This window comes from Lampetra planeri, chromosome 7 (assembly GCF_965212315.1).
Source record: "Lampetra planeri chromosome 7, kcLamPlan1.2.h2, whole genome shotgun sequence".
Taxonomy (NCBI): Eukaryota; Metazoa; Chordata; class Hyperoartia; order Petromyzontiformes; family Petromyzontidae; genus Lampetra; species Lampetra planeri.
In genome coordinates, this window is record NC_136113.1 from 6,037,982 (window position 1) to 6,182,160 (window position 144,179).

Here is a 144,179-nt window from a genome sequence, read left to right on the forward strand (position 1 = left end):
GGAGGTGCACGATCGCCTCGCAGTGCTCCTCCACGCTGCGACTTCACTCCACGCAGAGTTCTGTCTAGGCCTCGGCAAGGTAAAGTAATTTACCCTTTTTACTGGGTAAAAGGGTAAAGGTAAAGGGTAAAGGTGTCGACCATGCCAAGGGGTAAGGTAATGGTAAAGGTAGCGCAAAGTATTACCTGGTAAATATCTTGAAAAGCTACGTGGCGCAGTCCGTGGCCTCCATTTTAAATTGCGATCATTGATGTCGGACGAGATGGAGATGGACCAGGTCCTTGAGGTAGAGGATGAGGTCGAGGATGCCAGCAACGCCATTTTTGGGGTCGCTGCGAACAGCAATCGAAAGAGGCAGCGGCATGCGTTCCCGTAGGAGCACACGCACGATTGGATGGAGGGTGATCCCCATGTGCAGCAAGGAAGTGGCAGTGCGTGCACTAATGCAAGTGGTTTTCCTCCCACACGAACACGTCGGGGTAGAAAGCCCACCTCAAAAAGCAAAACGTGCTTGCCCCAGGCAGCGAGGTCGGGACGTCGGCGTCGGCGAGACGCCTAATACAGCTGGCCAGCAATCTTGGATCGCCTCCTGGTAATGTTTGAGAACTCGGTGGTTGATTTTGTTATCCAAGGTGCAATCTCTTTGCGAGCCGCCGGCAGCGACAAGTTCAAGACCTTGGTCCACACATTGACGCAGGGATATGAAGGCCCGTCGACCCGCACCATCATTCGCAGGACTGTTGAGCATCACGCCATCATGCTGCCCATCGTCGGGGAATTCTTCTCCAACCTGGACGTCACCATCTTGCTCACCATTGACGGTTGGTCGAACTGCAACCTGAAGGGATTTTGGATGGTCACGGTGCACTGGATCGACACCAAATCTGGTGCATCGAAATCCATGCTGCTGACGATCCTCAATGTGCAGTCCGGAAGGGGTGTCGGCAAGCTCATTGGCACCACTCTGTTTGAGCACCTCCAAAGCCTTGGGCACAATGTCTCGACCAAGCTGCTCGCTGTCACCAGCAACAATGGCTCCGATACGATCAGTGCTGTCAAGACGTTCGCCCTGGTCAACGCGGACGCTGTGCAGATCATTCGGTCCAGATCAGCGTCGTCCAAGTTCTCAAACTGATCAAGTCGACCAACGCCAAACTGCGCAAGGCACTCGTCAATATCAGGTGAGGTCATCCGGCAGTCGTACCGCCGCGAGGCTGAGATTGCCAAGCTCGCCAGTAAGGAGCTGACGCACCAGCACTCGCCGACCAGGTGGAATTGGACGTTTGACATGGGCGATGACGCTATCAAAAAGCGTGCCCACTGGACATTATCATGGCGCGCTTCCAGGATGTGATCGGCGTCGGAGCTTTCTTTGAACAACAGCCTTCAAGCAGCGGTTCCTCATGAACGCCGGCTTGGCGGGGTGGACAGAGATGGAGGCGCTGCGGGCGCTACCTGCCGCCCTCGATGATGACGCCCTTGCAGCATTTCTCGCCATCCTGCCGCCGGAGAGGTCCACCCTCACTCAGGCTTTCAACCGGATGACGTCTATTTACAAGCCTCCGGCGAACGCGGGCCACAAATTCGCCACGCGACGGAAGGGGGAGGACGAGTCGGCCCTCGCCTTCCGTAGCGCGCTTTTGGCGCTCGCAAAAGCCGCCTTCCCGGAGATGGACCACGATGGCATTAACACGTTGGTCCTGGAGAGATTGCTAGCCTTCGTGGAAACCCTCCACATCATTCTTCCAGCTGAAGATGATATCTCGTTAACTGCATCCGAGCCCAGCTACTTCTACAATGGGACAGGGTCTAGGTGACGTGTGCTATTTCCCGCATGGAACCGGGGCCGCCTGATGGAACAGAGCCCCTTTTTGCATGTGCGTTGACTCAGGGTGGAGATGACCGGCGTGGCGATGGCACGCAGCGGACGGTCGAGCAGCGGTGGCCAAGGTCGTCGTCTCACTCCGGAGGCGGCCGTGTCACCTGCTACAATTGCAGCCTGCCAGGGCACGTGTCATCAGGCTGCCGTGTACCACGACGGCGCCTCCCAGCATCACCGCCATCCTACACTTCCCTACACCCTGAGGCGAGTTGCAACGTACTCCACACTCGACCATTGGCCTCACCTCACCCATCGAGGCATTTTGATTCGTGGCCCAATCGCGCATCGGTACGGGGGAGTCCGAAGCGTCATCATGAGGTTCGTCAGCTCCGACCGGATTAGTGGTCGGAGCTGGCCCATCGAGTGGTGGCTGCAGCCGCGGGTTCATCAACCGTGCTTGGGTCCATTGAGGGTGTGGAAATAAGGATGCTAGTTGACACGGGTGCGTCAGCAGCTATCATTTCGGAGCTGATTTTCAATATTTTGCCCCCTAAGTGTCGGGTTCTAGACCCTGTCGATGTGCCGTGTTTCGCCGCTGACGGCGGCTCATTGGGCATCATTGGTCGGATAACGGCCGAGGTGTGCATCGCTGACGTTAAATTATCGGGACACATTCTTGTCTCCATGTTTACTTAGAACTGATTTCCTTTGTAGGATGCCGTTGGAAATCTGCATTGACCGCGGCTGCTTGGAATTGCCATCCGGATGTTGTGTGGCATTTTTGCCTTCCCCTACTTGGTTGTGTGCGGCCAACGCTACGGTGCAGATGTTTGTTCCCCTCCGCTTGAGGAAGCCGCTCGATTTGGGTGCAACGGGGTACGCAATTTTATCTCATATGTTAGTGTCAAACGAGCAGGAACCTTTTATTCAGGTTCTTAATGCTGGGTTGGATACCACAGTGACCCAGGAGGGTATGGTGTTGGCTCAGGCGTCACCGGCACGTCCGGAAGGGGGTGTCGTCGGGAATGTGGGTGCTGAGCCTTGCACGCGACAATCCCGGGGTGTGGATCATCCTTCTTGCCTGGAACTGGTTATTGCGCCGCACAAATTCATTTAATCTCCACATCGCTGGGGCCGAGTATCGAGTGTGTCTGGCGACCCGGTGTGTGTGCCCATGGCAGTTGGTCCCGGGCGAAGCGATTCTGTGCCGTGTGAGGGTCGCTAGCCCCCGAGATCCCTCCCTCGGTACCCCTAACGGCCGGGTTAACCTCATTACTCGCCCCCTCGCTGCTAGGCGAACCGCTGCTGCGTTCTTCACCCATGGGGTGAGAGCCGTCGCTCCAGGATTCCCCTCCCCTGCGGGTCCGCGTAGTAGGCATGGTTAATTACGTACGCGCACACCCACACACAGTTCTGCGCGGCACTCACTCAACCCTGACCACTCACGCTAGGATCGCGCACCTGTATTATACACGTCGTGAACGTGCGCGCACACACACATACAGCTCCACACGCGATACCCACTCTTGCGCCGCTCTGCGCCGCGCTCGCCGCTCACGTTATGATCGCGCACCTGGGGTACGCTGATTACGCACGCCGCGAGCTTACGCATACACAGTACCACACGCGTTCACACTTATAACACGAGATCACACGAGGCCACGATATGCTATTAATGATTTATTGTCTGCTACGTGGGACTGGTTGTTGAGTCAGTATGAATCGACGAGGCTGCCTACTCTACTAACCCGGAACCTATTCCCTATTTATCGTTCACGAAACACTTTTACCTCCTTACTCACGGTTTGAGGCACTCGACGTTCCGTGGGTTTTCCTCGCTGCTTGCCTCGACACGTCGCACGGACGTCCGGAGGGCAGAGCTGGGGCAGTCTTGGACGTTGGCTTCTCGGAGCAAGAGAGCGATTTCCCCTTTGCGCTCCCCATTTATCCTCCCTACCTCAAAGGGAATGCGACTCTCTCGTATGCGCACCGCCGTTCCGGGCGCTTTTGATATGCTACTTAATGCTCAACCTGCGCGGCGCAAATTCCAATCAATCCGCTTTTGATATGCTAATTAATGCTCAACCTGCGCGGCGCAAATTCCAATCAATCCCTTTCTCACGCAGGCCCCCCCCCATTATCGCAGTTTATGCGGTGGTGTCCGTCACAAAGGTGCGCCGTGGGAATTTGTGCACGGCTCCCCGCGTGACCCCGCTCTCCCGATTACTCATACTAACAGCCTTATCCTTTAACTCCCCTAACAATGGTGCCTGCGTGTTTTCTAATGATGCTCCTCCATCACAATGCTTATTCCCTCTGCCTGCCCCGTCGATACTTGCGTGTGTGGGGTGTGTGAGATGCGTTTCCCCCGCGGTGGCCGAGTGGCCCCTCGCTGCGACCTTGCAACCTTAAGGCCGGTCGCAGCGCCGGGGTGCAAAGTAGCGTCGGGGGAGGTCGTCCAATTCCCTGGTCGCCGGAAACCGTGAAAGTTTAATCCCGATAAGGGCTTCTCGGATAAAAACCGGTCGGCCAGGTGACCTCCCCACGGAGCTCTATGGGGGGGGGGGGAATGCGTGCGGGTGTGTTCGTGTGAGGTGAGGTGAGGGGGACGCGGGGTCGGCTCCGTCGCTTGGTGGTGGCGAGGTCTTAGATGGGGCGCCTGCTGAACGGCTTCGTGGCGGCGGCATGACAGCCGCTCCCAAGTGCTGCCCGACTGATGTCTCCTGCGCGGCTGCGCATGCCGGCTTCGTAGGCTTCGAACACGGAGGATTCGTCAACCCGGCCTACTGCTCACGGTGAGGAGCTTGGTTCGGTAAAATATTTACACATTCCCCCCGGGACCTCCATGGTGAGCGAGCTCACCTCCCCTGGGGGCCCTGCATCACGCACTCGCTCAAAGACTCGTTTTTCGTGATTCCCTTGCACACATGCTCCCACGCTGTCAGTTGCTTGTCGCACTCGCTGTGTCGTGACAGTTATTAGCTGATCCTGGCCGCCATTGAGCTCACGAGCGTTGTTACACGGTGAAGGTGGGAGGTGTGATGGAGAGGGGATCACGAGGGTTTACGCGTTTTTTTGATATTGCTTAATGATGCGGTGTTGTTATTATGGGTTCGTTGGTTTACACCCTTCTTCCTGTTGGTTTGTATATTTGTGGATAGTGTAATTTTTGTACAGGTGGGTTAGGGTATTTATTTTCGTTCTTGTGATTGTTGAGGCACACTGTGTTTTTTTCTTGCATTTCGATCATTTGTTCGTTTAGAGGGGGAGTTGACAGCCGGGATGGCTGAATGCTATGAAGAGGGGGGTGATGTAGTGACATCGGGGATGTCACTGTATGGTGCCGGCCCTGGAGGGCCGTGGCGTGCGATGCACCATCATCGCATACACCCCATACATATTTGCTTTAACGAAGCCTTAAAAGAGCTCCGATTAAATAAAGGTATTCAAATTCTGGCAGCTGATAAAGGCCGCACTACCATAGTGACGTCACAAGCTGATTATGATAATAAAATTAAGGATTTACTAGAGGAAAGTACCTACATTAAAATTAAACGAGATCCAACTAATACTTTAGAATGCAGATTCACATCATCACCCAGCTCAGAAATCCTCTCTTATCAAGACGCTCATACATCGGGCTAAAACAGTGTCAGATGGTGAAAGTCTAGTGAGAGGGAGTAAACATCTTAAAGAAGCACGACGACAGAATGGCTACAATAATGCTCAAATTAACAGAGCACTGAATGCCAAATCACGATTGCAAAGCAACTCTGCTGAAAGTGATTTGGAACAGTACACAAAATTCAAAAACTAGTATCTTCTACTAAAGACGAATTACCTAAATTATCAACAGAAGGTGCATATCAGATTAATTGCTTATGTGGCAGATGCTATATTGAACAGATGGGACGTAACATCAGCGTAAGACTAAAAGAACACCAAATAAATATTTAATTATCTCAAACAAAGCTGTCGGCAGTGGCAGAACATGCTTGTCAACAAGGATACTCAATAAATTTTGATAACGTTGAAGTGTTGTGTAAAACGAATTATTACTGGCCAAGACTAATTAGATAATCCATTGAAATTGAGAGAAATACAAATAACTTTAATCGCTCTGACAGCTACAGGCTGGGTGCGGCCTGGAAGCGTATTATTAAAATTCCTTATAGGGGAAACACATACTAATTAACTGATTTTCTAACGTAGAATATAATTACAATACCCCCCTCCCTCCCGCCACCTCTGATTTCTGCACCTTATTGGGTATAGTAATCGGGTTCCGTTATTAAATAATACACATTACAACTAATTACTAATCTACAACTGATTACTAATCATAACAATTAACTGATTACTAATCTATTATAAAATTACAATACCCCCCCTCTCCACCTCTGATCTCTGCACCTGATTGGGTTAAATGATGACGTCACCCTGCTGCTCTATTTAAGACCAGAAGCAGGTGGAGGACTTCACTCTTCTGGCAAATTGCCCGATGATGCTGGATGTAATTACCAGCGAAACGTCGTACTCAAAAATTGTAAATGTTGTGGATTCACTCTTCAACACACCGGTGGGCTAAAGTCGTGAACTATTTGTCTTTTGTCAACGTGACACCTTTTTTACTGATTGGCCGTTTCGGGTGGTGGAGGGTTGCAACACATTTATAAATAACGCGATCTAACCCAAAAAACCTTTATTATGAATAATATTGGTCGCGAAAGCCTACGTGTTAAATACCAATGCACGTAAACATTTTTACAGGAAAGGATATTTTTGTTAGTATAAAAGAGGGGCAATGTTTTTCATTTTTCGATGAGCATCGTGACAAGAAGGATAATAAATCGGAATTTAGAGGCACATATTACGTTACAAGGATGTCATAAACATACACCAGCCAATATAAGAAAATTGAATAATTCCAGTTACCAAAATGCCAATGAATATCACCACCATGTGTGCAAAAGTGCTGTCATGCCTCGGAGACATATTTTGTGACCTTATCAGAAGCAGGGAATGAAATATCAAACGTGACAGCGTATACAGCACGAGAACAAATTTTAAGTGTTCGTTGGAAAATTCATTTGCATGAGGATGGCGATGCAATTCACCGTGACCTCGTGATTTTGTCAGCATTAACTCAACCAAGCACTCGCGATAGTTGTACTCGCACCCTTTTTATTCCGCTTACTCTTCCTGTAAGCCTGACTGAAAGAATAGCACAGCTAGCTACGCGGTATCACAAAAATCTGCTGATTTGATCAGTCTTCTCTTGTCCCAAAGGCATCCTCACACCCTCCGTATTTACACGAGAGGTGGAACGCATTCACTGCAATGTTGAAAAATGAAATTAATTATCATATCAATTGTGCTCCTGAATCACACAAGGGCGGGAGGGGGGGGGGTATTTCTCACACCCCTAATAGGAACACCCTTTAGTGGAGCGAAAAAAAAAGCCTGTTTAAATGCACGTCCACTTGTTTTCATTTAAATGTACTCATTCTTAACATTTCATTAGAGACGACTACAGTATTACAGTACTTGAATTTACACATTGCTGGCTTCAATGCAGACATAGGTGTCGCAATTGCACGAATGATACCTCTTTACAAAATTTAATTTGTGAAGATGGCACTGTTGTGCTATCTTTGACTTGAAATCAGCGTCGGAGCCCTTTCCGACATTAACATTAGCTGCCCCACCCATCTCTAAACTTTTATTAACAGCTTGCCCTCAGAGGCTAACCTCCCTGTTCCTGATGACGACCGTTTATGTTGCGATCGAAATGTTGTGATATTTTTTTATTCACTTTATTTTAATCTATATTATTTTATTGTTATTATTTTTTCTATCTACGTGACTTCAACGAAAGAACCATAGAATTTGAAATCACAACTCTCTACCTCGACACAATGAAATGTCTGCTTTTGAGCTACCTATATATAATGCTGAAGTTTTCTGATGTCTCTCTAATGACCCACCCTGCAGCTGTACATTTTAAAATGAAAAGAAACAAAAAATATCCCTGAGCCCATTTGAGACATATTTATCAAACAAATATATGTGCATTCTTGCAAAATGCGTGACATGTTATTTTACAATACCATTTAAAAAAGAGGGAGCTAACTGCAGGAAGGCATTGGCACCTCTGTGAATTGCTTCAAATGGCCACTCAAGAAATCCCATGCGGCCTATTTATGTTAAATATTTAATTTACAATGCCTCCAATTGCTGGTGGCATGACTGCTACTGTGTTAACTAATACAGCCAATTTGAGTAAATTTTAACCCCAAGTAATGAAAGTTTTTAGAATGGCAGTACAAATGTTAAATATAGAGTAAAATATTTACATTAAATATGCAGATTTTAGTCAGTGACAACGTGTTAATTATACCTACAGAACTAACATCAGATTTAATAATAATAAAAATGTATGTTCTTGAGAAAGCCTGGGTGAAGATGACCTATAGAAAATAATTAACTCGGCATTCAAAGGGGAAATGTGAACACAAATAGGAAATAGGAAACTAGGTAGCTTCGAAGAAATAGAAAACACATCAGCACATCTCTTAATAGTTTAATCCATTAACATGAGTAATAGCATCACTGACGTGCTGGCAAACAGTATACATGTGAAAAATATCTTCATAAACATTGATCTGCAATTAGAATTGCAGTCCAGCTCTTGCCATGATTAGCTCTAATTGGGGCTCCCCCTGAGAATGGGTTGCAGGATCATTTAGAAGTTAGAATATTGCCCTTTAGATGATTGCCTCCAGACCCAATTGTGAATACAGGTTTGACAACATAACGAGATTTTTGCTTGGTGTTCTTTTCAGATTTAAATTAATTAAATCCGTACATTTGAGAATTAAGATCTTTATCCCAACATGCTGCTGCTGAGAATTCTTCAACAACATAATTTTAAAAGATAATGATATATTTAAAGACGAACTCAAGTCTAGAACGATGTTTAAAATTAAGATTGTTGCGTCTTGTTAGAAGTTTAAGAGCTTCCATAAACTCACAAGCTCGCACTGGCTCAGAGTTCCTCATATTCCAAAAACACATTCTGCTAACATCACTTTAGTATTTTTATATGTATATATGTGAATAGTCGGAAATGTGCAATTTAAATACATTAGTTTAAAATGTTATTTAAAATGTATTGTTTAAAACTAATGTCAGAGGCTCTGAGCATTTGCGTATCCATTCTATTTCGGCTAGCAGATGATTAACCCACACAAAGAAATAATTACAGGCTCTCCAGGGTTGCCTGGGCAGCCAGGGGTAGCTGGAAGGAGCACACATCTTTTCTCGTTTGTCACTCAGCATGGGCAACGATGGTCATGCAAAAAAAACTATTCACAGCTCGGTCCATCGAAACATTTTTTGTTAATGGCTTTTCCTTCTTTCCTCTGCGGCGAGATTCTCGTTTTTAGGCACATCCTATTCAATGTGAAAAACGTACTCTAGTAAACAAGGTACAAAAGGCTATGGGACAATGTGAAGCGTCTAATTGGGAGAGTGTAATATGATGCATGCTGTGCAAGTATGTGGTTGCTTAAAATGTCCACGTGCCATGGGAATAAATGATATGAAATGCAACTCTGATCCCAGGTGTCGGTCAAGTCAAGTTTATTTGATTGAAAAGGTGAGAACTCAAAGAGAAAAGGATACATAAGGGCATATGGTCTACAGCCATAGCTATGGGCATTGTGGATGCATCATTTACTGTATATCCAGTACACAACGTTGACGAATTGTACCTTATTTCCCCAAAAGCTATACAATTTAACTTCCAACTCTGTTATCAAAGTGACCTGTAAACTGATCACCCTCGCAGCGGCTTTTGACTGGCCATAAAACAAAGACGGTCACTGCATCGCGCGCTTTCAGATGAGATTTTTCGGCCGTCTGGAACGCTCTTCCGTTCCATATTAGGAAGCCACTGGAGCTATGCACTTTTAAATCTAGATTAAAAACTAATTTATTTAGAACTGCTTTTGTGCTTAGTTTGTGGCCCATCACCCGCACCTCCGATTAGGCACGGTTGGCTACGAACGGTGAGAAAGAAGTTCAACATACATACATACATGATCACATACATGATTAACATGCCATTTGTCTGTAATTTTGAAAACAATGCATCCATTGTCTTCAAAATTAAATACTAATTCGCGATAGTTTTTCTTAATGCGGCACTTAAGAAATTGTTTGACTCTACTTCCTGCTGAAACATTTATTGAAGAAGAGTATAAATCCCATGGTGTACTATGTTTGAAACAAAAAATAGTTGTACAATTTGTTGTTGACAAATAAAAAATGAGTTCGAATTTCAGCACAATGGAGAGCACACTTCTAATTAGTCTCGTTCTCCCTTGAAAGAGAGCATGAATACAGTGCTGATTTAGTATGCTTATTTAACACTTAACATTCATCTACATTCCAGTATGTGTCGGCAGGACACAGTGCTGCTGTGTAGTGGTCTCTGGCTCAAGTGTCGTCTTCTGCCCTCTGCTGACTTTACTGGTGGCTTAATTGAAGAGGGTAGAAACCCCTTGAGCGAAAAACACCCCTCTCACTGAATTGATGCTTGGTAGAATCCACGTATTGAAATTGCCGTCAGTCAATAAAACCGTAAGTGGCCCAGCCTGTGCAAGTTTCACAATTTAGCACCTCAAGGACGGCTCGCTTTGACTTGGCTCGTCACAAGAGAGGCGCTATGGGGATAACCAGTGCCTTAGTGTGCCTGACCCTCTTTGTGGCAGTAGCTGCCGTTTGTGGGTGCATCAGTGGTCTGCTGCTGGCGCTGAGCGGTGCCGTGGTCGTGCGTGTGGTGAACTCCTGGGTCCTCACCCGCGCTCCCCGCGTCTCCCTGCGCGGCCGGACGGTGCTCATCACGGGATGCGACAGTGGCTTCGGCTTCGAGCTGGCGAGGCGTCTGGACGGCATGGGAGTCCGGGTGCTGGCCGGCTGCCTGCAGCCAGACGGCGAAGGGGCCCGCGAGCTCGCGAGCAAGAGTAGCGACCGCCTGCGCGTCCTGCCCTTCGATGTCACGAGCGACGAGCAGGTGCAGGAGGCACATGCAGCCGTCACCCGCATGGGTCGGCAGGCAGGTGAGATGCGGCCGCGCGGGTGGACAGGATGCTACAGAGCGCGTGATAAGTTGCGTGCATATTTTGATCCTTTTTGCTGCGTAAAAGTGCAAATAAAACCAAAGTTCACGCCGAAAAAAAAGTGCTTTAAAAGTTTTGGGACCGCATGCAGATGAAATGTTTGTAGGACATTAAATTTAATATTGAACAATAACATTTGACAACCAATTATCAGGTTCCAGCTACAATTTGTTCTGTTCCATGATGCATATACATACGTCTACAAATAATGTTTTTATATTATCACGAGCAATAACGGTTGGGTAGCAATATATTGCACGTATCTCGGGGATTAATTTCTCGCTCGATATTTTTCAGAATACTGCTAGGATGGTGAATAGTGATTGTCAGCATAATGTGTGTATGCTGAACTTATTTTGCACTGCACGTAAACGTTTCATCAGGGAGTAGATAAACTATCCCGAGTTATTATTTAATTTGGAAATCCATGGATGCATTGTTTTCAAAATTACAGACAAATTGCATGTTAATAAACTTAGTGATCATATGAACCTTATGGCGGGCCCCCCAGGTCCCATAAGCCCCCGGCTCTCGCATAAACATCTTATATATAAAAGTCTCTGCGCACGCTAGCTTGCGAGGGATTTGGCTCTAAAACGGTGGGGGTTATGTCGAAAAAAAATTGCCAGGCAGCACGCCCTAAGCCCCGTGCTTTATATTATGATTAAGTTAACAAAAACTTTGCTCTTTTTCACCAATGGGTTTGAAGGATGGTGGAAAGTGGTCTTGTTAAACTATGCCTCTAAAACTGAAAACTACTCACCTGCAGTACCTCTATTTAAATACACTTTCGAAAAAAAACACACTTTGTTAACAGTACATAAAATAGTACGCGTTTTCAATGCGCTGTTCATATTGTAGCAAGCGTTTATACTGTACCAGTGTTACTCTACAGAGTCGTGGGTCGCCGTTCCTCTTATCCGCATTGATACGAGCGGTATGTGGGGACTATGGCTTAACCGCAAAAAAAACCTATCTGCACAGATGCGGACAAGGTTATCAAACAGGAGGAATTAACGGTGCAACGAATCTCATCTGTTAAATATCTGCAGGTAATAGGATTGTCATCGATTGATCCTGGCTGCAGACATTGGTAGGTCACAAATAATAATGAAGATAAGAGAGCAGTTTCACTGTATTATGCATAACGTTATGACAAATAAAGGACTTAAGTCGTGTAGGCAGTTTGAGCAGCTTTGGATAAGACTTATAATCCTGCCCATATCCGAACATGGAGTGCATTCGCTTGTTCAGCTCTTCTGCGCATTCGTCCTCGCCGCTGCGCTTGGACACAACATGACAACAGAATAATCCGTGCCAGGTGGGACGCGGCGTTTATGTGCGCGGTGGCACGGAGTCGCCAAAATAAATTCATTCATTACGATTTTGACTTCCGTTTATTCAGGGCCCCGGGGTCCCGCCATAAGGTTCATACATGTATGTTAAAATTATTTCACACCGTACGTGGCCAACCGTACTAATCCGAGGTGCGGGGGAACGACAACAAACTAAGCACATAAAAATGCAGTCCGCAAGAAATAACCCACTGCCACTAGAGCACAAGGCACTTTTATCCAGAAAAATCATGTAATAAATTACTTCTGAATATCTAGTGTGCAACACTGATGTATTTTATTAGAATTGTGTAAACATTCCTAAGGGCAAAAGCTACACAATTCCGTCAATTTCTAGAAATTCAGCCCATGAAATTCCAGCAAAAAGTGAAGGACTAATCCTATCAACTTTTCTCAGATGTTTCCTCATTAACCACACCTGACATTTGTCCTGCAGCCACCTAGAATTTGTCCAAAATCAAGTAAGGCTTCGAAATAATCCCTGAAAATGTATTCTCGCAGCTTATCTTTCTCTCAGAATTTAGTTTGAAGTCTAAATAACCGTTCCTCCCAGCCAGCCAGCAAACATTTTTTTCTTATATAGAGCCCCACCTCTCTCCACCTTTCTCTTGCCTTCTCTGTACTGGAAATCTAAATTATTAAAAATGTGTCCGTTTTTTCTATTCCCCTTTCCACAATGTTATCCCTCCCTCTTATATTCCTCTCGTCCCTCCACTGTATCTCACCCACCTCCCTTTCCCCTATCTCGCACCTCTCACCCTGGCTCTCCTTATTCCCACTTCTCCCTGAATTCACTCCCTGGCCATTTAACATCAACGGCGATCTGGATATTCGACCCCCTTCGCCAACTCACCACCAAGCCACACCGACTCGCGTGGTGACTGGCATCACGTAGGAAGGCCTTCATCCCTCATTGCATTTACAGAGGAATGTATATCATTATTATTATATGGGTAAGCCTATTAAATAATACAGCAGCAACACTATATAAACTGAGTATCTTGAAAAATGGTCAACTTCACATTTTTAACGATTAGGCAGAACAAAACAAACAGTGGACAGCAAACGTACATTTTGCTGCTTCATACCATTTATTCTTCCATTACTCAGACCTGTGGGCTGTGGTGAACAACGCGGGCATCACACATCTGGGTGAGGTGGAGATGTGCAACATGAACACGTACCAGCGAGTGGCCAACGTGAACCTGTGGGGCACCATCCGCACAACGATGGCCTTCCTGCCACTCGTAAAGGCCAGCAAAGGTGAGCACGCACTCCTTCTTTGTTGGAACTTAACAAAGGTATGTATCAGAGGAGCCTACCTGGTATTGGGGTGTTACGGCACAACACGCAGGTTGATGGTATTGCAGTAATTATTTTATCACACAGGGTTATGGTTTTACAGTGCAGCTCACACACAAATACAGATACACTAACAGATACGAATACATTCACACACAGACAAGGAAACAGAGATGCAAATAAACACTCAGACATGGAAACACACAAATACAAGGATACTTCAAATGGCCTTACCACACTTTTGGGGCAGTATTGATAGCGAGCACCTATGAAGGCCGGAACAGCACATGTGGGAGTGGCCACCACCACGCCCAACCGCCTTTGTATCCCTAGTGGCAATGTGTACACACCGCACCAGGTACTCATTTGAGGTTGAGTCTGTCTAGGGGATGCCCAAGACCAGTTCAGATAATCGTCGCTGGTGGTGGCATTGAGCGGGCATCGAAATCGGGCCTCTGGTTTCGTAGCACAGCATACCAACACAGACACAGAGAGATACGCACAGAGACAGACATTCGCAGAGTTGGGTAAATTCTCGTCACGGATTTTGGTGCCATTTGTGGTCAGGTTTCTTCTGAAAAAGAGCAATATAGGTGAGTTGGCCTCAAGTAGTAACTTTTTTTTAAATAAATTGGGAAAAAAGTGTGTGCCGTGGAGTGAAAAAGGTTGAGAAGCACTGGAATTCACACCACCAGCGTGACTGGCGAGCATGGATAAGGTGACCTTCAGTTTGACCACGTTTTAGCTTTCTGGTCCAGACCATTTTACGCACGAGTGGGGGACTGCATTGTTGTAATTTATTATAAATTAATGCAAGACTAGTCGTTATATCCATCTTGTTGTTCAGATGAAAAATATTTGGTGTCATATTATTACAATTTTTTTTACAATGTTTACGTTTCACTATTTTGTTCTGCGATCAACCTGTTGTGGATCGTAATCCATCGTTTGAGAACCGCTGGTGTAAATCATTGTAATTTACTGCCTGTTCCACCAAATTCCATGGTTGATCTAAAAGTATCAGGAATTAGGATGCAAATGATTAATTTCACCAAAGTGAATGGACAACACTGAGCAGTAAAACCTTAACCTTAAACCTTAACTGGAATCCTTCTACTCTTTGGTTCTTTCGGTAACATCACGTAGGTATAAAATAAATTAAATCACGACGTTTTGGGCGCGATCATCAGGTAGATTCCTGCAGTAACGAAAGCTTCAAATCAAGACTTAACTGGAATACTTCTATTATTTGGGTCTTTCGGTAAAGTCACGTAGAAAAGAAAAAAATAACAAAAAACTACAACGATCGCAATACAAGCAATCGTCATCAGGTACAGGAATGTTAACAAATATTAGTAAAAAATACAAGGATGAGTAAATGTTTATATTTGTACAAATGGAATTGTTGTCTTATCCATCGTTTAATTATCTGCATTCTTGCCTCGTGTTTGATGTAGGACGGATCGTGAACATGTCCAGCATATCGGCCCATCTCCACACATCTTTCAACAGTGCCTACTGTGTTACCAAGAGTGGCGTGGATGCTTTCTCCAACTGCCTGCGCGTAGAAATGAAAAAGTGGGACGTGAAGGTATGGAAATGGCATTTAAAGACCATTCACAGCATTTATTCTGTGCCCGTTATAAATGTAGCTTCAGTCCCATCAACTGCAGGATTTTCCGTGTGTCTTTGTACACAAGCCATCGTGTGAAGTATATTCCTATAAATGTAACTTACCTTATTTTAAACAAGCCTGAGCCAGAATCTACGTGGAATGATCCAACAAGAGGATGGCCAAGCACTGCAAGTACACACAGCAGTATTTAAATTGATCGAGATAAATCTATCAATCAAAATACTATTGTTTGTATTTATTGTACATGATGTATAATTTATATTATTGTATTTTTTTGTACAAAATAGCCTTGAGGTTTAAGTAATTTCAGTTGTGCACAAAACACAACAGTTGATAACTATCAACAGATTATCATAGCTCAGTGGCTATTTATCATCATGAACAAATACTGTTCATACAGGCAAGTGTCCAGGAACATGCAGACACCACTAACTATCTTCAAAGCAAATACTTATTTAGAAGCTACATTGTACCACTAAATAAGATAATGCACAAGTTCCCAACAAGTGCTTCTCATGGTCAACAACCTTTAATTCCAATTTGAGTTCATGAAGCATATCAAATGTGACTGCATTTCAAGACTAAAAACGCATCAGAGTATCCCAGCAGAATAAATAATGTCACTGTGAGATTAATATTACGTTTTTTTGATCAACAGGTTGTACTCATAGAGCCAGGAACCTTCATTTCCCACACAAATATCATGCAGAACCAGGACACCAAGAGCATTTACAGGAGTCTCACCGAGAGCCAGAAGACACAGTTCACAATGGAGTACATTGACACCTACATGAAAGCATCGCAGTCCTTCCGCAAAATCGAGTGCAAGAACCCTGGCCTGGTGATTGACGCAATTGTGGAGGCACTGACAGCTGTGAAACCTGACACGTGCTACCTGGTGTGCTCGTTCATCGAGAGAGCCATTTTGTTCCTGCTGAGGAACCTGCCCACTGCGTGGACAGATATCATATTCACGAGCACGTTCAACGAGAGAAAGCGAAGGAGCATCCTGGCACGCAATTGCATGCTCAAAAGCGAAGGCGGGCTCTCGACTGAATCAGAGCACCAGGGAATTGGGAGCACGTCGTGAGACCACGCAGTCTCATGGAAAAGCGATTTCCTTTTGCCTCGTGAGTGTAATTACACAGAGATATTTTGAATGACCAATATGTTTCAAATATATAGAAATACTCATAAAATTACACATTATTACAATGCGTGAGATTTATGGCTTTGAGATTTTTGGCAGCTGCATTACCTACAAAAATATCCAAAGTACATATTTTATTTAAGGGTAGCTATCTTTTTTACGCAATATCCATCACTTGCTGTTGAGAGTAAAGGAAGATCTCGCTTAGTGCGACCCCGTAGAACGCTGATTCGTTATCGCACTCTTTGTCGTGGATATATTTTTTACTCAAAAAATTGTAATCAAACTTTCTAAACAGCACTTAGAAGTGAGAATACGCAGCAGCCCTGGCCAAGGAAATGTATCCGCCACCATCGTTCGCTCAGCCAATGGGCAACGTAAGCCGAGCCAACCAGATCCCACCCCCACGATTAAATTGTCACGATCGTATTCACGATGACATTTCAAAAACATCGATTTGTTTAGCCAGATGAGAACTCACGAGACCAGGATAGTCTTGGGCTCCACCTAAAAGAAACCTCGCCAAACTAAATTTAGACTGAGGGCATCACTAAGATCACAGAGGTCCTGGAGCTCTTCGCTGGATTGGGAGTGCAGTCGGTCCGCCAAACTCATTTCCCACTGCTGCCTTGTAGGATTACTGTAGAATTCACTCATGAGTATTGTTCATACAACTCATATTATTGTCATAAAGTATAATTTTATTTATAAAATGTTAACCATCTCTATTAGCGATATCACCAACACTCCAATTAAGCTCCTATATTTCTCAAACAAAAGAAAAAACGCTGTCAAGAAGTACATTCAAGTAGCGCCCACTTCCCCAGGAACAGATCTTGAGCACTAAGCGAGGTCTGCCTGGAAAATTGGAATTTTAAATAAGCAGCTATGATGTTTTGAAGTGCTTGCCTCTTTATTTAGATGTTTCATATGCATGTACACTCCTTAATTGTAAGATGCTACTTAAGCCAATTTTAACGCAAATTTTCACATTCAATGTTTTCTGTAGTACTTTTGTTCATTGAAAATTAAACACTTTTATTACTTTACCATAATAAAAAAAAAGGTATGAATACGGTGCTGTCGTCTCAGTTGTGTTTTATTTTAAAACCGCCAAAGGCAAATGGCATGGGAAACATCAAGTGATTTAGGGCTTGATTACAAACGCAGGCCAGAGCCACCTCCCGTGCAGCTTTGGCAAGCATGGGAAGTTTGGGACCATTATGCGCCACATTCCGGCGGCTGGGACATTGTTCTGCTCGCGCGCAAGAGGGACGCCTACTCCCTTTTGTGCCCAGCATGCCGCCTCCTCCCCATGGTAACCCTAATATCCCTGTCAGCGTGAAGTCGGCTGTCTCTGCGGGAGAATCATTGCAAGGCAGCACCTTTGACGCTGCTTTTAGTGCAACTCAAATGATGGGAAGGTCCTTTCTTGGCCCTGCTTCTTCACTGCTGCTCCTGTTTAGCCCAAAAAATGCTCTGACGGTTAAAACTGGTTGGAAAAGCTTGTTTAAAAAAAATGTCAGGTGTACTGTATTTAATAAACCATGACCGTGTTATTTCCGTTCTCAAAAAAAAATATGACTTGCAATGACAAATTACTAAAATAAGGAATAGATAATCTTGTATGAACAATCATTTAATAAATGTCTTGCACTAGTATAATTTACAAGATAAGTAATACATTCACGACCGATATTTGCCTGCATTAACTGTGGAAAATGAGTTGTCCCTAAATGATCCATAATTTCTAGCGGAACATTGATTTGAAAATGCTTTTGATACTATAAAGTACCGTAGTTTAAATATTCATGCCTCAACTAATACTGTCGTAATATTACCGTATGTTTATGAGTAACAAGGTATCTACTTTGTGTGATGATCTGTTACTTTTCAAAACCTTTGTGTAAAATAATATCCTGAGCCAGGGCAGACATCCATGATTGAACCAGAGTGTCGTGTGTAGCGAACCAATTGTATTAGCCCACTCGCAATGGCTGCACATTAAACCATCGGAGAGTATGTAATTTTCACATAAGTTGACTTGCTTCAGCTCTGTAAATAAAATAAGTTCATGAGCTTGATTATATTCTACTCTGCCGCATACCCCCCCCCCAAAAAAAAATGCTTCAAATCGCTTTAAACTATTGTCATTGTAGTGCGTATTTAATGTGGCGCTGAACTCTGGTGTTCTCGGAGAAAACATTTATACTGGTAGGAACCTCCTGGTTACACCAGCCCACAGGGGATTATTGTGTCCATCCGTCGTGAATCCAAAAATGGGAGGGGTGGGGCTGGGTGGAGAGGGGAGGGTGGGAAAAGGCTGGGTGGGGAGGGTGGGGAGAGGCTGGGTGGGGAGGGGAGGGTGGGGAGGAGCTGGGTGGGGAGGGTGGGGCTGGGTGGGGGGTGGGAGGGGTGGAGCTGGGTGGGGAGGGGAGGGGCTTGTCACCCCGTGGTGCCCTTATAAAACTCAACGTTTAGCCTACTCACGCCGGCTTGTGCCCGCCCTCACAGTCGGCCATATTTGCGGAATACACCACGCCGCCGTTGACCCTGGCCATTCACAGAGCAACCCAACGTTCCTACCAGCTCCCTCCGCAGGAATGTGTTTAAAAAGTCTATTTAATTAAGTAGAACGTGTTGTCTATATTTATTCAAAGTTGCGCATTTTTACGTGACGTCACATTTCTCAACCTCCCCCCAATCGTCACAGATCGTCACAAATGTCTGACCCCCCCCTCCCCCCCAGGTGCGTGACGTCATTTATAGACGGCCCCTTATTTTACCAGGTCAGGCCCACTGAGCTATATATCTCTTTTTCAGCAGTGACGTGGCCACAAATGATAACTCAACGAAGTGGCTTACCATGTGCACATTTATAGGAGCCAAATACTCTATACACATGTTTCTAATTGTGGAGGGAAAAGCCGGAGGACCCGGAGAAGAATGCATGCGACCACGGGGAAGAGAACATGCAAACTCCAAATATACAGGCGTCAGTGTTGGGATCAAACCCACGACCTCCCGTTAACCAGGCGAGGTAGTTAACGTCTCGCCACCGTGGCGCGCCCTAATTGGCTGGTGGAGCAGGAGTGCTGATGTAATTCCTAGCAACCACTGACGTGCGACCATCTTTTGCACGATGGAATTTCGGAGCATATGCGAATCGCTTCCTGTTGGGATTTACACAAGTTTTTTCTGTGCTCAGGCCGCAGGTTTCCGGTGTAACCAGCTCGCCCCTTATCCCTCTGCTCCCATGATTGTAACGAGGGGACAGGCCGGCTAAATAACCACAATAATAGACGAGTTCAGTGGCGAAGAGTGAATACGCTGCGTTGTGTTCTGCCCCTCCTCTTGAGGATCGAGTGACTCTACTACACCAGAGAGTCGTGGAAAGGCAACTCTGTATTTCAAAGTGTTCAAAGGGGCTTTCGTGCATCTGTAATTATGACCAGATGTACAGCAATTACTCCATCGTTACACAGCACCTCACTACTCAATCCCTGGACTGTGCAGTATCCATCCGAATCTCCATACTGATAACACCTGCGTATCATGTGTAGGACTCTTACTGACGCGACAACTTCTTTGTCTTTCTCGTTCCTTTTATTTCGCATATAGTTCACATCTCCGACAGCATCGTTCAATGTTCCTCCATACTCTTCAATGTACAATTCTCCATCAGCCCCAGTCGATGTCCCTCCGTTCGCTCGCTCTGCTGCTTCGCTCGCTCTCTCTCTCTCTCCACCAAGGTCCGTTACTCCGCTGCTTCGCTACGCTGTACTCGCTCCGTCCTTGCTACTCTGTCCGTACTCTCTATATCCACTGCTACCGTATACTGTATTCTCTTTGTCCACTGCTACCTTATACTATACACTCTTATCCACTGCTACCTTATACTATACACTCTTGTCCACTGCTACCTTATACTATACACTCTTGTCCACTGCTACCTTATACTATACACTCTTATCCACTGCTACCTTATACTATACATTCTTGTCCAGGCATCAACTCCAACGCTAACTCCAACTGCGGCTCCAACAGTAACAATGACTCCCGTATCTCCATACGCTCACTGCCTTTATCCCCGAACCAATCAGCCCCAATGAATTATGTCATCCCCCGCTTCGCTACTCGCCCCCAGCCTCATGTGATCCTGTTATCGTCGCCACCCCGGCGCCAGTCATCAACCACTCACCCTCTCGACCAATCACCGGCCTGCGTCCTCAGTTACCCTTAACACCTATGGCGTTTCTTAATGACCTCACCCCTTAATTGGCGCAACAACAACTGTATGTCCTCAGTTGGTCCCACTGTTCGCTGCACGCTCGCATCGCAACCAAACGCGTGGCGCGTGTAATTTCAAGTCCTACACATATATAATACACATTTAACATAAAACATCTGAAATATTTACAAAACATCTTAAAGAAACATCCAGACTGCCTTCTAAATACGTTATCCTAGTCACAGCCATTTTGATAATACTGCACAAAGTAAATATTTGCTTGGATAATAAATGTTTTCATACATTAATAAAATGTCAATTTAGAAAATAATTGTAATCACCATAAATGTATAAGGCATACTATTCTATCTTATATCTGAATCAGAACAATTTCTACCAAAATACAAAGATAATTCTGCCTCACTCCATCAGCTCTGTTAAAATAAAAGCTGCTGGTTAGGCATTATAAGCGAGTTTCTTTTCCACAATAATATATCTATCACTCAATTTAATCAACCATCACAAAATGAACTATTTTTAAATCCTTTATATTAAGTTCGCGTGCTTGCTTGCTTGCTTAGGACCGTGCAAATCTTTCGGTCGTTTTTTTAACCCACTTCCCGTGATCCAATCGAGCTGACATTTTCCACACAGACTCGTTGTGCCAGACAATTATTGTTTGTGAAAAAAAATTCCCAAAATTTTACACTTTTTAGGCAAAAAAAATTATTTTACATATATTCAAATAGAACGCATTCATGGCTTTGGCTGAACGTCAGAGTGTAAGAGCCCAGAGCGTAACCCCTCCACAGGCCGTGGCGGAGTAGCGCAGTTGGTAGCGCCCTCGCTTCCCATGCCAAAGGTCGCGGGATCGATCCCCGCGTCCTCCACAGGCGAATATATTTTTTAAATCCTTTATATTAAGTTCGCTGCCACGCATATAAAGGATTTATAGTGAAAAACTTTGTTTTTACGGGTTTACTTGTTATCACTATAACACTCTAATCACCTTCCCATTACTGTATATCCACTGAATGAACTTGAATTTATTAAACTAGACAGCGTATTGGCACTCGTATATTCAGGGTGCTTCAAAAAATGTGAACACTTATATAGTGTTCATGGAAAAAGAACGGATAATACACTGTAAAATAACAAATGTATGTTAATAGCTTCAAAAAGTCAAACAGTCTCCCACATGTTCGCCATCATTGTCAACGCGTGCCTGGAATCTTCTCCAGGTGGTCTCCAGAGCCCGGAGGCACATTTATTGCAAATTCTCAGAATTGTTAACATTTTTCTTGAAGCACCCTGTATTTAAAATTCAACAAGTACCACGATGTTAACGATGCCATCTTGTTGTTTTTGTTCAACTTTGGCGGGATTAATGACACATTTATATTTACGAGATCTAACCCCCCCAAAAAAAACGATATGGACAATTCGGGGTGTTATTTATTCCGTTAAGCCCATACTGGCTACACAGGCAAAGGCTACAACAACTCTGGAAGGCAGAGTCGGGAGAGCAAAGATAATATTGGCAGAGGGAAAGAGAGGCTACGGTTGTGTATGAATTGGGGAGCTTAAGAGAGAGAGCGCGAGATGGTTAGCTGCAGCCTAAAGATAAATCAAGACCGCTGCATGATTTGGAACATAGGTTGACAAAAGGTGGAGCACAGGGTGAAGCGAGTTTTATCTGAGGAATGCGACTTATGGAGCAGGTATTAAGATAGATAAGCCGCACCCTAACCACAGCCACTTCAGAAATGTACACGTTTTGTTTCATTAAATGGACGCCCATGGAAATAACAGATAGTATTCTTTAACCGAGTATACTTGATAAAATACGAGAGCGTTACAATATCAATTATATACAATCTTACTGGTTTCTCCTGTCCCAGAATGTAAAGTTACACTTTTTCCTCTTAATGTATGTTGAACTTATTTTGCACCGTAGCCAACCGTGCTTATCGCATGTGATGTAACATCACCTACAACCACTAGACTGCGGCCTGAAACCTATACACTTCATATTAAAACTGTATGGCATTTAACTCCATTGCCTGCATTACCAGCCCACGTTATAACTAAACTCGCTTAGCGTGATGAAGACCTCATACAACTAACAGAGCCACACGCCAGTGGCGTTAGTGTGGTTGGTATGTGGACCTGTAACAAGGAATTAAATGGGGACCCCTTTCCACCTTTCCCCCCTATTTATAGCTCGGTGTTTGGCCCCTTTGGGCCCATGGACCCCCGTGTAATTGCACCACCAGCACGCTCAAAAGTTTCTCCACTACTTCCCACAAGGAAGCCCTCTGGGTTTCTTGTTGAACTTTACAATGCTCTCACCACTGTTACGCAACTAGCACGCCTCCTGGTGACAAATAAAGGAATTATTTGTGAACTAGGCAGAAACGCCACCCCCTTCACTGTAGAGTCTATTGCAGTCTCTTCACACACTTTAATATGTTCCAACCCATAGCTGTCAACTCCTTATCAGTGCCTACCTTATTACAGACCAATTGAGGCCTTATTGGTTACCCTCATAAATATTAACGTTCACCCTACAAAGTCCCATCACAAGGGAGAAACACAAACAAATAGACACAATTTCTTTGCCCGTATTGAAACGGCTGTACGCCGTATGGACCTGAAAACTGAATTTCCTTGTACATGAATACGGGCAAAAACCGTATGGGTTGACAGGTATGCAACCAGCGTAAACAAGAACCAACAACACACAATGCTTGGTTTGCCGTCTTCTTCTTTCGCACTGTAGGAGGGAAAAGCAAAGAGTGTTGAAACGCGTTGGAGTTGACTGCTAAGTTTTGGTCAACCAATCCAAGGCGTCAGTCGAGACGCTGTACGGATTTCCCCAGCACTGGCAGGATGTTTGCATGGGTGTCGTGGTCGTCGGTGATTTTTTTTTTATGGTTTGTACTTCACCACAACGACTTAAATTTCGATTTAAAGCTTTCGTGACTGCAGGGATTCATCTTCTTGGTTCTTTCGGTAAAGTCACGTAGAAGGGAAATAATAAAATAATAAAAATAAAACATTATAAAATAATTCTCACGACGTTTCGGCCACAACGCAAGCAGCCGTCCTCAGGTGAAGATCAGGTCTGTCGGGGAGACAGCGTTTTCAGACTTTCAGACGCTGTCTCCCCGACATATTATTGTACAAAGAAGTTTCGTTTTCAGGTGCATACGGCGTACAGCCGTTTCAATACGGGCAACATGTTTTCTGTTTGTGTTTCTCCCTTGTGATGGGAATTTGTCGGATGAACGTTGATATGTACAAGGCCATGGGGTGACCAATAAGGTCTGAATTGGTCTGTAATAAGGTAGGGCACTGATAAGAGGTTGACAGGTATGCAACTGGACCTCCCGTTATAAGATACGCAAAGTATCGTGTGATGTGCTTTAGTCGCCAGACTAACACACATCACAAGGGTTCCTTGTGGATTATGAAATACACTGAGTTCATACGAACTCTAAAAAGGATACTCTCGAATGGAATGGTGAAAGAGTCTGGAGGAATGACGTATTAGGGTTATGCTTGAAAAAAACAACACAAAGCGATGTAGTCGAACACATTCTGACCAATTAGCCTCACCGTGGATCAATGCGCTGATGAATTAAGTTTTAACGCACGTAAGCATACTTCTACTAACTTACTTTTTTTTAAGGTGGGTCATGGCAAATACTCTCAAGGGCATTGTATAAGCTCGGAGCGAACGACAAAAAAATGACAACACCTCTGCATACCGAACCACACTGTTTGAGTTGGTAGATTCCACGCGATTACGAACCCCAACCACCCAAGGCGCATTCCGCACTTCGACCAAGAGAGAAGGACGTGCTCTCGTACAAGCGCACTTTGTGACGGTTGCGCATTGAGAAGCCATCCCAAAACAACGTCAGAAACCCTCTCAAGAGTCAATTCGTGTTGACACTCGACAGACACAAGGATGGCTGGAAACAACTTGTGGCTGACCGTCGCCGCGGGCGCGGCATCTGCAGGCATGTCGATGCTGCGCGGATCCTATGAGATGGTGCTGCTAGTGGCAATCGCCCTTCTCGTGCGCATAATCATAATCGTGGTGAAATCGGTCCTCACCCGCGCTCCCCGCGTCTCCCTGCGCGACCGGGCGGTGCTCATCACGGGATGCGACAGCGGCTTCGGCTTCGAGCTGGCGAGGCGTCTGGACGGCATGGGAGTCCGGGTGCTGGCCGGCTGCCTGCAGCCAGACGGCGAAGGGGCCCGCGAGCTCGCGAGCAAGAGCAGCGACCGCCTGCGCGTCCTGCCCTTCGATGTCACGAGCGACGAGCAGGTGCAGGAGGCCCATGCAGCCGTCACCCGCATGGGTCGGCAGGCAGGTGAGATGCGGCCGCGCGGGTGGGTGGACACAGGAGGAGGCTGGGGCAGTATGGTTGTCAACTTTTTCACCGATCAAACTGTCGGGTGGTCCAGATGCTTTGTGACCCCCATTGAATTCTCCAAAACTGATTGTTTTTTTTTTAAGTACGTTGAACACGTAGGCTTTCGCGACCAATAACTAAGGGGGTTTTTGGGGTGGCGGGGGGGGTTAGATCTCGTAAATGTGTCGTTAAACCCGCCACCACCCAACACAGCCAATTAGTAAGGGTTGTTACGCGATCGAACAAACAAACCCTCTTTATTATGGACTGTTAAAGTAAGGTTTATTCAAAACAGAAATTAATATGCCAAGCAAAACATGTTCGGGGTCAATAAATTGGGTGTCGCAAGACATCTTGATCACGACTGTGCGTTTAAACACAATACCACGAGATCGTAATACAAATACATCTCTGGCACCTGAACGTCGACGCCAATTCCCCAATTTCGGATTTGCAACCCTTGGCCATCCAACAAGCTAAGCCTTGTTTAAATGGGAGATGTTTTCAGATGTCAGTACTGTACTCAACTGTGGACAAATTGCTTCAATATGCATTGTGCAAGATATTTTGTTCCTGGTCTATCTGCTAACAGAACAAAGTGCAGTCCATTGTATCGTGTATATTTTACAGCTCGTTATCGGTCCACTGTGGAATGGCCTGCACTGCATCCACGTGTCGGTCACAGAGGCTGTTTAGGCAATGCTGTACTTCAGTCAGCTTCTGAAATTAGTGCTTTTACGTGATTATAGGCCACTGCATATTTAACCATGGGAGTACTACAGTATTGCTAAATAAACCATGACGTAACGTGTTCCAGTTCATAATAATTCATAATAAACGTTTTTGGGTGAGATAACGTTATTTATAAATGTGTCGTAACCCTCCACCACCCGACACGGCCAATCAGTAAAAAGAGTGTCACTTTGACAAAAAAACAAATAGTTCACTACTTGAGCCCGCCGGTGTGTTGAAGAGTGGTCCAGTTATCACAGTACCGTACGTGTGATTGTGGTGTCGATTTCCAAAACTAGCAGTAATTTGAGGGCACAAAGTGACCAGAGAGAGGTAGCACACTGGCTCCACTAAGGAGTGCCTTCACTGGAAAGATTGCAACACGTGGAAGCCATTGTTTTTGTGCAAATTAAAACCTGGTACAAATAAAACATTAAGTTCAGGTCAATAAAAAAAAATCCCATGCAGAATTGTCAATAATAGCAATACCACTAGTGCATTACAATTCAACTGTTAACCACAACCTCACAGTACAGTACAAGTTTGAGTGAAGCTACTGGAATCCAAATCATCCAAAGTATGCACATTGTGACACGTTGCATACCCAAGTCATTTTTGTTCTCTAGTTGTGTTATAACCCAGCTACTTGTTTTTGAACCAAAAAACTTGAGTAAAGCATTTTCCATTTTTTTCCATCGATTTCAGACCTGTGGGCCGTAGTGAACAACGCAGGCATTGCACAGATGGGCGAAGTGGAGATGTCCAACATGAACTCGTACCAGCGAGTGGCCGACGTGAACCTGTGGGGCACCATCCGCACCACACTGGCCTTCTTGCCACTCATAAAGGCCAGCAAAGGTGACCTTTGATTAACTCTATTCTGTACCGTTTATGCTTGTGTATTAGCTTTTCGTGATAAGACAATGTAAAATACATTAAACTTTGTATATCTTTCGATTTAAAGCTTTCGTGACTGCAGGGATTCATCTTCTTGGTTCTTTCGGTAAAGTCACGTAGAAGGGAAGTAATAAAATAATAAAAATAAAACATAATAAAATTATTCTCACGACGTTTCGGCCACAACGCAAGCAGCCGTCCTCAGGTGAAAATCAGGTCCGTCGAGGCGACAGAGTCTGAATGAAACAGCACACGAGCTTGGAGCATATATTTAAGCTGGGCGCCTTGACAAAGGAATTTGCATATCAAGAGGAATTTAGCATATTTATGGGAAATGCAGGAATGTGATTAGTACTACATATGCATGTGCATTATGCAGGATTAACAGCATCAAAGGGAAATGCAGTTGCTGCTGCTGCTGCAGTTTCTGCTGCTGCAGAACATTCCTGCATTTCCCATAAATATGCTAAATTCCTCTTGATATGCAAATTCCTTTGTCAAGGCGCCCAGCTTATATATATGCTCCAAGCTCGTGTGCTGTTTCATTCAGACTCTGTCGCCTCGACGGACCTGGTTTTCACCTGAGGACGGCTGCTTGCGTTGTGGCCGAAACGTCGTGAGAATAATTTTATTGTTTTATTTTTATTATTTTATTACTTCCCTTCTACGTGACTTTACCGAAAGAACCAAGAAGATTTGTATATCTTGTTAAAATGTTTTTCAAGTTTGTATACATGTGTATGCAAGCATGTATCAAACTTATACAGTACTGTACTCAAATTATGTACTGAGCAGCCAGCAGATTCCTACAGACGGGTGACATGACACTCCCTCGACACCACGGACCATATACCTACTCGCCACTGAACGCACCACACTGCCATTCTGAAACAAGGTAGACTCAGCCAGGCAGCATCGAAGATTGGTAGAAGCACAGTTGCGAGAATGCCATCATCTTGAACAAGCAGATCATGGAAGGCCCCACCATCGAGCCATCGCCACATAATTGGCTACCTTGCATCATTTAAAATAAAATCGGCCAAATGCAATGCACTCTCAAAGTGTAAACATATCATTAACAATCCACTGTGAACATTCTCCAAGTGCACGAGTGGGATTCACTTGTTGCGCCTTGAAGCCACCAGCTAATTTTACAACTTAAACATCAATCTTTTGTGGCAACTCAATTAATATCCGTACCAAAGAAGACAACAGGGCATGTTCAGATTAGTTGATGCTTGACGTACACCAAATGGACAGCATTTGATTTATGGATTGGGTAAGTTAAATGTCGTGCTCATCTTCGTCACCCATATGGGCAAGCCGTATGTAAACTGGTAATGCCATTCTTGGATCGTCAATATCTGACATCTTACGAGAGAAATGTCAAAATATGAATGTTCTAAAACACGTAACCATATACTGTGGTCCCCCAGTTTACAAAATCGATTAACGAAATTTCGATTAACGATCCGCCTCCCATAGGGTCCTATAGTTTATATTAACGATACATATTCGTATTCTTTGGGTCTTTCGGTAAAGTCATGTAGATAGGTTAAAAAAAACTACGACGTTTCGATCGCAACACAAGCAGCCATCATCAGGAAAAGGGGGTTAGCCTCAAAAAGTAAACTGTTTATAAAGGTTTGATATGGGTGTAGCCCAAGTGTCAGCAGCATGGGCGGGACAGCTGTTAATGTAAGTGATGTTACTCGTAGAGGGCAACGACGGCGCTGGTGGTGGGTTTCCACCAATTAAAGGGCTGCCAAGTAATATTTGCACCTTGCTTTACACACTCACACTGTTGACGGTGGAGGTTTCTGCTAGAGGTGATGGTACTCATATAGGGTCACGACGGCACTGGTGGTGAGCTTCCACTAATAAATGGCTACTGCTAGTGGTGATGGTAGTAGTGGGCAGCGATGATCCTGGTGGTGGCCTTCCACCAATTAAAGGGCTGCCAGGTCTAAAATAGCAACATTACAGCCAGTTATGACTTAAACTGATTTGGCTACGCCCATCTCTAAACCTTTATAAACAGTTTGGCCTTAATTTAGGAGCTTTCGTGACTGCAGGAATTATTCTTTGGTTCTTTTCGGTTAAGTCACGTCTAAAAATAAAATAATAAATTAAAATAAAATAACATATTACATTTCGATTGCAACACAAGCAATCATCATCAGGCATAAAAGAAATAGCAACAAAAATCTAACTAGAAAAAAACTATAGACAGACATACAAGCAGACAGACATCACAACGGCACACAGAGAGAGGAGCAAGCTGACAACGCGGCACGGGTACGCAAGCCTGAAAATTAGGAGACAGGCACAACGAAAATTAAAATTAATTAACCTAGTAAAATATCGAAATGTGACTTAACCGAAAAGAACCAAAGAATAATTCCTGCAGTCACGAAAGCTCCTAAATTAAGATTGAACCACTTCTACGGGGAAGTTTTAAACTTATCCTTTTTCTTTCTGGCTATTTGTTCTCTCTGCCTGTGTGCTCTCCTTGGAATTTTCACACTTAAAATTCTAACTTAGCAAATTTTGAAACACGTATTCAACCAGGATATGCGTTAATTGTGTGTTAACCGACTCTCTGTGTTGTATTACATCACATTTCGATATTTTGCTAGGTTATTTAATTTTCGTTGTGCCTGTCTCCTAATTTTCAGGCTTGCGCTCCCGTGCCGCGTTGTCAGTTTACTTACAATAGGGTACGTTGGCGTGCAGTCTTTGATATGCTTGATTCTCTCCGCCCTCTCCCTCTCCCCATCCCCACCCCCTCCTCTCTATATTTAAGGGACCGTCACAGAAACGACCCCTCTCTTTGTGCCGATGTGTGTCCTCTCTCTGTGTGCCGTTGTGATGTCTGTCTGCTTGTATGTCTGTCTATAGTTTACTAGTTAGATTTGTGTTGCTCACACTTAAAATTCTAACTTAGCAAATTTTGAAACACGTAATCAACCAGGCTATGCGTTAATTGTGTGTTAACCGACTCTCTGTGTTGTATTACATCACATTTCGATATTTTACTAGGTTATTTAATTTTAATTTTCGTTGTGCCTGTCTCCTAATTTTCAGGCTTGCGTGCCCGTGCCGCGTTGTCAGCTTGCTCCTCTCTCTGTGTGCCGTTGTGATGTCTGTCTGCTTGTATGTCTGTCTATAGTTTTTCTAGTTAGATTTTTGTTGCTATTTCTTTTATGCCTGATGATGATTGCTTGTGTTGCAATCGAAACGTCGTAATATGTTATTTTATTATTTTATTTTTAGACGTGACTTAACCGAAAAGAACCAAAGAAGAAAAACAGTTTGGCTTTAGAGGCTAACCCCCTTTTTCCTGATGACGACCACTTGTGTTGCGATCGAAACGTCAGTTAGTTATTTTCTTTCAATCTACGTGACTTTACCGAAATACCCAAAGAAGATTTGATACATCTTCGATTAACGATATCTTTACAATATCACGCCGCTGCCAATTTCGGCCAATCGGAGAGCTCCTAAGTGGACTCGGCACACCTCAGCCAATCAGCAACACCCTTTTGAGCGTTTTGAGCAACTGGCTAGCTTTTCTTCACCGATGGTAAGACTTTAATTTATGCTCTATTTATGCACCTTTCTATTCTATTTATCGATGTTTCTATTAATATTAATGCTTTAATGTTTTTATAACGTTTATTAAAATAAACATGTTTAAATATTAGAAACTATGTTTTCAGGGTGAAAAAGGTCAATTTCTGATCGCCTTGAAACAAATTAACCCATTAACATGTATTTCTTATATTCAATCAACGATAATCTCAATTAACGATGCTTTTCGTGGAACCAATTAATATCGTTAACCGAGGGACCACTGTATCGGATGAAAAATTAAAATGAATGCTTTCAATATGTTTCCTTCGCATTTCCATGTTCACGTTGCACGTGTGATGCAGGGCGAATTGTAAACATATCGAGCATATCAGCCAGACTTCCCTCCGCATTCGCAAGCAGCTACTGCATCACCAAGAGCGGTGTGGAGATGTTCTCAAGCTGCCTGCGACTTGAAATGCAAAAGTGGGACGTTAAGGTGAAGACCACTTTTTAAAGTGTAACATTTGGGGCGCATTAAAGTCACGTGCACGGGTTCCAAACTTCAGTTTTCCTTCACCAACACATGCGGATGATTTGAGAGACACTGACAAGATGAAAATAAGCATACATGACATTGAAAATACATAAATTATTTCATGATGCATATTTTTATCGTGGAGGTATAAAACCCTAATTTCCAGTGTAAAATTATAAAACACCAAGCACAAACATCTGTAGGCATCAATGTCAAAATTTATCAATCTTCTTCAATGATGTAAAATAAGCATTTTTGCATATTCTATGACTTTAAATAATTAAAGTTGACAATTTGATATTCTTTGGGTCTTTCGGTAAAGTCACGTAGAACAAAATAATTAGCAAAAAACTACGACGTTTCGATCGCAACACAAGCAATCGTCATCTGGAGAAAAAAGACGGGAAAGCTGCTGAGGCAGGCTGTTTTAAAGGTTTGAAATGTGTAGCCCAAGAATCATAAACGAAGTGGGCGGGGCTAGTGATGTCAAAGTGAGAAATTAGCATGTCAATGTAAGATCGCAGAGCCGCCGTCACATCGAGGGCACGAGCGACGGTAGCTGTGTTAATGTGGGACATTTAACTAATGTAAAATCAAAAGTCGAAAATAACTACTAACATCGGAAGGTAGGATGAAAACATCACTGCCAGTTATGACTTAAGCTGGTTAATAACGTCCTTCCAATGATTGATCAGTTTGTACCCATCTTCTCGGTTGAAATTGTGTCTATATATCTGGATGGCTTCATGAACAAATCTTTGTTGATAGCCAGTGGGTTTGCAAAGTACCTTCTTCTTGGAGATATCAATTTCGTGAGCCCACCGCAGTAAAACAATGATCAGCCACGGCCGAGGTATTGGTCCTACCGTGTTTCAGATCTGCCTTATACTCACGAACATGGTCTGAGACATATCGCATAGTTTCCCCAATGTTACTGCCGCAGGCACAGCTTAGTTTGTAGACGCCGGGGTAATGCATGTCAGGAATCACATTCTTCACAGATGGGATCAGATCACGAATTTTTTGTACTCGAGAACCTGGATCTTGTGTTTGCTCATGATTTTAGAAATCTTTTTGGTGACCCCTGCTATGTTTAGCAAGGTGATGGTTTGGCATGACTTACCTCAACTGTATGCCAAAACTGATAGATCAACAGTCTAGTATTTTCTTACGATAAAGCATTCATCATAAGATGTGCAAGACTCGAACAGAACATGACGCAAGGCAAAGTACTCCGCAAACAAATTCAAAGAAAATAACATAAGCATGCTGATGGTCCGTGTCCATACATGTTGTACCTTTACTCTAAACGTAATATAATTGCAAATATTCTCTTCACAAAATTACCTGCAGTGTTTTTCAAATTTTATTTTGAATAAACAGTCAATCCACTGCCAGACTGAAGGACGTTCGACTGCACTTTACCACACTGGTCATAAATTCCCCAAAGAATAATTCCGTTGGTATGCCATTTTAAACGTGTACATTTTTTTTTATCAACAGGTGATATTTATAGAGCCTGGGAGCTTCCTTGGCCAAACGAAGATATTGCAGAACATGGACTCCAAGAGCATTCACAACAACCTCACAGAGTGCCAGAAGGCACAGTTCACCCTCGAATATATCGACACCTACTGGGCTGCTGCACGTGATATAGGTGCCTTCAAAAACAGGGACACCGGCCTGGTAATAGACGCAATCGTTGAGGCGCTTACGACGAATAACCCAAGTGCCTGCTACCTTGTGTGCTCATTCGTGGAGAGGGCCATCTTGTTTCTGGTGGGCATCCTGCCCACCACATGGACAGACTACATGAATACGAGCAGCTCCTATGAGAAGAAGCGGAGGAGTATCCTGGCACACCATGCTGCACGCAGTAGCAGCATGTGACCACATTCATTGCTCGAGCAGCATGCTCATGTAGTGGGGGGGCCATACGTCAAAAGCTTGCGGTTTTTAATGGATTTAGTGAGGTCTATAACGATTAACCATGTTGTAGTATTTCTGGGGTTTATTTTCATATTCCGTACAAATTATAAAGGACAGTTTAATATTACACAAGATGTTGGCGGTAAAATAGTATTCCTGAAAGAAATAAAAAAATAATGGCATATTTACACCTCCAAGCCCAGTTTATTCACCAGTTTATCACTACCACAAGATCCAAGATGTTGTGATTAACAGTATATTACCAGTGGTTTATACTCATGATATTGTATTTAGAGAATATTGTACTTAAAAACAAGCCATCCATTGTAATAACACATTCCCGCGGAGGGAGCTGGTAGGAACGTTGGGTTGCTCTGTCAATGGCCAGGGTCAACGGCAGTGTGGTGTATTCCGCAAATATGGCCGACTGTGAGGGCTGGCACAAGCTGGCGTGAGTAGGTTAAACGGTGAGTTTTATAAGGGCACCACGGGGTGACCAGCCCCTCCCCCACCCAGCCCCACCACCCCCACCCAGCCCCATCCTCCCCACCCTCTCCTCCCCACCCAGGCCCTCCCCACCCTCCCCACCCAGCCCCTCCCATTTTTGGATGCGCGATGGACGGACACAATAATCCCCTGTGGGCTGGTGGAGTAACCAGGTGGTTCCTACCAGTATTAAAACAGATTGGATATTTTTTTGACAAATTAGTGTGGGTTGAACGTCTTTCAAAAGCTGTATTTATGCTGATTTCAGTGGTTCCTTGAAGGTTAAGAGTCCCTTTTCAAATAGATCCATGGTCAGGTTGCACTGCAAAGACAGGAAATAATTTTCATTGAACAAATAACGATACGAATAGTTCACAAGCATGCACATAAATAAATCTTGACTTAAAGCTTTCATGACTGCAGGAATTCATATTCTTGGGTGTTTCGGTAAAGTCAACTATCTACGTGACTTTACCGAAAGACCCAAGAATATGCACATACATATTTTCAGTAACATTTCTCTAGGCACAAATTTCTAGCAGCATTATAATAGCTATGCACATGTTTCACCGTCATAAAATATTTATCTTCGCACTGGTCAAAACCTTATACCACTGTTGTCATCCCCAAAATCTTAAGCCAGAAAACAAGTTTGCTAAAATTCTACCGAATTATAAAACATTCACTGAAACGATATTGAGGCAGGGCTAATGAGACCTCCCGGTAGAGAGCGCCTACCTTTTCTTCGATGGCAGGACAGGGCAGGCTATCCACAGTCACAAACTTGGGGTAGCTATGAATCAGGTGTTCCAGAGCCTCCACATTCTATGCACATTCACAGGTGACAGATGCACAGACAGGAATATCACGTACAATTGGCATTAAAAAAAAGATGTAAGCATACAGTTGGATAGTGCTGAACTACTAGGTGATGCACGGCTTCAGCACAATGACTACAATGGTGCTGGCCAGGAATACCACTTTTCAACATACTTACATAATCGTCAATTTCAATGCACTTGGGCTCCTCCTTGTGGTATGTGCGAGAGTTCTCCACGGTGTAATACAGATTGACTTTCCCTTCTTCGCTGCACAGCCTGGAACCGGCACACAAAACATCCTAAATCATGTTCAGATTACGTAGAACTAGAATGGCCTCAAGGGAAAATTCGTAACAATCAACTGCAGTAGTAATCGAGTGAACACAATGAGACTGATTAATAGTAAAAAGAAAAAGAGACCTGCAGACCCCAGCACGGAGCAGTCTTATCTGTGTGTTTCCGTCAACGTTGATGAGTAGGTCGTGAATCTTGCCATCGACACACCTCACGGGTGCGCCGTGCACACTGCATGCCTTCTCCTCTGCAAGGAAACCAGGCGAGACTGCGTATGTAAGCACAAGGTGGGAATATTATCTGCTGACGTTTTTTTTTAATATTTCCAAAATATGTTTCTCGATTATACTATCAGCATCACGTGATGAGATATATAATCAATTTGAAACTCTCAGACCAGTGCACCTTTGTGTTCTAGAACGACTCACGGAAAGGAATATAACTGTCTGGTAAACGCAGCAGCACATTTTCCTACCTACTCTGCCCTATAAGAGGAATGTTCATTGCACGGCAGTCAAACTAATATTCTTTGAGCTGCAATTCCACATTAAGTGCGGAGCTGAATGTAATAGGATGATGGCTTTTTCATGCACCCACTGGTGACCGGGCTGAGACAATAACATCACAGGCAGCTGCCGAGATGCAAGCACAAGATCTCAGGAGTTCCAGCCACCGAACTTTTAAATCACTTGCATTTGTACCAGTGTCGATGCCATTTTTCGATCCTCGCTACAAAATGTTAAGATATTAAGATGCAATCCATGCTTTGGTCGTGGATTTGCCAGTGGAAATGCTTAATTCGGACCTGCTGAGTACACTGGCGGCAGACAGTCATGAATTAAATCTTTGGCCTTCTGGTCAACAGCGGCATCCACTGGGGCATAGTCTGCCACTTTGCGGATCAGCTTGTCCACCTTCTGGAGGAAGGAAACTCTTCGTGGGTCCTCCTACAGGAAGGTGCACGCAAAACGATAGTGACAAATACAAGTGTAATTCCACCAGACATGGCAATCGCATAGGGCTATACATTGTGTGTGTGATGCAATGTTAAATATCCACGTGTTATTGCCGTACCGTCTCGGAATTCTGTACACCCATATAATCCAGATAGTCAAGAGGTAGTCCCTCCCGAAACGCGACATCCTCCTCAATAGCTGTCTGAAGAGCAGCCGGCATTATCTGTGTGCAAGAGATGAAAACATTAGCAGGTTTTTTCTCATTTATAAGGAACAAAGACACTGCAAACACTCTTACATACAAAAGTGTGTATTAATGCATTTTATTTGTTGCAAGTCTTCAACTAATAACCATGTAATTACATTTTCCAATATTCACTCTGCTTCTGAACAATTCCATAAAAAAACTAAAACTGAAGAAACTATGCAATCAAGTTATTGTGATTAAGATCTGTTTACCTTGTAAACAAAGGACTCTATATGATTAAGTGCCAGGTAATTGAATAAATTTAGATAATAGCTACAAAGACTACTACACAAAGTAGCCTACTCTGAAAAGCTTCCATTCTGAAGTAAAATTCACATCGACATTATTATTATCAAAGCCCATGGTTTATCCACTTCTCGATGAAGGTCTTCCAGTGTCATCACGAACCCGCGTAGTTCTGTGCTGCCATAATCCATATCGGTCCTGGATATGAGCTGAACTCATCACTCTAACCTTGCGTTTTTGTTCTCTCAGGCATGTTCCCCCCTCTCTTCATAGCCATTACATCACAAACCTCACCCACTGACCATCGTCCCTTCTCGCAATTTGCCCACTTATTTTTATTAACAGTCAATGTCTCCAATTTCCATTGTTTTTCTCGGATCCATGTATTCCTCTTACCGTCTCCACGACACAACACGTGCCAATCCCCTCCAGAAATTACTTTAAAAAACATCAGCAGGAGTTGGTTGCAAGCCGGAAGAAGAGAGCGTGCGTGCGTGATTGCACCTTCTCGAGCAGGTCACCGAAGCAGTTTCTCTGGAAGGTAGAGAGCGTGAGGTGCAGGGAGTGCACATCGGGCAGGCAGGCGGCCTGATGCACGAACCCACGCGGAAAGTAGATCAAGTCGCCTGCCTCCAGCACCACGTCCAGGATGGGGGCTCCCACATCAGCGCTGCTGTAGTTGGCTATGAATCATCATCGATGGTGCAGACACAATGGCAAAAGGTCAAGGTGCAGCCCTGCAACTCCTTGTTCACGCCACTGCTTGTTGGAAGGGCATCCACTCGACGCAGCTCAATAGAGCCCTACTAGAGGGTATTTTGCTTTTTGTGTTTAGTTTGTTTTCCTTCCCCCACACCTCCGATTAGCACGGTTGGCTACATACAGTGCAAAAGAAGTTCAGCATACATCTTTTGGCATACTCTGCGACTTGTCAGATATCTTGAGGTGGGAGTAACCAGCACTTCGTTCCACCACAGGCTCACTAACAATCAACTAACAGGTGGACAGAATCAGGGGGATTTAAGAAACATGTCCATTGTTTCAACCGCTGCGCTAGAAGATGGAACCGGTGACCTCTGGATTATAGACTCAAAACAGAGAAAACATGAGCAGCATGGAGTGTGGGTATGAGGGAGGAGGGAATTATTGCAAATGTTTTATCAAAACAAGAGATAATTGTACACAAGTCTGTAATGGCTTTGACAAAATAACAAACAATATCAGAAGTTTATACTCATGTGTATTGAGCACTCATGAAAACCACGAACACATTTTTAAAGAACTAAACTAAAATTTAACAGGGGTGTTATTAAAATATATATATGGAATTAACCAGTAAACATTACGGGTTTTGATTTTAAATATGATTATGCAGTGGATGTGTTTAATGGACTTACGGCTTGAAAATCTTGGGAGCGTTTCCTCTTTACACCTAGACGAAAATTGTTCAAATGTAAGGTTAGAAACATATAAATTGCATACCGTATCTGAAGACCAACTATCACAATTTGGAAATAATTCCCATCAGTTTTTAAATCAATTCAATCTCTATGGCATTGTGTGATGTAAATCAAATCGACTTTTTCCATTAATGCTGCAAATATTAACCTCCCTTGTGTTTTTGGGCTGTAATGCATGTTTTTCCGCACGACATCCAAACAACACGCCATATAATCCAAAAACAAATCTAAAATCTGTAAAGCACAACTGAAAGACGGTGACATGGCCGAGTGAGTGCATTCACCGCTAATTGCAGAGACTCAGGTAGACTCCAGTGACCACTGTTTTCTGCTGCAGGAGCAATAACCATTTACAATACATGACTGTCTTGCTTTACAATGGATGTTAAAAATTCACTGATTTCATGAGCAAGAGTGGGCAATTGTGTGCTAGTCATGATCTAAATTTGTAAAAATTACCAGCAAATTAATCATTTGAGCCGAAACATTCCAAACTTTGCCCCTGTCTGGCAGCCTAATGCCCCAGGTCACTCTTGCACATGAGCCTTTCCTGGTCTCTTGAGTTCTCACCTGGCTAAAAAAAATAAACTTGAAAACCAATGTAGTGTGAATGTTGATGATCACCATCATTATAATACAAGTGAAATTACTGTGTTGACACAAGATTTGTTTCCATCACTCCATTATTCACACATCATTGCAAGGGGCATTGTGTGAAGTTTAACCTTTCATAGGAACATAGGAAAATTGGTTTGTACCTGGGATTATACACGCGCCAGTGCTTCTTTCCCTCCAGCTGCAACACAAAGGCTTCGATGTCGTCATAGTGTGGGGCAAAGCCCTGGGTGCCTGGCGGAGTCAGGTACCTGCAGAAACACAGCCGTCCACACCAACAATATATGAAAGGTACAGCTCAATATTAACAGTAATTTCACTTGCTAAAATCACAGCTCTGTGAATTTTAATCAACAATGAGTGTAAGATAGAGGGGCATGAGTTTTGGCTCTCAGCAAAGGCAAATATCCAAACCATTCCTGCACCATCCCCACCATTCACCAAACCACAACAATGAACATGGGGAAATATGATCAAACAAGATCTATAACTCCCATGACCAAAACGTTATGGGGAGGCCTTCATCCAATAGTGGATTGAAAAAGGGTTGTAATTTATCACCACTCATGTGCGATGAAGGCAGGAACAAAGCCGCAGACACAAAGCCATTTGCTTCTTTATGAACAATTAAGCACTTTATATGTAAAGGATAAACAGTGAGCCAGTCACAGCAAGTGTAAAACACCATCTGACACTCACACGTGATGAACTGCAATAGCAACATGGTCATCTGCCATTTTTAAATCTACTCCAATAGGAAGTGTGGAACCCTTTAATTTCACAAACAAATATCGGTGTAATTATATCTCGTGCAATGAAGCAGCAACACGCATTGACTCACACATTGGCACCAGCCATGCTGCCAAACTTCTCCTGCAGAATCGACAGCACTTTCCAGATGGCAAGGGAAAATGACTGGGGATTTAACAGCCTCAGGGAGCAACCATTCTGCACACAAAAAATTCTCCATTACAACAAAATGACTCACAAATGACTGTGCAGCAATAACAATAGCTCAGAATGTTTATGCCTGAAATTAAATGTTGGCTTGTATTTTTTCTGTTTTGTTAAATTACATAACGTAAAATTATATTATTTAAATGAGAGCTACACTACATACGGATTGTGTTTTACCAGTTAATTACATATGTAATTATTTATCCCACCCCCAAGCAATAAATTATTATTGTTACAATGTGGTTAATGTAAAGGCCACTTGTGGCTTCAGAGATCATGCAAACCCATAAAATACATACATTTTATCGTCAGCTTAAGAATGAATACAAAGCGAGGGATTGAGGCCACATTACACTGCTGCTGTGAATGGAGGTACTCGCCTGGTAAAAGTCCCACACTACAGAGGGCAGTGCACGACCGGGTGGGTTGTGGGTCTCCCTCACATCGTCTCTGTACGAAGTCACGTCCAGGTTCACCCCAAAATGAACTACTTCCTGTGAAACAAGGGCGGCAGTTGCTTCTCAAAGCTGGGCTCACACAGTGTGTTTATAATACACATACGACCAGCCTTTTACCAACATATGTATACAGTTCTGCAGCAATGTTTATTCAGATGTGTCAGCCATATGTAGGAATAGCGAATGGGCATAACTCTAAGAACACACAACGATGATGACTTGTGAAATTCAATGAACGCAATTCATAATTTCCCAGAGAATGTGAAAAATACTTGATATCATATGCTCACAAAATAAGCCATTTTAATACGAAGTGGATCACCAGACAGGAGCACTTTTTATTTCACCAATGACAAGACTACATATCTCTTGGTTTGGGTCGTACCTCTCGCAAAATTCGGTCAAACTCTGTGGTGGAAAACAGGCCTTGGTAGTAGTCCGGTTTGTGCCGCTGTAGCAAGGTGGGGTGCTTTTCCCACTGCTTTCTGCATGAGAACAAAATGCATTAAACATTTAAAATGTCCTGCAATGCAATTCTTTTCTTCAATAAAGAAACAAATCCCAATGACAACTTCATAGCACAAATGTACTCCGATAAGCCATAAAGAGAGAACACAGCCATTTTATACATTACATGACGTTATTTTTTCATGACCGAATCAACTGGAAAGGTAAATTCACCTGAAAAATTGTTTGCTTGGGAAGGGATTGATGAGCCATTGGAAAAGCTGCTCTGCTCGCTGTCGGCTGTTCTGCACAAGGTCCAGTGAGCCGAGGAGTGACGATAGGGACCTCGTCATATTCTTCTCTGCTTCTTTCACCTGCCAAGCCCCTCCCACTGCTTTCCTTCTCATCTCCATCACCTGCCTGTTTGTGTCTGCAACCTTCAAACAAACACATATACGAGTATAGTCTTTGGAGGCTTTAATTTTGACTCCATTCATCATCATCCATTAACCAAATTTGATTTTAAAATGTCATAAATACCATACTTCTCAATCATGCACGTGCAAAATGTAATACAGCGTCATTGTATTGGAGAGGGGGGAAGGTAAATACAATTAGTACAGATAACACAAGCCTCACCAGATTCTGCTGTCTCACTTCAGCCCCTGATTCCTCCTCCACCTGCACAGCTGCACATCCTTCTGACATCTCGGAGCATGCCTCCATTGCAAGATCGTTGATAGCCTTTTGCTGCTTCAAGTTGCGTCCTCCTTTCACCTTGGTGTTCATCCCTCGCCTCTTATCTTTGGCTTTTCTCCTCACCTCATTGGTCAAGCCCTGACGAAGCTGTTTTTTCATGGCTGACTTACGCTTCGCACCGACATCCCTGTTATTTATTGGGCTCCTGGTGGCTGCATTTGGTTTCTGTACACACACACGCACAATTCCAAACAACATCTATGTCCATTTCTATCTATGGAAGCTCCTGGGCCAGGTTGTGGACATTATCAGAGTAATCAGACTATGAAGTTCAAATCCTGGTTGGAGGTTGACTCAACCAATCATCACTCTTGGGTCGATAAAAAGAGTAGGAATTCGTGGGGAGAACCAACGGTGGTTGTCCGATAAGACAAGAATCACCCCAGCCATATTATAATAGTGGAATTTCCACTACTGGCTAAACGCTATACAGTACACAGGAGAAAAACACTACCTCGGTGCTCATTTGAGCACCAATTTGCTTTGACATCAAAGTGAACCAATTACTGACAAAATATTTACGTATAAAAAAACTTCGATCAAAGAATTACACTTCAATCGTTATTTTCAAAAATGCCGACAAAACTGAAGGAATTAAGAGCCCAATTCGCCCCAAATGTTCACTTTGACCGACCGACCACGTGAGCAAGACGGATTCAGGGCAGATTATTCTACTACAATCGACGACGTACACACGGTTACCGTTCATCGGATTCTCGAAAAGACGAAATTAATATATCAGATATAAAATACAACACATCGGTACCTCACGGCTCTCTGTTAAGCCTCGAGCGTACGGTGTTACAGTCGTTTTGTCAATCCACTGCTCTGGATGAGGGCCTCCCACCCCCGACATCGTGGTGGTCATTTTTGGTTTACCATACTTCACCCCGATTAACTCCGCGAATGGAACTTATGGAATCCCAAATTACTGTATAATCTACAAGTACGTATGCCATCCATGAACGGGACAAAGGACCTTTCCGCGCTGGATCTTGCTATTTTTACAGTCGAAAAGTGATGCCAAATTTAGCGGGCCAACGTTGCCCCAAAGCGGTTCCTTAGCTGTGTTAATATTGATGTGAAACCCGATGGAGGTCAGGCACTGCTGCCAGTCCGTGTAGGTTGCAAGACCCCCCCCCCCCGCCTATTCATAACACCATTGTTGTTAGTGAAGCCTGTACAGTACGTCTCTGTGGGGAAATTGCATTACAGAAACGTGCGTACGTATGCGATTAAACTAAAAAAAACCCTTACCGTTCTCGGCTTGTACACGGCGAACGCGGAAATCGCCTTCATTTCAGCGTCCAGACTCGAGCAAGAACAACTCTGTTGTTATTTTTGTAACGCTTCGTATCCGGTCGACCCGCACCGTTGCAGTGCCGCACCGCACGACCCGGGAGGGATCCCACAAGCACGTGTTGCACGTGTCGCACGTGCGCGCCTAAAGCAAACGCGTTCCGTGCCCACCCACCCACGTCTACGGGAACTCGGAAGGGACAAGCGGCCACCACGAGGGCGGCCATATTACATAGGGGGGGGTGTGGGTGAATTCCAGTGATGTTTCCGGGGAACGAGTAACAGTTAGCCGCTTGGTCGCTGCCTCCAACGTTTGAAGTCGGTCCCCCTCCAGGTTCATACTGCGGTGTGTCCTTGAGTCTGCGTGTGACTTTGTGATGCTGTGCGTGGCATTCGTCCGCTGTCGTCAGAGCATGGCGAAATCGTGTACCTTCAAAGCCCTTGATTTTATGATCTTATTTTAGCTAGGATTTTTACATAGCACTTTTGTCAAAGCACTTCACAAGACCCGTAAGAGGTTTTCGGGTTAGATCGCGTAAATATGTAGTGGGCTCAAATAGGCGCACACAACTTCTTGGGAGGCAACAGCATTTATTAACACCACCGTCCTCTCTAGCTCTGACTCTCGGATACACTATTTTTATTAATTTTTACCTACGTGACTTCGCCTAAAGAATTAAGAGTATGAATCCAGTCACGTGTCCAGCCGGGGTCACACAGTGCCATGTCCTCACACCACACCCGTGGTCCCTCCGATCCTGAACCGGCCCTGACGTCATTCCCACCTCCGAACGGGATGACGTCATGTGTGTAGGCCTGTATGGCAGTGACGCTCCCCGGTATAGTGACGTCACACGTGTGTGTGTGTGTGCCATCCAGTAGTGACGCTGACAATCACTACACGACGAGTCAGTAGCTACTACTGTAGTCAGTAGATACAACTTTGTTGCATGTAGGGTGTGTAGGTATATATACCTATGTGGGGGATAAATCTACTATTTGAGGGGGGGGGGGGGTCGAGAATTTTCAGAAACCTTTTAAATAAACTATTTACCCCCAACTTTCTATTACTTTTTGGACTTCTGCAAGCCTCTTATAATTTCGTTGGTGGAGGAATGGACAAACGGACCACCGGGCTTTAACAATAGCTTAGTGTCTGTGTATGTATATGTAAAAAATTTAAGAGAAGTTTTGAAATATATTTTTCGCCCGGGCAAAGCCGGGTACTTCCCAATAGTACTTTTTAAATGAAAAAAAATTTACCTGTAAAAACAAAGTTTTTCACTATAAATCCTTTATATGCGTGGCATCGGTTTTATTTTATTATTAATTTGTTTTTCTTGAGTAAGAGTTTCATTTTTATGACATTGGTATTTTAGATTAAATATGAAAAAAAAATTCCTAAAAAGTGGAAAATTTTTGAAAAAAATTTTCACGAAAATAAATTGTCACGCACAACGAGTCTGTGTGCAAAATGTCAGCTCGATTGGATCACGGGAAGTGGGTTAAAAAACGACCAAAAGATTTGCACGGTCGTAAGCACGCAAGCAAGTGAACTTAATATAAAGGATTTAAAAATATTGTAAGAGCTAATTTATCACAAGCACAGCACGTTCCACACATACACGTTAAAGTCAAACCATTTTTACACTTAAAACAATAGTAACGTTTTATTTGAGCAAACTCTTAAAAAAATCTTGAAATTGCGTCAAACAATCATAGCCAACTTGAAAACCGTATTATACGGATAACATTTTCAGACTGTAATCATTTGGGGGACATGTTACAATTTTCTATACGCACACTACCCGCGCGGGATACACGGCCGAGGTGGAGAGTCGGGGGGTTGACGTCTGCACGCACGAATCTGGCTCAACGCTGTGGGGATGCAGGTGACATCATGAAGATGTACACACTAACATCACCAAAGCTCGCACAAGCCAGGAATCCAGCCAGAATGTTTTTTTTTAGTATATGAGTAAAATCAAAACACTTCTAAATTACAACTGTAGAAGTATGTTTGCAGCATCAAAGCTCTGCACACTGAAAAGTATGCCGTGGAAGCGAATCTAGACAAGCCGTAGTTGGTTGCATGCAACACCTCAAGTCAGGATTATACACCTATGAAAGCCTTTTCAGGCTGTGGAATGGCAACTGCGCAGAATACATTTAGAATGCGCACGGGAAACTTTAGTGCCAAATTGCGGTGAAAAGGCTCAAGAAAACACTTCAAACAAATGCCTTGCCAACACTGCAGAGGACGTGATTTTATATTGTGGCCATAATAACCTGGGGTGGGGGGGGGGTGCGTTAATCACCAGTAGTCTTGATTTGGGGGCCTAATTAACTAAAATATCGATAACCACTGCCTTATGTTAAACTCCCACATTTCAAAATATATACCAAAAACAATGGGACACATACTTCGGTTTTATGCAAATGACATTTAGGCTTTATCAGAATAGAACCAAAGTGTTAACAGGAAACATTTTAACGTACACCTAGCTTGTTTATACAATGTAAAAAACATTTCTTAACTGCACACATAAGTGAAACCAATGCCACATTCAACTGAAATGTAGGTAAATAAACAGCACGCCTGGAATTCAGGGCTTAGTAAAATAGGTATGGGAAAAGTTACCTTCATCGAGCAGTAGACAGATATTGGATTCGTTTTCATTAAATTTACTCCTGTTATGTTTACTTCCAAATGATCACTATGTTCCAAAAATGAACACTATCGTATTGGTGCTTGTCCACAGATATAACATAACTCTTATTGAGAGCATATCACTTTAATGCAGGCACATGTTTAGGAGGAAAGACATTCTTCATTTCTTGTGCACTACTTTCTGATTCAGATAGGCACAGAAGTCCCGCCAGACGGACATCAGGTAGCTCTGAAAGGTACGTTCATCATTCTTCATGAACTGCAGCAAGTGCGCGCGCAGGTCCACCAAGATGTTTGTAGAGTGGCAGTCTCGTGCATTCAACAGCGTGGAGAAGAAGTGGTTCCACACTGGAAAGTGCCACCTGGAACAATCCCATCAGCAAGACATCACCCATGATAAAGATGTTATACTCCAATTTTATAACGTATTAAGGGTTTGCAATGTAATTCTATTGCATATTTTAAGAGTATTTAAAATATTTTCAACGTGATCTTTCAAGCAAGAGACATGGATCCTCGGCGTTAACATTGACATGTCAGAAATATACTCCACAAAAATGCTTAGGAATTCAGTATGCATTCATGCAAGTGTAAATTTTCCAAGCAAATAAAAGCAACTTTCAATGGCTTCAAAAAAACTAATCACATTGCAATATATGTACACATAAAACTTTGAACCATTATCAAGCTCACCTTTTTAAGGTACTTTTCATTTTCCACAGATCTCCATCTTTGTAGACCTCCATGTACTTTCCAAAAATCAGGCAGTGCATTGTGCTGGCAATGCCAAAGTAATCGGGCTACAAGACAAAACAAATGATTAGTTTAAAATATAGAGAAACTAGATTAACGTTTAGCACATATTTGAAACCAGATTGAAGAGTGGTTTACCTGGAACTTCCATGGTTGGTCAGTCAACATCTCAATGCACTGAAAAGCAGAGGTCTCTGAGGAGCCTTTGAAGACCGTGCCAGAAGGAAAGAGACTGAGGTCAATGCTCTGGCCGAAGTCAATCAGCACCAGCCTGGAGGAGAGGCAGTCTTCAATGTTGTATGACCACCTATTGTTCCTGTAATGGAGCATACATCAACATATACAAATGACGCATATAATTTAAGATTACTACATTATCAGGATGTTGCATATCCATGGAATGATTTGAAATGTATTTATGACAAAAGGTTTTGACAAGCATACTGCAGCACTATGCTTTAATATTTCTCAGTTCTCTGCAGCTGCCAATTTGGTGTATGAAATCGATTCATGCAACAATGAAGAGAGTACACACCTGTTAGTTAGCACAAAGTTGTCCGGCTTGATGTCCGTATGGATGATGCCTGCCATGTGTAGCTGCTCCACCACATATAACATAGTGGTTGCCATGTAGAGCAGTAATGCTTGATGGGAAATCTTTGCAGTTTGCTGATGCAACCAATTTGCAACATCCTGAACAAATTTAAGATTGCAATATTACATTTTTATTTTTGTCACTTGAACATGTAAAATAGATATCGTTATCCTTCATAATAAAGGTTTTTGGGTTAGATCGCATTATCCTTCGTGTCATAGCATTTTTGCAGTGTAACCAGGGCCGGATCATGTGGTCCCACGAGGCCCCTGGGCACATGTCTTTTGGAGGCCCCCCTGCTTTCCTATATTGGTGTCTTTGCCTTCCTCCTTGCAAAATCATCCACTAGATCATCAAAATCTAGCTGTCTGACTATTGACATAAGTGACAATGAGCACATGCTACTCTGCAGTTCATTTTTTATTCTGCCTAAAATAAAAAATGTCCGCTCACCCTGGTAGTTTGTCACTGGCAAAGTTATAAAAATCCGAAGTGCCACAAAAACATTGGGGAACACTGACTGCAGATTAAGTGCCTGCAACGTCTCTAGCAATTTAGTTGGGCACTTCTCACCCTCAGAATCAGACATGAAGGACTTGAATTGGATGAGTTAATTAGCTAAGTTCATGTCCAGGTCTGATGGTTATGCAGCGAAGAGTGCATTTACCTTTTTCCACTAGGACATCACTGTTAGACACCTGATCTGACAAACAGAACTCCAAAGAGACTGGTCAAACGTTTGTAAGCGTCCAAGCGATGTTCAAGGCATGCCACTAGCTTATCAATGACCACATACAATGATTCTATTTTGAACTTCTCCCTCCCCTCAAGTGTCACACCTGGCTCTGAGCTCTCATCTGCAAATGTTTTGCGTTTCCTCTTTTGCTGAAGATCATGCTTATATGACTGAGACACTTGTCACGTTTAAGGCTTCCCTTTCAAAAGCCTCAAACTGGTCTCGCTGTCCCGCCACAAAATCCCTCAACGAAGACAAAAGCTGTTCTGCTACAGAGATGTCAATGTCACTTTTCTGTAGGTGCATGATTGTAGCATGGAACCGGTCAAATATGACGTCCCAGAAATGTGCCATGAACACCATCTCTAAGTTGTACAATTTAGCACATAGTCCAGCAGCCTCAATTCGAGTATCTCATTTCTCTCCAACTTTTGTGGTCCATATTTCATAACTAGTATGCTAATTATATGAATTTATTTATAGCATATCTCAATATTTATTATAAATATATTAATTCAATTATTAGTTAATGACAACACCCTTAAAATACTGTTGTTGGAAAATACAATCAAGTGGTAGTATTTTATAGTCGACTTGTACCTAAAGGCAGCTTTGAGTAGATCAAGGAAAAACATAGAAAAGCATATAAAATAACCCTAATCCTTTAAAAAGGCAGTTAGAAAATAGCCCTTAGGAGGAATTGTTGAAATAGCCTTTAAAAAGGCTGTTGTTTAAATTTTTTTTTTAAAAGTCTGACTATATTACTGTGGTGTATCAAGAAAGAAACAGGCATCTGTCTGTCGCTTTTCCTATCAAGAAATGTCTTATATACCTGCCTGACACAGATAATTACGTTGCTTTAAATAAAAAAAGAAAACTTTTTTTTATTGGCTGAACCCAAGATTTCTGATAAGTCAGTGAAATTACTTGGTGGAGACTATGCACATAGGCCACATCCCATCGATGGGGAGGGGGGGAAAAAAGACCTCCTAAGAGCTGTGCGACAATTTGCATGTCAATGTTAGCATTATCTACTTCCATGGATCGGTCTATGGAAAAAATTAATGGAGTTTTCCTTAATCTTTAAGTATGGATTGGGTCTCATATATGCGTTAGTGTATGAAAATAATATAGCTTTTGCCATTTTTTTTATGTTTATGTTTCACAAAACCTCAGTGTATTTTTAATAATTGATTTGTCAACGGCTAAGCTCTCAACAAACGACGAGCCCTCGTCTCACTAGTTGGCTTTTTAGTGCAGCTAATTTGGTTGTAAGGGCAGCTAGCTGGCAAAATGCCAGCTAACCAACTAATTTCTGCTAACAAGCTGAATCATATGGGCAGCTTACTAGGGAAAATTGGCAGCTAGCTAAAATAAAGGCACAGTTAGTTACAGTAAGTCAAATAACAAAAGGCTTGCCATAATATTACACCCTTCAAACTGTCCTGTTATGCAGAATGAACTGACTTGTTGGTGAATATTGTATCATGGCACAGCATATTGTTGCGTGCCAACCAGTGGCTCAGTTGTACAGCACTATACTCCAAGAGGCTCTCGTTTTAAGCATGCTCTGTATGTAACAAGGGGCTCGATATATGCACCGAGGGGCCTGCGGGCCCTAGTGGTCAGCTCACGTTTTAAACACCAATAGGTCTGAGGGCCCTCACATTGTAAACAGAGGGATCTGGGGGACCCTAGTGGTCAGCTCGCGCTATAAGCACCCAGAGGCCTAGTGGTCAGCTTGCACTGTGCACACTGAGGGCCCTGGCCTTCAACTTCCTTATGAAGTCTTGGGCCACGCACCGCGCGAGACCTGAGGCTTGGAGGCCCCCTGGCAGTCAGAGGCCCTGGGGCACTGGCCCCACTGGCCCAGTCCATAATCCAGCCTTGAGTGTACCCACCAGGAGTGATCCGCAGGTATGCAACTCCCCAATCAGGATGCTGCCGTTTTGGTATATATGCTCCGAGTTCACATTAATGAAGAGGTCCAAATTAACAGGGCTTAACCGTGCCTTCAACTGAGTACACATGTAAAACTCCCACGGGTGAGCTGGCATCTGAACCTGAACAGAAACACAACCAGACAAAATGTTTATTCTCCTTACTTCAGCAGCAAACAGTTTTAGCATGTGTTATTGAAAATGTTGCAAAAAAACAAATGAAAACTCCAGTACCTTCAATGCAACTTTCTCATCGAATCCATCAGGTTTGGAGGCAACAGCACAATACACTTTGGCGAAAGCACCATCCCCGACTAAGGATTGCACATGGTACATTGTGGGCCCTGCAATACATCACGCATGATTAATTATACATCATATGCACATTTGTAACAGCTTTTTACAAATTAGACATTAAAACAATATATACACACACTTACCAAGCTGAAGTTTAGATGTCAGATTTATGTTGGGAATGCATTCATTACTGCAGAAGAAATTGGGTAAAGACTCTAAAGGTGTCTTCAGCTGTGAGAGCAGAGATTCAATCAGCACTGGGTTCCAAGGCCTCTCCACAATACATCCACCTGTATGGCAAAAATATAAAATGTCAAGTTATACCGCTATATGCATATGGGGCATTGGTTACACCATTTTTCAATGTGCTGCAACATTGGAGTTTGTATAATGAAAATACTAGGACTTACTTTGAATTTGCTGTGGTTCCTTTAGCAGGTTATCCTTCAAGTGCATAGCTTTGTTTTCTGCATTCTCATCAACTACTGAGTGTCGAAAACTGCTTTGAGATTCTGGTTTCAATCTCGGAGCACTAGGTAGAGAAGAGGGCATTACCACGTTTTTGTCCATGCAAGATTGGCTTGACAGTGTGGCCACCGTCTCTTCTGGTTTTGTATCCCCTTCAAACAAAATCTTAACGGTATCAGACTGGACTGGTGTTGCTGACTTTGCTTGTGGGTCGATACTGTCTGTGTTGGGTGTCGTCTTTAAAGAGGTGATGGATGCACAGGATGACGACGATGAAGAACGTGCGGTCTCGTTGCTGATCTCGCCAATTGGGCTGCAAAGGTGAGAAAAAAAAACACTTTAAACATGCTGCACTTGACATCTCATGTTAAATAATTCTCATCAAGGTAAAAACCTATTTGGTTTCCGATTCAAAGTTATTTTGTTTAACACAATGGGATAACAGTGATACTTTTAGAATCAGATTATACAGATACATTTTAATAATGGTTCAATATTTTAGTTATGTCCTCAACATGAAACAAATAAACTAATACAAAACGTAATTATGTTTTGAGATGACTAACCTGAGCCGTTTCTGCGGAGATGTGTAAGTTCTCATAAAGCAGGAGATGCCTTGGTAAGGACGTTGCATATCCGGCTTCATCAACTTATCTGCAAGACCAGAAGCATATATGCATACTCAAAATAACTGGCCATTTTATATGTGCAATGAGTTTTGACAAGTTGAGCTGTCCATTATCATCACTGGTGCTAAAATGCTCAAACCAAACTTAAATAATTTTTGGTCTTGCGAATTCTTCAGCATTTTTAGTGCTATACATTTTTTTGTGCAGCTTAAAGGAATTGGTGCAAAGTAGATATTCACAGACAAAATAACTTGTAGCATGTACCATGCAAAGTTGATTAATGTTTGTGGCGTAGTGCGTGAAGCCTACCCCGTGAGCTGGAGATAGCGTGGTCAGACCGGTGTGGGAACGGGTTTTGGGAGAGAACACGCCAACCAGTTCTAGGGCAACGTAGGCTATTTATAGACGGACCCCTCTTACAGGGACCAAACAATGAGCTGTTGCATAGGGGAAACCCCTAGAAGAGGGGTACTCTGCAAAGCAGAGTTGCATAGGGGAGAGAAAAACCCCTGGAGGAACGTCAGAACTCTGAAGCAGAGTTGCGTAGGGGAGGTGGACAACCCACCTTTTCTCCCCCCCCCCTCAAATGCTTCTGTGTGTGTCTCGGGAAAGCGGTAGGGACCGTAGGTGTGAGTAGATGTGTGTGGGTGATCTTGTGTTGATTCTTATTTGGTTGATGTTCTTTGTGGTAGCCTGCTCCACGGCTGTAACTCCCCTCTACCTGGGGTGGATGGTGTCAGCTCAGGGAGTAATAAAAAAGTTGACATCCCTAACAGCCAGGGCTCCGAGTGGTCGAACGCCAGCGCAACGCAATACACACCACCAACCATCAGCCCTCCTGATTGATTAGGCAACGTGACTGTTTATTTTTAGTCATATCGAGGCAACTTGATTTGATTGGCTGTCAGATGGTGGCAGGTTAGTACGTAAAAATTACATACCTACACCATGTAACCAAAATTGTTTTTTTTTTATAATTCATCTATAAAGCCTATAAATAAAATGCAAAGTTGAAATGGCCAGCAACTATGTTAAAATCTACAGTCATGAAAAATTTGGAACAATTGTATTGCTCTTATTACTTTCTGAGTTCTCATCTGCATCGTCGTGTGTGTCCTGGCACACTGAGAAGGGTGTGGACATCAGTGGAGCCAGCTGAGCAAATTGCCGTGTGTTTTCCGGGATCCATCCAAGCGTCTGATTCGGTGGTGCCATGGCGTCTGTCGTATGGTTCCACATCATCGGGTCAAACCCATCAAGGTCCTCCTGTTATGGCATTTGAGACAACAAGTGTTGTGGGGGAACATTATTTTTGAAATTCACAATGTAAAATTTGTATTGTTACATGTCAAAGATATTTAAATTACCACATCCAAAGCAATAATCTATTCTGACTAAAAAACCTAACACCTAATCAACTACTCAAATAGCAATCCCTTGGCTGTTGCATCAACATAAAATCATAATACTGGATGAAAGAACGCAGTCAATCTCTATACTGTATTATGGAAAAACAATAGCCACTGGTGTTACCTTCCAGTGTATTATTTATTTACAATTATGATACATAGATAACAACTTCCTTTAATGGGAATCGACATGCATCAGTATAAAAGTAACAATTTGCATACCTGTCAATCCATACAGTTTACCCGTATTCTTGTACAGGGAAATGGAGTTGAGGTCCATACGAGATACAGACGTTTAAATATGGGCAATTTTTTTGGTCTATTTGTTTGTGTTTCTCCCTTGTGATGGGACTTTGTAGGATGAACGTTGAGATTTATAAGGGCACGGGGTGACCAATAAGATCTGAATTGGACAGTATATGAGGTAGGCACTGATAAAGGGTCGACGGCTATGAATTTAGGTACATGTAACAATATATTTCTGTTAAGTAAATTTTATTTATACAAATCGGATATTTTATCCTGGTTCAATACAGATTTTAAATACTCTTAATATAAACTACTGTATACAAAACACCCACACCTCAAATTAGCAGTTGGCTACGTACAGTGCGAAAGGAGTTAAACATTAAAACACAAAAACAAGCAACTAAAGTATTTATTTTTGTAGAAAAACAATATCCTTCTTAAATTAAAACACTTACACTCTTTTGACTGGGGTTATTTTCATGGCCTGCAGCTGCATGCATATATTCAGGACTGCTGGGTTCATCCAGATTTTTCTTCACGTCGGACCTGAACACAAGCACACTACATTAATATGACTGCCCAAAGAAACTTGAGACAGTGCACAAAACATAGACTCATCATTATTGCATGTTCAACTTCTTTCTAGCCGTACGTAGCCAGCAGTGTTAATCGGAGGTGCAAGGCAAGGACAAACTTAACACAACAAATGTTAAAAACTACTGCTATTTTGCTAATGTTACCCTTGACTCACGAAACTACTGTGAAACATTGTGCAAAATACTGTTAGAATTTGTTTAATTGCACAAATATAATTCAAATTTCTGGGGGATGAGTATACTCAAGTTATGTATTATCTTTGAATCTCATTGGCCTTCCCATGAGTTTGATATAAAATATTACAAATCATACTATACCTGTTCGTGATTAAACTTTCTTCAAAGATTGTAAATGCATTTTTTGCAAATGCATTCGGTGGCTCATCTGGAAAATGAAAAGTGAAAATATTAATACCCATAAAATTACCAAGATACCAAATAAAAACTATCGTGCAATCAGCATGACCAATTAATGTTGAACCCACCAGCCTGCTTGCTGCAAAGTGCTTCAAACATCCGGATATCTTGGTTGCCAAAGACATCATCCTCATCATTGGCCACAGGTGCTCCACTGAATATGGACATGATAAACCCTAATGACATAACAAAAATAAAATTACCACAATTATCCTTTTTCCAAAATTTTATTAAGTGAATGTTGATATTCTTTATTGTCAAAAAGCATTACAAAATGTTAAATAGTTTATGTAGTCATCTTTTTGTATAGATTAATCATGACTGAAATATGTGAGGATATCAGTGCACATACCCATTGCTTCTTTAGTATTGAACGTGGGGTCCTGCTGTCTGTAGGGTGATGGGGAAGTGAGGTTGGACGAAGGCCCGGCACTCAGTTGCTTGGGTGTCACAGCCGATGTGTTTGCCTCCTGGCTCCTTTGGAGTACACTGCTGTTTGGGTTTGCTTTCTTGGCCAAAGATTCTAAATGGATTCAGCACAAATATATACCAAACTGTTCGTATAATTGTATTCACCGTGGAATGGTCAGATTTAACATACTTGAGCAACACTTTTGTGCATGAGTAAACTAGAGGACCCTCACGAAAACAATGTGATATTAACATGCAAAAATCCAGCAGCCTCGTTGTACTGGAACCTGTAGGCATATCACTGCCCCTGCAAATGAGTATCATGCATACGATCTTTACACAATTCACTAAACTTACCACCCAAGCATGGATTTCAAAAGTACACCACCACACCCGATCGCAGCCACCAGTACCTACCAATACCAGCCCAGTTTTGTGACTACCAACACAAGCTCTATGGCCACCCAGAGATCCAGTGGTTCTAGCTCCAGTCAATTGTGTATGGAATATCATCGGATGCCTAAGCTCATACATTTCGTAATACACAAACATAGTATTGGACAAACGATGGACAGTGAATGTGCTGAAATTAAGTGATATCAGGCTGGGAGAATAAATCTGAATTTCTGTTATGTGCCGTGTATGTGCTTGAAATCATCCTGCAAATAACAGCCATATTCTCTACATCTACTGGTGGTGACATGGCCTAGCGGTAGCACATTCGTCGCTTGTTGTAGAGGTTAACAGTTGGAATCCAGTGGATGCCCTTTTACTGTAATAATCCAAAAATGTGCTGTTTGCTTCAAAGTGGACGTTAAAGATCCCGTGGACATCAATTGTAAGAATAGGCCATTGTGTTGCAGTGTCAAGAATTAACATTTTTTAAATCCGAAAATTACTCAATTGGGATTATTACTTAGCAATCGGTGCCCCCCTACTGGCAGACTAATGCCCCAGGAAACTGTTGCAAATGAGAATATCATGGTCGAGTTCTCACCTATTTAAATACAATTTACTTAAAACTACTCAACTAAAATGTGCTCAACATAAATGTCCATATTCTTGGTTCTTTCGGTAAAGTGACGTAGAAGGGAAACAATACGCGACTTTACCAAAAGAACCAAGAATATGAATCCTTGCAGTCACGAACGCTTTAAATCAAAAAATAAATGTCCATCTTTTAAAACGTGCTGTGGGAAGTCAATTTACATGTAGATATTCACAAATATAAATGTAAAATTAAACACTTACCATTGTCTTCTGATGGAAAGCTGTTTTCATTCGACTTATGCATCTCATTTCTGTAACAACACAAATACATGTTATAAATATCACATTAATTAAATGACAAATTATACTTTCCAGGTATAGTTATCAGACACCACTTCATATATACTACATAACATTTCACCCAACACTTGAGGACATAAAATATCTCTGTATAATTTTAAATAACACGCCTATATGGAATTTTACCCATTTTCCAGGTCGAGTGCCTGAACAACTGTGGATTGATCTTCGAATGGCTTGATAGACTGTAGAGAAGCGGGACACGATCTCTTGTGCAGAGGGGAATGCTCCGGTTCCCTCAATTGGTTCAAGTTTAAGCTTTGAACTTTGATTGTGGACTTGTCAGACAGCACATTGCGTGGAGCAGTAGGCTGTTGGTTCTGTAAGCATACATGCGCACAAAAAAGTCAAACATCAGAAAATGCACAAAGCAATCGCAACTTATGCCAAAGCAAATTTGAACTTCTGAATGCATTTACAAGTTTAAAAGTATTTCCTTCAAAGATAGCCAAATTCATTCTCAATAAACTACCTCACCTTTTCCTCATGTAAAATAGACAATTTAAGAGTACATTAAGAAATCCCTCAACATTTTATATCCACCGTGTCCAAAATCTAAACACCACATCATAACACCACCCTATATCACGCATAATTCCAAAACACTCTTGGAAAGTCAGCCTGGGGCTCCAGACTGGGGAGGTTACATTTCCACTCAGACGACACTTGCAGATGAAATGAGCGACTGGAATGGGCCAGCAGTGGCTTCACATTTCTCCACTATCGTCTTGGTTCTTTCGGCAAAGTCACGTAGAAGGGAAATAATAAAATAATAATAAAACATAATAAAATACAATTCTCACGACGTTTCGGCTACAACGCAAGCAGCTGTCCTCAGGTGAAGAACAGGTCTGTTGGAAAGACAGCGTCTGAATGAACACCACCAAGCTTGGCAGCGTATATTTAAGCTGGGTTGGAAGAGGAAGGGCCTTGACGAAGGAATTTGCATATCAACAGAGGAAGGCGCCCTTCCTCCTCTAACCCAGCTTAAATATATGCTGCCAAGCTTGGTGGTGTTCATTCAGACGCTGTCTTTCCGACAGACCTGTTCTTCACCTGAGGACGGCTGCTTGCGTTGTAGCCGAAAAGTCGTGAGAATTGTATTTTATTATGTTTTATTTTTATTATTTCCTTTCTACGTGACTTTACCAAAAGAACCAAGAAGATGAATCCCTGCAGTCACGAAAGCTTTAAATCGAAATTTCTCCACTAGATGAGCACAAGCATGTAACTTTCCATCAGAAATTGTCAGGTGAGCGTCGAGCAGTGGTAAATTGTCACATATTGCCTGGACATTTCATTTACAGACTAATCCAACTCCACATGTTAGCTGAAACTGTAAAACACAATTTTAATAGTTTGCAGCCTCCCAAAATTAAAACAATGAAATTCCACAAATACAATTTGGTCAAATACCTCTTGCAACGATGGAACCACAGCAGGATTCTGTTTCCTTGGCATTTCTTGAATGTTCTTTCTAAGTGGCAGTGGAGGTTCCTGTTGACACAGCACCTCATCCTGCGTGCATATTCCCTGTGAGTAAACAGGTAGGCCGGCAGCTGGAGGCCAAACCTGCATGCTCTTCATTTCATTCAGTGTCTTGACGACTTCCTCGAGCAACATCCCACACTTCTCTCTCTCATTATGCAATTGTAACCTTTCCATTTGCAAACTGTCCTCCATTTTCTCTACAGGTGCATGTACAAAGAGAAATAGCATAAACAATTGTAATTCAAATGCTCGCAAAACATTTCAGAAGATGCATGTATGTCTCTTCTTCATTGGGGACTTACCCTTGGCTTTTTTCTCATCTTGGTGAAGCATCTGGTTTCGGCAAATCTTCTGCTTGTATCGTTCTGCTCTCAGCTCCTCCATGCTGAATTCTTGCAGCCCAGCATCGAGCTTGTCCTTGCAGTACATGACCTTGGTTTTATCATTTGTATCATGGTTCTGGATGCGTTCAAGGAAACCTTCACTTTTAGCTGGCTTACGTGCACTCAGCACATTGTTTGTTAGTGGGTCGAGCTTTCTTGGAGTCCTTTACAGAAAAACACAATAACAAATGTATTTACTTGGTGAACTCATGATTATAATGTTCAAACTTAAATGACAAATTTGTTATCAACATTATAGCAGTTATTATACTACATTTTGCAAGTTTGACAAACATGTAACAATTACCATATTGACAAAAGTTATGCGTGTTACACTTGTTGAACCAGGAAAGTAATGTATAGCTGGACATAAATATGAAACAAGTAATCTGACGTACGGTATTGATGGGTCTGGGTTTGCGCCAGGCTCATCCACATAAGTAACAAAGCTGGGTCTTGAAGGAGCATCATTGTGCAGTCCACCGGAAGGATTTTTCTTATACTGGTGATTAAAGGAAAATTAAACAATCATATCAATGTTCTTACTATGCATGCAGCTTTTACATAGGGACGATACAGTGATGTGCTTTTATGATAAATTCGATTTATTTTCCTGGATCTTTACCCGTATTTTGTTCCAGGGCTTAGGCTTGACGTCATTCTCTTGGGCTGTGCGGGGAGGTGGGGCAAGCCATGGCTGCTCATCAAGGATTTCTGGTGGCATGACAAGCTTTTTCTCATCCAGAGGTATAAACGTCTGTCTGCACTGTTGCTGATGACCAGACTTTGGTTGCATGTTTATTATGCCTGGTGGACCTGATGGACAATAATGGCACAATTTAAAGTACAGTATTCAAGATGTAACTTTGATGGTTTAGTATTTGGCATGTTTTGCAAATCCCATCTACTCTTACAGCAAAATCACAATATTAATATTTGTATTTACATTATTTCCAAGCCAAGATGCGCAATAAGTCAAAATTAACTTTTTACTAACAACCAATGGCACAATAACAGGCACTTATCACCTTAATACCTACACAGATAGTATTTAGCGACCCCCATTGAATATCAAGTACATTCGACGCCACCTACCACTGACTGTGCTGCCAACACGTATGACAGGCGCCTGTGCCTTCTTCCCAACGACCTTTAGGGCTGCAAATGCCATGCGCTGCTCTTCCTGGCTGGTCGTTTCTTCTGGCTCATCTTGGGCTTCAGACATCTGAGTGATAATCCTCCGTGCAAGACATGAGTCCAATTGCCTGAAAACATTCAATATAATTTCAGTGCAATTTATAGAATTAAATAGAACTGATAATTTAAGAATTGGAATACTTCTGTATTGCCATTCATAAAAAAAACACCGAGGGTCATTACATTTCACTCTTTGCGTTTTAAAATATTAATATATACTTCAAACACAAAACAGTATATACGTAGCCATTTAAGGTAAATTCAAACCCTCATCTGTAACTGTATCGACAGTAAACAAATAATTTCCAATTTCATCTATATGTGGCTGTGTCAAGTGGAACCAAATTTTTACCATGTTATGAACACTTTAAAAATAAGAAATATAATTCAGTTAACCTTTGATAACAATGCAACTTGTCGAGCGGCTGAGCATTTTGCTGGATTCCATTCGTGATAACATCAGATGCTTGCTTGTAGTTTTCTTGCATTTCATACTCGGTAGCCCACGAAATGTAAAATCTGGCAAGGTTTTTTCCAATGCCAACAGAATACATGTAGTTGTACAGATCAATGGGTTCCAGAAGAGAAGAGGCCTGAGAAAACAAAACACCACTTCATTTTATACAGTATTAATGTTAACTGAAACATATTTAGAGTACAGTATTGTCACATGCAACAGAGCACAGAAGCAATACATAATAAATTAATATTTAGAACACTTGGAATCATCAGAATACCATTATTCGAAATTTATAAGTACACAATGCTGACTTTTCTTAAGCGCAGTGGGGCTATTCACCACCCCTTTAAAAAATCCACTATTCGAGCCTTGCGCAGATACACGTATTTGCCATGTGCAACAAAACAAACTTTCCCTTCAAGGCTGTTATTTCTGCTACAGTATTCAAGCTTACATTTCTATTTTACGAAAGGCTCTGTAAGGCTTCATAAAAGAGTGCTTCTTTGTAACAAAGGGGATTTGTGGAGACAAGGATGCAAAGAGAAAGCTGCAGACCAAGCACAGCTGGAGAATCAGAGCTGCTGCTAGAGGTATAATGTAAACATTTGGATTTGTAAAAAAACATTGTTTTAGTCACAGACTAGCTGTGTTGATGTGATCTGTTGACAAGAAAATGATTTTGAATTTTGGTGACGTGGATTTCAAGGAATATCAACACAAAAATACTAAAATCCTTTAAAATAGACCGTATGGCAAATTTGTTCCATGTGAATTTTACCCATAACCTTTTGCAATGTATTCGCAGATTAACGGGATCACGCTGCTGCTCTTTTCCTCCCATAATCTGCAACACAACCCAATAAAAAAAAATAGATTTTAAGACTAATTTGTCATTTGGCCCCCCAATATCAATGCAGATTTTTTTTTTTGGGCATCCTGTTGTATATGCTACAGTAAAATAACTTATGAACGAATACAGAAGTTGGTCTTTAAATTAGAACAATATTGCCATTAGCGAAATGTACTTACAAATTTTAAGCAATGTCCAACAAAACGCATATCGTTGTGATAAATGGCTTCATCTTTAAACCGGTCAATGACTTGCTCGAGCAGTTCAGACAAACAGCTGCCTTTGCCTTCCTGAGGAAACATCTGCACTGTCCAGTTCACATACCTGAGATCACAACATGCCATAATTAATAATCAGAATGCATATCCATATCGACATTCACTGTAACTGCCTTTAACAGCAGCAGTGTAAACATTTCCTGAAAGTTAAAATGTTCTTAGTGACCTCTCAGCAACCATAAGGGTTTCATAAAAAAATAATTACATTAAAAAATGCAAAGTACACTATTTCGTAAAAAAAATACTACATTACAGCACATGCTGACACATTTTAAACAGAAATATACTGTACTCTCATTCCAAAGACGTTACCAAAACCTACCTGTCCCAGACGTCCAAAGGATCTTCACCAGAATACAGCCGTATTTCCGTTTCAAAAGCTCTAGAAAACATACAAACTTAATTACAGAGTGTTTTCGACGTTTAATAATGCATACAATTTTGAACCAATAATCACATGATAACGTTCAGTGAAGGCGAAATTATTGAAAATAGTAATGTTTTAATTTTGAGGCAAACATTTTATAACAGAACCGAGAGCAAGTAGCATACTGTCTGGGTTCGAGTGACAGTCTCGGCAAAATTGTCAAGCGGAGTAAATAATACGCATGTAACGAGTCTCGAAATGAATTTGACTCCCATGCTGACTCTACAGTAAAGACGAGAAACAATTCAAATGCAAAATTTGCCGAAACACTAAATGTTTACAATTGTTTCTTAAGTCTTCTGTATTAACATCATTACCAAGTATCATTTTACGTGTAGACCCCTTTTTTCCAATCCACTGCTGGATGACAACCTCCCCACGCAATGTAATACACGTTTCTTATTATTACTCCGCTTGTTGACCCAGTAATGCCTTACCGAGTTGATTTGAGGAAGGCCCTGACAAGTTTTCGAAGTAGGGGCAATGTATAATCCAAATTGTATAATCGAAACGGAGTAGTTTCCGGGTATTTTCTTTATTTGTACCATGACTTCGGAATAGTGCTCTTCGAGCAACGTTACGGGGAGGTCTTTAACGTCCACTAAAAAGCAGACTGCACTATTTCATGGTTAATACACCAGAAGTTCTAATCGCGAACCTATGCACCAAGCGGCGAATGTGCCACCAATGGGCCATGTCACCACAACCAACGTGAGGATATTTGACCCCAATTCACCACTGATCGGTGGGCGTTGAAGGTGGCGGATTAAATGTCGATTTATTTTGCACCACTGCCCTCTGCTGGCCACCACATCTGTTATGGTCGCCAATTCCATCATAATCTATATTCAACCCATTTTATATCTTTCGAGATGGGGCACATTACAGATGATTTGGTTAAAAAGATACAAACTACGCCAAGCACATTAAAACAGTATACTGACAAACTTGGCGTTTATGGACTCTTCTGACCAACGATTTGTGCAATTTACAACAAAATTCGGCAGCCCTGACAAGTGGTGAAGCGTGATTATCAGCACGAATTCCCGTGGAATCCATTGTCCGACCACTCTTTGTGGTGGGCAATCGTCTGCCGCCAATTTGGCCCGTGGTTCCAATGCAGCCACACGGCTGGGGCGAGATGTTAACTACCTCGCCTGGTGCACAGGAGGAGGTTGTGGGTTTGATCCAGACCCTGGCCCCTGTATATTTGGAGTTTGTATATTATTTGTCCACGTGGTCATGTGTATTTTTCTCAGGGTCCTCGGGGGGAGGGGTCCCTCCATATTCAAAAATCAACATCACGCCCTTCGTGTTTGCCTGCTATAAATGTCCACACTTTTGGGGGGGGGGGGGGCATCATTTGTGGCCAGGTCGCTTCTGAAAAAAAAAACTGCGCCACCACCTTCGCAACTTGACGTCAAACACCGTCGAGCCGACGTAAAAGCCACTCACATTTTCTGCCGCCGCAGCTGCTCCGCGCAGTCCGTCGCCTCCTGCTTTTGGAACGCTTCGTTGATGGCCGCCGCAGATCTTCCCCCGGGCAGGAGCCGCACGTTCTCCTTGCTCAGCTCCCAGCCGTTGCCGTCCTCCTCGAGCTCACTCGCCATGGCGCTCGCAACTCGCAATCCCCGCCGACGAAATCAGCCGAAAAAAGTAACAATAAAGGAGATGGATATTATATGGGCGAGCGGTGAAGAAGCTGACCGGAGACGAACACCGCTGGGTAGCGTCAACAACCGATGCCCGGGCTAAGATTCGAACGCCAATCGCCGCCCGCTGATTGGTCAGGAGTAGGTGGAGCCTCTTTCTGATTGGTCCGCCGGGGTCGCGACCGTTGGGTGGGTGGGAGGAGCTCGGCAGTGTGGCCCCTCCCACGGGGAGGGGCGTGCGTAGCTGGGGTGGGGAGGGATGGGGCTTGCCAGATGGGAGGGTTTTTACCTCTAGTCATCAGGATTTTTATTTGTCCGGGACTCTTCGACTTACGAAGACTCGACTTACGAACTTTCAGAGATACGTGCAAACCTCTTCTTGGTTCTTTCGGTAAAGTCACGTAGAAGGGAAATAATAAAAGAATAAAAATAAAACATAATAAAATACAATGTTTTAATTGTATTATTTCCCTTCTACGTGATTCCAGAGCCGAATGGCTCACAGGGCTATACCTAATAAATGAAAATGAAATGAAACGTGAAACATAATAAAATACAATGTTTTATTTTTATTATTTTATTATTTCCCTTCTACGTGACTTTACCGAAAGAACCAAGAAGATGAATCCCTGCAGTCACGAAAGCTTTAAATCGAAACGTACAAACCTGGTCCGTGCGTCCAGTTTGGGGGCATCCATTTAGTAGGTACGCAAAAAATCTGTCAAAACTTGACCCATCCCCCCTCCCTATACGCACGCGGACTTTTTACACCCCCCCCCCCACCTGCGTACGTACGCTTGGGGGCCATGCATAAATGACGTCACGCACCTATGGGGGGGTTGAGAAATGTGACGTCACATCAAAATGCGCAACTTTAAATAAATATAGACAACACGTTCTACTTAATTAAATAGACTTTTTAATAAATGTTTTCTCCTACAACATCAGAGTGTAGTGCCACATTAAATACGCACTACAATGACAATAGTTTAAAGCGATTTGAAGCATGTTTTATTTGGGGGGGGGGGGGCAGAGCTTTGTGACGTCATATTTGAGGTGGGGGGGTCTGAATTTTTGTAACGTCGCGTGACGTCATTTATGGACGGCCCCTTGACCCCCCTACCCCCGAATCCTATAGAACGGCCAATATTTAATCCACGCAGAAACGATCAAGGATGAATAATATTAACGTGTTTAAGCAAACAGATAGTCCACCGCCGGTTGCATTAAACAATTAACTTGCGTACCTTGGCCACTTATTTTGCCGAGCTGCGTGATAGCTGCAGTCAGGGGCACGGTGGCACACGAAGTGACACCTCTCCCACAGTCCCACTTCTCCCGGCAGTAGTAGTTGTCTGACAACTGAAGACACTGAACTGTGGCTCATTTGAAGGTTGAAGGCCAATGTAGACAATTTATTATCGAGGCTTCACCCCCCCCCCCCCCCCGTTTCATATGCGTACGTACATTGTCAGTAGACCCCCCCACATAAGCAAACTACATCTGCAAAACATGAAGAACCAGTGGCATCTACAGGAGATTATACAACTTTTAAAGCCATTCCCTCTGTTTAGTGTACATGCCGTATAACTTGTTTTGAATCGACAGGAGTAAAGTTAGACTTACGAACAGACCTCTGGAACCTAACTTGTTCGTAAGTCGATGAGTCCGTGTACTGAATGAATCCAAAGCGCTATTAATCTAGATTTGAAGCTTTCGTGACTGCAAGGAATCATACTCTTAGGTTTTTTCGGTAATTTCACCAGGCTCACTGTTCATGAACTCTTGGAAGTGCTTGCACAAAGGATAGTAACATCTCATCCTGTGTTCTTTGGAATATATACCGAAAAAACTAAAAGTATGAATCATTGCAGTCACGAAAGCTTCAATAATAAAATAATAATAAAGCTTCAATAATAAAATAATAATAAATGAAAATAACTAAATGTAGTTATTTTCATTTATTATTATTTTATTTTATTATCTAAATGTAGTTATTTTCATTTATTATCTTATTTTATTATCGCTATTAATGTCTTTTTCAGAGATGTCCAGTAGAGGCACGGGGTCAGAACGGCACAACAACAAACGATGCAACACACGATATGAGTGCAAAGTATAAGAAAGGTAAACAAATAACTGAAAAATATAAAAACAAATAAAACTAAACTTTTTTTTATCTTACCAGGTAAATCCCACTGAGCTATTGGCTTATTTTTCAGAAGCGATCTGGCCACAAATGATAGCTTAGCGAAGTGCCTTATCGTGTGTGGAGATTTCTAGCAGCAAAATAATCTAAGTAATATTTCGTAATCATATGGGGTCTCGCATAGGATCTCTGGAATGAACACCACTTCCCAATATAATTGAACGTTTTTTTTTTAAATCATAGGTTGAAAGCATTTATGCATTAGCTGTGTGATGTGTTCAATTCGCTTTGGCCGGCGTGGTGAAGTATGGTCAATCGAAGCCAATTCGCTTTGACCAGCGTGGTGAAGTATGTTCAATCGAAATCAATTCGCTTTGGCCGACGTGGTGAAGTATGTTCAATCGAAATCAATTCGCTTTGGCCGACGTGGTGAAGTATGGTCAATCGATGCCAATTTGCTTTGACCGGCGTGGTGAAGTATGGTCAATCGAGGCCAATTTTCTTTGACCGGCGTGAAGTATGGGCAATCGAAATCAATTACGCTTTGGCCGATGTGGTGAAGTATGGTCAATCGAAGCCAATTCGCTTTGACCGGCGTGGTGAAGTATGGTCAATCGAAGCCAATTCGCTTTGACCGGCGTGGTGAAGTATGGTCAATCGAAACCCTCCTTGAACTGATTTGGAATCGACCGCATCTCGTGCCGAAAAAAAGGAATCGATTCCACAACTTGGCGGTAGTAGAATCGGACATCGATTCTTATCGGATCGACAATCGCCCCATCCCGCGGTAACTGTACCAACATCAACATCGCCAGCAGCAGCAGCAGCATCACCAAGGATATCAACATCAACAACAACAACATCACCAACAAACACATGCACAGCTCCGACATCAACTCCAGCAACATTCCCACCAACATCACCAATGACAACCACCAACATGATGAGCACTGTCAACGGCGAAGTCGGTGGTGGTGGTGAAGACGACGACGACGATGCTAGTGACACCACCACCATCACCACACTCCACACATCCAGCCACGACACCCAGCTCCTCCTCGCTCTGCTTCTCAGCTGCCACCAGCTGCTCCATCTCCTCCGGCTACGCAGGCGACGACGCCGGCTGCTGCTGCACCTTCACCACCACCGCATGTGCCGCTCGCTGTTCGCACGGGCCCGGGCCCTGCTAAGGCCCCACCGACGCTTCTGGATGGCGCCCCAGAGCCAACATTGGTGGGAATTCGTGGTGCAGGAGGGCTTCGCCGACGTCGACTGGCTGCGAGAATTCCGCATGCGCCGTGCCACCTTCGAGCGCCTCTGTTCGCTGGTCGCGGCCGACGTCGCTCCCGCCGCCGCCTTCGTCCGCAAGCCCGTGGACACTCGCAAGCGGGTGGCCATCGCGATCTTCAAGCTCGCCACGGGCGCAGAGTATCGTGTCGTTGGCAAGCTGTTCGGTGTCAGTAAGACGACGGTGCACCGCTACCTCTACCGCGTGTGCAGGTGACGCCGTGGGGGGTGGAGGTGGTGGGGAGTGGTGGTGGTGTGGGTGGAGGTGGTGGTGGTGTGGGTGGTGGTGCAGGAGGGGTCAGACCGGTGGCCACCTTGGTGGTATATTCGGAAGTGGTTGCTGTGGTTACGTTAATCATCTTGGTACATGTTTAAATGGTTGCTGTGGTAACGTTAATCATCTTGGACCATGTGTAAGTGGTTGCTGTGGTAACGTTAATCACCTTGGTGGTACATCCGGAAGTGGTTGCTGTGGTAACGGTAATCACCTTGGTGATACACTCGGAAGTGGTTGCTGTGGTAACGTTGATCACCTTGGTGGTACATCCGGAAGTGGTTGCTATGGTAACGTTGATCACCTTGGTGGTACACTCGGAAGTAGCTTCTGTGGCAACGTTTATCACTGTGGTGGTACACTCGGAAGTGGTTTCTGTGGTAACGGTAATCACCTTGGTGGTAAATGTGCAAGTGGTTAGGTAACATTAACCATCTTGGTGGTAAATGTGCAAGTGGTGGTTGTACCATCACGCTGGTCGTAAGCGTCGAAGTCCTGACGCTGCCACGATCGCAATCGCAAAAGTGGCAATTCAATTGTTTCGACTCCTGAAATGTAACATTGATTAATATTTAGTGTTGATGACGTTTTTATTCTGAAATTTTTACGTGATCATGCACGAATTATTACACTCCTCACACAGCCTTCACTAGGTTTAGTATTACGTTGAAAGTTGCTGTACATGTGTGAATTTTGAATGTTGTTTAAACGAGTTTTGTTTAAACTAGTAAACGAATGGCAACAATTATATCTGCGCAAGCCACTGTCATCATGCTCTCATCTACCTATGTTGCAGGTGCGTGTGTCACCTCCTGCTGCGACACAGCGTGCATCTTCCGGCCCTGGAAGAGGCACGTGCCATATCTGAGCGCTTCTGCAAGCAGCATGTCCTGCCGCAGGTCTTTGGCTGCATTGGCAGCACACACATCCCAGTACTCGCACCCAGGCTGGGCTCCAGGGACTACGCCAACAGGAACCAGTGGCCCTCCATCATCCTGCAGACCATTGTGGACGACACGCTGAGGTGAGATGCAATGTTTGAATGGACTGTGTATAGCTCAAGTTATATTATGCACAGGTTAATATAGATTCGTACGGCTCAAGATAGATGCATCAGTTCGTCCATGTAAGAATTTGATTATTTTGACAATATATGCAAGTAAAATGCTTATATATCTGGGCTGATGTACTCAACATATTGGATATAGAAATATGACAAATTAGATGGTAAAAACACGAGACAGTAAATACATAAGTTTTGTATCTAAGTGATCCAAAACCTTGAAAATGTATTAATTTGTTGGGAGCATTGCACGTTACGTGCATTGCATACATGGTTATTATACGTTACCTTCGTTTATGCTACGTTTCCAAAATATTTCCATAGGGGGCACAGCTGGGTTAAGGATGACCTTTGCTCAAGTAGTGTTGACTGCAGCTGAATTCAGGGGGTAATTAACCACAAATGTTGGCATATGTTAAATATGTCACAGTCCAGAAACACATATTAGAGTAACACAGCATAAATCACTAGTCAGTCAGACCTCATTATGTGCATTTAAAAGTTCACTGGTTATGAAAGTTAAATAATGATAGCTCCTAGTTGTCATTTATTCACCATCAGTTTGTATATTTTGACCCGCAGTTAAATTTGAAGAGATGCCTCTAATACGTCTCTTTCTGTCCTTGAGGTTCCGAAACATCTATGTTGGCGTTCCAGGAAACACTCACCACGCTACAGCATTCCACATGTCAGATTTGTATAAGAATCCTGATCGTTTGCCCAAAGCCACCATAGACATGAAAGGTGTGGATGTCCCACTCATGATCGTTGGTGAACCAGCATTTCCACTACTCCCTTGGCTAATGAAAATCTACGCAGAAAAACACTTGACCAATGAGAGGGAAGTGTACAACACTCACATCAACGCCATCCTCGTTAAAGTGGAACAAGCCTTTGTCAAGCTCAAAGGTCGCTGGAGAATTCTCTTGAAGCGCTCTGATGTGCACCATATGTTCATGCCCACGGTGGTGGCCACCTGCTGCGTTCTGCACAACTTGTGTGAAGAGCAGTACGATGACTTTCTTACCACATGGCAAGAGGAGGTGAAGGAGATGCAGCACCAGCAACGGCAACCAAAGGCAAGCCAATGTGAGGGTCAGGAGAACCACGAAGCGGTGGTGATCCGTGACGCTCTTGTGGCTTACATCACTGAGCATGTGCATCAAGAGGGCATTACAGCACAAAGCTAACGAAAACGTAATTTGTGTAGCACAGATAACATGTTTTTTTTATGACAGAATCCAATCTCATTGGGTTAACATTGCTTGCTATGTGCAGTACTGTAATTACTGTACTTAATTAGAAAGCAAAACACATTTTAAGCGTTTTACATTAGCTTAAAAATCAAAAATGGTTGTACATTATTAACTGGCCTACCTGGATATACTTTTGCACTAAATATGTACTGTTCTAAATATGTATCTAGTATTTGAATCGCAAGTAATTTGGAAAAAATGCACTTGCTTAACACATTAAAAAAAATTACGTTTTTCACTTGAGCTCAATGTTGTGGGCGTGATATTTATGTTGAACTTATTTCGCACCTTACGCCGCCAACCGTGTTTTGTTGACTTAATAAAATGAATGTGAATCTTCACAGCTTTACGCTAAAAATGTGGTTGACCGTTTTTAATCATGGAGTTCCTGTTCCAGTACGGTAGAATATATCGATGTCTTTTCTTCTTTCGTATGGCATTTTTGTAGATTGCAACAGATTACAATTTAATGTCGAGGTCTCATGTCCATGCGACTGCTTTAGGAGTAGCCGCGTGCATTTTTTTCAGATCGCCGTTGAATGATCTGATTGGACAGACGTTCTCGAGAGGTTGCACGGTCCAGGATGTCGCACCACAGTCACAAACTGGACTCCATGTATGCAGAAAGTGTCCACATTTTCCATGGTGTGTAACAATATTCTTGTTTGTCTGAGTGTGGAGGGGTAGCCACCCTGGTGAGGTGGGAGGGGCTGATAACCTCAGAGACACTGGGCTATTGGAGGGGAGGATAACCTCAGACACTGGGTTTTTGGAGGGGAGGATAACCTCAGAGACTGGGTTTTTGGAGGGGAGGGGCTGATAACCTTAGAGACACTGGGCTGGTGGAGGGGAGGGGCTAATAACCTCAGAGACACTGGGCTATTGGAGGGGAGGATAACCTCAGACACTGGGCTGGTGGAGGGGAGGGGCTGATAACCTCAGAGACACTGGGTTTTTGGAGGGGAGGGGCTGATAGCATCAGAGACACTGGGCTGGTGGAGGGGAGGGGCTGATAACCTCAGAGACGCTGGGCTGGTAGAGGGGAGGGGCTGATAACTTCAGAGACACTGGGCTGGTGGAGGGGAGGGACTGATAACCTCAGAGACGCTGGGTTATTGGAGTGTAGGGGAGGATAACCTCATAGACACTGGGCTGGTGGAGGAGAGGGGCTGATAACCTCAGAGACACTGGGCTGGTGGAGGGGAGGGGCTGATAACCTCAGAGACACTGGGCTGGTAGAGTGGAGGGGCTGATAACCTCAGACACTGGGCTGGTGGAGGGGAGGGACTGATAACCTCAGAGACACTGGGGCTGTTGGGAGAGAGTAGTCCCCGATGTGAGGAGTGGGTGAAGGGTGTTGACCTCCCGAAAAATTGAAGGTAGTGAGGAGAGGATAACGGAGGAGAGGGGCTGGGTGGTGACGTCACGCGACACTGGTGAGTTGAAGCAGAAGGGTGATGACGCCACGCTCGATTGAGGTGCGTTAGTGAGGAGGGGGGGGTGACGTCACGCGGCACAGGTGAGGTGAACGACAGGGGAATAATGACGTCAAGAAATGCGGGAGTGGTGAGGAGGGGGGGGTAATGTGGTAATTATGTACTGCATTGAGGCTAATCGAGGCAATAAAACGACAACTAAAGCAGTAAAAAAAGCGTAATAATACACAGGAAATATTGAGAACCCAAGAGTCAATCACCGAGGCATTGAGATCCCAAATCGTGACAAGATATACAATGCAATGATGATTTTTAAAGAACAATGCAAGGGACTTCTGGACACTCTTCAGAAGGTGGCAGCACGTGTACACGCAAAGATATAATTGCAATCAAGCACCGTGCGTTTGTCTTTGTTTCCACAACACTTCAACGAATAATGATTTCTTTATAAACATAAAAAAAACATTTACATGCATAACGATTTCTTTGTTTTAAGAACATTAAACGAAAATTACACACTAGGACCAAATAATTATATTTCACGCAAGATAGCATGCCTATTGAAAGTCCTAGAAAGGTCCAAAATTAATTTTAAATGCTTTTCAGGATAAATTCGTTGGGCATATTTGTAGCGTGAGCACGAAGCCATGCGGACTTTATAAACCAGCTTCAACACCGGGCGGGCAAGCCAATCCGGCACTTCTGAGAATGGAGTCTGTCTTGGTGCACGTGATACTTCGTCTTTTGCATCATATATATTTTAAAAAGTTGTTTTGGTAACCATTGTTATTGTCGCTTGTTTATTTTTACAGGCGTATATTTTATGCTGCCTTACTGGTTGGTGGATATACTGTATATGTGCAGTCCGTAATCAGCCCACTGCTGGATAAGGGTCATGAGGAATATTTCACCATGTGTCACCAAACTGGTCAGTACGGGTTGAATATTGGAGGGAAAGGCAGAATAATAATGTATTTTTCTGTATTGCCCTCTGCTGCCCACAATGACGAGTAAATCTGTCTCTTGAGCATGGTAGTGACCCATCATCCATGCACGATGCAGGCTCAATTCTGGTTACTTTCCAAGATCTGATGAGTTTGCCCCGGCCAAATTCTGGGTGTAAATACTATCTCAACTTTAAACAAAATGTTGTGCCCAACTGTAGTCACCATGTAATTGCATGCATTGATGGCTGCAAATATCTTCCCTTAAAGATGAAATTATAAATGTGCTTGTGCACATGCTTGGAAATAAGTCTGAGGAAATGTGTTTATGGCCATATAAACTAATGAAAATACATTCACAACACTGTTGTGCCAAAATCAATACTTTCAAAATAAGATGTACACACTGGATTATTGCCTTCATGTGAGTAAGGGTGGATGTATTTTTTCGCGTAAATAAAGCATCTGTCAGGGAGTTATGTCAAAAACTTGGAAGCTGAATTTTCTTAATATAAGAAGCTCATGTGCCATTTAGCCATGACTTGTTTTAAATATTAAATGTTCCTATCACAGTCGGTTATGGTTGTGAACATGAGACTTGGGCTGGTGTACTTCAACTGCACATGGCTGTAATCCAGCATTTTTGGGACAAGGATTTGATAGGTCACACAGATTTGTAAAAGCTCCCAAACTGGCTGTGCGAAGGCCAGATGGCAGTAAAGCATATGATTCATGGATCCGGTTTTGAGTTTTAAGTGTTATCACCTCATGCATGGGTTGTCTCCAGGTACTCATGGTTTCTTCACACGTGCCAAATATTGATTAATTAAAAATTAGTCAAATATCTAAATATAATACTCTCTCTTAAAACTCAGGCTTTCCTGGACAGCGGGCATTAGTTTAATAAGCATGTGTTAATCCAACTCTAAATCCTATATCGAACAGTTTTACAAATCAAGAAACAAACTTTTAATATTTTATTTAAAACGTGATATTTCAAAACTATTCAAAAACAGTAGGTTACTACTTGCATAAAACATTCGGTCAGCATGCAGTTAAAGCAAAACAATGATTCCGTGACCCAACCTCTTTAAGCCATCGTTGGTTTCAGATGATCAGCAAGTCTGAAGATGAAAACCAGATGGGGCACAGAATTATTGCAGCACAGCCAGCCAAGGGTAAAACCACAAGACTCTTAAAGGTCACAGGTGTGCGTGGTAGCAGATACTGTATGACGTTGTGCCCTGGCCAGTATCACGTGAAACCGTTGCCTTGTTTCGGTCATGTAAAAACTAAATCTTGTCAAATGCCTTTGTGCAGATTTAAAGGATCTATCTACTTTTTTAAATCCACAGGATAAAATTGTTATCTTTGATCACCAAGATGATGCATAACCATTCACTACAAAAATATATTTGACACAAACTATTGTATACTGTAGCCTATAAATCAATTATACATCATTGTCCTGAAATGTAATTTTCCCACAAGACTGTTAGCACAGACATGTATAAAAAAAAGTTATAATGTGGGTGAAAAAAGTCAATTTGGTACAATTGATTCTATTTCTGACGATTGTATCCATTTCAAGTGAGTGCAAGGCATAATGGGCAGCAGGAGCCAAAGAATAATGAGTCACCCCAGCCTTCCTTGGAGGAATAACAACACTTTTCACTGTCCATAGCCCAGCTTTCAAACGCATTCATTAAACTATAAAAGCAGACGGTTCCCAGGCACTGCCCATTATTCTTGGACCAAAAAAAATCAAGTACGTCTTCTGTCATGTTAAAGCACTGTGAGTAACAATGTAGTTCAATTAAGTTTATATTTAGAAGATAATGTTATTGTGACAAATATACATCACAAATTGATTTGTGTTCATGTTGAATACGTTGAAATACTTTAAAAGGTTATGTAAACATCCATAAAAAATGAAATCGTCCCTTTCCTCTGCATTTTGTTGAATTTTAGCCTTAAGTTTATTTCTGACTATATCTACATGTGAACAGGACACGTGAATACATATTTATAAATCACGGTTATATCAGCTTTTCATATCTTTTAAAGGGATGTTAAATTATGTATTGCATTGCACAACAAAATAACTGGAACAAACAAAATACAGTTTAGTATACATATTTTATAATTTGACACCTTGCAAAGTTATTGTACTAAAGTATGTTTTTGAAAGTGACCACAATTTGGAATTACCAAATGAAACATCGTTACAAATGTCCTATTTCCCCATTTACGAGAAAACACGTATACTATTTAGGATTTGAATATCCCCAAGCAATGTGTGAATCCCATTAACAGATTCACACTTGAATAGATGACACATGCTATCAGCTAAAATAAGCGTTGGTCAATATTTCATCATAATCTACTGTAGTTTCAGTTCGCGGCTCCCACCATTGGGACTAACGGTGAACGGTACTACCCTAAAACAACATCCTTCCTAAAACCACAGCAGTACAACTTGTTCTTTATCTAAAAGTGGGTTTTTACACAATATAACGCGTGATTTGTATGTGGCATTGCCCTGGAGTTGGCAAGAAGATAGCTGCTGCTTTATGAGACTCAGTTTCTGCTCCATTCAGTTGGAGTTTCATCTTTGTTCAATAACACTTTATTTCCATGAGAAAAGGCAGGGGACAAAACTTTCAATGTGAAAAAAAAATCAATGACTACAGTAAATTTAAACATAAAAAAAATCTAAATCTGATTGGGAAGGTCTGTGTTGTTTTGTGAAGACTGAGAATATTCATAATCATTAACCATTATCAATCAATTGATGGCTGAATACCTCCCAAAGCTGTCACCGTGTCATTGTCTTGCGATGCAACCATCTAGCTCCGACAGGCAAACTGAATTAATTGCACCATCTTTTGGTAGACATCATTTGAGAGGTGTGTTCCCTTTTTTGGCTGCCACCCCATTGTTTGTCTCGACCAACAGCCGTCGTCTCTTCTAGTGATGTGTTCTGCCCAAGCACACGATATGATGTTTCTAACCTGTGTCTTGTGTACCTCTTTCTTTCTTCTTCTTGGTTCTTTCGGTAAAGTCACGTAGAAGGGAAATAATAAAATAATACAAATAAAACATAATAAAATATAAAATAAAATAAAAAAGATAAAAAAAATAAAAAAAATCTTTCTTTCTTATTATAGACTCAAGCATGCACCTCACCATGTTCCATTGTGCACTTTTCAGCTTTTGTTCCATTTTCAAAGTCATGTCTATGTTTAAGATCCATGTTGTCAGTAATAAACATTGATGACAACGTTATTTAGGCACCTTGGTACGTTGATTTTCATTAATTAGTTCATAATGTTCTAAGGTTGTTGTACAAATATACCATATTTGTGCTTTCAGAATGTTCCCAACATGTTTAAATTTAAAACTGCAGAGTCAAATATTTTTTACCCACAGTCAATTTCCACTCGAGTTCGTAATCTGGCGTGGCCGAGGGTTTTCAGCCTGTGTGGAACTGTGAGTGTCGGTGAGTGCTTGTTTACAGAGAACAGGTCAAGTTCCCCATGTTACTAAAACATGCTCAGGTCAGCTATGTTGTCTAGGTGAGGTCTACTGCTACCTGCCATTCTGAGGGTATGATCGTAGCTATCCTTGATGCTGGCTTTTCACCCCGCTTGGGGTGCAGCTGTAGTAATATGGCAAGTGTGTAGTACATTGTACAATGTTTAACATAGAAAGGTTTGAAGACTAAACAATGTTCATGAGGCAATAGCTTAATTATACCGTGCAATCTTGGAGTTGATGTTCTGCTTATTTTGATGTAAGAGGAACGATTGGTTGCTAGCAAAAACAGCAGACCCAACAGTGACTCAGCACTTCATGTACCCTGACTCCATATTACATTGCAAGTTAAAATTGCGGTAGATATAATTCAAGTTTGGCAGGTAATACAGGTGACCAAAATAGATTCCAAAATTATTTTTAAAATATGTACTTAACGACCACTCTTTACATGTGTAATGACATGGTGACATCTGCTGGCCGGGAAAGGGAAGTACTGGTACGGGAACGGTTAGAGTAACAACCAATCAGAGAAGGAGAGGTATTTGGGGCAAAGGTAACAGGTGGAGTGAGCAGAGATACTCCGGGAACCTGCTCGAAGGTTCCACGAGAGGGCGTGGCTGGAGGCGGGGCCTAGCCACGCCTGGGGGGATATAAGGGGGAGCGGACCCGGGGCTCGGGGTTTGTGTGTGGATTCTTGGGTCCTGGCTGCAGGACCCAAGAAGTCCGGCCACGTGGAAGATCTCCTGCGGGGTTTAGATCGCCATCATCGTCACGCCGCCAGCCAGCGGTGTCGCTGAGTGGTGGGACCACGCTGAGTGATCGGACCATGCTGAGTGATCGGCTGTGTGTTGCCAGTCGAGACGTTAATATCTAAGAGTTGTACTCAGAGTGAGAAGAATAAGGTTGGCCTGTGTTGTGCCCAGTGTGAGAAATAAAAGAAGTACCCTCTACACGACGTGTTGCGGAAGTCGCTCATTACACATGCTTGCAATTCTAGATTTGAAGCTTTCGTGACTGCAATGATTCATATTCTCAGGTTTTTTCGGTAAAGTCACGTAGGTAAAACATTAAAAGTAATGAAAGTAAAATAAAACAAAAATAAAAATAAAATTCACGACGTTTCGGAGGCAACACAAGTCTCCGTCATCAGGTGGGACCGTCACAGCCAGATTAGCTGCATCAAGTGAAGCAATGATTCAAAATGTAATCCCTTATAAGCAAGTTGAAGGGGGGGAGGAGAGGGGGGGGGGAGTTCATCAGAATGTGGTAGCCAATGAATGGAACGTATCGGGAGGGAGGGGGGTGGGAGGGGGAGGGAGCCAACAAAACATTTGGCGACGGCTTGGACGCGGCTGCTGCGCACGCCAACACAATGGGCAGAAAGGGGGGAGGGGAGGTCTGATACACATGATAGAACAAAGGAACGAAAATGCCCATGTTTATACCAATGCAGGCTGAAAAATGAAGAGAGTACTGTTAAAAATAACTGGGGATGTTAACACTCGGTGAAGTAAATTAAAATAGTGCCTGTCAGATAAGATGGTCCAAAAAGTGTAATTAAGTCTTTTTTGCGTGGTTAATAACATCTTTCCAGTGATTACTGAGTTTGTACCCATCATCACGGTTGAAATTATGTCTGTGTTTGTATATTTGTATGGCTTCGTGTACAAACCTTTGATGGTAGCCAGGAGGCTTGCAGAGAACCTTGGTCTCGGAAAAGACAATATCATGAGAGCCCGCCGAGTTGTAGCAATGATCGGCAACGGCTTAATTACACTTTTTGGACCATCTTATCTGACAGGCACTATTTTAATTTACTTCACCGAGTGTTAACATCCCCAGTTATTTTTAACAGTACTCTCTTCATTTTTCAGCCTGCATTGGTATAAACATGGGCATTTTCGTTCCTTTGTTCTATCATGTGTATCAGACCTCCCCTCCCCCCTTTCTGCCCATTGTGTTGGCGTGCGCAGCAGCCGCGTCCAAGCCGTCGCCAAATGTTTTGTTGGCTCCCTCCCCCTCCCACCCCCCTCCCTCCCGATACGTTCCATTCATTGGCTACCACATTCTGATGAACTCCCCCCCCCCTCTCCTCCCCCCCTTCAACTTGCTTATAAGGGATTACATTTTGAATCATTGCTTCACTTGATGCAGCTAATCTGGCTGTGACGGTCCCACCTGATGACGGAGACTTGTGTTGCCTCCGAAACGTCGTGAATTTTATTTTTATTTTTGTTTTGTTTTATTTTACTTTCATTACTTTTAATGTTTTACCTACGTGACTTTACCGAAAAAACCTGAGAATATACATGCTTGCAATTAATGTACTAATTTATGTACTGCATAAAATGCTGCTGCACAATGATAAGCCCTTTGTGGGATTGTCTGCAAATGGAGTTTTGTAGGGGGTTTTTCTACAATGTATTGTACGAATGGGATTTCAAAAAAATAAGTACGGTTATCAAGTGAAATGTATTATTTCACGTTGGCTTACAAAACAGTAACTGAAAGGGTTGTATTTCAAAAATTAAAATGACTTGTTTTTTTAGTTTTTTTTGCTCATAACTTTGTTCTAGTTTTCCTTATACGATGTACAAAGTGAAAAGACAAGACATGAGAAAATACCACAAAGTGTTTGAAAGTTAAAAATGCACCACATATAGGGAGAGGCTTTAGTAATAACAACAGTCCAAATAATTGGAACCATCCTTGAATATATATAATTCAATTTTGTCCAGAAGAGTCCAAATTATAGAATAAAGCACATTATGCAAGTCAAAAAATACTACGCTAAATAAGTAATTGACACAAATATGTTTTTATTAAACATTGTATTCTTAACATTTGGTAATAGCAACCCATTGATGAATAAACATTTCCAGAAATGAAGTGAGTGAACCAAAATATAACGTAATCAAAAATGTAAATAGTTTCAAACCACAAAAATAGAATATTCTACTGTGTGGTAATGGCCATCATTTCAGCTCCAAAAGGTTTAGGTGGAAATGTATTCAACTTTCCAGGTCTTCTGTTGACCACCCATACCAGAGATGGCTATGTCTCGACTACCATAATTATAAACCATATTCAAGCCACACCTCAAGTAATCACCGTCCCTCATGACATGCTGTGCAACAATCCATCTAGCATCTGCGCAAGCGCTGATTTCATCGCTCCATCTCCACGGAGAATGTGCTCATGGGTGCTTTCCTTCGCCGCAACTGCGTTTTTATTCCTGATCATTGGCCGCCATCCCTTCTAGTGACGTGTTGTGCTCAAGCCCACTTACTTTTGTCTTACAAATTCGAGTTGTCTCTAACCTGCACATGTTCTCGAATCCACATATTCCTTTGTATTTCAATGTGATTCCAAGCATGCGGCTTCCCATGTTTCTTTGGGTACTTTTCAGTCAATACTAGCACTCCTTTACATAGGTTTCTGTGAAACGCAATACGCTTCATAATGGACTGCTTGACTGTAGCAGTTAATATTGTTTTTTGTGAAAGACTACTTATGCTCCTCGACTCGCTCCTCCCATCTGAATCAACAGTTTCTCATCCCCAATGGGCAAAATGCATTCGAAGGACTTTTATGATGATGCTGCTAATGGATGAGGAGTTTATCATTCATCATTTTTATTTAACCCTGAGCCATAAATCCGTCTACAGCTACTCACGAATTGTCACTGCCAACTTCAAGTGCATTACAGTTAAGTGCTGTTCATCTGTCAGTGAATCACCTTTTATCAGCATAGAAGCTCCAACGGGATTTTGGAAGTTACGCCTTAAATAAACTGACATATATACATTTTGGAAGTCCTAGTAAAATGTGTAAATATTTAAATATAAACTCGGAATAAATATTCCTCATAGTATTGTTATAATCACATAACAAGGGCAACCAGCTTCTGTATACATGTATGCCAAAAGTAATAGATGCTATAGACTGCATCTTTGTCTTTACGCAAAATAAAATCATAGGATTTAAATAATCACATTGATCAACATAATTATCACAATCCGATTTACAACTTAACAGCAACAACAAAACTGCACGATGCCAAGACGTGTAGGAAATGGTTTGTTACAATCAGACAGACACTATTATGATGTGAGGAACATGTGGTTTGGTGGTTTCAAAGTCGGAGCTGCAACTGTGAAAAATGAAACTTTGATATTGGCGATATCACAGAGTAATTTAAATGGGGTCCTTTGGAAGCACGAACGTCACATGTTGCACTCAAGTTATTTTAGCTGCATTTCCTCATAACACCCCAACCAAATGCGGTCTACTTGTAACATATTTAAGCTTCATATCTCTGTCGCCATATGTCTGAAAGAATCACATATACAGCATGACCTGTGGCATATTTACATTTTTTGTAGACCATAGTACCACAGTGTGAGTGTTGTCACTTATTTTACGACAGGTTTATGTGTGTACAGCACTGACATTTTTTTTTTAACCAGTAATCGTTGACAGAAATGCATTGTATACGACATACATTGAAATATTACAAGTTTAAACTGCTATAACTTTGTTTAAATCATCTTAATCGCAAAGCATCTTGACGGACTCCTCTTCATTGGCGATATTGTGGCAGACCAGGCAGGAGTCACATGAGCCCATCATACCTCTGGGGTCAATAAAATGCATTACTTCCTTTGTGGCATGTTAATAGTAGTTGTCTTTTGCAAAAAATGGGCCCCAGCATAGAAAAAGTGGAATTTACACCACCCAGTACTTGTCTGAGAAAAGGGGACAATTTGACTTTTGGCTCATAGGAGATATTCTGTACACATTGAACACACACACATAGAAGAGAATTGTCGATGTCACAGCAAATAATGTAAACAGCTATAAAATGGAAAACAACACATTTTCCTCTTGTCTCCATTCACGTCACAAGTGTACAGGACCGCTTAAAAATGTTACGTCAGTTTAGTTTTTAGTATAATTTATTTAATGTGTAAATTGAGCTAAGACTTGAACAAAGATGCTTTAGAAACAGTGTGCACAAATCCAAAGATTATCGGAAAACGCTTCACCTACTTCCATTATGCACTGCTAAGAAGGACATTCAATAATAGGTGGCTTTGCCACACTTTCTGCTGACATTTTAAGGCTGTTAAAGGCTTAGTGGAATAACAGCCAGAAACGACAGTGATCTCTCTGTGCCGAAGCTCTCCGTGTGCAATTGTGCACAGGTGCCCGGTTAAAGGCCACCGATGGCAGGTGCTACACTTGTGCGTGTTAGCCACACTTATAATCTAATCAATCAATGTCATGGTGCATGTGTGACCATGATTTGTAATAACCAATTGTGTCAGATTTGTTTTTTGAAGAACACAGGAAGTTGAGTGCAATTACCAGTGGAAAATGGGGCTGTGATTACTACACAAGCCAAAAAAAAACCGTCAACAAACAATAACAGTCCAGTATAACAAATGTTGCTGAAACAAATATAATTTAAGTTACCATAATGCTTCCCAACAGTGTACAATCCATTTTTATACTTCTGGGTAATCAGATTATGAATTTACTTGATGTTTAAAATGTATGTGTATTTTTATTTAGTACGATCATCGTTGTTATCAGCAATGACCAATCCGCTGCTTGATGAAGGCCTCAAAAGCCATTGCCATCTCGCATAATCCTTCGATGTGATAACCCACCGAGTGCCTAAGCATAAATTATTGCATTGCTCCATCTCCCCAAGGACATACAGTACTCAATGTATTGGCTGCTATTGTTGAGTACTATTTGAAAATGTAGTTTAGTTGAATACCTGGAAACAGATTTATATGTGGAGGTGTGAATGACAATTAAAACTCAAAGTCATGTATTTAGTTAAGACTGAAACATCAATGACTAAATTGAATTCCAAGCCAACTGTTAAATCACATTTAAAAACCACACTTAAATCACAATGGCAGGCCACTAATTGAATTCAGCAAGCTGTAGTTTTTTTTTATCAGCATCAGACTGCACCTGTATATCGCTTACATTTCCATAGTAAGCTTATGAGGCAGTGATTACTTTATGCCAGTAATTAAGTGAGCTGCAAAATCTGTGACAGGTGAACTAGGAAGCCAAAATAATACCAACTGAATGACTTTCATATTTTAAAATATAATTTTGAGAAGTCAGCATGATATAAAATATCAATAAAGTATTGATAAATATCTGTACATAATATAAAGAAGATAATGGAAACTGATAGTATGCATCATATTATATGATGTTCCGGAACGTGTATAATCAATGCGTTTCTTTGTATAACCAGGTAAAAAACATTGAGAGGCAATGGGTTTATATTGCTGATAAATAGACAATCGGTAAGTAACGACGGGCTGCTTAAAAAATTAGATGAGGATCAATTTTTATTGGTGAATCAATGCTGTGTTTAATGCCTATGTGAAAGTTAATTGAAGTTCACTGCATGCTTCGGTCTCTTGCAAGGGAAACCTATGTAATTGAAGATAGACTATGTAAACAACATTATTTTCACATTGATCAATGGTGGCGAATGCTTTATTAATGATTGAATAATGAGGATTCTTTCTGGTGAATATGATTGGTCGTGGTTGAGTAGACTTTATGATGATGGATAATGGTAATGGTGTATAAGTTCAATAATGTAAAGATGATGGATTTCAAGAAGAGATGCTGGATTATTTTTTCACGATAATTATGATGACCATGACGATCGATAACCTTTAGAGTAATTTATGATACAGTTGTTATTCTTCAGAATGTACATGTACAGGCTAATCTACCTCTCTCAAAAAAACTACTTGGGGTCGTACATGTTATAGCTATATCTGAATATATTACACATCTGTGTCAACATGGAAATGAGCCGGCGCCTCTGATAACCTGGGTTTGAATCCAAGTTTTGGCTGCAGATTATTAAACAAGGTTCTTAGGTGTAGAAAATTGCAGGTCCGAGTCCACTCATCAATAATGTACAAACAACCCTTCATATAAAAAAAGTCACTGAATTTGGCTAAATTCAACCTGAGAATTAAAATCAATGAGAATTAAAACATATCAATTTGAATACCACACAATTAACATGTTTCTTTAGCTTCGCAAATACAACCTTTATTCATCATGCACGCTACAATGCACTGTTCTGCAAGAGTCCCGAATAAATACTCTTATTTCATAACGCTGACAGCAACATTGAAGTGAAGTTGGGAAGACAATCAAATCATCGAGAAAAAAACATTGTCCCTTCACTCTGCTTTGGCAAGCCAGACCGATGTGACACACGGAGAAGGAAACACGAGCCTTGGTCAGCGTTTCAAGTGGTAAGCACCACCTGACAGCTTCGATCCCTGGCACACGCATCTGACTAATTAGCCGCCTGTCTCTGGCTTCCGAGGCAAAGCTGACCCGAGATGTGGCACGTTAATCCCTCCAAAATCGCCCATGTGTTTACAGGCTACGGATCAGGTGTTTATTTTTTTATGCATTAATGAGGTCACTGTTGACTTCTTAATTTATTCTTGCATTCTGATACACAGGGTTTTTGTTATACAGCGTTAGTCTCTGAAATATTTTATTAACTGGGGCTTTGAATGTACCGTATTGTCGTCTGTTGTGCATTGAAACTCTGTGGTGGGACAGCTGCTCAGTTAGCGTGCCAAAGTGCAGAGGTTGAACATTTAAATGTTTGCTTTTCTTAACATTTATCAAATTTATTTTATGCAAATCAGGTGGAAAATACTGCGTTTATCGAAATGCATATTCATGGGTTAATTTGTCTGCGTACTTTCGCTAAGGTTTGCACGTCTGCTAGGCATACGTCACGACGACTGTGGCTGCGTAGGTGAGGGCTGCCTGTTCACAAGCGATAGCAATTCCTGACCTCAACGGCATCGTGTGCTCACCACAGTTTCCAGCCATTGGCACCCCTTTGACTCCTCTATATGATTATACAAAGTCATTTGCATTCGACTATTTTCATAATTCTCGCTTGACTCTGTCAATGGGTAAAGTATTTTCCATCACTGGGTGCACACAAACACACAAACACATTTCAGTTTGCGAGGTAGACGTGGCCTCTTAATAAACAGGAAATGCTGTTGTAAGGTAGCTGGGAAAGTTATGTCCTTGAATCACTTAATGTTGTTATGAATCACCATTATAAAGCCACGCTGACCTGCCTCGAACAATACAGTGTACAAATGTGCTTCTTGAAATTAACATATTCGACTGATGCATGTCATTAAAAAGTGACAACATCAAGTAAAAATAATGCCATGAGTTAATCATTTCAATGCAGTTATTTTAAACCCTTTTCAATCACTCCTGGATGAGACTCTCCCTCCACCCATGCTCTGTGTTGTTTAACCACACTTCAAAACATTGATCAGTGCAGGCCGATAAAGAGGTGGGGGAACCCAAAGCTGCCTTTGCTATCACTCACCAATCATGTGAGCTGTCACTGGGGATTGAACCACTGCATGTATGCTATATGTATGTTGAACTTGCTTCGTAGCCAAACGTGCTAATCGGAGGTGCGGGGAAGGACAACAAATTAAACACAAAGAGCAGCAAAAGAAATTAGTTACATATACTCGTTTATTTTGGTTTTGAGCATTTAACTCTTATTTGAATTCCCTCAGTCTGGATATTACAATGCGATTGTTCAGCTTGCAGACAGCATACAAACCCCAAGAGAATATTTTCTTGATTGGGGAAATGCTTGATATGCTAGTTTGGTGGTCTTAAGGGTATTCCATTTTGCTTTAGGCATGGTCATTATCTGCTATCTTGTTTCAACGTGCCCTTATAGCATTTTGCCATAAAATAGAGAATGCATGTTGGGACTTGCTAGCATGTAAATAAACTGATGCAATTGATAACATTGGCAACTTTTCATATGGCTGCAGGTAGACATCAAACCCAACGTCTTTTGCATTCAGACGGTCTGTTATAAGCCTTAACGTAAAAAAAAATACCACAAAAATAAACGTGTACTTGAATTGCTGATATAATTGGCGTGTTGCTCTGTCAGAGTATGTGAATACGAGTATCAATGATCTCCAACTTTGGTTCTGTAGACTGGAAAACTAAAGTATCTTCACATTTAAAGACATATGCCCAAGGTATACGCCAAGCCAGCTTAACATAACACACAAGCATGGTCATGCTACCCACCTGCCAACAATGGCACCATGTATTATTGTATTAGCATAGTCATGTTTATGTATTATGTTGAACTTATTTCACGCCGTATGTAGCCCACCGTGTGTGGCCAACCGTGCTATTTGGAGGTAAGGGAAGATGAGTGTGTTTAACCAGGTGATAACTAAGGCTACCAGGATAAGCCTAATTTACAAATGACCTGCATCGCACAAATAAAAAAATAAAAAAAGTACGTTCAGCAATGACACGAATATGAAATCTGAACGATAACAACAATGTCACATGCTCATAAAAAAAACATACAAACAAATCGGTTTTGGCAGATTATTTTTAAGACTGATCATAATTACAATTAAGTTACAGAAAAATGAAAGATAGATATAGTGTGACTATTGTACTATTATTGAAATAGACATATGCAATGCAAGTATGAACACTCACTATGGGTTAGGGTACGGAGGTGATTGTATTGATTTTTTTTACAGCCAGGGAAGATGCTGACTGGCTGGTACCACACCAACATAACTGGCCATCTGGCTCACAATGGAAACTGTCTCTTAAAAAATATGCAAGTTGTTTTCTCTTCAAAAAGATGTATATTGCAATGGAGAATTTTAGGACTGCAATTGAGAATGTATGCAGTCCAAACGCTGTGATAGTTATATATGTATTCGATTTAAAAAGCGTACAGGACTTCTCTACATGTGCTTGAGCCAATGGACACGTTCTTTTTCATTGAGGCCACTGAGCATGAAGGCGAAAGGTCTAAAGCTGTGAACTCCACCAAAAACACGATGTGCAATACGAAAACTGATTTCATAACAAGTCTGTGCTTGATCGCTGAGAAAGAGTGGCACTCTAATATACAACTAGACACACTTTTGCAACTGTTATAAGTAGCACAATTTCAAATATTGCTTAAATATCCCTTATATAAAAGTTGCTCTGTGCAGACAAATGGAGACTTGTTTTTTACGTAAGTTAAATAATGAATCATCTTACAAACTATTTACAAAACACAATCTATATATTCAACGTTGCTGAGAGGGTGGGAAAAGTGCTTTATTTTCAGACAAACGCTGCCTCCGGGCTACTCCAACGCCTCATAAATTATCTATGGTCTAGCTAATACATGATAGGTATCAGATATTACAAGGGAGCGCTATGTACACACTGGTCATCTGTAAACTAAATGTCCACAGCTCAGTGCTGCATTATATATGCATGTGAAAATAAATTAAAACACAGTTATTTCTGCATCCCAACCTCTATTTATACAAAAATCCTCATAAACGTTATAGGGACCACAAATAGAAGATAAATCCCGCCTTTTTTAAAGTAGGTACTGAACACATTTCCAAAGTCTGAGAAAACGCTGTAGAGATATTTTGCAAAACAATGGAGAGATAACTCGTTCAGGATGTCTGTATAATATTTTCAGGCAGTTTCCATTACATTTCAGACTGGCGGCTTGGATTATGGATTGCCTCGGAACACCACAAAGTATTTCAAGTGATATGCGTGATTTTTTTGTTTGTTTAGAGTGTATTGTATAATATCACCTGGAGATGTCTGGGGCTGAGCTCCAAAAAATGTATCTCTGCACCAGCCACCCTCCCCCTGTATAATGTGGTTCATTGGATTGTTATTTGACTTGATTCTATGAACATTATTTCTTCAGCCAAGTTAAACAATAGATTCCCCATTTCCTGCTAAGAGTCACAAGATGTGCCTAAACTTAAAAGAACACAAATTAACGGTATTGCTTTCTCATATGGCCAAGATAAGTCTAGAATGTTTTTTTTTATAATAATAATAATAAACCGTACTTATTAATATCATTATATTCCTCCGTTTTTGCAAGATTATGTAGGCAGGTTATATTTTATAACTGTGCAGCATATGCAAACAGATCTTCTTTGGAGCTATAGTTTACACACTTAAAAGCACCCAATTATAACGCATCTTTTTGTACAAATTAGCAACACAACAGGGCAGCAAGATGCTCAGTTTATCAGACATCAAATCCACGACATGCCACTGAACTAATTCCACAGCTCAGACAATCCCAATAGCCTCGTGTGGCTCCGTGCCTAAACACTAAATAATTCACGTTGGTATAGCGCGAAAGTGTCTGATAACGTCACATGTGGGCAACAGTCTCCATTGTCTTGTTATTGCATATGTTCTCGCTTGTTGCAATAACACACCCTCGTCTGTATTTCTGGAACTAATCAAATAGCCAGTGGCTAAACCAACAATTGATTCAGGTACATTATCTTGTTCGAGAAAAAACGACTGCAGACTCATACATGTGTAGAGTCAGGGTTTTGTCACAAACTAGAAGTGTAGATTTATCAATAGACATTCTTAAACTCACGATACATGCATTGAATTGCACGTGTAAAAATTGGTGGATTTTTTTGGTTTCGTATTGATTTAGAGGGACTCCAGAGCCCCAACCGCGTAGAGATCCTTCTCCCAGCAGTGGTGTAAGAAGTTGCAGGGCCGCGCGTTAAAACATGTAACCTTTTAAAAGTTGTACAGTTTTTAACGATCCCCGTGGCACCAGTGGCTGCTGCATTCACCACAGCGTTAGGCCAAGATGTGATTTTTGCATCGAATCACCACCCTATACCGCGATCATTCATCAAACTGCCAAGGTGACTCCTTACACCTCCACCCTTAACAGAGGGGTCCTCAATCAGACCCCACTCTCCAGCACTAATGAAGTCTGATGTCAGCGTTGAGCGGTCCTCTGTACAAGTATCTCTATTTTTATCGACCGAGTACGTAGGCCAAATTCAAAGGCATCCACGATTGATATGCATTGCTTCAGGGTGCAGAGTGCTCGGAATGCTGAAGCACATCACTCTTTCAATTTGAAAGCGAGACGGGAACTTCAAGTGCACAAGAACCTACTTGTAGAACTCATTATTTATGATTGGAGCTGGGACTATTAGCCGACTTCATGGCCTAAAAATTGCAATAGAACACTTTTTTGTGGTCGATTACCGATAACCATTTTAAACATGGCAATGGCAAGCAAACTTCACGCGACAGATGATGCCAATATCACCAAGCACTGCCCCTTGCTTTCAATCTGGCGACACAGGTGAGAACAGAGGTGAGACTTTCTTTGCAGTGATTTCCAAGTTATCAGATTTGTTGAGTAATCGAGCCGACAATTAATTGGTGGTCATTGATTACTTATAAAATCGGATAGCCCAGCTCTAGCTTTGACGCAACAACTGAAAATTAAACTGGTCTTGTGAACAAGCTGTCCCACACTCGAGTTGTCATAACAGCTGCAATAACCGTGATTTGTATTCCTCGTTTTTTGCATACATTGAGCTAACGTGGACAAACACGTTCACTCAGGATTATAATTGTATAATAATAAGAATATTGATTTATACTGGAGGAATCGGATGAGCTATAAAGCTTTTTTTTTCACAGATCTCCAGTCGACGCAGGTCAGAACGTTACAACAATTCGGAGCGTCACAACACAATACCAACTACAGGACCAAGAATAGCTTCACTGTGTCTCAAGACCCATTTTCAGAAATACCTTGCATTGGGAAGGTTGTTCAGTACCATTCGTGAGAGTTTTCCATATGGGAGGAAACTGAAGTAACCATAGATAATCATGGATACCAGGTAACACTGAGCACTGCCACATTCTGGCCACCTTACACCTATATTTAATGCATCCACACTTTTACTTTGGGTTTTTTGTCATTCAACATATTTTATGGCTTTTCTGAGCATCAGTTTATTATTTTGACTTAACGCTTTCATGACTGCAGGAATTCATATTCTTTTTGGTCTTCCGGTAAAGCCACGTAGATAGAAAAATAATAAAAAAAATATCACGACGTTTCGATGCAACAGAAGCAATCGTCATCAGGCGAAAAAAATATAGCGGGAGAGCTACTGAGGCAGGAAAAAAATATCTTGACAGTCAGTGTACATGCCCAGTTGAATGACGTTGACCAAAGAACAAACACAAATCTATCCGATTGCATAGTCAGTGTAAAGCCAGCACTTGAATGCAAATGTGTGACAAGGCTGTTATATATCGTGTACGGGTTTGCTGCAAGCCGAATAGAGCAATTTGTACCCGCAGTTTGCACAACGTGTTCTTTTTGAGCCTTTTGAATGGATGAGATAGGTCTGCTTGACATTTTTTGGTCTCGCATCGGAGCGTTCGTATGTATACACGGTGTGCGGGAACCGTGTTATGTGAACGAGGCATCAGTTTAACAAAACGGCCCTGATAAAGAAAGCTCCACCGACCAACAACAACAACCTCTGCACTGATCGCATGCGTGAGCGGCGGGCACAGTGCCAGCATTTACCGCGTGTGACGCGAAACAAAAATAAATAACGTACAGCCCTCTGTCAATCTAGTGCTCGAAGAAGTCCTTCAAATTTACGTGTCGGTCGTCGGGGTTTGTTTGACCGTACTTCACCATTGCTGGTCATTGCGGGATATGGTGATATGGAGTTTCCCGCATTGGTTCAAATATTAGTCGTCACTGTTAGCCGTGGCCGGGAATTGAACACAGGTAACTAACTGGGTTTATAGCACAGTGCGTTTACCACTGCCTCACCAAGGTATCATATATGCACTAAAATGTACAGACCTTTGTCAATAGCCCTTACGTATGGCATTAAAGGACAAAAAAGTAAACATTCAGTCACGCCACTGGTCGGAACGGAACGCTGTATCACGTGTTTGGAAAATTGCCCTGGCAATAATTATTTTTCATTCTCTAATGCATAATATACACAGAAATACGGAATAACAAACAGCAATCTTTTCACGTATGCACACAAGTAGGCTACTAGGCTTCTCGCCAACTTAAGTCTTTTGGAGTTATAAATAGCGAGTTTTTCTGCGAAGAGTGACTGGGCTCTTTGCTTAATGCATACGTTGCAGATAGCATCAAATAGGTTTCTGTTGGCCATTCTAAATATCATGAAATATACCCATGATAACGATCAGCTGCTTACGTACAAGCCACATGAGTTATATTGTATAATAAAAAAAGTTTAGAGAGAAAAAAGACAACTGCAAACCAACATGAATTTGAAGTGTGGTCTTTGTTTATTAATACAAGTGTAGTGTCGTGCGTCTCTTCTTGCTTCTCGCTCGAGGCTTGTGTGTGCGTGCGTCGAGCACACACTCAGTCGGAGACGAAGTAGCCGCAGGAGTCACCTTTTATTGTTGTTGAGTTCATGCCACCAACTCGGGCCTCCTCCCACGACCACGCTGCCGCACAACCCGTCCCAGACACGACCCTGTCCGCGTTGCACCGACGGTGTCGACCAGGACAGCCAACCGCTGTCCGGCCGCGCAATGATCGGGCAAGGGTGGCGACGACGCATGCGACCACGAGACGAGTCCAATCCCAGAACTGGCAGCCCGGAGCTCTCGCTCTCCGCTGCTTTTATTCCCCTCGGCGCGTCTTGGCTTCACCCTAGCCGTGCCTCCCTTCTCGAACCCACCAGAGGATTCCAGGGGCTTCCCGACGAGGTCTACCGTGACCCTTGCCCCAGTTCCTCCGCCCTGCCGGCACACCAGCGTATATGCTCAATGGTGTGTGCGCCAAGGGCCCACCTGAAGTTGCAGCTGCTGTACAACAGTCACGCAATGTCACTACACATGTATGCAATATGATTTCCATTAAGCACTGTGATCACAATATAATAAAACTTTGACGTGTAGGAGTGATTATCAATATGCCTTTCTGAACTACTGCTTGTCCATCTCTCCAGATGTATATTGTACACGAGCAGGAAGTACCCGGCTTTGCCTGGGGAAAAATATATATTTAAAAACTTGTCTTCTCTTAAAAACATAACATATACATACACAAATACTAAGCAATTATAAGAGCCTTACAGAAGGCCTGAATCAAAATTATATAGAAAGTGGGGGGTAAATAGTTGACCTAAAAGGTTTCCAAAAATTATCGACCCCCCCCCACCCAATTTTTATTTTGTAGGCATATATACCTACACCCTACATACAATAGTCAGTGATATCTAGTGACTCTATAGTAGTATCTACTGACTAGAGTAGTATGTATCGACTCTATAGTAGTATCTAGTGACTCTATAGTAGTATCTACCGACTAGAGGCCGACCGAAACTGAATTTCTGGTTTCGGCCGAAAACGAAACCAGACAAAAAGTAAAAAAATTGACTTTCGGCCAAAACTGAAAGTAAACCAAAAGTTAACTTTTTCGCCTTCGGCCAGAACACAAACTATGCCGAAAGAGGCCATTTGCCAACTTTCGGTGCCGAAACCGAATTTCGGTCGGCCTCTAATTAGCAGACCATGGTTGCGGCTGTAACCTCGCTCCCACGCTGCTGCTGACGTGTGTGTGTGTTGGCAGCCTATCGCATAGGATTGCCTAGCGCCGACTGACCGGCCGATAGGCAGAGTGATAGATGTAGCACTAGCGTTATATTCTAAAAATAGATCTTTGGTTGACGAATGACGGCCGAAACCGAAAGTAAACCGAAAGTTAACTTTTTGGCTTCGGCCAAAACAGAAACTATGCCGAAAGAGGCCATTTTCCAACTTTCGGCGCCGAAACCGAATTTCGGTCAGCCTCTACTACGTCTCTGCCTTGTCCCTATGCACGCTGATCTTTAGTTTCCTCAGCCCGTGCTGCTGGGGTGCCTTTGATGTTTGTTTGCTGTTGAGAAAGCCGCTGCTCCTCTACTGTTTTGTGTTGGTTTTTGTCTTGGAGGGGCTTGATTTTCTTTCTTTTTGGCATTTTTAACGCGAAGGAGAACCTCCCTCCCGTTGCCGCTCAGCAAACTTGTTTGCGTTGCTAGGGGCAACCGCGAGTTAGCGTTCCACGCATGCGCAGATGCGTGCTTTGGCGCGCATTTCAAAGTTAGGGGCCGTCCATAAATGACGTCACGCACCTGGCGGGGGGGGGGGGGCAGACATTTGTGACGATGTGTGACAAGGGGGGGGGGGGGGGTTGAGAAATGTGACGTCACATAAAAATGTGCAACTTTAAATAAATATAGACAACACGTTCTACTTAATAAATAGACTTTTACTGGTAGGAACGAAGTGGACCAGACCACCAATAGATTATACTGGTAGGAACGAAGTGGACCAGACCACCAATAGATTATATTGTCCGTCCGTCCGTCCGTCCGTACGTCCGTCCGTGCGTCCGTCCGTACGTCCGTCTGTGCGTCCGTCCGTGTATCAACATCGCCCCCTACTACAAACACTTGGCATGACCCTGTCCGACAAGATGGCCGCCCGCTCCCCCTGCGATCTGTGAATTAAACAAGATGGCCGTCGCTTCCGGCGCCTCACGGCGAAACTTTTTGATCGACTGACTATGGGCGAACTCATTTATTCTGGTGGGTGAACAGTGGCGGGGAGGGGTGGAGGAGGAATTGATGATAAAAACAAACTTGCACCATCGTTGCAGCTGCCGCGACGAGAGATGTGGGAGGAGAAGCGGCGACCGCTGCCTTGCAGGTGAGAGGTGCGTGTGTGTGTGTGCGCGTGTGTGCGCGTGCGTGTGTGTATGTGTGTGCGTGTGTGTGTGCGTGTGTATGCGCGTGTGTGTGTGTGCGTGTGTGTTTGCGTGCGTGCGTGTGTGTGCGTGTGTATGCGCGTGTGTGTGCGTGTCTGTGTGTGCGTGTGTGCGTGCGTGTGTGTATATGTGTGACTGTGTGCGTGTGTGTGCGTGCGTGTGTGCGTGTCCGGCCCACTCGAGCGGCGTGATGAATGGGCGCTATTGGGCTTCGGATCGTTATTCACGGCGAACTGGAAGCGTAGCAACACAACTTCATTACGTGTGCGTGCGTGCATGTGTGTGTACGTGTGTGTGTGTGTGTGCGGTATGTGTGCGTGTGTGTGTGTGTGCGTGTGTACGTGTATGTGCGTGTGTGCGCGTATGTGCGTGTGTGTGTGCGCGTGTGTGTGCGATCGATATCCCTGTACTGGTATTAGTATTATTCCTACCAGCCCACCCCGCAGGGTCCTGTTAAATACATGTTTTCTCCTACAACATCAGAGTGCAGCGCCACATTAAACATGCACTACAATAACAATAGTTTTAAGCGATTTGAAGCATGTTTTATTTTTTGGGGGAGGGGGAGCAGAGCTTTGTGACGTCATATTTGAGGGGAGGGTCTGACTTTTTGTGACGCCGTGTGACGAAGGGGGGGGGGTCAAAAATCGTCCAAAATCGCCTGACGTCATTTATGGATGGCCCCTTATTACGATCAGCGTACATTGTTACAAAGTCTGATTTTCTTAGTTTAGACTGGACCAAGGGCAAAAACAAAAAGCAAGCGTTCGTCCGGGGAATTAGTGTGTTGTGTCTGTGTACTTTGTTGAAACGTAAACCCAACAGTTTGTCAGTTAAAAGCGTTATAAGGATATGCGTACGCAGACAGCGAGACAGACAGACAAAACATTACGTTTATAGGTAAGAAGATGGGACTGTTGTACTGTCTTTGTATGCAAGCTCAGGCGTCTTTTATGAGAGCAAGCTCCCAAGAGCAAACTTATCATGAAATGTATTCAGGAATTATGAATCATACGTTTGACTCAAATGTAATTTTGAGTGTGGTATGCTAAAGTGATAATCATCAACCATAATCTATCCACTGCCTCTCCATGCCGTGGTCTATCATAGGGGTTGACCATACTCCACTACCCTGGTCAGTGCGGGTTTGTAGGGGTGGCAGGACCGGTTCAGATATCACCCGTCACTGAGGTTTATTATTTGTTGCTGCTTAATCTCATGGTGAAGCAGCAACAAATGTATAATCCCAATTGAGTAATTTGTATATTTTTTTCATTTGGCAAAATTGGACCGTGACTCTGGCACACAATGGCGGCATGTACAAGTTGTTGTTGGGGTTATGAGCCTGAAATATTAATCAGGGCGGCCGCTGGAGTTTGAACCGCGAACGCCACGATATAAGGCCATGTCAACCGTCAGATGTTAGTAGGTAGTTGCAGTGGCCCCGGGAATCGTACTGGTGTGGCTGGTTTTCATAGTGCAGTGCGCGCCAACAAATGAGTGACCGGTCGACGTGGGGTTAAAATCAATACTGTGCAGAAAATTCCATCACGTTCACAAAAAACATGCAGAATAAACAATGGAATTGTGTTTTCACCACCAGAAACAAACGTTACGGGCGTGTCCAAGTCCTCGGGAAATACAAGATCTAAAACAACAAAAAGACACGTCTTTTTATATATATATCCACACTCTTACTGTGCAAAACGACATATGCATGAGGTTTACTGAAAAGTAGTTCTGGAAGCAGCGGTCCTGGTTAACGTATATGTATGTCCATACTGTATTATGTCGCTGGCAAACCAATGCTCACTGTTCACATTGCATGCTGCGGTTTTAGTTTCCCAGTGAGACACCCTCGTGTCAGCCAGACTCGCAGCAGACATTCCTTTGTTTATCGTCTCTCCACAGGCAGTTGAACAAGGAAAGCTCTTTCACGGAACAAATGTAATGTTTAAATGCCCTATTGAGTTTTCCGTATATATGTTTAATAACGTCCCGTTATTAAAACAATGTTTCAATTAAACTCGTTCATGTTAATGAGTAGCTCGCGCTAATTTGACAGCGCTGTGCCAAACTACTGCTGGATGACCTCCCCTGAGTTGTGAAAGCATAGCATAAAATGTAGATTCACAAACCACTATTAAATATAGAAACTCTGCTCTTCTTCCTCACCTGCCCCAGAGTGACGGAGAGGATTTGGCCATACTTCACCACACTGGTCAATTAGGGTTGGTGAAAGAGAGGTGGCCACTGTTTGTAGCCGTGCCTGGGAATCGAACTCATCGAACACAGTTCACAAAGCAGTGCGCTGACCGTTGCCCCACCGCTCACTCGTTCGCATAAAGCCAGTGTAATGACGTGTACAATGCTGAGTTAAGACATTTATGTAACTTGTAAATGTATTTAAACCAGGAGTACATTCTGTACTCTATCGTCGGAAGTAGCTAGACCTGTCTGTGCACGGGTAATGTTACATTTCTGAGCATTTCCACGGAAAGGAAGTGATAACAAATACACGCCGTTGCCTACTTTTTTTTAAGTACAGTCTACGCTGAAACTTGCGGGTTTCTTACATAATAGTAACGAACCACATATGACCATAGAGACAAAACTACGCAAGTCCGTAGTTTAAATATTTTTTTTAAAGCACAAAACAAGCAAACGGTTATTGAAAATCTCATTTCTGCAATTGTAGTTTTTCTTTTACCCAGTGTCAAAAACAATGATCATTTGGTACTTCCCCCGTAAAAAAGGAACAACAGTTTCCACTCGGGCCCAGACGGCACTCGACGTAAAATATCACGGAACGGGGTGAATGGTATATCGATTTACCAACCAACCCCCCAAAAATCCCCTCCAACGCACAACTTCAACAACAAACCCGCCCAGCGTGGTGCACCCCCGCACGCACGTGGCACGGCCAGCCCCGCCTCCACTCGTCACGAGCGCGCCAAATTCAACCCCGAATGACCGGCGCGCAGCGATTGGCCGAATCTAACCCGAGGCAGACATTCCAATTGGACGGCTCTCTCGGCGTTGCTACGCCAGGGATGGGCGTGCCGCTGATTGGAAGGCGACAACGGTGGGCGGGTGGGCGCGCGTACGGCCACGCCCACCAAAAACAGAGCTGCGGCCGTACGCGTGGAGGCGCCCAGTATCACCAAGCCTCCTGACAAGCACCGAGTTTGTGGGCAGCAACCCCCCAGCCTCTGGGCAGCAATTCCCAGCCTTTGGGCAGCACCTCCCAGCCTCTGGGCAGCAACCCCCGGCTTCTGGGCAGCACTCCCCAGCCTCAGGGCAGCAACCCCCAGCCTCTGGGCAGCAGTCGCCAGCCTCAGGGCAGCACCCCCCAGCCTCTGGGCAGCACTCCCACAGCCTTTGGGCAGCACCCCCCAGCCTCTGGGCAGCAACCCCCACCCTCTGGGCAGCAACCCCCAGCCTCTGGGCAGCAATCCCCAGCCTCTGGGCAGCACCCCCCAGCCAGGGCCGGATTAAGATGTTGTAGGCCCCTGGGCTACAGGTACTGTGAGGCCCCCAGTAATATTTTGAAAAGGAAAACAAAGTTGAAGAAAATTTTTATTTATTTTTACAAGGCTAACAGCAAATAAAATTCAGCATTCACAAATTAAATAACTTTGCGCTTAATCTCTGGAGGCCCTCCAGCTGGCGGAGGCCCCTGGGCTGCAGCCCCTAAAGCCCATGCCTTCATCTGGCCCTGCCTCCAGCCTCTGGGCAGCACCCCCCAGCCTCCGGGCAGCACCCTCCAGCCTCAGGGCAGCACCCCCCAGCCTCAGGGCAGCACCCCCAGCTTCTGGGCAGCACCCTCCAGCCTCTGGGCAGCACCCTCCAGCCTCTGGGCAGCACCCCCCAGCCTCTGTGCAGCACTCCCCAGCCTCTGGGCAGAAACCCCCACAGCCTCTGTGCAGCACTCCCCAGCCTCAGGGCAACAACCCCCAGCCTCTGGGCAGCAACCCCCAGCCTCTGGGCAGCAACCCCCAGCCTCTGGGCAGCACCCCCCAGCCTCTGGGCAGCACCCCTCAGCCTCTGGGCAGCACCCTCCAGCCTCTGTGCAGCACTCCCCAGCCTCTGGGCAGCACTCCCCAGCCTCTGGGCAGCACCCCACAGCCTCTGGGCAGCAACCCCCAGCCTCTGGGCAGCATCCCACAGCCTCTGGGCAGCAACCCCCAGCCTCTGGGCAGCACCCTCCAGCCTCTGGGCAGCACCCCCCAGCCTCTGGGCAGCACCCCCCAGCCTCTGGGCAGCACCCCCCACCCTCTGTGCAGCACCCCCCACCCTCTGTGCAGCACTCTCAGCCTCTGGGCAGCACCCCACAGCCTCTGGGCAGCACCCCCCAGCTTCTGGGCAGCACCCCCCACCCTCTGGGCAGCACCCCCCAGCTTCTGGGCAGCATCCCCCAGCTTCTGGGCAGCACCCTCCAGCCTCAGGGCAGCACTCCCTAGCCTCAGGGCAGCACCCTACAGCCTCTGGAAGCCCCCCCCCCCCAGCCTCTGAGCACCACTGAATAGCTCCCAGCAACAACCCTGTTTTGTGGACAGCTTCCAGCCTCCCTGCCACCACACAATAGTTTCCAGCAGCACCCAATTTGATAGTTAGCACCTTGCACCACCCAAGCCTCTTGGCAATACATACCCAGCTTGTCTAGAGCACCCAGATTATTGACACCTTCAATAGCACCTAGCCTATTGCTGCTACTCAAAAGCACCTAGTAATACCCGGACTCAGTATTTGGGCAGCACCGACCTTGGTAAATAGCACGCAGCCTTTGGGCAATATCCAGCTCATGCACAGCACGCAGCCTCTTTACATGACTCAATAGCTCCCAGCAGCAACCAGTCTTTGCGCAGCACCCAGCTTGGTAGATAGCACCCAACATCAACCAGCCTCTGAGCATTATCCAGCTTGTGTAAGATCCCAACAGCACCCAGTCGGTAGAGTAGCCAGCCTACCGGGTATCTCCCATCCTTCTGGCAGAATCCATCATGCCTCTGGGCAGCACCCAAATCGTGGGCAGCACGAAACAACACCCAGCGCCTGGCAGCATCCTGCAGGACAGCACCCAGGAGAACTGAGCCTGCGGACATCACCGTGCCTGCCCAGCCTTGCCCTACCCATCCCATCCCTGCTCCCCCACGTCCGAATAAGGTCGATCATATAAACAAACGATTTGAGACCCCCCTCCCCGCACACACACGCGCAGTGGGGAATCCTTCTGAAAGCCCTTTGTTGGAATTTTCTAAGTACAATACATTGCGAGGTAACGAGTTAAAGTGTTCCAATTACAGTAAGTGTTAAACTGTTTCAGTTGCATAGAACCGTGAACATTGACATGTTGCAGCAAGTCTGTAAACAACCTCGTACTTGTTTTTGTCGTTCAGTTACTAAATACATCTTGTAAATGGCAAAGTGGACGGGCAAGGCTGTGTGCTTACCGATTCGTTCTGTATATGTTTGGGGATTGTTTGCGTGCGACAGTGTTTCCCTCAATAAAGCAATCACAGTCGTAGTGGTGATAGCATCAAGTGACTGAACACACACACGCATTGACGTCTCGTGAACTAACGCGTCGATCCAAAGTTTGTTTTTTAAGACTTTGCCCAAACAACGTCAATAGTTTGACGACTCTAAAATGACGTTGGCAAGTCAAATGACGAAACAACACAGCCGACGGCTTTGTAAAAAAAACCCAGATGAACCTCGTTGGTGACATGACATTAACCAAATCTTTTATTAAAAGTACCACGTAGATATATGTATCCACACTTGTTTTTGTGGGGGGCAAGAATGACATAATTCCCTTCCTGCAAAAAGTTAGTCTCACTAAATGGACTGGACTGCCAGCTTATTAAGAGTGTATGCACATCCACGCTGCACACAGCAATTCTGTAAACCGCGCTACACGTCCTTAAATGTTTGTTAGTGTTATGACTGCTGTACTTAAGTGTGGACTTATGGGAGCTCGTTTTGTTTATTTAGAAGTGTAGAGGAAAGGACAGAGGGGTTGGGGTGGTGGGGTGGTGGGGTGGGTCGACGGGTCCGGGTTGGTGGAGGGGGGGGTAGCAAGCGAGTGGAGGAAGTCTGTGGCTGGCGTGCCCATACCTGCCCGGCTCCCGGGAAATTCCCACTGACAAGTTTCCTTCACCCTCCTATCTTTCTTTAACCCCACGACACTTGATGACAGCCACGTCTAAGATCAGACCGTCACACCGATCGTTGTCATCGTCCTGCATGGCGAGCATTGTGATCATCTCCAGCTAGCGGGACGGACACAGAAGCTCGTTTCAAATATTGCAAGGTTGCTGCAGAGTGCATATACTTTGCATGTACACACTTCTTTGCTGTTATTTTGTTAATGTATTTTTTTGTACGGCGTTTGGGCGCAATGTTCTAAGTCGGAAGAAGAAGAAGAGACTTTGGATTGTTTTGTACGATCCGCATAAAAACCATGCAGGTAATTAATACTGTAATCTATATTAACATATTGGGATAAAAATAAAACGTGTGGCCGGTTGCACAAAGCAATTTGAGTGTAAGATTGCACTTGTTCGCTCATTTCATTTAAGGCAAGTGCACGTTTAGTAGAAAACAACAAGGTATGTTATGCAGCCGGTTACTGATTATCAGCATTCGGCTGCTATGCATTTCCACATGATAAGCCACTTCGTTGTGCTATCACTTGTGACCAGTTCGCTTCGAAAACAAACAAAAAAAAACCCCAGCGACACGGCTCAGTGGGCCTTACCCTGGTAAATAAAAAAACTAAAAGGTTTAGTTTTAACACGCAGCGATTTGTCACTGAACCGACTTGACCATCGTTGCCTGCCGCGCGCACGTGGCCACGTGCGGTGGTGTTCGCACGTGGACGACGGCCACCAAAGCCACCGTCTGTGGCGGTGGCTTTGGAGGTCTTTTAAAGTCTGCTGCTGGGAGAGAGGATTCGGAGCTGGCAGTCGGGATCTGGTACTTGGGGACTGGGACTGAGGGGGGGGCCTCCGGGGGTCTAGGTCTTGGGATTTGGGTCTGGGAAGGGCAGGGAAATTAGGATTGAATTCGTTTGCTCACGGGGGTCTTGGAGTTTAGGGTTTAGGCTGGAACTGAGGGTCTAAAGGGTTGTGGATCTGGGACCCTGGAGGGTTGAGGCAGAGGGGAGCGAGGGGCTGCAGGGTTTAGAGTTCGGCTGCTGCTGGAGAGGGGAGGGGGTGATGGTGGTGGTGTGTTGCGAGTGGAGGAGGCGGAGGGGTTGGGTTTGGCTACCGGCCAGGGCGTGCGTGCTCATGACGCCGGGCGCTGGCGTGCAGCCCCGACTGAGCCCGCCCTCCCCCAGACTCTGTTCCCGACGCTTGCCGCCTCGGGCTCACAACAACAACAACAACGTGAAGTAGCAGCAGCAGCCACAGCCACAGCAGCAGCAGCAGCTTGCCGTGGTCACACCGAAGCCCGGCATCACCGCTCGCGATCGGCGCCCGCTAGCCAAGCAGACCGGTGTCTCCACCTGACAATGCCCCACATCACAGAGCGATATTGCAAGGACGGCGACAATGGTTAATGGTAGCAGATGACAAAGAAGACAACTCGGTGTACGTTTAGAAGAAGGAGGAGAAGAAGACGTTGCTTTGTGTTTTTGTTTTGTTTCTAATTAACGCAATTCGCCTCCTGTCAAAAACCCACGAAACATTGTCGCTTTGCGCAGGAGGAGCAGGAGCAGCCCCCCCGGCTCGCCATGGCCATCCCACCCGGGGCGGCGAGCCCACGAGCAGCCGACAGGCAGCAGCAGCACCAGCAGCAGCAGCAGACACCGTCTCAACCCATTCCCATCCCCATCTCAATCCCCGCGTCCATCAACAACAACAACAGCAGCAGCAGCAGCAGCGACAACAACAGCGGAAACAACAACGGAGGTGGTGGTGGAGTTGGTGGTGAAGTTGGTGGTGGCATCAGCGGGGTCCTTCTGCCACCGCCGTCTCCCGGCGGGGCCACTTTGGCCGCTCGTTCGACACTTTTCCCGTTCCTCCGCCCCGTGCTCAGTCCCCGCAGGGCTCCCTACTCGCAATGGACACCTCCGTCAAGCCCGGCACAGTGGCTCATCGGCTCCCCGCCGCCCAGCCCCGGCGGCAACTTGCTCTCATCCTCGCCCTATTCCTACTCCTCATCCTCCTTCCCGTCGTCGTCGTCCTCCTACTCGTCCACTTCGTCGTCGTCGTCTTCGCCGCTGAGGTGCGCCGTGGAGGTGTTCTCCTTCGACAGGTCGTGTGATGCAGCGGCGGGGGCAGTGGCCGGCTTTGTCGGGGTCGGGGTGGCCGGGCCCGGCAGCAGCGGCAGCAGCAGCAGCAGCCCCCCGCGACCCCGCGGCTGTGATAAGTGCACGCAGACCGGGGGGGAGATGCAGCCCGTGGCAGCAGCTGCAGCAGCAGCAGGACGGAGGCCACCGCAGCACTCGGCTACAGCACCCGGTGAGTGAGTTGTGTGAGTGTGGGGGTCACGGTGAGTGGGGGTCACGGTGTGTGGGGTCACGGTGTGTTGTGTGAGTGTATGTGGGGTCACGGTGTGTGTGGGGGTCACGGTGTGTGTGGGGGTCACGGTGTATGGGGGTCACGGTGTGTGTGGGTCACGGTGTGTGAGTGCGTGTGTTGTGAGTGCGGGGGTCACGGTGAGTTGGGGTCACGGTGTGTGGGGTCACGGTGTGTTGTGTGAGTGTATGTGGGGTCACGGTGTTTTGGGGGTCACGGTGTGTGGGGGTCACGGTGTGTGTGGGGGTCACGGTGTATGGGGGTCACGGTGTGTGGGGGTCACGGTGTGTGGGGGTCACGGTGTGTGAGTGCGTGTGTTGTGTGAGTGTGGGGGTCACGGTGTATGGGGGTCACGGTGAGTGGGGGTCACGGTGTGTGGAGTCACGGTGTGTTGTGTGAGTGAGTGTGGGGGTCACGGTGTTTTGGGGGTCACGGTGTTTTGGGGGTCACGGTGTGTGGGGGCACGGTGTGTGGGGGTCACGGTGTGTGGGGGTCACGGTGTGTGTGGGGGTCACGGTGTGTTGTGTGAGTGTGGGGGGCCACGGTGTGTGGGGTCACAGTGTGTGGGGGTCACGGTGTGTGTGTGGGTCACGGTGTGTGTGTGGGTCACGGTGTGTGTGGGGGTCACGGTGAGTGTGGGGGTCACGGTGTGTGTGGGTCACGGTGTGTGTGGGGGTCACGGTGTGTGGGGGTCACGGTGTGTTGTGTGAGTGTGTGTGGGGTCACGGTGTGTCGGGGTCACGGTGTGTGGGGGTCACGGTGTGTGTGGGGGTCACGGTGTGTGGGGGTCACGGTGTGTGGGGGTCACGGTGTGTTGTGTGTGTGGGGGTCACGGTGTGTTGTGTGTGTGGGGGTCACGGTGTGTGTGGGGGTCACGGTGTGTGGGGGTCACGGTGTGAGTGGGGGTCACGGTATGTGTGGGGCTCACGGTGTGTGCTGCTCGTGGTGCTGTCGGCGTGGGGAGCGGTGGTGCAATGGTCAGCACACTGCGCTACGAACCCCCCGGGTGACCCGGTGACCTGGGTTCGTGCCTGCACACAGCCAACTACGTTGATGGATATACACAGTACAGTACTGTATCTGAACCGGTCGCGGGGATTCCCCCGAGGTCCAACTCATCTGTTAAAAGGCTGTAGTTTAAAGGGGATCTTTGTGGAGGGTATAATTGTGTGCGTAGGTAGCGAGTATGCGATTTTTGTGACCTTCATAAGGTGCTCGCGAACATAACTTTTTGGTTAGGGGGGGTCTGTGTGTGTGTGTTGGATGAGAGGTCTATGTATCATTGTAAGGGGGGGGGGGGATGAGTTTGTGTGTCTGTGTGCGAGGCTGTTACATTATCGGCAGAGGGCAGCAATGTCCATTGTGTTGTAGAATACTCCCCAATCTATATGCTCCAAACCAGCTGGAGAAATCGTCCAAAATGATGCCCACGATCCACACGGCGTGGTATAAGGACTTCCATCCAGCAGTGGATTGAGATCGGTCTTTACGTGTACACATCTGTGTATGGGGGTGCTCATAACAAACGTATAAAGGTCGTGCCGTGGATAGAGCATTACGCTATGGACCCAGCAACCAGAAATCCGAGTTCGAATACCGGCTACGGTTAGCATCAGTGGCGAATATCTGAATCGGGTTTGGATCTCCTCTGGGTCGACTCGTTTTTCAATAAGCGGTGTGTAAACACATCAGCACAGGAGAGACAAAGGTGGCCGGGAGTGGTTCTGTCTGCAGATTTTCCCACGTGTGCCGTTTCCGCTCGACAGCACTTTCCCCCGCCTCGACGTATATGAAATACTGCATGGGGGACGGGGGACTTGTGTGTGTCTTTGTCTTCTATGTGTGTGTGTATACGCTTCAAGTGACTTCAAAGTGGACCTAGCCTGGCACAAGCACCGTGGTGGCATCACTGCCACTTCGTGGTGAACGCCGGCAACTTGGTGTCTTGTGTGCAGTGGTTAGGACACTTCTACTAACCCGGCGAACTCGATTTCATCTCACAGCCAACATCAGTGACTCTCTAAACACGGTCTAGGCCAACCCCTATATCGACTCGGCCTTAAATGAGTATCTGGTTACGGGTGTGTAAACATCACCATTTGTTAGACAAAGACGACCGGCGGTGGTGCAGGCCTTGTGTGCGGATCTCAACCTTAATAGGTGGTCGCTAACAGCCCCAACAGTCTGCCAAAGGCGACACGGATGATCTTTATTTGCGGCAAAACACATCCGTGTCATGTCATACATACAGGAACCACTGCGTGGTGTTTTTTTGTACACATCACCTGTTGATTCGAATGTTCCATCGCCACATCTACCCCAATGCTCCAGAGAGGCTTATCAAGTGTGGTGGTCGTGGATGATAATGGTGGTAGTAAACGATGGGTTTGGGTAAATATGGTGATGGTAGTGGTGTTTATTGGTCTGGGCGATTGTAGTACTGGTGGTGGTGATGGGTCTGATTTGATGGTAGCGATTTGTCTGGGTAGTGTTGTTGACTGCTGAAGATGGACTCAAGATAAGGTCCAGACACAGAGCTCGAATTGAGAAATTGGGACGTTCGACTTAAGAGACCGTGACTGAAGTGTCGCTATGCTGACAGGCCCGCACTCAGCAAATGTAATAGTATCGCCATAATTACAGCCAACCTCTTTGGGGCATATGTGTGGGTACCAATGCCCGGTGAAAAATACATGGTTTTCCTGACTTTAATGTGAATTAATCTTATTTGGTCCAACTTATTTGAATAGACAGATGGTGTATTACTTCCATCAGATAACTTTCTATCACGTTGCCATTCTGGTAGTCATTTTTGATAAATAACAAAAGTGGTGGCATATTCGGAGCATTATTTTTAAGTGCATATAACCCAAAGCGCTACACTGTGTTGCGACTATGCACAGCTGTGGATCTGTTCATTACCCACAAAACCAAACAGAAAAAAACAATGTTATCTGTCTCTTGGTAAACGACTGTACACTGAACAATAAGCAAGCCAACTCGAATATGGGTTCTCCAAATACGTGGGTTCTCCAAATGCTGACTTGTCACATCTGACATCCCAGTACCTCGCTCTACGTGTTCTGGCTGACCTTACCTGGTTTGTGTGAGATGCACTGTGGATTCTCACCTGGCACGTGTGAACACGTGTAAACTACCATCGGCAAAGCCGCATGCTGTGTGTGTTCAGTGTTTACAATTCCGTGCAGACACCTAATGTGTGCATTGCCTCGCCTATACATCAGCCCTGTTAATCCCAGAGCAGAGGAAGCACGCTATAGTATCACTGCAGTTTGAAATCGTTTCTCCTGTATCGAACGTTCAGTAATATTCATACTTTGATCGCTCACTATGCCTACAAAGTAATATTTTATCATAATTTGCGTATGCATTTCTAAACTCAGTACAAGATAGAAAGAGTACTGTTATTCAGGGCAGAGCTGAATATGGCTTGTTGGTCAGGAAAAGGTAAATAGAATTAAGGGAAGCAGTAAACATTTTTTCTTGTAGATTTGTGTACATGAGGGCATCGTGTGTTCACGTGTATAGAGTAAACGTTTGCCGGGTCATGTTCCAAGGTTGAGAGTTTAAATTGAGCCAGAAGTGAGAGCTTTCCGTAAAAAGAGGGAACGACATTTCGAGGCAGTGAGAGCAGCATAGGAGAAGAAGCAGTGCCTCTCATGAGAACGGATCGAGCAATACGAGCTACAATGGGTGCCTGGAATTGTGTCTCGTTGTTTAAGAACCTGCTGCTGGACTCATGTAGCCTGCTACCCAGTCTTGGCATGTAAGGTACATGTAGATGGGTTTTTACACTATACATATATATAACTTCTTTCACACCGTACGTAGCCAACCGTTGGCTACGTACGGTGGCATTGCCCGCAACCATGGGTGCAGGCAATGCAAACTCTATGATTAAATATTTTAATGAGTTGCATCATGCTGAGTGAGGCGTTTCTATATATATGTTTTGTTGAAAATTGCTTTGGTGGGTCTCATTTTTTTTAATTAAATAAAGTGAAGAGTGAAAGACCTGACAGGCATCGTTTTAGGCGTGACACATTTTCAAAATAGATAATTAACAATTAAGTAGATAACTTTTGGAAGACTGGTAAGTTAAGTCCAGCCACTATTGTCGTGTACAGTACAGAGGCCAGCATCATTGTATGTTTTTTTTCTCCAGGAAGTTGCGGTGAGGATTTGCTTTAAGCCTGAGCTGCGTTGCCATAGACGCACGATAAACGACTGTACATGGTGTCACGAACTATACTCTCGTGTTCAAGACACGAAGTCTCGGCTGTCCTTCACAATTATACACCCAAAATAAACCAAACGCCTGGAAAACCGTTGATCCTTCCTAACTAAATACCCACGAATGCATCAGTTTAACTACTATGATAATGTGATTAGTGGATAGCTTACTGCACAGCATTATTCGCAGTTGCAAACCGTGTCTTACACTTGTAGTCTGGGAAATAGTGTTGAATTGTTATTGTATGCCATTAAAAAAAACACATCTGCCAATGCCATTCTGTCTTGTTTACCATTTTTATTTCAGCATTTAATATAGTCAACACAGTCCCAACAAATTCACAGCCCTCTTGTCAATCCACTGCTGGATGAAGTCCTTCCCATGCCACGTCGTTCATGGTTGTTTGATCTGACACCAACCATGCTGGTTAGTTGGAGCCGAGGACCCAATTCGGATATCAATCTCCACTGATGTTATCCGTGGCAGTGAATCGAACTGAGGTCATCGAGTGCATTGAGAGTGCAGTGAGATAAACAATGTCCCACCGTTTTTACCAACACAGTGACCAAAAAAACAATACAGCCCTTAGTGTTTCGCATACCCAAACAAATGTCATCACTGCCCCCTCCTCCCGCCGTAGAGCACAGCTGCTTTTTGGGGCCAAGAACCAGCATGTTGATGGTCATTACTTGCTGGCAAAGTCAGGGGGAGTCCTATTCATTACACCCATCGTTTATTCAGAAGAAAACAAGACGACCTGGGTCGTGACCATTACCCCTTTCAGCCTCTTGACACCTCGACTATGCTCCAGAACATGTTCGATTAGCCACTCGGCATTGCTACTAGCCATAGTGTTTGTCAAAAAGGGCATTTAGAGTGAGTACTGTAGTTGGTTCTTTGTTGACAACCAACTTCAGTTTCTGCTCTTGAGTTTCAAAAACTTAACTTCCTGACCAGCCTCACATAAAATGACCTCAAATATTTATTTTCGCTCTTTCAAAGATAGTGCTTTCCTATATATTAGTTTCATGGAATTGTGAATTAGGCAATAACGTGTGATACAAATACCGAATAACAATATATCCAGCCATTTGTCAATCCACTGCTGGATGCAGGCCTTCCCACACCATGCTGGTCAGTGTGGGTTGGTGGAGAAAAGAAGCTGAGGGACTGATTCAGATATCATGAACCACTAATGTTATCCGTGGCCTTGAACCCAGCTCAAGACTCAGGGGTTCACAGCACTGCACCACCAATATTTACATCTTCTACTATATGGCAGTGCTTTGCGCAAACTTTACTTATTCATGACCACTTTTTTTTAATGGTTAACATGTTATTGGTAGTCATAAAGAGATACTGCCCTAGAACTTTACATCTCTCCTTAAAAAGCACATTTTCCTGTGTTTTGGATTACGAGAAATGTTGTTGATAATCATATAAAAGAAATGTAATTTGAGGATATCTCTCCCTCGTAATTGTACACGTAGTATAAATAAGATATTTAATTAACTGCCACTGTTCTTTTTATATTCCTAATGGTATACAATATTTAACTGCTTTGTCAAAATGTATCATCTGGGCAAGTAACAACTTGCCCATCTTGGAAGGCGTGTCTTAATCTGACGGCCACGACTTGAAATGGTGGATCAGGGTAATTGTGTAGAGTAGGTGTGGCCTTGTGGCAGCTAATTCTGCATCTGGGTGCGTGAGGGACAATGTTGCAACAGAGGCGCTGAACTTTTTAACGCTCTTTGTTCACGGGTTGCATCTGGCATCTTAAGCCAGTTGCAGTAAACATGAGTCCAAAACATTGCGCAATGTCTTCTGTATTACTCATTACAGCACTGTTTGGTACATCAGGTCATCTGTAAGGTCAAATAGTGGGAGGAATGGTTTAAAACAAAGTCAGACTTGCGATTCGACTCGGGAATCCATGATAATTAAGCTAAAATATAACAAACCATTTTATTTAGTGGGAATAAATTTCATACTAAATACCTTTTAGCTCTATCGATGCATATTGCTATTCATTTAATACTAAACTATAATCCTTTGGAAATACACTGCACGCTCTTGATTATCTCGTGACACTGTGTATATTGTGTCTGTTGACTTTTCCAGGCCTTGTGCATTGTTGTGCTTACAGCCAACTCTAGATGGAAAACACTAGAGAGCACTATGACCTCATTCGCTCATGCTGTCGCATGAAAATACATACCCCGAATAGTAGCAGTTGTCTCATTTTCCATAAAGATCTCAGATATAGGTATTTGTGTATTTTAGGAAAGCGAGACGGAATGGAAATGTATGCAGATAAATAATGTCAGTTTACTCCTTAAGTGCGTGGTGATTTTGCTGAATTTGTACAGCCCTTTGTCAATCCACTGCTGGATTAGTCCTCCCCAAGGGGGGTTGTTTGACCAGAATTATTAACCAGCGTGGTCAGTGCAACTTGGTAAAGGGGGGAGGAAGGGAGGTAATACTGGTTTATATATTATTAACAATTATGTAAGCCATGGCTGGGAATTGAACTCAAGTGGCAGTGTTCAAAGCACAATGCGCTAACTGCTACACAACTACTACTTACAGGATTTAATGAGCAACATTTTAGTTTTGTTTGATCAGTTGAAAATAAATGCAATACCAGAGCAGGGAAACTGACCACCGGGGTATAAAGTTAATGCTTAACAAGTTATTGGTCATGATGCAACTTACTAATTGGCTGTGTTGGGTGGTGGTGGGTTTAACGACACATTTGTATTTACGCGATCGAACCCAAAAACCTCTGGTATGGATAGTACTACTGTATTACCTGTGAAATATGTACAGATAATTTGTGACTTGTTATTGTTATATATGATACTGTAATGTAATTTTGTAAGACGGATAGAGTCACATCCAGAAGTTCAATTCAGTAGTGCAACAATTCGTTAAACTCTGGTTGGATTAAAAAATGAATTTATTTTAAAAAATGCAATCAATGTAGAATGGCTCGCCTGAGTCGTGTGAACTCCAATACAAAATATCTCCTTTATGTGATTATCTGCGTTTATCGTCGGTTTAGTAATCAGTATTCATCGATTAATCGTTTGTGCTTAATAGCGGACTACGAGTAAATTCCTATTTTACGTTTGTGTAAAATAGTCAAAGAACTTTGAAGGTATAAGGCCAGAGTTTCAAAATACGCATCTTGTATTACGGAAGCATATTCATGCATCTTCCTGTGCGTTCATACAGCAATCAACAAGAATCAATTATTGTCGATAGGTAGGTCGGCACTTAACGCATCAAATCAAGCATGTTTAATTAAGGCCACGTTGTTTGTAAGCCGTTTTCCATTACAAAGCCAAAAAAGTCGTCAGCTGTAATTGCGGAGGTACAATTTAATAGCTTCCGACGTAAACATTGAGTGTGGGTGCCAACATAGGCAACTTTAATATGAAATTGTGGTTTATTGACTGATGATTTGTCACTGTTCAAATATATATTTTTACGACATATCTGTTTATAAATCAATCAACGAACAGCTGTTGGATCATCTAGTTCAAAAATATACAGTATGTACATGTATATACAACTGTATTTCAGTAATTAGTGTATTATTAACATAAGAAACTAACCTTTGAATATCGTATATTGTTCAGCATAGGCTTCAATGGGTACACAGTGTAATCAACTAGAGCGGTGGCAATCCATCATTTTCTTTTTTAGCATGTAATGTGTAGACTTTAGGTAAACATTACCCAAGTATACAAATGGAGTTGTATTGCTTTTAGGTGAAATGCCCATTTAAAAAAAACCCTGTGTTGCACAAAATCATGTTGTGTACATTGTATAAACATACGGTGTAAAATTATTACGTGTGGGTGTATGTGTGTGGTGTAGTGATGTGGGGAGTGAAAGTGTAGTGGTTAGCTCGTTGCGCTACGAAGCTGGCGACCTGAGTTCGATTCCCAGTCACGGCCAACACCTGTGACGATGATCTGAACCGGTCATGGGTGTGTAAATATCGCCACAAGGGAGACAAAGGCGGCCGAGCATGGTGCTGGCCACCCACCCCCTCGTTTGCAGTGGCGGCCATCATAGGTGCTCGCGAACAGCACTTGCTCCTACTGACTGTTCATGCTATATGGGTGACCTTTGTCTTTTGTAGTAATCAGGATTTGCACAGGTGGTTAATCTGCTCGTCATCTTAGTCAACAAATGACATCTGGGTCTGTCCTGTGACCTGTCAGCGAGCCTTCGACACTTCACGTGGCCTCAAAATGCACCTAGCCTGGCACAAACACTGTGGTGATGTCACCTCCACTTAGTGTAATGATTTAGTGCACAGTGCTATGAACCCAGAACACCAAGTTTAATCTTGGCCATGGCTAATATCCGTGGGGAGTGATATCTGAACCGGTCCTGGGCCTCCTCTTGGCCGACTCAGTCATACATTATAAGCTGGTGTTTGTGTAAACATCAGCACTGGGGAGACAAAGGCGACAGGGGCGATGTGCTGGCCATGCCACCCCCTCGCGTGGCGTTCCGGGCCTGTGTAGGTGTTCGCTAACAGCACCTTCCCAAACATCCCGTCTGACTATATGGGGGATCTTTGTTGTTTGTTTGTATTTTAGGCAGCTTAAGGCAAGCGCTGCATTCTGATTCCGAGGCAAGCCTTGGCGGAGAGTCCATCCCCGACGTCATCCCCCCACGTGAGCGGTCCCTGTCCGAGTCGGCTATCAACCCACGCATGGAGCGTGTCGGCCAGGAGCTGCGGCGCATCGGCGACGAATTCAACGTCTTTGTGGACGGGCAAGTAAGCAACGCCACTTTTTTAAAGAATTAACATAACGTTTGTGCATCGAGACCGCACCTAATGAGGGCAACTTTCACATGGTTGTTGACAAATGTCATGTTTGCACCACCAATTTGGAGAAACTGAGAAGTTGTGTAGAGAATTGGCAGCCGAGGCAACAGTGGCACTCCCAAGCCCATTGCGGTTAAGGGATAGAGAACGATGATGACGATTGTGGAGATGAGAAATGTCCACGAAAACCTTTGTAGGCCGGAACGCCGCACGTGGGGGTGGCGTGACCATCAAAATCCTCTGCCACCATTATCTACCAAGTGCTGATATTTGCATACAACACCATCTAATAATTTACTGCTGAGTCGACCAAGGGAAGACCCAAGACAATTTCAGATATCACTTGCTACGGATATTAGCCTTGGCTGGGATTAAACTCGATTCACCCGGGTCTTAGCTTAGTGCACTTAACCAGGTGCAGGTATTTTGCCATTTAAAAGTGACGGATATTCGACTATGTGGTTATTGAATAACCCTGTTACAAACTTTTATCAGAAATCCACCAGCACTGATGTAAATTCCTCAATCATTAACAGGTGTTAGTAACTAATATACTTGCTTGCTTGCATTACAGAACCCTTCATGGGTTATTTGACTCTGGAATTACCATACCCTGTGGAACATTATGCTCCCCGCACTGTGGTTTTTGGGTAGTACTGTCAGCTGTCATGCAATAAAAGTCAACTATGTTTTGCTTGCATTATCTTTGCTCCACATGAACACCTGACTCCTTTAACTTTGCTGCACAGATATAATTAAATACTGCGACACCTATTTGCCACTTCACCATTTGTTATCTATTATTTTGATATCCTTTTGTAATTAAAAAATATGTTTAATTTACATATTTTAGAGTGGGGGGGGGGAGCAGCAGTGCAGAGCACTAACCGACGCTGGTCCCACACCCCTCACATGCCTTTTGAACCAGCATGGTGAAGTATGGTCAAACAACATCTCCCCCCCTCCCTCCCCTGTGACTGGCATGGCATGGGGGAGGCCTTAAGACAAATAGCTGTAAATTAAACTATAAGGCAATACTCATTCTGTGCTGGTTGCATTTTTTTACCAATAAAACCAGTTTACCTAGACAAAATGTATCAGGAGACCAATCTTAATGCAGCACTTATATAACCCCCGTGCTTTATTGTTCAGGGCATTTTTTTGTGCTGTGTTTGTGACTGCAAAACCGACAAAGAAACGTACAAAACTTTCATAGTCTGCCGCTGATCAGCTGTGAAATAAATACGGGCAATCATTTTACGGAGCACATGATGCTTTTTTTTGTCTTGCTCGTGTAGATGAAGCTGTAGCGTGGCTTTGTTTTCGAGCGGGAATGCAGTCTAGAGTATTTCAGATGCTCGAAACCTAGTTCGTAGCGAATTGGATGTGTGCCAGGTTTTTTATATTTAGAAACACAGTAGCTTGAAGGTAACGTACAGCTGTCTCTGTTGTTACTGCCTTCTATGTGTTAGCACTCGAGGTGGAACAATGCATTCATGCATCGATTAATAGCTCTTCTTCAACTCATGATACATGCATTATATTGCATGTTTAGCAATGACCCTTCTATATGAATTAACATGTTGCGTCATTAGGTTCACATGCCCCCTGCTACCCCAAGTGGCCACTATATTCATAACAATGTATAACAAATTCTTGAATCAATTAGCAACCCTGAATTCTGGCAATCCATTGAATTGGCAAAGTAGGCCAGGGCACTTCTTACAGCTTCACGGAACACTGAAAATTGCATACTGTAGTCAAATGTAAAAATGTAATGTTGGATTACTGAACATATTAAATAATCATGGGGAAAAGGGATATTTGGTGGCATTGGGCATGGTTGTATGTATGAGTTTAAATTGTAATGATATTTCAACAGTGACATTTAGGGTTCCTTCCCCTGTTCAAGGAAAAAGACTTACATTATTTCAAGCACAATGCCAACATTGACTGACCTCGAGAAATTGCCTGGCCAGGTTGATACGTGTGTGTCACCAAAGTGCTATTACAACATGCAGGAAGGCAGATGGATGAGCAGGTCAGAGTGGCATCACAGCGTATAAGCACGCACCGTCATACCAAAACATTTTGGTTCTTCAAAATTACACAAACCAGATTTGCAAATTCCCATGGGCCCACTGCTTCATTCTGTGGCTTGGCTTGCATATCGATGCAATAGCTGGATCTCTGACTCTCTTCTGTTTAATAACAACAGCCTAGTTACAACCTGTGGTTATCGCTCCTAAGTATTATTCCCATTCCATTGATGTAATTTTTGGCATGGTGACCTCAGGTGAAAAGTGGATTTTTTTCACTTCATTGAGTTCAAGCACTTCTAAATTTAATTCCTTTGTTGACAACACAATAAAGGAAAAAAAGTCTGAAAATGTGGCAAAGATAGTTGTACTTTTTGATCGGTTAGCCACATATTGCATCACATATTTCCTTGGGAACATTAGGCACGATTCCAGAAAACAACCAACATTTGTAGGTCACCAAGACCTTGGCGGGTAAAACCAGAAATCACTTAAAAAACAATGAACACTGTTATGATCTTCGTATTCCCATTAATTATTGCCAAATGTTCACAGCTAATAACCTACCACACATATACACTCTTAAGATAGGTACATACATACGTAAACAAAAGCGCTTGTAATCCAATGAGCAAGTCGTCGACTTACGAACACCCGATTTATGAACACCCACACTTACGGACCAGCTTACATTATATATTTTTTTACATTAACTTGAAATGTGAACTCACACTTGCATACTGAACCACGGAACTATTTTGTTCAGCGGAGCGATCCTCTGCGAGATGTAATGAGTCAGCCTCCCGCAGGGAGTGAGAGTTTGTGCGTGTTAGTGCGTGTTAGTGTATGGAGAATGGTAGTGTAGCGGTTAGTGTGCTGCGTTTCGAACCCGGCGACCCGAGTTCGATTCCAGCTCACGACCAACACCAGTGACGATTATCTGAATGGGTCCTGGGCCTCCCTTAGGTCGACTCAGCCTCAAATGAGCACCTGGCAACAATCGGTTCAGGCTATCGCTATACGTCTGTGTGGCTGATTATAGTGAATCATTGTAAGTTATAATAAAACTGATTCTTTTATATTCATGTTACTTTATTTAATGTTTTACTATACAGTATTTATTACATGGAGATGTACATTGTCTTCTTATTTCTGAGTTTAACAACGCTTCCCTTTTTTGTTGAACCGTAACACATTTCATAACACTGACCGTATAACCATTTAAATACATACTCTTTGGTTCTTTCGGTAAAGTCACGTAGGTAAATAAATAATAGATAATTTAAATACGGTACATTATTGTGTTCCTACTTACGAATGGGTCTCGGGAATGAATTGTGTTCGTAAGTAGAGGATTGTCTGAAAACATATTTCAAGGAAATTAATACTGAATGGCCAGCAGAAGTAAATAATAAAGTAGAATAATACAGACACTGGTGAGTCCCGCTCACTGGGGGTTATAGAGGCATGGGACATGATTTACAGCAGCCTGGATGCTGATAGTGTCAACATGGCACTTAATCCCAAGTGGTGGGGCTGAGTTGGCGGTGGCTCCAAGCCTCACTTTCCTCCAGGGCAGAACCAAAATAAACCACACTGGCGCTGTGCGAGATGTTTCCACACGACTGTCGTTGTCAGCTTTTTAGAGATTTTGGAACTTGAGATCTTGGAGAGCTTCAATAATTGTTCAAGTGTCACTGTCAAAATCAGAATGGTTGCGTGCATATCAAAATTTGTTGTTTCAAAAAGCATATTCATGTATTTTAGTGATAGATTTGCAGATGTCAAATTTATGTCTTACACATTTTCCCTCTTTTAAATTATTTGACTATTTTGTAAAGTACTTTACAACTTGGAATGATGACTTTACAAACACTTTTAATTTTCATACAATGGGACAGCAAAATATTTTACTATGACGTAAACAAAGCTAAACCCAGCTAATGGCAATGTGAACTAAAATGTTGACATTGCCCTGTATGTCAGTAGTATTTTTATCTGCAACATTACTATTTTAGAGCAAATCTAATAGATGGCATTGGCCCTGAGCTGTGTGTTGCTCATGCTTTGGCTCGTGTGTTCTTTTTGCACGTGGCTGGCACGTTGCATTAAGCACACTTTCCTGGTTTTACACACGCGGTTAGTGCATTGTGCACGCACGCACGCACAGCCCATAATTTCTCTCTGCTGTTGCATCAGGATGGCAGCGGATTGGTCGTGGGTGCTGGAGGAGCTGGGGATTGTGGAGGGCGGGAGACATATTGGAGGGGTGCATGCTAGAGAAATGGAGCTGCGGTTTTTTGGCAGCTGGTTTCTATTGTCGCCAGTCACGCTCGGCCCAGCAAGTTAAGTCAATAAAAACAGCGGCTGGGAAGTCGCACACTGAGCGGGCTGCACTCCTTAGTCAGCAGATCTGCCACACGACGGGCCAAGAATCAAAACAAGGCTTGGCTGCAGGCTTGGAATTGGGGTGGGGGCAGAAAAAAAGAAGTTGGGGGGGAGGGTCGTGGAGAAGAGGTGGTGAATGTTGCTGCTGGTCTAGCGCAGTAGAAAGGGGGTTGGGGGATATCCATTGGCAGACCGCCAGTGCATCTGGCTGCAGAGGGGAAGGGAAAGGCGGGGCGCATTAGTGAAGCAGATTTGGGGAGTGTGCATGGTAAGGCGAGGTGTGCTGGCCCAGTTAGTCAAAGACGGGAAAAACAAGGGACACGTGGTTATTGCTGGCTTGTACAAAGCTCACGGGGGCAGCAGTGGTTGTGTGCAGCATTGGAGCGCTTATTTTCTCTCAAAATATTGAGCAGGGGTGGGTGTAGGTTTTACTGCTCGATTAATGTCAATTGTTTTAACAGTTCGAGGAAGACCGGTTAGTTTTAGAAGGCCACACTTTTTTTCTATCGCATTCGAATCAACACTTGTTTGGTTCTCATTCAAGTGTACCAATGAACAATGAATGTACATGTATAACAAAACATATTGTCATGTACACACTTTACATAACAAATATACTTCTGTAAAAGGTCAAGATGCAGCCCTGTAATTGTTTGCTCACACCACTGCTGCAGGAAAAGCCTCCAATTTAGGGTGCTATAGAGATCTCTTCTAGAGGGTGTTTTGTCCTCCTATTTCACACTGCCCAGATGTCTTGCAAGAGGTGGAAGTACCCGTACTTTATCCCACTGCACACGACCTGCTGATTGACTATCTGTGGTGTTCCCATTTGTACTGCCGCATGCATGTCACAATTAATATTTGTTTTCTCTGTGCTTCTCTACACAGCAGCTGCAGAGGCGAAACTTTGGCAGGCAGAGGCAGAATGGCCGACTCCTTCATGATGAAGCCGCGTGGTTACTCAGATTTGGACTCTACATCATCAACCGCAGGAATCTATGACTGAATGTGAACATAACTCTCGCATGGTCCTCCCGTGGACAAGAGACCATATGGGCCGAATTTCCAAGCACTGGACAACATATTAATTGGTTGACAATAAAGTGTTCTGGCCAAACTGTGTGGAGCCTAAGATACCAGCTATGTCTGGTAACTTATGATAGACATTATTGACAGTTGCTGGAAGCATAGCTTGAGCATGTTTAACATGAGACCAAAATTCTTGGACCAAAGTACATTTGTAGCTTGACAAATACTTTCGACATTCTTCTTAAATCAAGACTGATTTTTTTCTTCTCCAAAATATGCGAATATTAACACACTTAAGCATTCCTATTTGATAATGGAGGAATTATTCATTATGCCTTAGGATTGTCATCAGATACACTTTTCCAAAGTGTGATTCTAGGACAGCACAGACCAATGTATAGAATCCCATTCCCTCCCGGTTATTGATGGAGAAGTCTGATGGTGCAAAAAATGAACTGCAAGCCCAAAGAACTGCCGAGAAGATTCACAAGAAGCGACGCGGCTGGACTTTGTAGCAAGACTGGAATGGAAAACTTGAAACTACTGCAGCCGTGCTGCCTGCCAATATGTGCTTTATCTGTGACAACCACAGCCTAGCTCATAGGCCAAGTTCAGGAGGTTAATGGTCACACTTTCCAAGCATAGGAAAACCGGAGTGTACATCTGTGCACATTTACAACATCGGTGAATGCAACATGTGGATAACACAATATATCATTTACAACAACAAAAACGTGAAACATTCAATGTCGAACTAATCATTGCAGTGAGGCTGGTCCTTTAAAAATGTTAAGTATATGTACAAATAAGACCTGAACAGAGCCATTAGTTGCAAGAAAGGAATGAAATTACCTTATCTTTATATTCAGATTTACAAACCACTGAAGAAGGCTGGTGTGCGTGCACTATCGAGGTTGCTGAAGAGCCTAAGCACTTGAACGGAACTGAAATCCGTGTGACAAGTTTTGTGTTCCGATCTCTGGTTATTTCTGCTTTACTGAACAAAAGCCACGAGATGGAGAGAAAACGTCCATTAAAGTGCATTCCTTTGCTGTAACCATCACTGATCCACAGCATTGTTAGCATTGTGCCTGTTGACCTGTGGTATTTTTTCTTTTTTTAATACATTACCTCGAGGCTAAACCACGCAAAGCTTTAAACAAATATGTTTTTGGAATTTAAGAATGTCTTGAATTATCACGAGGTAAAAAGGCAAAATAGCCAATAGCAGGCAATGCAAAACAATGGAAGGTTGCTGCACGTTTTTTTTGTTTTCTTTATTGACCTGGTAATATTTGTGCGTGTTTTTTTATTTGATAAAAACAATTCTGGTTTTGCATAATTAATCTTGCAATGTAACAATTATGTTAATTGTGTAAAATCAAAGATTGGATGATTTTGCAGAATTATGTTCTTGTCAGTTTGACTCAGGCATACAAGTCATTGTTAAAAGAGTGCTCTAAATTCTGTGGTAGATGTTGGCGTCAACCTCACATTTATCAATAATGATAGCAATGTGCAAGCGTGTCCCGTGTGTGTGTGTGCACTCAGGAGCGAAATTAGAAAGAAAAAAACAATACCACTGTCACATTCCCGGCTAACTTTTACGACTGCCTTAAATAGCATTCCTTAGAACACTTGAAGCCATATTGACCAGAACCAGGCATCGGTGCACTGTAAATATAGTTTAGCTTCTCCCGTTATATTTATTTTGTTCGTTTTCTCTTATTTTGTTTGCTCTCTCGCAACCCTGAGCCAACATTGAGGCTTGTTTTTGTGCAATTTTCAGTTTTTCTTCCCGTTTTGCTTTTTTTTTGCTGATATGGCAGAAGGCATAAATTGTAGATATGAAAAAATAATTGTTTGCTTTTGTTTGTGTATTTTGTCCATTTAATTATAAATTTCAAACATTTTTTTATTATGTGTGTGTGAGTTTATAAACAAACAGATAATTGACTGAAGAAAAAATGCTGTCATTCTGCAGACCATTTGTAATTTTTGCACTCCTGGCTCTAAGATGCATGTTAAGGGAATTACAACCGCACAGTAATCGACCCAGTCTAACTTTTTTTTCCTTTGCTTTCACTGGAATTTAGTAAGCTCAGAAAGTTCAAGTAAAGTGCAGCATTGTATATTGTGAAAGTTGTACATACAGCCTAAACATTGATTCCATCCACTCACTATAATCCACCCCACAGCCACTGAGTTTACAAAGTGCACACAGCTGAATTGGTTGGTTGTGATCCATCATCTGTGCAGATAGGGCTGGAAATCAAATTGATCTGCATTTGGCAGTGTGCATGAACTGTGAAAGCCTATATGCCACCTGACTGTATATAGGCAAATAGGATGTTTCCATAACAGCTGCAGTCTATTTTTCTTCCTATAGGCTCAACATTTGCATTTACTCACGAAAACCATGATTTAGCCTTGCCACGTGAAGCCTGGTATTGTGCTAACGGGACACGCATGGTCACGGCGAAGGTCTTAACTGGCATTTCTGCATGTGCTCATTTCTTTTACACACAGCAGAACGCCAACGTTTTGCGTGTAAATAACTGCTTATGTAGTGTGATGAAATTACTTAATTGTGCTTACAAAAACGCCCAAAGAACGTAAAAAAATGAAATTTTGTAAAAAACACTTTTTGGATGTGGCAAATGTGCTGTACAGTTTCAGTCCTTCGTCAATCTGTTGCTGGATTGAGGGTCTTCCCCAAAGCTGTGTCGGTCATGATGGTTGTGAGACCATACTTCACCTCGCTGGTCAGTGCAGGTTGGTGAAGGGGTGCAGGGCAGACTCTGGTTCATATATCACTTGTCGCTGGCCGAGAATCATACTCAGGTCACTGGGTGCATAGCACAGTGTGCTCTCGTTACCACCCCTTTATACATTCAGTCAACCAACAGGGTTTACTCTCGCTAAACTATTTAATTTAGCAGGTAAAGCTCACTGAGCTATTAGCTCTTTCGCAGAGGTAACCTGGCTACACATAGTGCTTTGAAGTGGCAAATATCATTTATAGTTGTAGCCAAATAATCTAAACGTATGTTTCGAAATGTCCAGGGCAAAACTGTAGGACTCGGAGAAAATTTCATATGACCACGGGGACAATGTGCAGGCATCAGGGTCAGGATCAAACCCTCCGCCTTCTGCATAGCAGGCGAGGGAGGTAACATCTCGCTCCAATGTGCAAAAAAATAATAATCCGAATATGATCAATATAATACTTTTTTCTTCAATAACATAAACACGAAATTCAACATTTACCAAATTACTTGGCGTACTGCTCAAAAGAGGCGGTTGTTCACCCCTGTAAGTGGCCGACTGCTGTTTAAGAGCAATTAGCCATGCATTCAATAGAAACATAGCAAAGGTGCATCCACTAATGGGCTTAATAGCACACAACAGGTGTTGTTGAACATATGGTATACATCTGTGAGCCAGCAAAGGTCACAGACCCGCACCAACCAACTGGACAAACTCCCTGTACATATTGTTTATATGTTCAGCTGCACTACAAGATAAATTTACGTTTTTTCAATTGTTTGAAATGAAAACAATTTCGAATCCAGCAAAAATGTAGCAACATGACTGTTTAAAACAGCTTGGTGTCTTCCTGCACTATTTAAGGTAGAGGCGTCTGTGTAGGTGCAATACGGCTGTACATTGATGCTTGAGTAGGCTGTTCTAATACGTTTAGTCGTTTTTGTCGTTCCTGACATTTATTCTCGGTTTCTTTTGTATTTTTGTCAATATAAAATAAATCTCAGATTTTTTTGTTCCTGGGAAACATGTTTTGAGTTTTCTTCCTGCGTTTAAAAGCCGCGTTTTATTGCTGCGTTTAAAAAAAAAAACAAGTGTCTTAGTTTGTTTAGACATCGAGGAAACAATTTCCACACAGCGTTTTTATGTTAACATCGACACCACTTGTTTGTTGACCACTTGCATCATTAACATTTGAGTACTAAATGAGCATTTTTCTCAAGCAGATGTGCATGCATAATGCATATCCCCTTCCCCTAATCTTTTCTTTGGCCAATTAAATGTTGCGTGCACTTCAGTGGGATTTCAGCCAACTCCCACAACATCAGGGATGTAATGCCCCTTCATAACCCGGGCATCACTCCAAGACACAAGGGAAGGGAGATACAAACTGAAACACACGAAATGTCACTAATCTTGCTCCGGGCGGTTGTAAAATAGGGCCCCTTACGCGTTGCACGGCCGACGCAGGTTTCTTTGCACTGGTGACGCGTGCCAAATCTCTGTATCGTATCAGACGGTGTGACGCAAATAGAGATGCGTGTCAGGCGATGGTGTTGTTGACTGGCCTCACGGCGGATAGCGGCCCTTGCCCATAAAACTTGCTCTTGTGTAAGCGGCCCGCGCCCTGGCCGCGCTGGGTGTCGTGTCACACCACTGATTGGGGCCCCCTCAGCAGTTTTTCGGTGCGATTTCGCAACTGTGGCTAAAGTCCATAATAGTAATAATACACTTGAGTGACATGCTTTCAAAAAAAAAAAGTTCTGCAACATAATGGCGTCGTTAATCAATACAAAACGTGTATCGCTTCGGCCAGGAGTCTACAACCTGCGGCTCTTCAAGGGTTCCTTCGTGACCTTACTTGATTGAGGAGCCCACCGTCTCATATTCACATGCATTGCGGCGGCTCTTGAAATCGAGGCGGGTTTTATTTTTGACCGAATTCGAAAAAAACTTCAATTTGAGCTGTGGGCAGATATGTCGTGCAGCAACTCTCATGGGTTCATATTGGATAGAACTAAAAATGCCACGCGAGTGATGATTCTGATAGCCTGAAAGAAGATGCAACCTTCTTGGTTCTTTCGGTAAAGTCACGTAGAAGGGAAATAATAAAATAAAAAACATGATAAAATTCAATTCTCACGACGTTTCGACCACAACGCAAGCATCCGTCCTCAGGTGAAGAACAGGGCTGTCGGAAAGACAGCGTCCCAATGAACACCGCTGTCTTTCCGACAGCCCTGTTCTTCACCTGAGGACGGCTGCTTGCGTTGTGGCCGAAACGTCGTGAGAATTTTATTTTATTATGTTTTATTTTTTTAAATTTATTATTTCCCTTCTACGTGACTTTACCGAAAGAACCAAGAAGATGAATCCCTGCAGTCACGAAAGCTTTAAATCGAAAGATGCAACCTCCCAAAAAACCCATGCTCTTACATTGTGGCTACGTGTCTAGAGATGTCAGGCACGAGTGTGAAGCTTTGTTATTTGTTTTGAGAGCGCTTTGGTGACATTATTGTCAGGCCACTCTCATACGTTTCATTATCCCAGCAGACTTAATTTGATATTCCTCGGAGCACCTTTATATGACGAGAGAGCACTGTTCATAAATAAATTACACTTGTGGGTTGTGGGGTGACTGGAGAGTTGAATAATGTATCTCTTATATAATTTTTTGGTTCAAATAATTGAACCTTTGAACAAAAGGAATTAAACTGTGTGTAGTTGGTCAATTAAGTCAATGTATGTAGAAAGGACACTCATGACGCTGGTACGATGTATATTGGTTTACTACTGCCCGTCACACAGTAACTCCTGCACTACACGTCACAGCAGTGGGCATGGCGATATCAACATTACCCCCCCCCTCCCCCATATCAGCCCAAACAAAGTCCACAAGACATATTGTTTCCTAGAAAACACCATCAGCATGTGTGCACACACACACACAACAACAAACCTCGTATCCCGTAATGGAAATACCAACGTCACGTCTTATACCCTGAACCCACATACCAAACACAGCGAAATAATAGAACCTGAGCAAACAAGTGTTAAACGGGTAAATGGAATACGTGGCAATGACGCTGTCTGCGAGACTTTGGGTACAGACAGGGCTGATTTTCACCGCCGGTGCTGTAAACCGAGTGCACCCACCTGAACTTCGGTGGACATGAGTCGCTCAATAACACTGCGTCGTCACTTCTTGCGGTGGTTCATCGCTTGGCTGTATCGCTGTACGTTGAGTGTCAGATTTCAGACGCTCCACATGGCACTCGCACGCACAGACAGGGCAGCTCTCTCTCTCTGTCTGATCTTAATTATGTTTAGGTTGTCAACACACGAGTGCCTTTGCACTGAAGCCCTGTAGCGTGAACTCCTTTAAATGGGGGGGGCACGGCACAGTCGATGTTACAAAAAAGTTAAACATGTTCCACGCGAAACGGAATGAGTGGCGATATCATCCCATACCTGTCAACCCCTTATCAGTGCCTATCTTTTTACAGACCAATTGAGACATTATTGGTCACCCCGTGCCCTTATACATCTCAACGTTCATCCTACAAGGGAGAAACACAAACAAATAGACAAAACATGTTTCTGCCCGTCTTTACGCCGTATGGACCTGGAAACTACATTTCCCTGGACAAGAATACGGGGTAAGACGTATGGGTTGACAGGTATGTCATCCGCTTTAGTCGACCGTGCATTATACTCTGTAGCTCTCAACCTCTGTGAAAACTGAGTATAGGGTGTGACGCCAATCATTTAATTATACTCATTGTAGAATTTTGTTCACGTCCACACCCCATCCCCCTTCAATTATTGCACCGTTTTGTACACCACGTACCCCAAGGGATGGATGATGGCGATGGCAAGATGATGAGTAACTACCGGTTGCATGTTAAAGTTGGGTTCTTATGTGAATTGTTCTCGTAAACAAATGTAGCATGGTATATGTATAGTTTACTTATCGCTTATTTTTCAACATACAGCAGTATTGTAAGATTAAAACATCAATGAACTCGGTTCATGCAAAACGGTAAGGATTCAAATTTAGTCTGGCCTTATACGCATTCAAATGTGGTCCAGTGATTGGCACACTGACATTTAAACGAGAAATTTTACCAGGTGAGGCCCACTGAGCTATATAGCTCTTTTTTAGAAGCGACCTGGTCACAAATGATTGCTCAACGAAGTGGCTTATGTGGCAATGTATCGCAGTTAAATACTCGAAACGCATGTTTCTAAATATGGAGGGAAAACCCGAGGACCACACGAGCTCGGGGAGAGCCACGCAAACTCTAAATAGGTAGCAGCAGGCGTCAGGGTCGGGACTCGGGATTGAACCCACGACCTCCTGTATACCAGGAGAGGTAGATAACATCTCGCCACACTTCTGAACCACATTTCGATTCCAGATTTACATCAATGGCGAGTGATATCTGAAGCGGTCTGAAGCTTCCCCCCTTCACTAACCTGCACTGACCAGCATGGTGAAGTATGGTCAAACGACCCCCATGACTAAGAGAGTATGGGTAAGCCTTCATTCTGCAGTAGATTAACAAATTGACTGTGAATTTATATAATTATGCACATTAAATACTTTTGTTTGTTGTGTATATGTTTTGCTCTATGTATAGTATTTGAAAATGTAAAAGAAACAATGCCTAAATCGAGGGAACCCGAACTGAACCTCAAGACTTTTAAGTAGAGTCCTGCCTGCATCATGATGTTTGGCGAATTCCTTTATGTGGGTATGAACTTCTTTCGCACCATGCGTATCCAACCGTGCTAATCGGAGGTGCCAAGGGGAAGGACAACAAACTAAACACAATAAGCTGTTCTAAGTAAATGTGTTTTCAATCTCGACTTAAAAATAGCTCCCGTGGTGTTCTAATATTGGACGTAAGACGGTCGCAGAAGCGCATCTGAAAGCTGGCAATGCAGTGACCATCAATGTTTGACAGATAGCCAAAAGCCACTGCGAGGATGACCGGAGTTCGCGTGATGGTAACCGCAACTTCCGCAGAAAATCCACAGAATAAGATAACGACGCTTCAGAGTTCAGACTGATGTGTTCCCGAAGCTGCCATGTCCTCGTCACTTCACCGTCTGACAGGTTACGGAGTCTCACGAATCGATGTGCTCCACCAGCATACAAAGACAAACATCCTCCCATATGATTTAAAGCTTTCGTGACTGCAGGGATTCATATTCTTGGTTCTTTCGGTAAAGGATTTCACACCTGATGATTGCTTGTGAAACGTCGTGAGATTTTTTATTGTTTTATATTTATATAATTTGATTATATCCCTTCTACGTGACTTTACCGAAAGAACCAAGAATATCCTCCCATATGGTTGACATAGACTGGTAGGGCAAGTGCTGTTAGCGAGAACCTATTTAGACCGACACAGTACATGGAGGGGGCAGTTGTCTTTGTCTTTCCAGTGCTAATGCTCACACATTTAAGGTTCAGTTGACCTATGAGAGGGCCACGATCAGTTCAGGCATTACTCACCACTAATGTTATCAGCAGCCAGAAATCAAACTCAGGTGACTGGGTTTATAGCGCAGTACGATAACCACTCTGTCACCGCTCCCTACATTGCAAGCGCGTGTACACATGCACACATATATTAATGCTCACTTAGTGGAAATAAATGAGAACATCAAGCCGAAATAAGAACCCGATCACGTGTGCCAGACATGCTGCAATTAGACCAATTTGCCGGTCGATTGGTGGCTGGCACATTCTACCCTCCTTGCTCGTTTAGAACGTGTTACAAAGCACAGGCCGCGCCAGGGCAACACGATGCAGACAACACCAGCCTGTGTTACTGTGACCCTGGCAGTGATCTGCACATTATTTATTCATGGTCCCACCGCAAGCGTGTCTATGAGTGCGAGTCTCGTACAAAGGCCATGTCCTTGCATCAAAACAGGGGAGACGCACCGACTTGTGTTGATCATTGTAACTCGCAAGAACAATGTGGTTGCACAGAATGTCAAAAGTGTACTAATAGTAGTCTACTCATCTGCAGAGACGTACGCACCGATACATTCAAATATTACGCTTGTTGCCGGCATAGGTACGTGTGTGCGTGCGGATTATCCAACGCATATACATTGTGCAGGGCTATGGAAAAGAAAACAGTCACTGTAAGAATGAGAACATATAGGTTTGTCACTCATCAGCATCACTAAGTTCATATTATTTTCTGGAGTGATCTTCGTAATTGAGTTTCCGTTTTCGCAGGAAACACCCCATTAAACACCAAATGGAACATTTCCCACCAAACGGTGTGGTGTCTGACCTACTATTAACAACTGACCCCTATGGGTTAATCATTTAGCTGGTAGTATTATGCTTTATAAGTGTCACATTGGCTCACTGTTTAGGCGCCAGCTGTTTAGTGTCTGATAACGCGGCGTCAACGACACCGGGTTATTCTCTTGTACTGTGACGACACATCAACCACCAGATTATAGCTGCAGCAGACCTCTGGTACTGTTGGTGAGATCGTTCTAGAAACAAAAAACAAAGACCCCCCCCCCCCCGTATAGCCTCAACAGACTTTTTGGCACAAGTGCTGTTAGTCAGCACCGATGAAGGCTGACACGGTACACGAGGGGGTGGGTGGCCAAAACCACGCCCGGCCGCCTTTGTCTCACCAATGGGGATGTGTACACACCGCACCAGGTAATCATTTGAGGCTGAGTCGACCTAGGGGAGACCAGTTCAAAAAAACACCACTCCCGAAACAAAGAGCATGTACACACACTCCAATGACATGATATCCACCATCAATATTATAAACTACATTTACACTTTAAAATGAAGCTATAAAACTAGAATAAAAACTTGTCAGTCTCATTGTGATGCACTAAAACAGTAAAATACATTAAGATGTTTCCATGCAAAACCGTCACTTAAAATTGAAATTTTTATATTTTCCACAAGCAAATTGCTTGCAACTCTGCATATACATAAAAGAAAAGGAACATTAAACATCAATAATACTTACAGTAAAAGTGTTCGGTACAGGAAATCCTGCCTACGGTGTATGTTCGCTGCCTTCTATGTAGATTCACGTTGATTCGCCAACATCTCGTAATATAATATCTCAAGTGCATCAATTCTGACAAACTTCCATACCTGTCAATCCCTTATCAGTGCCTACCTTATTACATACCAATTCAGATCGTATTGGTCACCCCGTGTCCTTATAAATCTCAACGTGAATCCTACAAAGTCCCATCATAAGGGAGACACACTAACAAATAGACACAAAAAAATGTTGCCCGTATTGAAACCCATACGGTTTATTTCATACGGGTACGGGTAAACCGTATGGGTTGACAGGTATGAACTTCTGTTTAAAAGGGAATGTCATCGTGACCTGACTTTCAGCGACAGTGCCCTGATGTTGATTCTTGGTTGATGGGCCCAATGTCTCAAATAAGAACTTATAAACAGAACAAGCACACAGTGTGCATTCCCAGTTGTGAATGATTATGACACGATACACGTGTCTGCGGTGTATAAGGAAGAAGAAAAAAAAACTGCAGTGTTTTGGAAACGGGCGTGACACTTAATGGATGGCTTTTATTTGCACGCTCATTGGGGTTCATTTCATATGGTACTGGTGTACGATTTATCTTGCTATAATCAGGTCAATGTCAACATCCTTAAGCCCGTTTGGTAGGCAATGTATATTGGTCCAAAAAAGAATATATTAATAATAATAAAACACCACCAAGGTTTGGATGTCTTTCAGTCCTTCGTATTCAATGTTGGGTCAGCACACTCTGGTTTGACAATAATACCTTGCTTAGCCACATGCTTAACAGGATATTTTATTAATTAAATTAAAGCTATTGTCTCAGCGGTGTGCCCTAACCCAACGTTTGAATTATATATTTTGCAAACTCAATTTTTAGACGTTTACAGAAGAGTAACTACCTACATAATAGACCAGGCCTTGTACTTTTCCATCTGCTGTGTGGTCTGCTCTCATTCAGATGCGCTTTAGTGGCCGTCTGGAATGCTCTTCCTCCCGAAAGAAGGAAGCCACTGGAGCTATGCACTTTTAAATCCGGATTGAAAACGAATTTCTTTGCAACTGCTTTTTGTGTTTATATTGTGGTTCTTCTACCACACCTCTGATTAGCACGGTTGGCTACATAGGGTGCGAAAGAAGTTTAACATACAGTCTGCTGATAAGTGGCATGCTTTATTATTATTATAATTACCATGCCATTTACTATTAGTGAAGCAAATTTTTTTATTGTTTTTGGCCAGTTGCCATGTCTGTGTCTGCCCATGATGTGAAACGATTGCAATGCCACAATGCTATATTTACACTGTGCTTTATATCTCTTTACCTTCATAACAGCTCTGATTATTGTCTGACTTGGTGAAGTTGATGTGATAGGCTGAGAGCAACTGCTGAATATACTTGCACGTGATGCAGCTGCCATGGTGTCACAGGCACACAGGATTTCACCTGCAGAGGTCGCCTATTCGATCTCCTGCCGCGGCAGTTGAAGCAATGGGCAGGTTTCTCAAATGCCCCTTCCTTAACCCCGCCATTGAAAGGTACACCGCAGTAAATTGGGGACACTGAACTTGTACTCTCACGTCTTCCAAGACATATTGGTCAGCGTGGAGGAGTTTAGCAATATAATATACCCTCAAAATGCTGTCCAGAGCTCCCTCTAGCGGAGGCTCAGCTGCCAGCAGTCGTGTGAACAAGCAATTGCAGTGCTGCACCTATAGGCACTTACACACATTGACTTTCCTTCCAATGCACTGAGACAATCAATAGTGTGACCATTGTTACAGTCACGCTCCACATTACTGGATTCAAGCTCTCGAGGAACAAAAGTTACCCACACATATCAACGAATTAAAGGATGAGAACAAAAAAACATTTCACCGTCAAAACTATCCAGCGAGAGGGCCCTCTGCTGACTGGTTGCTGAAGCACTAGATGTTACCAACATCTAAGGTGGGTCAATATTTATACGGTCGATGTCAGGACTTCAAGGACAACCAGTTCAATGGCGCACCTTCCCTACCCTACACTCCAATGTCTCTCTCTCTCTTCCCATAAATCGTGCCCATGTGTTTTACTCGTATCCGTTGTCTGAACATTCTGCTCTATCTTCTGCTTCATTCCACAGTCTTTCAACCTCTTCTTGCCCCCCCCCCCTTCTTCACAATGACCCCCATTCTTGATCTCTTCACTCATCGCTTCATGATTCCTATCGGCGTCGCCTACCATTCGTTGTCATCGCAGCAGCGGCACTATTGCGGTGGTAATCAAATGCTTGCCCCTGTGAAACACAAAAGCAACCCAACAATTACAGACAACGAGGATAAGTGCTTGAATACAAAAACGGCATCTCAAATCGCTTCAAAGTCAAAATGAAAAGTACAGAACTATGAAGGGGAACAATTTAGAGAGGGATAGCAAACAAGAGCAAACACATTTTGGAGAACATCTGGCGATGGGACGACGATATGAAGGCCCCTTTATTATTGCCATGTGGAATTAAAATATGGACCGACGCAATTTTTTTATGTATCTTAATTTGAATTTAAAAATGTAAATAATTAAATATCTAGATATACTGTACCTGTTTTAAAGCTTTCAAAACATTGTATAAATCTTATACTATACTGACAGCATTCTGAGAACTCCCTTGGCAACTTATCTTTAGTGCTATATATATAACCGTGCTGCCAACTGAAAGTTATACGAATGAAAAGATATTATGTTTGTGCCTCAATCCCCATGGGCTTGTATCACATTGGCTTGTTTCCAAATTTTGGGCAAAAACAACTCATAATGCTTGAAAAAAATATCCTGGGGAGCAGTTTGCAAGCAAATATTATGGCTACGTTTTCTACCCATGAGTAAACATGGGGTCAGTGAAGGTCAGTAAATCATCAACGTAGCAGACTGCCAGTAAAATCAGTGGTCTGAGGCTGACCCAGGCCATTTAGCAGTTCACGTTTTAATTTATCTAAAGGTCTGACCTTTGCTAAGCTCGTAGCGATGATACACATCTCTGTAGTAAAAATTATGGCAGCTGGAAAATGTGTGATGCTTGCTTATACAGAACGGAGAGTACTGTATACTAATTAATATGCAGGATTCAAATCAGAGAGTATAGAGTGGACATAAACGAGTAATATCTCATTCGTGATATTGTGATATTATTTTGAGAGCCAGTGCATGCATGTACAACCAATCTCTGGCCTCAAATAAAAAAAAACACCGTAATGTGCCTTCGTGTGTATTTATAAATATTTGTTTTTATTAAACACCTAAATGTCTCCATAAAATAGTATTAATCTCTTGGGCTGGAACCCCACTCTTTGTTGGCCCAGCACACAAATCACTTGACAGTGGTGTGCCCAACACTACTGAGAAGTGCAGACCAACGCTAGATTTCACCATAGCACAGAGCTATGAGCTTAAGATTAATCATGGAGTAAATCAGAAAAAAATGCGAAGAAGAAATGAGATGTGACATTTTTTTTATAAATTAAAAATATCCAGCCATTCTCAATCTACCATTGGATAAAGGCCTCCCAACACCACTACGTCATGTTTCACCATGTCAGTGCAGGTTGGGAGGGTAGGACCAGTTATGATTATCACTAGCCACTGATATTAGCTATAGCCAGAGAAATTAACTTGTGTTGTTGGGTATAAGGTGCAGTGTGCAACATTACCATTATTTTAAATCGCTCGTACACTGCATTGTGGTTATGGTCACGTGTTATATAACTCTCATACGCAATATAATTGTTCCACAAAACCAATAATAATAATAATTCTTGATCTGGTTTAAAAGGTAATGAGTAAAATCATAAAAATAGTAGAATAAAAATTGCAGTATAAAGGTTAATTTGTGAGAATTATTATTTTAAAGGTAGTCACTGCTGTGAATCCAGTTAACATGGAACGTTGGTCCAACCGTTCCAACCAGATGCTTACACTTCTGCAATGTAAGGATGTTACCATACGGTGATATTAAAAGAGTTTGAGGCATTTTAACACACACCAGTATTTGAGTGTGCACATTTATTCTTGGGTTCATAGTTGCACACAAACTGATTTGACCTTGTGTGACCAGGTGACAAGTCATTCAGAAAGGGCAGTTTTGTAACCATCAGCTGAGATGCTAAGGAACGCTGGTAGATGCTGAAGAAGTCATGAGAATATGTACACATTTAGAGCGATGTTCCCGGTGGAGTTGTCTGGCCATATTCTGCACTACGTCTAATAAACATATGGAATTCATTATTTTAAAAGACTTGTTTTCTTTCAAATTAAACCACGTTCAAAGTTGACTCATTACAGATGACTGAGACACACTTTTGGCTATGTGCATGGGAGAGGGTCTGAAAGAGGGGTGTTGTCATTCGTTACTCAGAAGTTAGACGTTTTTCTCTGTAAACTAGTCGATGGCATCCATTTTAGACAGTAACACGTAAGGAGGGAGTCTCTTGTGTTTTTGTTTCAATCATGAGTTACTGCGTCAAACCAGCAAGCGGCAACCACATTAACTGTGGTGCCATCTGAAATCAGCGTCACCGCAGTACGCATTGATTAATTATTGGATAACTGATAGCAACAGATCAGTTATAGAACTATAGCATGTTGTCGCATATCCGACCGTCACATATCCACCTTCAGCAATTCGACTGTGCCCATACCTGGTCCAGAATGTGTGCATGGTCTGTCATTCTCGATAGATGTTCACAAATGCAGCCTTTTTAGAAACGGTAATGCATTCTTAATCTGGTGTACATCCGCTTACTTATAATGTATAGTAAAACTATATATAATGATAATCCACATTTAAAGCAGTTTCCATTTTATTTTGTCTAGTAAACAATTTGTGCTTGGTGCAACTGTCATGTTTTATAGAGGTCTACATATCCAACCTTTTCTCCATATCCCGTAACACCTCAGTCCCCCGCGAGTCGTATATGCGAGATTCTACAATATTTGTAATTTCCTTTAGTAGAAATTCCTGCACAGCAGGCTGAACAATAAGCCTGGGTGAATGCCCTTTCCATTTACTAACAAGCAAATTACTCTTCTAACATTTAACATTATTCTACGTACTTATCCGTAAACAAATGTTTTTTTGTACTTAAACATAGCAGCATTGGATCATGCATGAATGTTGAGCCTCACACTTGACACTTAGGAAACAGCTGCTCCCGTGGATGCTGAATCAATTCGGCTCAGAGACGTTTAAAATGCACGTGCATGTCATTATTTTTCGGTCAACATGGGCCAGTTTCTCTCTCAGGGACTTAAACACACAGGCCACTGAAGGTGCTCCCTATGGTAAATTCAGATCACAATAAATTGCGTGGGGTAACCGGCCCTGGAAAGGGGATAGCCACCTGCGTCGGAGAATGGGAGAAAGTGGAAGGATTGCTAACAAGTGGGGAGAAGAGAGGAGGGGATGGCGGAGAGCGTGCTGTTGATAGGGAGAGAGGCAGTGCCTATAAATACAACATATCTTTCTTGATACATTAAACATCTGTGAAACCCGCTTCTTCTTTACATACCCAGGTGTAGTTTGCGTTGGAATCACTTCGGCAAGTTTAATTCTCCCACATACGTCCACGCGGAAAGTATATACACCGCAGTTAGTTGACTGGTAGGTTACGTGTGGTGGGATAAAGTAGGCTACTCCCACGTCTTCCAGCATAGAAGAGTAGGCCAAGACACTCCCTACAGGGGCTCTCTAGATCTCCCTCTCATGGAAGCCCTTCCAGACGCAATGGCGTGAGCAGGAAATGAGAGTTAGGGGTGCCCCCTTTGGCTTTTACATTTACGAATCGATAAGAGTGGTTTTCACCGTAAAACGAATACTATATTCAACAACTACCTCCACGGCACGTTGCGATGATTGGCACGATTACAAAAAAACTACAAGGACAAGTTCTATACACGTCGTGAACTTACCTTGATATTTGGATGATTTATATATATATTAAAAAAGCATCAACAAATTGGGTATTAAACAGATTTCAATTCTCTGCTTGCCATCTCTCGCTTTGCGGTAATCATTGTAGGGGTTGGCCAACAGAATATACTGCATTTCTGGAACTTTTTGCACGCAATGTTTTCCTTGGATCATGGTCTTTTTCTGAGCTAGCAGGCACAATGCCTTGGAAAGACTGGTAACTACCATTCTCTTTTTCACAATATATTGGCAATATTTCAATATCTTTACAGCAAAAACAAAAATACAGCATTCTGCTGAATAGTGAGAATACTCACTCGAACATATCTTGTATTCTCATATTGAAAATATTTTTGAATGAGTATAATGTTTACCAGTAAAATAGATATTCGTCTGCATGAGGTGTATGTTGCAAGACCTCAACTCAACATTGCGTTGAAAGCCAATGAGAAGTGGCAAATGGAATGGCATGTGTGGTGTTTGTGTTACTTGCAGTACTTCACTTGACTTCACAAGATCTTATTTTTTTGCCATCTTCAGTTCCGATGTAGACAAAATTAACACAGCTTCTCTATTCTTAGGTTTTTTCGGTAAAGTCACGTAGGTAAAAATTTTTAATTAAAATTAATTTCTCTCACTTGATACAGCAATCGTGCTGTGACGGTTCCACCTGAAGACGGAAGCTTGTGTTGCCTCCGAAACGTCGTGATTTTTTTATTTTATTTTAATTTTACTTTTATTAATTTTTTTTTACCTACGTGACTTTACCGATAAAACCTAAGAATATGAATCCTTGCAGTCACGAAAGCTTCAAATCTAGAACAGCTTCTCTAGCCCACCCTGTCCCCTGGCCCATACCGTGTTCCCTGTCCCCTTACCTTGTCTCCCCTGTCCCCTGTTCCCCACTCTGTTCCCTGTCTGCGGTCTTGTGGCCTCCCCCAGAAACAGCCCTTGCCACTCTTTCATATCATCTCGAGAGCACCTTTCTAGACTTCCTCTACCTCAGATGCAGTCTTTGCCACCTACTGGCAAACTAATACCCCAGGTTACTCTTGAAAATTCTTCTGGCTTTTTGAGTTCTCACCTGGTTAAACCAAATAAACCTGAAACTTGAAGTTTGGAATATACGTACTATATCTTGAAAAATAAAACCGTTGAAAAAGGGTGTGGTGTTCCTTTGTCTGATAAGATATACAAGATACTTTCATGTTCTGATTTTGGCCTGAGATAGATCAATTCACAGTTAATTTAATTAAGTACCCAATCATTGCATGTATGGCCTTTCCAAAAATCTTGAAAGATTTACCAGAATCACCATATCTCAAAAGTCTCCAGTTTTCTAATAACCTTTGACTTAAATTTTCACTCTTCACAGCCGCATTTAACGATGGACCAGAGCAATTTAACAAACAAAACATTCCTGTCACTTTATTGACAGCCCTGCTCTTCAAGAACACTTATGAGGTCCAAATTGTCACGGTTGATAAGTACAGGCCCAAAGGGCCGAAGGTAAAGTGTCCAGCAACAAAGGGCACTATTGAAGGTATAACAGACGACAGTTCACGTGTTGTTTGAATTAAGCAAGGTTATAATAGACGATGAGAGGGAATTGCAAAGTTGAGCAGCACGAGGAATAAAGAAAAAAATCATCTTGTGACTTATAATATGGTGGTGGGACAGTATAAATGAGATGAGACAGTCAGCAAACGTGCTGTACAACACCTTTGTTTTGCTAATATTTGTCATGAGCCTCAATTTGCAGCATTCTTTATTACATTTTCTCAACATGTCCCGCAGTTCATTTGCATTGAACGTTATAATCAGAATATTTGTTTATTCTATGTTGCCAGCAAATCTGAGATGGTAAATTATTTTTACGTTAATTATTTATTCCTGTGTTTCTCCAATTACATTTCAGAAATGATCTTCTAATGCCACTGTGAATAACTTTGGCGAAAGCATGTCAGTGTGTATGACGTACTTTCTTCATGTATGATATCTTAAAGTGGCTGTTGCGTGTTTTGTAAATGTGTTTTAACTATTTCAATCTACGTATTATATACATATTTTAGGCCTCGCTTTGTTTCGAGCTTGGCTCTACATGGCTCAATTTTTCCCAGTATGAATTTCTCCACGCGGAAAGCAGAAGACTAATCGACAGTTGGAACTGTCTGGAGGGCTGACGCCATGCAGGGCTGTGCCGCGCGCTGTAATAGGATAAATGCCCTCCCTGGTGCAGCGAGTGGGGAGAAAAGAGGAAAAGGGAGGCAGCCTGAGGTGCCTACCGCTGAAAGCCCCCTGCGAGCAAAAAAAAACGTCTTTCGAGCGATCGCAGGCTGGCACAAAAGAAAAAGATACCCCGTATAGCCTTAACAGACTGTTGGGGCAAGTGCTGTTGTCGAGCACCTATAAGGGCCGGAACGGCACACGAAGGGGTGGGTGGCCAGCACCACGCCTGGCCGCCTTTGTCTTCCTAGTGGCCATGTTTATACATTGTACCAAGTACTCATTTGAGGCCGAGTCGACCTAGGAGAGGCCCAGGACCGGTTCAGATAATCGTCACTGGTGTTGGCCGTGAGCAGGAATCGAACTCGGGCCGCTAGGTTCAGAGCTCAGCGTGCTAACCGCTACACAACCGCTGGCACACAAGCAAATCCTTACCTTTGGTTGTACGACCGTGGAAGATGCTCCGAAAAAATAATAAATATATATAATACAGTAAAAATGTGTATATGTATAGCTCTTTGTCAATCTACTGCTGAATGAGGGCGTACCCACACCGTTGCAGGTCGTCGAGAATATTGACCATACCTCACCACGCTGGTCATTGCCAGTTGGTGAAAGGCAGGAATTGTTGATGTGGGAGGGTCGAAGTATCTTACAATAATGTTTTTTGCTGCACAGACCCATGCTGCCCACCACGTAGCCCCAGCAAGCCCAGTGAAAAATGTTTGTGCACTGTGGTGGTCACCCATCCAAGCGCTTACCCGGTTCAGCGCCTGCTTAGCTTACAATAATCTGAGCGTATTATGGGTTATTTGGTCATTGTCTACATCCAATGCTGTTTTGTTATCTAGGGTAGTCTAACAGACTCTCAAAACTCTTTTATTCGGGAGGGTCCTGCTTTGGTGTGATTGACCAATTTTATTATTGAGTATTTGGCATGTGGGAGCGAATTGAAGGGCTCAGAGAAAACTCACTCATAGAAGGAGATAACACGAAAAGCGCTACAAAGATGGATCAATTGCATTGCTCTCGTCATCTGCTCACGTTGCAGAAAAAAAAGCTAAAAGCTGCTGAAACTATTGCACGATCCAATAAACTTGTGTAGTTTATGGCATTCAAATGTATTTTTGAAACTTTTAACAAGCAAATCATAAAAAAGTTACGATGGCCTACTGGTCTAAACATTTTACATGTTTACTTTCTCCACATCGCCTCACTCTCCGCAGTGGGTAGTGAGTTATTGTCATTTTACCAAAACAAAGTCTACAATAATTTGCGGAGAAATAAAAGTCTCAAAGATTTACTTTCATTACATATATAAAAACATATTCTTCGTGTTTCCTACATGAAGATAAAATACTTCCATATCCAGAAAAAAAAACCTGCGACCAAAACCTCTGTAGTGTGGGCAGCGTGGCCAGACATGCCAACAGAGAAAAGCGTTCAACATGCTCCTTACTTTCACCGTAATATTTAAACACGAGCTTGTTTGCCCGTCCGTCAGGACGGAAGCTGTAATGTTTACGAAAAAAATGAGCAGGGTATAATTGTATCTTCTGTAAATTTAATCGCAGTGAATATTGCACAAAAGTACGTCATCAAACACTTCACTGCATTTCACTGTAGCACTGTATATTACTGACCTTCAATTTGTTAAAATTCACTGCTCTGATACTTTATTCTCTTCTGCTTTCGGTCGCTGGGGTTGAAATAAATTGGAATTCGATATAATGTCTGGAAAATCACCAAGAAATGTTTATTTTACCATCATGTAAAAGCATGAATTAGACTTACTTTTTGTCTCAAGTGCTGAATAAATAAATAAATACACCAAATCCACTTTGTTGCTTTGTAAAATTATTTATTAAATTCACTTTCAATAAAGAAACGTCTAACTTAAAGCGAATTTACGAAAAAATATATTTCCGCTCGACCTTCTGCGTGAGTGTAAAAATCCACCCGCTCATGAATATTAATGACGGGGGGGTGGGGTGCGGGATGGGGAGTGACGTCACGCGCGTTACACACAAACAGACATTCTTGGCTAATTATAGCAGCAATCAAGCTATTTGAGTCAGGCTTGTTGCTTCCCTGAGTGTAAACACCGCCTGTCCTTTGTGATGCGCCGGTCTTTCCCCCATTGTCTCCACAAACTCTGAAAAGCCAGTAAAGCTGTCAGGACTCAAACCATCAATTAGCAATCTGGATGGGTGAGCTGTGCCTGCTGCTTTCCATCCTTAACTGGAAGAGTATTAAAAACAGCTGGGCAGGAGCTTAAGGGAAAAAAAGTTATAGCATGCGTGCCAAGAAAATCGGAAAGCATTGTTTCAGCATACAAAACTTGGCTTTCCCCAAGAAATTAAAGGTCATTCCTGAATGTATTAAACCACAGCATGATATCATTTGAAACCAATTAAATGTTAAATGTAATACACTGCAGTGTACTAAAAAGTCGAATGATTTTATTACTCTTCAATAATTATACATCCGTAATTTTTTTCTCGATGTCATAAATAAATAGTGTTACTGTGCGTGCTGTTATTTGTGCAAAGTTGTTTTGTTTGTTTTGATATTTGGAAGAATAGATTACTCTTTTAGTTGGGATCATTATTGTCAATGGGCAATCATTTTCATTTTTTTTTCAGTTTTCATTTATTTGGTATAGCCCTGTGAGCCATTCGGCTCTTGAATCGGGTGCAACCGCAACAAACAAAAAACAAAAACATGAACAAGAAAACATCCTAAAGTGACTATGTGACTATGCGCAAACAGAAAAATCCAGGAAAAAACTGCAAAGTCTTCCAGAAAAAAAATCACCGTACACCAACGCTGTGCAAAAATTCCAGTGGGATGCAAGTCAAATAACAACAAAAACAAGACAACTTAGATTAAAGCCATCATTCTAACTCCGTACTAAAACAAACAAACATGGCCAAACCAAAAAAAACTTTTCGAAATCACCAAAATAAAGCCATAAAAGCAATGTAACAGTGATCATAGGAACTGTGACCGAAATTTCACAATAAACGACATAAACAACATGTATCACCAAACCCTGTAGCCATAGCTGGCTGCAATCAAACTTAGCTCGCAGCACAACCACGGCCACCGATCTCGAACCACCAAACACATCGCCCGGCATCGTCCGCTTCGATCATTCGCTGGCTGCGTTGCAGATATTCTCCAGGCTACTGATGCTGTCCACAGCCTCACTCGCCAAACCTCGACATGCAAGCACATAAACGTTGCTGATCACCTCCCCACCGTACGAAAGACGAATTGTTATTGTTGTTTTGTGCACGCCCCTTAGTCTTGACGCTGATTTGCTTGTCGAGCGAAGCACGTTCAAGCGTACACGTTGTTTATTGCACGTAACAGCAAGTAACAGTGTCTGGAGGGGCTCTGTGGCTCTAGAATTACACGACAAAGGCTCAGCAACTGGATGGATGCCTGCCTGTGACAGGACTTGGCGGTCATGGGACATTAATGGTTTTTCCATATGAGCTCTTTCTGCGCAACACCGCTGCAAAAGCAGCCTGCAAAAGATCTTTAGAGTCGAACGGTGCACGCAACTCTGTCCATGCATTAACCGTCATGCACCAACACTGTTAAGGTATATTGGTAATGACAAGATCTTACATACTGGTGCAGCTATTGAACTGCCATGTTGCTTCAAATCAGCCGTATTTATGTCGCAATTTTCAACGTGTTTATTGCACTAAAACAACTTAACTTTGCTCATGTGTTACATTCTGCGTTCGTATGATTTTGTTTCAATTTCATGATTTTGTATCGTCTTTGCCCAGTCATTGAAATTGCAGTGATAGTAAAGCAAAGCCGTGTACAAATACAAATGAGCAGTGTGAGGCCCGTTTAGATTCAATGGTAATACAGCCCCTACCAATAGAAGCTCCCCCTGCCCCCACACTCACCCCTCCCCAATAGCACATGCCTATTCATTGTTTGATTTTTTAACAGGGTCCTCAACGTGGCACTGAAGGATTGTAAATGGTAGCTCAATTAACTCAACATATTCGTTAAAAAAACACTGCCTGCCTCAAAAGGAAAGTTTGATTTCCTTTACAGTATTTAAAATAACAAACGCATCTCGAAGACAAAAACAATGTAGCCGCATACCACCAATGTATTATTCAATGATAAACACCACACCATTGATGCCACATACCGTATTACCCAAAGAGACTGGATGCATGGACGACTCGTTACTATCAGCACACGAGTAGTTGTTGCTTATTTCACGTTCATGGAAAGTTAATCATGAACAACACCGCCATCTCTAAAAATGCCTCTAGACATGTTTACTTTCACGTTCGGTGCATAAACGGACTGAGTTACAGCCTGATTAAGCCAAAGATGGGCTCTGGTTTTTCTCCGGTTTTGTGTGTGTGTGCAATTGGAATACAACACGCGGCACTTCACCAAGTACTCCACCTGGAATCTCTCATCATTTGTAATGGTACCGTGCCTTTTGAATGCGATACGAAACTACGTACATTTTTGTTTACAGCAAGCGTGCTATTTATAATGATCTCAGTGATGCGCGATTCATATTGACATTTCCAGACAACATCATCGGATCTCCTTTGCCAGTATCAAAATATGAGAATAGGTTTTCCCCTTTTTTCTGGCAACAAAACAGGTGTAAAGATGTTAAAAAAGTTTCAGTTTGGTGTTTTAACATCTTTACACCTGTTTCGTTGCCAGAAAAATGGGGAAAATCTATTCTCATTTTCAGATAATTTACTAAAAAGCTATGTTGCTAAATGGCCAGGAATGTCTTGCTGCCACGTGTATGTGCTACATAATATTAATGGCTAACTTCAAACTGAAAAATTTATTATTCCACAGTTTAAACGAAGCATGGAAAGATGCACATAAAGAACAACAAATGGATGACACATCATATGCAGAGTTTAATAACTAATTAAAACGGTTAATTTAAATAAGTGGGCTTGGGCTAAACATATCACTAGAATGACCGAAGGCCGATGATCGAGAATAGTGGAGGGACAGTCGAGGAAGAGTGCACATCCAAAAGGCCGTCTACTGAGAGAAGTTGGAGTCATGAAAGCATCTCGTGTGCAGGCACTAGGTGGATTGTAATATCGCAGACCCGTGATGGCAATGGCTCGGGAAGGCCTTCATCTAAAAGTGGATTGATCATGGCTGATGTTGACGGTTAAAATGCGATTTGTTAATTAATATTCTATGTCTATGTGTTGTATCACACCATAATATCTTAACTATCCAAGTTTATACTACAAATTCATTTAAATGGCATTTATAATGGCAAATGGATAAATAGAACCATATTTTTCATCTCCATTACACAATTAATTGTAAAAAAAGATACATCTGATGGCACGATTACAGCTTCCTTCTTGCTGTTATTTAGCTTGTGCCACGTTTTCATTCCCTTTAGAAAATAACCAAAAGAGCGAATTCACATGATGCTGCACAATGTAACTGCGGATCCAACACGGTCGATGGTCTCTTTATTTTCAAACCTTATTTTGTATAGATTTATACGGCACTTTATTCCAAGGCGCTTTACAGCAACTATAAAAATTGTACATTAGATGACAGTGGTTGAGATAAATTGTGGGGTGATTAAAAGTGGTGGTGTAATTATGGTGACAGTTTGGAGAACAGGCGGGAGAGGTTCAGGAGGGGTTGGGGTAAGGCCTGATTATAGGTGGGTGCCGGAGGCAGGGAGTAGCAGTAGGATTTATACAATTCACATTGCTCCCTGGAACGTAGCCTCTGACTAAATGAAGTCACTGACATCCAGAGTGGTTCTTTTTTTCCAAAATAGGAGACACTGGCACAATGTACTCGCTAATTGACACGCTAATTTTATGGGTACCCTTGGACATACATAAAGGAATTGCCCATATAAATTGCCTGCTCAAAAGGACCATGAAACACCGTTAAAATCAGATGATACTTTTTTGTCAATTGATCTGTTGTGATGGATTTTCTCGTAATTTGCAGATTTAAAAAAAAACAAGTGTGAAGAAATGAAGTAAACAATGAAGTTTTGAACATTTGAAAACAACTTGGAGACAGTCTGTAAGACCACATTTTCATTATGTTATTCACATCTAACAGGATTAGTGCATGACGGGTGGGGGCTGGCGGGGGGGGATTGTGTGGAAATGAGAGAGGTCTCTTGTACTGCTGAATGCCTCTGCCAGATTTATTATAGTTGCTGGCGCTATCGGTTTTCTACAACACATCTGAATGTATGCGCCACGTGCAAAAAGGAAAATCCCATTACATAAACATGACAAGCCACCAACCTAACCCCTTGGATGAGTGCTGTCATCTGGGAGTACTTTATTGACGTGAAAATAAATGGTAAAATAAAGATTTGCAGTGACAATGTTCGGATTATTATTAAGTCCGATCTTATTATGAAGCACTGATCACGTACAATAATGGAATTAGACATTTTATGTCAAAAGTTATGAGTGACAAATAAAGCAAAAGTGTCTGCTTTGTGTTTAAAATAGCTGCATGAAATCGTTCTTGACTTTCCCTTACACGCACGCAATAAGACATGCTTGTACATAATACATTTTAAATAATCTCCCCAAAAAGGTCGCTGTCAAGTGAATACCAATACAATTCCGCACTAATATAATGAGCCAAGAATGTCTGTGTGCAACACCCGTGACGCCACTCCACGTCGACCAGCCCCCCTCATTAATACTCATGAACAGGTGACGTCACTCCACATGGGGGGCGAGGCACCTCCTCCCCCCTCCTCAGCGTCAACTTACAACCCTCACTACAAAGGCAGAACCCTCACGTCACGCGATCTCCGTAACGCTAATGAGACATAGAAGTAAAAAGGACGTCACGATGAACAAGGGATTATAACCTTAAATGAAATAAGTATGTGTCACCGCGGCCTTACAAATTGCACACGGATGGATGCAATGAATATCACGTCGCGGTCTGCTTTTCGCTTGCAAGTTTCAGATGTACTGCAATACACCCGTCCTTGGACGGGCAAAAGGCTAGTACTATATGAGTGTAGGTTATATAGGTCCCACATGGTATATCATAAGAGTGAAAATATTGCAGTCAGTGGACATGAACAAACAAAAATACTTTTAATTTTTTTTACAAAAAAAAAATCTCACTTCATAAATTTACCAGTCTTCTTTGAAATTTGTTCTCCGGTTATATAACACATTGTCATATTTGTATATTGCTTCTATTGCTACTCACAATTCAGACTTATCTACCTGTGAATCTCCTCCCATTATGAACCTGGAACGTGCTGGCTCACAGCCAAGCCCGCCCATGCTTTTATGGGTAATTTATCAAAATGACAGCAATAAGTATCCGTGTAAATAATGAAGATGGCCTCACTTGCTGATATACTCTTCTGTGGAACCTGCATATGTTTAAAATCCTCATTAATCAATCCGAACAAGTTACCATCTAATCATCACTGTTTCTGTACCCATCAACACCTATCACATTTCTAACCACAACATGACTTTTAGTGCTCACAAGTGTCATTAAGGTGTTAAACGTGTTTTGAGACAACTCAAAGAAGGTGGCAAAACAGTACAAGGGTGTTCACAAAGGTATCACCACCTACTGTGAGTCATAATTAGACAGCAGTTTCAGATAAATTGGTAAAACTATAAACACTCACACACTTAAATTTTGATTTAAAGCTTTTGTGACTGCAGGGATTCATATTCTTGGTTCTTTCGGTAAAGTCGTGAGAATTTAATTGTTTAATATTTTTATTATTTTATTATTTCCCTTCTACGTGACTTTACCGAAAGAACCAAGAATACTCACACACTTGATATAATTAATATGTTATAATTTGAGTTCCATTGTTATAGTACTTCACGTGTCCACAAAGGTGTCATTGACGCATGTCCTTTTGAGATTTCACAGTCCCAGGGGGGGGACACATCCCCCCCCAAATATTCAAATATGTTCAAAATGTCCCCCCCCCCAATATATCAAATAGATTCATGTTTATATGATTGTGGTTATGGTTGTACTTGATTAATCCCTAATCTCTGCCATTACATACAATGAAACAAGAAAAAGTAAGAAAAGACAGAGCAATGTAATACAATACACTATTAGACATTGTAAAAAATAAATACAAAGTCCATCCTATGTGTTAGTGAATTTTTTTTTATATTTTAGGCAGGAATTCGTTTCCAAATTTAGATTTTTTTTCTGGGGGGGGGGGCCCCCAGACCCCCTGGAAGATTTGGTCCCCCCCAATGTTGACTCCATGGCTACGGCCTTGGTACACACATATGTACAGCATTTCAATAAGGTGTCAAGTGTTTTTCTAATTACATTTAATGACCGAGCATTGGCATTTTAATGTTAATCGATGATAACAATAACACAATCAATTGCTCTACGTCCATTGCATAAAAGGTAATGGGTCTCAATGGAAGAGCGTTCCACAATCCATCGTTTAGGTTTTTCTTTACTTGTCTGCGATTGTATCACTTGACATCGTAAAATATAAACTTATTAGCTTGAGGCATTCTCCACTCCTGCCCCCATAGTCTGCAACTCTCTTTCCGCAAGCCATCCGTGCTGTCGTCTCCCTGCCCCTGTTTAAGTCCAGGTTCAAGACCTCCGTTTCCCCCCCCTGCCTATTCATCTTACGAAAGATTCTACCAATGTAATCCCAAGTTCCTCTTCCGAAAAATGGGGGGTTGGGGGTGGTGGTGTGGGCTAGTTGTCAATGAGGAAAGGCAACAATTTTCCACGAATGTCCTCGAAATATTATTGGGTTTTTGGTGTTGTCGTCGTCCAACATACCGTTTGAGGGATACGAAGAGTGACGAATGCACACTCGAAAATTATAATTACACCTTATTTGTCGCATTCGTCAGACAAAACCTGTCATGCAGGTTGTCGATTTGCGATAAAGTACAAACCTGTACTGCGACGCAAATCACATAGAATTCCCCACATCACTGCACTGCACTCCATTACACAGGTGTATTACTGTACAGTATTAAGACATTCTTCTTACCCATGAGGAACTCACTTCATGTTTACCTACCATCGGCTCGGAGTTTGACAGCAGCTTCTCCCGTGTTGGTTATTCAACCATTGTACACTTGTTAAGTTCGTAATTCTTAAACATTAACCCAAAAAAACGAGCATATCAATATCCAGCAGACTACTAAATATTAGCTCGAATGAATATTTCAACCCTTGCACCACCATGAGGATTCAAGATATCTGCAGTCCTTTAAAAGTTACCCCCCCTCCTCCCTCCCCCTGCCCCTTTCCTACCTCCAGCATGTGAATTACCTTTCCCCTGAACCCTCCCCAAATAGACCTTCATGCCGCCCTTCCACGTGGCCCCCACTTGGGTGGGAGCAGCGAGACCAATTTCACCCCTTCCCTTCGTGAAGGTCCTGCCAGTTCTCCAAAGTTGAATGCCCCCCCCCCCCCTTTGTTTTCTGTAAAGAGCGGTAGTGGGTTTATTTGTTTGTTTTCTGTAAGTTTGGCACTTTCTCGAGTGAAATCTATCGAAACTTAAACAAAATCACTTAGCTCAGTCTGCGAGTAAAGGAACATCCATAAGACATGACAAAATGTTTTTTTATTTTATTTTACAAATTGCCAAGATATTACCTACCCGTAAAAAAACTGTGAAAGACAACACAGGCCACCTGAGTGGCAAGCTCACCGTTTTTAATTGGTGCTGTGTAGCAAATACCTGTATTCGGTTAACGCACTGGACTTGCAATGCAGATGTTTACCAACTCAGTCTCCTGGCTGGGCAGTTGATAAAATGGGAAACATTTCTCAAATTCCCTTTCCACCATCCAGCAATGTCAATGGGCACACCACAGTTGGCCCATAGGCAGGTTGCGTGTCGTAGGGTAAAATGTGCCACATCTCTTTCGAGACGTCTGAGCAGTGTGGAGGAGTAGGCCAAATACCCTCCAGAGGGGTTCTCGAGAGTTCGTTCTATTCGGAAAGTCCTTCCACCAACAGAGGCCTGAGGGAGCAATTGCAGGGCCACACCTTTAACGTAAACTTTTTTAAGAACCACGCATATCGTTGTCAAGTGAACGGCAACATCGGGCGAGCAGCGGGTCATGGCCATGTGCTTGTTATAGTGAAACAAATGGTGGTTGGTTAGTTTTTTTGTGTGAAGTTCAAGATTTGCTTGTAAATGCGATATTTCACCATTGTGTTGCAATATTTCCTATAATAAAACATATATTTCCTTCTAAGCTGTTAGTAATCTTATGCCTTCCACACAAGTTCAGTGGGAATAATATACTTCTCTTGCGAAAAATGTGCTTTCACAGGAATTGGCAGGACTTCACAAAAACGGAGCAACACAATGATGATCGTTTTTTTCTCTCCAAAATATACCATTTCACTCTCCAAGAAGGCTTCAGAGGAAGCAATAGACCCAGTCGTGGCCACTCTTACAATAGAAATGCCCAGATGGGCTAGACTGCGCGACAAAGGCAAGAGCCCAAATTCAGTAGGGCTTACTTACCCAGGGCCGAGGTTTTCAGCAACAATGAAATAGACACAATCAGAAAAACAGGCCACCTATTCCCATAGCGAATCACGTGACTAAAAGCCACGAAGAGGTCAGTCGGTCATATCTTCATCAGACGATTGCTTCACGCTTCGAGAGCTCAAAGAAACATGATTAGTAAACATTGCGCTGAATTCTGAATGCATTCAAAAGACGTATGGAAATAAATGTCCCAAAATGACCCATAGAGATGTAACTAAGCCCATTAAGGAGCACTATTGGAGAACTCTAAACTACTTCACTGTTCTGCCAAGTCACCATGTTTACATCACATAGAAGAAGCAAACCACACAGTGAAAACTCCTCGTTCACGAATACAAATGTTAAAACGTTTTGGTTTAGCCATATTTGTTTGTTTAGTACAGAGTTAGACTCATAACTTTAATCTAAATTGTCTCATGGTTGTTATTGTTTGACTTGCATCCCACTGGGATTATTGCACACAGCGTTGATATACGGTGTTTTTTTTCTGGAAGACTGCTGTTTTTTCCTGGATTTTTCTGTTTCCGCGTAGTCACTTTAAGATGTTTCTTGTTCATGTTTTTGTTTGTTGCGGTTACACCCGATTCAAGAGCCGAATGGCTCACAGGGCTATACCAAATAAATGCAACTGAAATGAAGTCACAGCATACGCACGGCGCAAGAAAAGTTCAATATAATACATCCAGCAAGAATTCGAACATATTTCTTTCCTACGATCAATTATATGCATGCACTTCAAATCAATGTTGGTTGTTTATAAATGCCATTTTTGTTCTGACTCTTGGAAACATGAGCATCTAGAGGACATTAACAATAAATCACCGTGGACATCAGGATGAAACTCACCATCTCAATTTACACAATCAGAAGTGTTTACTTTTACACATTTCCTTCACGGCTTTCTCTTGTTGCTCTCTGGAGGAAACTCAATTCTCTTGAGGCAACATGGACATTGGGAAATGTGTCAACACCGCTGGCTTTAGATGTTAGGCGAAAAAAGGCTCCTCAACATCACCCCACGCAACACGTCACCCCACGCAACAAGTCTCTCTGGGTTTTGCGGCGTGAATGACACATTGTTAGCAATGAATGCTGAAGACGATGACACCCTCTTGTGACTTGCCCACAAAGCTGTTTTCACACAGAGGCGTTTATAGGAATGGTCTTTTTTATTTGAGATATAATCTCAGTGCCCGAGAGTGCAATCGCACCAACGCTTAAGACGGATGTCTAGTTTCATATGTTTTGGTGCGAACAGTCTTGCATGCCACTTATGGGACATCCGTGTGCTGTGTTGCGCAAGAAGTATAATAACAATGCTCTTACTGTGACGTGTGAGAGAATGGAGGACCGTCAGCTCGCTTGTGGCAGAACGTGTGGGTGTAACTCTGGGTGTCCACATGATGCTGCTGTGTTGTGTCTGACCCAAGCGTGCGTGTGTACGCAGATGTTTTCGTTTCTTTGGGTGCAGGTGGCCAGCAAGCAAACACGGCTCCAGACAGACCTGAAAATCCTTAAACAAACACCCCATGAATGGCCTTCTAATCCCTTGCCCGACTATCCTTGGCAACCCGCTTTATTAAAAAAGATTAGACTGCACCCTCCCTCTACACACACAAATTATCCATTTTAATAATGCTGCTCACAAACTATTTGTAGGTTTTATCTTCGACTGTCAATTTTGGCTAAGTCGGGGAAGTTTCAAACATTGTGCGATGGAAGATTAAACCGTATCTGGGATGACTATAAAGCCTACAAAATCGTACTGTTCAGGCTTGCATTTTTGCTGACGAGGTAAACCTATCTATGTACGGCACTTTTATACCGCCAGGAGTTTCTTCAATCGCCATTAAAAAAAAATTGGAAGGATACACACATTCAATGTTTACTTAAAACTTTCGTAACTGCAGAACTAGATCGCAACACAAGCGGTCTTCTCTCCGCCTGATGAAGACCGCTTGTATTGCGATCGAAACGTCGTGGGGTTTTTGCTTTTATTTTATTTTACCGAAAGAGCCAAGAATATGATATACAGATTAACAGCCTCAATGAAATTAGATGTGGCTAAGTCTGGATGTAGGCTGTGGGGGTGGGGGGAGAGTTGGAGGGGCGGGTTGTTGGAGGGGGAGTGGAGGGGAGGGTGTAGGAGGGGGGGTTGGAAGGGGGAGAGGGTTGGTGGGGGGGTGGAGAGGGTTTGGAGGGGGGGGGTTGGAGGAGGGGGGTTGGAGGGGGGGTTTGGATGGGGGGAGGGTTGGAGGGTGTTTTGAGGAGGGGGGTTGGAGGGGGGTGAGTTGGAGCAGGGGTTGGAGGAGGGGGAGGTTTGATGAGGGGGGGTTGGAGGAGGGGGGAGGGTTGGAGGAGGGGGGGTTGGAAGAGGGGGGGGGGTTGGAGGAGGGGGGGTTGGATGAGGGGGGGGGGTGGATGAGGAGGGGTTTGAGGAGGGGGGGGTTGGATGAGGGGGGGTTGGATGAGGGGGGGGTTGGAGGAGAGGGGGGTTGGAGGGGGGAGTGTAGGCGGGGGGGGTATTTACCACGAACAGCCCACAGGTACCGCAGTCAGCAGTAATTGTGTGGAGCTTCCAAGAGTTCTTATCTAACAGGAAACAGACTGAGTCACGAGAGACTGTTTCTTTGTGGCGGGGTGTGCGTGTTTGTGGGTTCACCAGTGTCTGTGGATTCAATGGTGTACGTGTGTAAATGCAGGCACGGAACACGTGTTGATGA

General features: G+C 43.1%; 4 protein-coding genes across 8 annotated transcripts; 2 read left to right on the top strand and 2 right to left on the bottom strand.

The window, feature by feature from the left end:
• Nucleotides 1-10,466: 10,466 nt before the first annotated feature.
• Nucleotides 10,467-32,961, top strand: LOC144719850 (D-beta-hydroxybutyrate dehydrogenase, mitochondrial-like). 3 transcript variants are annotated; one of them, XM_078596108.1, is made up of 4 exons: nt 10,467-10,947; nt 13,473-13,625; nt 15,122-15,255; nt 15,959-17,530. In XM_078596108.1, the coding sequence occupies exons 1-4, from the start codon at nt 10,554-10,556 to the stop codon at nt 16,388-16,390; spliced, it is 1,113 nt and encodes a 370-aa protein (XP_078452234.1). In that variant the 5' UTR covers nt 10,467-10,553; the 3' UTR covers nt 16,391-17,530. The 3 variants fall into 3 exon arrangements, with proteins under 3 accessions (XP_078452234.1, XP_078452237.1, XP_078452235.1); XM_078596111.1 differs by lacking the exons at nt 13,473-13,625; nt 15,122-15,255; nt 15,959-17,530 and adding exons at nt 26,546-26,698; nt 30,676-30,809; nt 32,352-32,961 and having other exon boundaries at nt 10,474-10,947; XM_078596109.1 differs by lacking the exons at nt 10,467-10,947; nt 13,473-13,625; nt 15,122-15,255; nt 15,959-17,530 and adding exons at nt 24,515-25,066; nt 26,546-26,698; nt 30,676-30,809; nt 32,352-32,961.
• A 406-nt stretch (nt 32,962-33,367) lies between these two features.
• Nucleotides 33,368-42,039, bottom strand: RIOX1 (ribosomal oxygenase 1). Its single transcript, XM_078596112.1, has 15 exons — nt 41,781-42,039; nt 40,404-40,688; nt 39,999-40,201; nt 39,703-39,802; nt 39,240-39,353; nt 38,744-38,850; nt 38,046-38,153; nt 37,225-37,259; nt 36,332-36,510; nt 35,453-35,557; nt 35,184-35,325; nt 34,505-34,625; nt 34,261-34,360; nt 34,002-34,088; nt 33,368-33,585 (listed from the first exon to the last, which is right to left on the bottom strand). The coding sequence occupies exons 1-15, from the start codon at nt 41,820-41,822 to the stop codon at nt 33,517-33,519; spliced, it is 1,797 nt and encodes a 598-aa protein (XP_078452238.1). The 5' UTR covers nt 41,823-42,039; the 3' UTR covers nt 33,368-33,516.
• A 1,425-nt stretch (nt 42,040-43,464) lies between these two features.
• LOC144719852 (mitotic checkpoint serine/threonine-protein kinase BUB1-like) lies at nt 43,465-61,199 on the bottom strand. 2 transcript variants are annotated; one of them, XM_078596113.1, is made up of 25 exons: nt 60,885-61,199; nt 59,325-59,384; nt 58,904-59,048; nt 57,811-58,007; nt 57,313-57,482; nt 56,843-57,033; nt 56,616-56,719; nt 56,137-56,381; nt 55,760-56,031; nt 54,470-54,663; nt 54,245-54,294; nt 52,935-53,105; nt 52,651-52,758; nt 52,484-52,550; nt 52,025-52,115; nt 50,994-51,177; nt 49,849-49,936; nt 49,225-49,595; nt 48,958-49,104; nt 48,752-48,861; nt 48,479-48,640; nt 45,782-45,939; nt 45,385-45,562; nt 45,187-45,293; nt 43,465-44,855 (listed from the first exon to the last, which is right to left on the bottom strand). In XM_078596113.1, exons 1-25 carry the CDS (start codon nt 61,037-61,039, stop codon nt 44,654-44,656), a joined length of 3,927 nt encoding a protein of 1,308 aa, XP_078452239.1. In that variant the 5' UTR covers nt 61,040-61,199; the 3' UTR covers nt 43,465-44,653. The 2 variants fall into 2 exon arrangements, with proteins under 2 accessions (XP_078452239.1, XP_078452240.1); XM_078596114.1 differs by lacking the exon at nt 60,885-61,199 and adding an exon at nt 59,867-59,993.
• A 35,903-nt stretch (nt 61,200-97,102) lies between these two features.
• Nucleotides 97,103-116,661, top strand: LOC144719853 (uncharacterized). Of its 2 annotated transcripts, none has more exons than XM_078596116.1 (3): nt 97,103-98,245; nt 107,180-107,357; nt 112,728-116,661. In XM_078596116.1, the coding sequence occupies exons 1-3, from the start codon at nt 97,516-97,518 to the stop codon at nt 112,843-112,845; spliced, it is 1,026 nt and encodes a 341-aa protein (XP_078452242.1). In that variant the 5' UTR covers nt 97,103-97,515; the 3' UTR covers nt 112,846-116,661. The 2 variants fall into 2 exon arrangements, with proteins under 2 accessions (XP_078452242.1, XP_078452241.1); XM_078596115.1 differs by having other exon boundaries at nt 97,105-98,245; nt 107,180-107,361.
• Nucleotides 116,662-144,179: the final 27,518 nt, after the last annotated feature.

Excerpts from the sequence above, each read along its gene's own strand:
- LOC144719852 (XM_078596113.1), bottom strand. The coding sequence starts at position 61,039 with ATGGCGAGTGAGCTCGAGGAGGACGGCAACGGCTGGGAGCTGAGCAAG. Across the intron at positions 56,382-56,615 it reads AACCCAGACCCATCAATACC|GACTCCAAGAAAGCTCGACC; the intron begins GTACGTCAGATT and ends TTTTCTGTAAAG. Across the intron at positions 52,116-52,483 it reads GAAAGTTTAATCACGAACAG|GTCCGACGTGAAGAAAAATC; the intron begins GTATAGTATGAT and ends GCTTGTGTTCAG.
- LOC144719850 (XM_078596108.1), top strand. The coding sequence starts at position 10,554 with ATGGGGATAACCAGTGCCTTAGTGTGCCTGACCCTCTTTGTGGCAGTA. Across the intron at positions 10,948-13,472 it reads CCGCATGGGTCGGCAGGCAG|ACCTGTGGGCTGTGGTGAAC; the intron begins GTGAGATGCGGC and ends TCCATTACTCAG. Across the intron at positions 13,626-15,121 it reads ACTCGTAAAGGCCAGCAAAG|GACGGATCGTGAACATGTCC; the intron begins GTGAGCACGCAC and ends TGTTTGATGTAG.
- LOC144719853 (XM_078596116.1), top strand. The coding sequence starts at position 97,516 with ATGGCCATCCCACCCGGGGCGGCGAGCCCACGAGCAGCCGACAGGCAG. Across the intron at positions 98,246-107,179 it reads GCACTCGGCTACAGCACCCG|GCAGCTTAAGGCAAGCGCTG; the intron begins GTGAGTGAGTTG and ends TTTGTATTTTAG. Across the intron at positions 107,358-112,727 it reads TTCAACGTCTTTGTGGACGG|CAGCTGCAGAGGCGAAACTT; the intron begins GCAAGTAAGCAA and ends TTCTCTACACAG.
- RIOX1 (XM_078596112.1), bottom strand. The coding sequence starts at position 41,822 with ATGAAGGCGATTTCCGCGTTCGCCGTGTACAAGCCGAGAACG. Across the intron at positions 38,851-39,239 it reads TAGTGTGGGACTTTTACCAG|AATGGTTGCTCCCTGAGGCT; the intron begins GCGAGTACCTCC and ends TTTTGTGTGCAG. Across the intron at positions 33,586-34,001 it reads GTCCTGCCATCGAAGAAAAG|TGCAACCTGACCATGGATCT; the intron begins GTAGGCGCTCTC and ends CTGTCTTTGCAG.